This window comes from Mytilus edulis, chromosome 8, assembly GCF_963676685.1.
Source record: "Mytilus edulis chromosome 8, xbMytEdul2.2, whole genome shotgun sequence".
Taxonomy (NCBI): domain Eukaryota; kingdom Metazoa; phylum Mollusca; class Bivalvia; order Mytilida; family Mytilidae; genus Mytilus; species Mytilus edulis.
Window position 1 is genome coordinate 58,635,012 of NC_092351.1, and position 144,179 is coordinate 58,779,190.

The window sequence follows — 144,179 nt, forward strand, 5'->3', positions numbered from 1 at the left end:
TTCTCAACTATAAAAAGTACAAAAATCCAATGGCGGTCAATAATTTTCAGTAAAATGAAACAATATTTGCATTTTAGGAAACGCGTACAAAAACTTTATATTTTTTTCCTAAAAGTAAGCATATTTTATGAAGAGCAGCCAATCCTGATGTACAAAAAGTACTGAAATCATATGACGGTTAATAATTTGTATCAAAATAAATCAATAACTACATTCTTATTCCACAAAAATAAAAGTTTAAGTATTTTAATTCTCAGTATATCTCAATTCTGATTAGAAGACTTGTCTCTAGATGGTAAAAATAACTGATTTCAAATTAAATAGTATCATTTTTAATAAAAAGAAGAATAATTTTGGTTATTTTTAACAATGCGAATAAAATTTCAGTATGATTTCTCTGCCATTCTTTTAATTTTATGAAAAAAAACTATTCTCAACTATAATAAGTATAAAAATCCAATTGCGGTCAATAATTTTCAGTAAAAATGAAGAAATATTTGCATTTTAGGCAACGCGTACAAAAATTTAATATCTTTTTCCTTAAAGTAAGATTATTTTATGAAGAACAGCCAATCATTATGTACAAAAAGTACTGACATCATATGACAGTTAATAATATGCATCAAAATAAATCAATAACTACATTCTTATTCCACAAAAATTAAAGTTTAAGTATTTAATTCAGTATGATATCTTGTCTTAAGATGGTAAAAATAACTGATTTTTAATAAAATAGTATCATTTTTGAGAAAAAGAAGAATAATTTTGATTATTTTAAACAATGCGAACAAAATTTTAGTATGATTTTTCTGATATTCTTTTAATTTATGAAAAAAAACTATTCTTAAATATAAAAAGTACAAAAATCCAATGGCGGTCAATAATTTTCAATATAATGAAGAAATATTTGCATTTTAGGAAACGCGTACAAAACTTTTATATCTTTTTCCTGAAAGTTAGATTATTCTATGAAGAACAGCCAATCATGATGTACAAAAAGTACTGAAATCATATGACGGTTAATAATTTGTATCAAAACAAATCAATAACTGCATTCTTATTCCACAAAAATAAAAGTTTAAGTATTTTAATTCTCACTATATCTCAATTCTGATTAGAAGACTTGTTTCTAGATGGTAAAAATAACTGATTTCAAATAAAATAGTATCATTTTTGATAAAAAGAAGAATAATTTTGATTATTTTAAACAATGCGAATAAAATTTTAGTATGATTTTTCTGATATTATTTTAATTTTATGAAAAAAAACTATTCTCAACTATAAAAAGTACAAAATCCAATGGCGGTCAAGAATTTTCAGTAAAATGAAGAAATATTTGCATTTTAGGTAATGCGTATAAAATTTAATATCCTTTTCCTTAAAGTAAGCATGTTTTATGAAGAACAGCCAATCCTGATGTACACAAAGTACTAAAATCATATGACGGTTAATAATTTGTATCAAAATAAATAAACAACAGTTACTGCATTCTTTTTCCACAAAAATAAAAGTTTAAGTATTTTAATTCTCATTATATCTCAATTCTAATTAGAAGACTTGTCTCAAGATGGTAAAAATAACTGATTTCAAATAAAATTGTATCTTTTTTGATAAAAAAAAGAATAATTTTGATTACTTTAAACAATGCGACAAAATTTTAGTATGATTTTTCTGATATAATTTTGATTTTATGACAAAAAACTATTCTCAACTATAAAAAGTACAAAAATCAAATGGCGGTCAATAATTTTCAGTAAAATGAAACAACCCATACAGAAAAAATTATCACTAGGCCAACTGCATTGCTCAACTGGCCGCCAGTTGAGCTAACAGTTGAGGGCTAGCTGGCCATCAGTTGAGCAAATAGTTGAGGGCCAGTTGAGGGCTAGCTGGATTTTTGCCATGCAAATTAGGTAGCCCTCAACTATTAATGCTCAACTTCATGCAAATTAGTTGAGCAACGTTGAGAAAATATCATAGTTGAGGGCTAGGTGTCCAACAGTTGAGCAATTAGAGTTGAGGGCTACCTGGCCAACAGTTGAGCACCAGGTCATTAAAAGTTGAGGACTAGGTGGCCAATAGATGAGGGCCAGGTCATTAAAAGTTGAGAGCTAGGTCTTAAAAAGTTGAGCATTATGTGGTAATTGAAAACTGATGACTACACATTGTAGAAAAAATAAATCTAAATTGTGTATTTTATAGCCAAAATACTGAAGAAAGATCTTAACTCACAACATACTACATGAATGCTTTATCCTTGCTTTTAAGAAGTTATCTAGCAAATAAGAATAGATCTCTAGTTTTATACCAAATTCATTATATTAGAATATTCTTATTTTATTAGTAATACTTTCTAAAACAAATTGTCTTAATAATAAAATAAACATGTCTCCTGTCTTACACATTTTGAGAATATATAAATTAATGCATAAATATATTGTCTCATTTTGTTCTTCACTCTTTAAAGTTTATAAAGAAAACACTTTAAATATCACTATTTTGAACTAAAAGAGAATAATTATACACTTATTCAAAATGGTGGAAATCAAATCTAATCCAATATTGTCCTTACCAAAAGATGTTTCCAGAAATATGTGTTAAACACCAATCTTCCTAAATCCAAGAGTCATGTCATCAGGAGAATACACTGCACTTTTCAATGTCAATACAGTTATTTGAAACTTTTTTTATCTACATTCATTGTAAAATTCATATTTTATTCATGATAGCTAGAAGACATCTTTACTTGCCATGTGCATGCTCAAACCCAGTTCAAATTTTAAATGTTTAAGGTTCTTTTGGGTATTGTGACAGTGTGATCACTTTGAGATTTGCCCCTAATAATAACTGTTAATTACCTAAATCTTGAATATTTGATATATCTTTTAATAAAAGAAATACTGTTTGTGTTTTTATCTTTATGTCAAAGATTTAGTTAAGTTAAAATACAGAAAAATGTATAAAATTGAAAACATGTGCTTCCCTTAATTTTGCCTCAAACTTTGTGTACATTTATAATAATACTTCCTGTCCATTTGCACTAAAGACAGATAAAGCAGATGGCACATAACATTTATATCACTAGGTCGTTTTCTAATTGCTCAACTTTTGCTCAACTATTAAAAAAAATCAAAGTCTGAACGCTCAACTTTTCCTCAACTACAAAAATTTCAAAGTCTGAATGCTCAACTTTTGCTCAACTACAAAAATTTCAAAGTCTGAAAGCTCAACTTTTGCTCAACTATATGAAAATCAAAGATCAATTTCTCAACTTTTCCTCAACTTATTGGCCAACTTCAGTTGAGGGCCAGTTGAGCGACATCTATCCAACATACAGTGCTTGGCCAGGTTCGAGTTGAGCTAAGATGCTCAACACCTAGCCCTCAACTATTTTGCTTAAAACAGCTAGCCCTCAACTGTCCGCCACATGGCCATCAACTGGCCCTCAACTTTTTTTTCTGTAGGGGAATATTTGCATTTTAGGAAACGCGTACAAAAACTTTATATCTTTTTCCTAAAAGTAAGCATATTTTATGAAGAGCAGCCAATCCTGATGTACAAAAAGTACTGAAATCATATGACGGTTAATAATTTGTATCAAAATAAATCAATAACTACATTCTTATTCCACAAAAATAAAAGTTTAAGTATTTTAATTCTCAGTATATCTCAATTCTGATTAGAAGACTTGTCTCTAGATGGTAAAAATAACTGATTTCAAATTAAATAGTATCATTTTAAATAAAAAGAAGAATAATTTTGGTTATTTTTAACAATGCGAATAAAATTTCAGTATGATTTCTCTGCCATTCTTTTAATTTTATGAAAAAAAAAATATTTTCAACTATAATAAGTATAAAAATCCAATTGCGGTCAATAATTTTCAGTAAAATGAAGAAATATTTGCATTTTAGGCAACGCGTACAAAAATTTAATATCTTTTTCCTTAAAGTAAGATTATTTTATGAAGAATAGCCAATCATTATGTACAAAAAGTACTGACATCATATGACAGTTTATAATATGCATCAAAATAAATCAATAACTACATTCTTATTCCACAAAAATTAAAGTTTAAGTATTTAATTCAGTATGATATCTTGTCTCAAGATGGTAAAAATAACTGATTTTAAATAAAATAGTATCATTTTTGATAAAAAGAAGAATAATTTTGATTATTTTAAACAATGCGAACAAAATTTTAGTATGATTTTTCTGATATTCTTTTAATTTATGAAAAAAAACTATTCTTAAATACAAAAAGTACAAAAATCCAATGGCGGTCAATAATTTTTAGTATAATGAAGAAATATTTACATTTTAGGAAACGCATACAAAACTTTTATATCTTTTTCCTGAAAGTTAGATTATTCTATGAAGAACAGCCAATCATGATGTACAAAAAGTACTGAAATCATATGACGGTTAATAATTTGTATCAAAACAAATCAATAACCGCATTCTTATTCCACAAAAATAATAGTTTAAGTATTTTAATTCTCACTATATCTCAATTCTGATTAGAAGACTTGTTTCTAGATGGTAAAAATAACTGATTTCAAATAGAATAGTATCATTTTTGATAAAAAGAAGAATAATTTTGATTATTTTAAACAATGCGAACAAAATTTTAGTATGATTTTTCTGATATTATTTTAATTTTATGAAAAAAAACTATTTTCAACTATAAAAAGTACAAAATCCAATGGCGGTCAATAATTTTCAGTAAAATGAAGAAATATTTGCATTTTAGGTAACGCGTTCAAAAATTTAATATCTTTTTCCTTAAAGTAGGCATGTTTTATGAAGAACAGCCAATCCTGATGTACAAAAAGTACTGAAATCATATGACGGTTAATAATTTGCATCAAAATAAATCAATAACTGCATTCTTATTCCACAAAAATAAAAGTTTAAGTATTTTAATTCTCATTATATCTCAATTCTAATTAGAAGACTTGTCTCAAGATGGTAAAAATAACTGATAGCAAATAAAATAGTACAATATTTGATAAAAAGAATATTAATGTTGGTTATTCTAAACAATGGGAACAAACTTTTAATATCATTTCTTTGACATTCTTTTAATTTCATGAAAAAACAACCTATTCGAAACTATTAAAAGTTCAAAAATCCAATGGCGGTCAACAATAACCATTTTCGTAGAAATAAGTTCATGTTAACAGAGTCATATAATACAATTATGTATTATATGTCTCTGATGTTTACAATATTTAATACGAAAATATTAATCAACACAAACAATTTAACGCTCTAAGCATCTTATTCTGTTAAACTATTTTTACTTTTGTATTGCAACTAATTCTATTACAAATTATAACGTGTAAATTAAGGTGTCTTCGTAGAGGTCCGCGTTCATCGATTGTAAACACTGTGGAGTTCGGTTTACATAAGAATTTTAAATATATACGTATCCGTCCGATCCGTGCATAAATTCAATTTACTGATCGATCGGTGACAGTTGTCAGGGTAACTCTCACATAGGTTATTTGACCTATCTGACGGATCCTATGGGTCACCGATCACCGATCACTCATCGATCAGTCAAACATCCGTCACCGATCATTCACCGATCAGTCAAGTTCACGTCAAACAGTAACGCCTAAGGTTGCAAGTACTGTACTATGTGAGTGAAAGTCTGTGGTTATATATATCAATAAATTCCGTAAACATGGCATTTATTGCTAATATTGTCAATTCTTTATTCACTTATAATTTGTTCAGACCCAGATCTTTATGAAGGATAAAATATATCCTTTCCTTTGAAACGCCATCATTGTATACATATACCTTTGACAGCTAAGGTAGCAACCATTTGATTTTCTGGTGTGTGTGAAGAGCGGGTTTTTTTCGGAAATTTGTTTAGAGACAAACGTTTTTTTTACATTGAGCCGTAGTAACTTGTATTTTTTTCTAGGCAAAGTAACTTGAAAGTGTTACAATGCAAAGTAACTTGTAATATTTTCCAGAGCCAATCAAAAACAAATATTTTTTTCATGTAGTGTTCCGAACCTCTTAGGAGGGTTTGGGTGCATGCCCCCCCCCCCCAAGAAAATTTTGAAAATTAGACGTTTACTCATTTTCCTCAATTAAACATTAATATAGTTCTTTTTCAAAAAAATAAATCTGTTGTTATATAAACTAATGTGCAATTTCAAGTAAAAGGAAGTTCATAGGCTAAGTAAATTATAACTCAATTGATACTTTTTGGGAGAAAAATATCCATATATCAATAGCAACAATCGAATCGTCTTGATATGTGTTTGAATTTCTCATAAATCGTAAACTATCTTCTCGATGTTTTACTTAGGAACGGTACATTACTATGAGGGAAAAAAAATCATAAAACGAAGTACAGAAAAAGTATCGATGAACACTGTACACAATGTCTGAAATCAAACATAAGTTGGTTTAACAGTATACATTCAAGTGAGCATCTACGACCAGCTTGCTTTTTAAATATCATCAGTACCAAAGTCATATCTTACGACTATTTTCAGTTGGTGCTTGTCGAATTATCATATAAAACAATAATGAAAATTCATCGCACCACCAAAAATTCCACATCAGAAATGATTGCACTTTCAGTGATAATTCATCGCATCTATAGTTAAAATAAATAGCATCCAGTCAACAATAGTATGGATTCAGCTACTTGAATGACATGTTTTAGGACTTTTATCTTGTGATTATCATGATTATACATTAGAAAGTTATATTCTTATTGAATTGTGTTAAAATATACATTTAAATTAATGATTTCGTACTATCAAAAAGTAAACAAACGCAGTTTTTCCCGTCATCCTTTATTCTACAATAGACTACAGTAAAAATGGGGAAAAAAATGGATTCGCACTTAATATACACTATTATACATGATATAACCTTCAAAGGGAATAGACGTGCAATCTAAGGTGTGTAAGTTATCATGCTTATCATTTTTGCAGTTTGAAATTAAGCTCAGCTACATTTATGATTGTTTCGTTTTAAACACAAAAATTGTCTCTCAAGATAAGATGATGATGACAATTTCGATTTATTCATTTGTTGATCTCTCAATACCGATATGTTTCGTAATAAAATGTCCTCTTAATTCATTAGTACTTTGCAATACATCTTATAATTAAATATTCGTTTTACGATATTAGTCATGTGGATGGATTCGTTGATCATGATTTGTTATTTTAATATTGACAGTATATCATTATTTTTGTAGGTGTCAGAATAAAAAGGCAAACGATTTGCAAAAATCAATATTAAAGGGGGTTTTCGGACGAACTTTTCGGAGATATATCGCATTCTGAGATTATCTGTCAAAGACCAATTTTTCCTATTAACAACAGTTTTGAAAATTATTGACACATTTAGCGTGTAACTGCATTGCTATATTTAAGAACCGTGGTGGCCATGCTATGTTGAATCTCAGGTTTAGTTTGGTTTTATTAAGAATAGAATTTCAGAGGAGACGATTAAGAAAATCAAACTAAACAATGACGAATTTTGATGACGATGACATGTTACAATGGAAAAGGGACGTTAATAATTGCAATAATGCATGTACTATCCTCTTTGGTGGGTTTTGTAAAGCTGTAAAATTTTCATTTTTTAAATGAAACGGATGTAAAAACAGACGATGGTGCAATTCAATTTACAATATATACATATATATATATATATATATTAATCTACAAAAGAGGTGGACTTTAAAATAGAAATTCGATGACAAAAGCAAACAAAATGGTACAAAACAAAACAGATATACTAAAAGGATAATTGACAAAATGCATCCATCATCAGTTATTCATTTACAGAATCGTTGATAGTTATACAATCAATCTAAATATAAGCTGTATAAAAAACGAGTTTTAAGACAGTGATGATACATTTCAAATCTAAATTTAATTCACACACCGCTATAACACAATAGAAAACAAATCATATGGGGGTATTCATCCATTACACAAAATCAGTATATGCACAGCAGGAACCACACAAAAAGCAAAAAAGGGTCAGTCGAAGAAAACATGCTGACTGGAAGTACAAATTTAAAATAGAATAATTCCTACTTAATGGTATAAATATTGATTCACATGTATCATGTATGTAACGGATATTTTTTTTTATCAGATTATCAGTGTAGAGGCTTGTGTATAACACAGTGTTTTGTGTATGTTTACCAATACAAGAATGGATCAAAGAAATCCAACTTTAGGGGAATATATATAAAATAAGAAGCCTGTTTCCCAGATATGAGGTGCATTGTTTTGTGAGTCCAAAATTCTGGTACCAAGTGCAGTACGCTCTGATGTTTAATTGCAATCCTACTAATCCTACTTCCATAAACTGTTTTGAGTTGACAAATAGTAGGTGTACATATATTAGAATCAATAATGCTGCTCTCTGTCTTGAAATTGAGAGCATGATGTTGCACAGTTTACCGATGTTGTATCAAGAAGAAACATGATAAATGCTACATTACTTTCAAAATACAGACACTCGTGATTATCAAGCGCGGGGAAACTTTCTTTCTCCTTCATAAATCACGATATGCAGATATACATAAACATTTTTTTTACAGTTTACATAATTGTATTTATTTATTTTTCATTACTAGTATTTCTTCTTCAGAGAGTTTGTGACTGCAAGTTAAATTTCTTAACCTCGATTGCAATGCTTATATTATTTAACTAACGTTATTAAAAACAAGACGCTCACAAACATGTTTAACCCCGTCACATTCTTTTGTCTCATTTGCTATCACACCACAACTCCTAATAATTAAAGAACTAAATATGAATGTCGTTCATGGTAAGTTGCAGCAGATTTTTAGGAGACCAATTAAAGGATTTGATGCACATTAATCGTAGAAACAGTTTTGTTTCAAAATTTACCTACCGAGTGTTTCCATTTGTTCTGCTAAATCTATGAATAAAGGGTTAGATCTCAGAGTTTGTGTAAATACATCATACATTTGTTCATTTCCATAGCATATTTTTCGAAGAAGAATATGATTCCGTGTTGTTCTTTTCAATGTGTTTTTTATTTCTTCCATATCTTCTTTCGATAGTATATTTTTCTGTTGTAGAGCTTCAGCAATCGGCAAGGGGTCAATTCTTGAAACAAGTTGTTTGTAATTGCTTATGATACACCGTTCAATATTTTGCATACGTGGTAATTCTAAAAAGTAGAAATACAAGATATGTCATAACTTAATTGCGCATGTGTGTTTATTGCTTTTTTTTATTTTAGTGTTGTCTTTTTTAACCTTTTGGAATTATTGCACTATTTTTATTAATAATTTCTGAATTTACAGTATTTGTTACTTGTAGTTACATTCAAATTTGACACTCTTTTCGTGCTATGATTCCGTGTTATATTGTCACAGATCGAAATGATATGTATCAATTTAAGGTAGATAGGGTGTCTTCCTCCATCTTGGATTTGAATATACCAGAAACAAGTTCTAGATCTTTAATAGAATGTGCAAATATTTAGAGTAGTAGGTAACTAATGTGTAAGAACTTCCACTTCGATATAGAAAATGACATGTTTATCATATTTATGGTTGTATTTTACAAAAAACAGAAAACTTTTGTTTGATCATTTTTTTTCCAACTTTGCCAAATAAGGAGAGGCAACGCAAATGCAAGGGCAAATAATTCAGATAAGGTACTTTTACACTGGATTGTGTTATGAATTTACCTATTTCAAAATGTAGCAAGAAAACGGGTCCGGTGACCCCATTGTTTCTTTTTCTTAACTGAAAGCATACTATTAAAGCCATCTTCTCATATATTATCTCAAAATTCTATGGTGTAGATTATGCTTTATCGCAGAAAATTGGGTTTTCCATGCATAATCTGTACAAATTTGTAAATTTTGAACACCGTGTAGAGTGAAAATAAGCCCGGTGACCCATTCTTTTTATTATTATTTTTTTAAAAGCACGATATCAACTACATTTTGGCAAATTATTAAGAAATTATATGGATTATAATTTAGACACTCCATCTACCTTTAAACATCTTAGTAATTGATAAATATGCAATTTAATATGCAGCTCCTCTATACTAGATATATATATACAACTCGTCTAAACATCAACCCAACAATGTTAGATCTGTAAATTTCCTTTCGCAAATTTTTGGTTCTTCCCTCGCCGGGATTATATATATATATATAGAATCCACCACTGCATTGAGTGTGATATGATATTTATCCACTTGAGGCTCGCCGAGCGTTTTAAATATTTAAAATTTAACTGTCGAGAGTGGATAAATATCGTATTAAACGAGATTTGGTGGTGGACTCTGTTTCTCTAATAATTTTCAAACAATATATACAGACAAACTAATTCCTTCTTTACGAATGATCTGCAAAAAGATGTGTTCTTTCTATGTGACGTCATCATGTATGGTCGCCTTTTTTCATGTCGTCACAATAGGAAATTCAGAGGAAAGCAAGAAAATTCGACGTCATAATCGAATTTTTTATAACCAATGATGAACTGAGATCAAACGAAACACACGTTGATTAAATTTTCTTGTACAATGGGTGCAGAAAGGGATGAATTTACGAAGAATTAGAGTAATATATATATATATATATATATATATATATATATATATAAATATAAAAATGTCAGGATATAGTTTAATTTTGCGCATACCAAAAAAAAAGCTATGTGACAAAACAAAATCGCGTTTGTGCTTCATCGAAAATATGAAAACCTATATATAGCTATAGCTTACAATACTATTTGTTTTAAGAAAACAGCGTACAATAATACAGTCACTGTAATTGTAGGAAACTATCGCTATGTCAAATCTAGTTTACAATTTATATCTATGTATCCTTAAAACCCATGTAATATATGTTCAAGATAAATCAAACATTCGGTATGTGTTGACATTAAGGATTATTATTAAATTTCACTCAAGAAGGATCCTTTACGGTTATCAATCATTTAAACTGAATGTGAATGAACAAAGTAGATGATATATATACATTTGTATATAGATTATAACAAGGCAATTTTTATATCAGACCCTTTCTCAGCCCTAGGTCAAAATATCAGCCCGAGAGCCGCCACACTCGATGATGTTGACCATGGGGTGATTAGGGGCCTGAAATGAAAAATGACATGTTATGTAGTTTGTATCCTATATTTCAGCAGAAGACATACAGACAAAAATTATTGTTAAAACGTTGAATAATTAGATGATGATATATATTATGAACAAAGAAGATGATGATATATTTTTTGAACTACCTCGTATGTTTTTTTTTGACAGGAACACTGATGATTAGATTGGAGTTGAACACCGCTGCCACAATCAGTGTTCGAACTCACATCTTTAACTTTGACAGGCTATTGATATTGTAGGTGATCTATTTAGAGGATTTTGTCAATGATATCCCTTGTTGGAAAAAAATGAAATTAATAAACTGCAATGTTTATCTAACAAACTTGTAATGTTATAAAATGTTATGCACATTTGAGAATAATAAAATCATAAATCCACGATATGTTAGCTATGTTAGCTGTATTTTATTAGAATACGAACAACACAAAGTCAAATCAAAAACAGGTGCTGTTAAATTAGTGCGTTACTGTCATTTGACTGTCAATATTCTGAAATATTCTTATACTTACCATTAAATTGCTTCCGTAACTCCAAAAACTGTTCTTGGAGTTTATTATATTTTTTTTCTTTTTCTTGGATCTGCATGCTTTTTTCTGTGGAAAATTCATAAAAAAATATATCAAAAATACTGCGTCATTTTGCCTATTGATAAAATATCTGATTTAAAATTATACCACATTCTTCTATTTCTATAAACAAATAATGTGCTACCATTTAGGTTTTACAGATTTTGTCTATTTTTTATATTTTGATAAATTAGAAATATTGAAAATGAAAGATATTTTTGTTTTACATGTTGTGTTGGAGTGCTTATATAGAACATATTTTTGAGAAGCTATGACTAAAGAAAACAAAGTGACATAAACAAACTATAAACATTAGAAGAAGGTGTTCGATTGCAAATAAAACAATAGTAAAAAAACACGCCTTACGCACAAAAATATAAACAAGCACATGTCACCGTTATATATTCATCTATGAGCAAACACCTACCGATGTATTTGGCATATCTTGTCTATCCATGACATCACTTTCGAACATTTAAATAAAACCTTTAAGCTATGTTCACACTGCCGATCAGATCAACTCGATGATCCCGAATGTCAAAATGTCCACGACCAAGCTCAACCAAATTTTTCATCGGAGCTATTTACTTCTACCCGACCGCCATCCGACTGTACAGGACCTTAACTTCACGACTCCTTAAAGACGCCATCATGACTCCATCCGACAACAGAATGAATACTTAATCGATGATTACGATAAATTACCATCTTTACTCGACTAGCTAGATCAAATCAACTATTCACGATCGAATCCTGATCTCTATCAGACAAGATCCACCTGATCGTATATGGGTCGTAAGGATAATCGGGAATTGGTCGGGTATGCACATTTTCAGTATTAAAACGTCCGATCTTTTTTATTCCCCGCCGCTTAGGAGTGGACATTAAGTGTTCACCTTGTCCGTCCGTACGTACATATGTCCAAAAATGACACTTTATAATGTTATATACAATAGCTGGGGTATTATCAGTGTCCCATGGACACATTCTGCGTTTTTTTTTTTTTTGTTATATTGAGTAGAAGGTCCGAAAAAAATCATACATTATAATATATCTACATAGAAATAAAGTAATTGGATTTGTGGGCAAGGTGCATCTGATAGGGCAAGGTAGTAAGAGCTTAGAAGGACAGCTGAATAGCTGAGACGGAGCTTGTAGAGTGCTTAGAAGACAACAAGATGGTGTAGACAGAAACGGGCGACATGATATCTAGGTGAGTCAGCGGCTGACACGACGACCATTGTGTGGGAAGTATGTAAGACTTGCACTAACTCAACAAAGAGTAACCAAATGCTTATAAAAACTTCCTGAACATTTCTGAAAGTGGACACTTATATGAAATGGTAGTTTGTTTTTCCTCTGTTTTAGAAATGAAACCACAAAATGAGATTTGTCACTGGATTAGATAGCAATATGCATTAACTTTACCATCCCCATTTCCTTGATTTCTTACAAATAAAGCGTACTGTTTGTCAAATAGTTTTGCGTAAGTATGTAATCGGTTTTTTAATAGATTTGATATCCAGTAGTTGAATAGTTACAGACATTTGTTTTTCTTTTTGCTGTATGGCAACAACCTGTATGTAGTTGCCAAAATATATTGCAAAAAGAGGGCAAAGCTGTCTCATATATCCCCAAAATTTGATTGGAGTGATACCTTTTCTGAAACAATTTACAACTTTACATAGATCTATCAAAAGATCAAGAGTGCATTTTTTTGGTGAACGTTGTGTGCGGTTTGTTATAGCTTGTTAAACTGTACAGCAATAGAGACAAATGCATCGGTTGGTTAGAGGGGATTTTGAGTAATTTTAGACAATGTTTTGACAAACAAGAACACATTTAGATAATTCATTTGATATTAAAGCTAGAAAGAAATGCATCGTTTGAACTAACAAACCACGAATGACAAACGCATTTCCAGCGAGTGTATAGCTTGTCAAAACTCATGCAAACTTGCAATAGTATGTTAGAAACAAATGATGTAAAACATGTGCTCGCTGAACAGTTTGTATCATTACTGTTAGAAAGGAATTGGCACCAAATAAAAAAAAAGTTTTTCTTTCGTCTCATTTTTGTGTGAAATTACGTCAAAAAGTTCGAATGAAAAGAATATGACTGTAAGGTGACCTATAGTTGTAATTGATAAATTCTGTGTCATTAGGTGCACTATCTGTGAAGAACTGTTTCATTGGCAATTGAACTACATCTTCTTTTTTTATGCTACAAACATCTTTGGACAAATGGAAAATACGGACAGACAAAAACAGAAAATTGCCAATAAAACAGGTAAAATATAATATTAATATTTGTAAACCGACTTTAAAAGATAACGTAGTCATCAGCAGTCGAACAATGAATAGTATTGCACAATTACTTTAATATTCGCCGGTGCCAAAATTGCAGGATTTTCTTCAATTCCGGAACATCTGAGAACATCCCAGGTTTTGTTGGGATACGTGCTGTTAAGTTTTTAAGTTTTCTATGTTATGTGGACTGCTGTTTGTCTTCTCGTCGGTTGCAGTTTTTACTATGGCTGTCAAAGTTTGTTTTCGACCGTGAGTTTGATTGTTCCTTTGGTATTTTTTGCCTTTCTTTTAAAATGGTACATCTCCTTGCAAAAGTAAAGACACGTACGTACTGTTATTTGAGGAATTTTTGTAGTTAATAATAATGTTGCCAACATATTTTGCGGAAGCAAAGTTATGATAGTTAATCAGATCTGCACACACTTTTAGAGAATCGTGTAGCAGCCATGTGTTCTCGTGTATTACCGAGCAGAGATCGAAGATTGGTCGAATATGGTCGCGAAGTAATCGGGTATTGGTCGAATTGGTCTGGGATAAAATAAATATACAAGTCGCAGTGATCTGAAAGCGATCGGGCATTGGTCGAGTTAATCTGGAAATGATCGGACCTTAGTCGAGCACAGGTCGAAATGATCGAGTAGTTATCGGTAAAAGTTTTGTATTCCGACCAGGCTCAATCTCTACACGATCCTTTCCCAATCAATTCGACCGCTACTCAACGGATTCTCGATCTCTTCTCGAGTGACGTACTTATGGATTCTTACTCGAATGTTTTTGACATGTCAACAACTCTCGGGTAGAAAGTCAGATCGATGACGAGCAAGGTAGACTATCCCGAACACTCTTGTCGATTTACTGAGACAAGTCTCCCGATCAAGTAATTTGGCTTCATGGGGCCTGGTCGAGTTGATCAGATCGGCAGTGTGAACCTAGCTTTAAATATTCATAGAAGACAAGTCAGACAACTGGTTGAGTACACCCCTTTAACCATGCTTAACTTGATGAGCACGTATCATTGGGCTGTGAAGTCACAGAATAAAAATTCTTTAAAAAACATTGACTAGTGCAATAATAAAAAAACCTAAATGCCAAATTACTTAAAGGCAGAGTACAAATAAGAAGGACTCACTGAAAATGAGAGCATGTTACTTGTCCGTTTGAAAACTTTAAAAAAGAAATTCAGTGGGACGGTCAAAATCATTGATCGTAGATCTAACATATTCACTTTAAAGTTTCAAAGTAAACTAATGGCATGACTGGTTCAAAATAAACTTATATTTGGTAGGGAACTTGTATTCAAAGTATCATTTTCGGCAGTAATAAACACAGTCATGAGACAAAATCCTTTTTTAATCATGAACCGTGTCACAGGTTGACCATAAACACCCTAGGATGTGTTGATGTCGAAATTACTTACCCTTAAACATTTTTTTTTTATATATTTGCGATGAAAGAACCATCATGACCAAACTGTGCATGTAGATGATTGTGTGTATGTGCTTTGTTTGGGTCTTAGTATATTTATTTTTGATCTTCAGGAAATAAGGCATTATTTTTAGTTGTTTCATTACAAGTCTTCATACATTGGTAGACAATTGACCAATACAAATGTGATATATGTACAATTCAGGATGTACAAGTGCCTTGTTTGTATGAATTGTTTAATTTGTTTAATCGAATAAAAAATGAACTTGATAAATTGCATGCTTCTTTTTGCTTTCTAGGTCTAACTTTACCAGAATCGCTGACAGCCTAGTATTTCATAGCTTCAAAACCAAAGATAAAGACATATAAGTTTATATAAGATGTGAACTTGATGTATTTGGTTTATCGTATCAGAGTCTTAAATTGGTGATCGTAACTTTAAATGTAAAATCGTTATACATATACGTAGTTCTGGAAAAAGCGTGACTTTCTACGAAGCCACAACATTAGTATTGACAGGATTTTTGGTCCATAGGTTATACAATATGGAAGTGTTTTAAATATTGGTATGTTTATGATAATGTGTAACGGGACGTACCGTTGATTTTACTAAATTAACAAACACAGATAAGAGATACAAAATGTTATCTACGTTCCGTTTAGTGGACATGCTGGGCATTAACCAATTTAACACCTTGACTATTTAAAGGGCATACTTTAAAGAATCTTACTAGCCCTGCTTAAATTGTATCAATTATTCTCAAAGATAACTGTATGCACTTTAAAACGGCTTAAATAGAATATGCACATCAAAAGTTAAGTGATCCCTGATAAAGAATCATGGTCCTTCAAATCGACATTCGGCGAAAGAAACTGTCGAAGTCGTGAGTGTAATAAAACCTAAAGCTATTATTTTAAGCTCAAACAAATTGTATGAAATACTTTTTGTGAACCAGTTTAAAGTAAAGGATAAACAAGAGTTTCGACTGAATATCTAATATATAGGTGTCACTACTCGAATATGCATTGCGTATTCTTCCCGTGTTAATATAGCTCGTGGTTGCTTATTTGTTGTTATATTTAAACACTGTGTAATAAATTGATACGAATTTTTGTAAATTATGGATAATCAAACAGTAAGAAATTATTCCTATATATGCACTTGTGTTGCCAATGTAGTCATAAAAGTGATAAAGGTTTTATTATGTGGTAATGTGGGGCGGCAGTATCCTCAGGACACGAATAATTTATGAAATTATCACCAACAACATTTTATTGTCACGGTCAATATTTTGATTGCATCTTGTCAGAAAACACTTAAACGATTATTTCAAATGAACAGTAAAACTGTTCAGATAGTTTTATTCTGTTTCAAAATACCAGATTTTTATTGGTTCAGACGATAAAGATAATTAACTCCATTGCATGGTATAGTTATCAAACTTCAATGATACGCATGATTAATTGTGCGGTTTATACAATAAAGATGATTGGTATGTTTATTACTTAATATTTTTAATGTTAGAATACAAAAATACGTAATATAATGACATTTTGGAGAACGGGTCTCCAAGAATCATAAATGATTTTTGGGATAATGGTCTAATCTATCACCCTGTAATATGTATCTTATATATGAGTTATCGAATCAACATTCAACAAAAAAGAAAAAAACAATATTGCATACAAACCACTTACTTTTACGCTTATTGAATTTCCGTAATCTTATTAATCCATCGTAAACATGCTTCCAATTCAAACTAGTAAAGGAACCTAAAATTGTTTTCACATTTATAATTTCTCTCAACAATAAAAATTCAATATAAAACAAAATACGAAACAGAAGTTAGCAGTCATTTTCGCAAATAAGAAAAACCAACAACTAGATATTCAATACATTAGTAAATACTTTAAACACACTAATTTTATATAATTTACGTTTTGAGTTGATATCACTCAGAGTACAAACTTGTTACCTTTTTCAAATTAGAAATTAATTCAAATATGTGTGAATGTTCGTAGATGCATGCAGCGGATGACAGAAATATAAATAAAAGCTAAATTTAAAAGAAAGACGCCTAGTATATTATTGTATGATTATAATTACTGTTTTGTGTGAAAAGTGCGTTTTAAATTTGCTTTTCGTTCATGTTTTATTGCAAGGGTTAGTAGGGCATACATATATAGATAGTAAACAAAATTATACTTGACCTAATACTATTAATCCAAGTATTATAAAGCTAACAATCAAAGCATTTCCTTGTTTATCATTATCTGGATTATCTACAAACAAAACAAAAACATAATTTTAAAATTTTTGATAGAGAAACTATAGTAATATTATTAGTGTTGTTCTCCTATTGTTCTGTATATATTCAATGTACTGACGTTATTTGTCATCTTAACAACGTGTTTTATTGTTTCTTTATTTTTCGTTATTCAATTATTAATAGTACTTTTACTGTTTGGTCTGTTTATGTGATATCCATTTGACGTCGCTCGGTACTTCATTTTCGCTGGTGTGTTTTGTATATGCGAGTTTTTGTGTTTCCTTGTTTCTTATCAAGTGACTCTGTACTTTAAAAGATCCCGTCATTATGATATTGCTCTATTATATGTCATAATGTTATTTTTCTCTTATAAATTTAAAAATACTTTGAACTACAAACGGAAAATTATATTACTCGCGTAGTGGTATTGGCCATAAGTGAATTCTTGAAAATTCTTCAAAAAACTTCTTGAAAATTTTAAATCTCGGTCTATTTATGAAATAATTCATAAATAAAACATAACTTTTGATTTTTTAACCCTGTATACCACCATTCCCCAGGTGAAATTGTTTTCTCTTTAATATACATTGGACGACAAATTTTCTGCCTATGCGACGTTTAGATTTTTTAACGTCAAACACACAAAGCAATGAATGTGTTTTTTTTAAATTTTATAGAGGCTTTTTGTGATTTTTTGTAAATGTTGGTTTGTTTTGAGATTGTAACACAGTCATTACTGGTGTAACCATATTTTGACTATATTACCTATTAAGTCTGGTTTTTTTGCATCGATTAGACTTTCATACATGTTAGAGGTTACGCGCTATGAATCCAGGTTCAATCCACCATTTACTACATTTAAAAATGCCTGTACCAAGACAGGAATATGACAGTTATTGTCCATTCGTTTGATGTGTTTTATCCTTTAGATTTTGCCATTTGATTAGAGACTTTCCGTTTTGAGTTGTACTCGGAGTTCAGTATTTTTGTGATTTTACTTTACTTTCCAATGTCGCTTTTTTTTTATCTTATATCTCACTTTGATCTTATTTATTGGAAAAAAATCTCTTCCCTTCCAAATAGTAACGATAACGATCATAGTTGGTTTAATGCAGTGCTTAAAGATTCCGCAATAAATAACACCTTGTTCTAGATGAAAACGAAAACGATATTTATATACTTGCCATAGCCGTATCAGATAAATGCCGTTTATTGGTGGTTATAGAATGTAAATGAGATTGCAGCGAAGCAGTCCCTTTTCCGTTTTAAAACAAATAGATGTTTAATACTCATTGTTTGCAGACATTTTAGTTGATAACTAAAGTTTCATGACTAGACTTTCAATTTATTCCTTGTTAACTTGATTATTGAATATTAAGTAACATACCTTTAGCTGCAATTGGTATCCGATGATCATCAATCTTTTTATTTTCTCTGAAATTAAGAGTATTCAAAAATCGTAGGTATCGTTAACAAGTAAAAAATGCAGCGTGTATGACCATATATAACACTGCAGAAATTTAATCAAGTTAATTATAAAGATTTTGGATTAAGGCATTGAGAGAATCTAGTAAGTTGAACAAGTTTACGGTTTCATAACGGTTAAACATTACCATAAACAACAAATCGTAAAGAATTAAAAAAAAATGGGAACCCATGTTAAAGTTGGTCAACCGTGTGGCTCTGAATTATCTTTAACTATGCAGCAGACAAGTTCGGCGAACTTGGGATGCAAGATAAAATCTGATGGTGCGTTTAGTGAGAGTGTTACGTTCCCTTTTCTTTAAGAAAACTAAAATTGAAGCAATTCTTTAATTGTGGTCTATACCTAGCCACAGAAAGACAGTCAGTTAATTAAGATATAGAAAGTATTTTTTTGTCGATTTTTGTCTTTTCAAAATTAAAATAGAGCTTTAATAGATACAGACAATCAGGAAAAAGATATAAATTTGAACCACATGCATGACTGTGATTGCAATTCAGTTTAATATAATAGTCATTCCCCATTATTTCCTCCGGGTTTCACACCTTTTCCTTTCATGTAAAATCAGAAATTAAAAAACCAATACGTATATATTTGAGATTAATCTAACAGGGACTGTTGTTTTAAAGTTTTGAAGAAGTAACGTCATTTATACAGCTCTTTGTGTCATATATATTACTTGATTTTTTACTCTTGGCTGCATGGACGGGGTTTACCGTTTCGCCTACCATATACCAGTCCATATATTTACAGGCGTTTTTTTATAAACTCGACAATGAAACGTCCAATTATGGTCATTGATTCGGTTAAAATATGTTATCACAAAGTAATATAAGGACGCAGCCGTTGATGTTTTTGTAAACGGAAATTTTAAAACATGCAATACAACATTGTACAACAAATGTAGTTGTTTATTTAAATTCTGTATCATGTTGGTCTCTTGTGGAGGGTTGTTTCATTTGCAATCATAACATATCTTCTTTTTTATAATAAGTGTCACATTTCGGGGAGTATGGGCATGAGAGTATAATTATGAGGACAACAATTGCAAAACGCGCACATCCCATTATTTAATAATGAGAAAACCCCAAACTGCATAGTCGGCCCCAAAGGAACAAACGACAACAATTCAAAAGAGAAAACTAACTAAATGCAATCTTAATATTAAATGTTTTAAACACAACAGTGCACTAGCCGATTTTTTAAAAATACTCAGCAATAGCACATATAAATGTCATTTGATTTTAAAATGTTATATTCGCCGCATATCATACAGTTCTTTATTTGTATATGCTATTGGTGAAACTGATAAGTGATTTGAAATCTTAAATTAATATAACAGCAATCATCCTAATCGAACATATCTTCAAATAGACTGTCTTTATTCAAATAAAAATAGCCGATCAGTTGAAAAAATATTGGTAATAAGATTGTACAAATTATAAATAGACAATGATCAGGAGAAGCATTATGTCCATAGTTGCATTGTCGTTTGTATTCGATTTCATGCTGTTTGTTTACATTTGGAATTGGAGGACACGAATGACGTCATAAGCATTCCTAAGCAAAGGGTGATAATCATGTTGCACATTCCCCGATGAGCCACGAAGTTACCTGTTTCATAGAAAGTAAGAGGACACACAAACGACTACCAGTATTTCTTGGAGTAGTTTTTATTTTAAACAATTTATTAAAATATAAAAAAAAAAATAACTTTGCTTTTCACCTTTAAAACTACCATAATTAAATAAAACGACTGATTTATTTGACCATACTTAGGACTTCAAACACATTTTGTGATAAACCATTTTTTGTCATTTACTTAATACTTCCACATTTGTCAGCCTTTAACTTACGTTCAACACAAAGGAACCCTTGCTATACTTGGGTATACGCAGACACATTCGGTTGAAATGGAGACATTTAATCCAATGTTTCTGATTGATTAATATCTTCACAGACGTGCTAGCTTTAAAGCCATATTCAATCAACTGGTTTCTACATAAGAAAACGCCTGTACCAAGTCAGGTATAGGACAGTTATTTTTCATTGGTTTGATGTTACCACTTGATTAGTTCAGTATTGTTGTGATTTTTATATTTTATATGAGAATTACACTGAAAAGTTTGTAAGTGGAAGTTTTTTTTCTTGAGTTAATTGATTGAGAGAATGCAATGTTTCCTTTCTATAAATTTCTAATTTTTTTTTTCTTTCTGCAATATCTTATCTTCTTGTTGGTTTGTACTTCTTCATAATAAATAAGAGATTGTTTGTAGTGTTTTAATACATTTAGTATTAGCCTTTTCACACAAATGCGTATATATGTAAAATAAAACTAAACTGGCTTACCTGTTGGTTTCATGTGATTTGCATACATGATTATCAGTCAATTTTTGTATCAGAACACATTGGTAATCTGTAAGTTCGATAACGAGAAAGTGTTTCATGTATTAATTTAAGTTGATATAGATTTGGTGTAATATACACGAGTAAACGGCGATATAGCAATGTGCCTTCTCAACAATATATGTGTTGTGCTGGTAACAACAAACTGTTAAAATGCTAGTAATATTCGGCACTTTGATGAATAATATTCCCCCACCCAGTTTTTGTTGGGGTTCATGTTGCTTAGTATTTAATTTCTACGTTGTGTCTTGTGTATTCTAAGTTGTGTATTTGTCTTTTTCTTCTTTTAACATGGGATTGTCTGTTTGTTTTCGATTAATGAGTTTGACTGTAACTCTGGTATCTTTCGTCCTTCTTATATGCAACAGTAGTGTAAAAACTCATCATAGATACGTAATCATGTTCCAATTCGAAGAAATCTTTTAAAAAAATCGAGCTAGAATTGGATACGCTTCGATTGCTGCTAGCATGTATGTATCAACCGGTATTGGAATCCACGCAGTAAAATGTGTCAAAACTATGAATTCAATGTTTTCGGTTAATTGATAATTCAGGCACATCTTTTAGCATTCAAGAGTTCAAGATTTCAAACACACGTCGCAATGGATTTGATACACAAACGTGTCGTATTAATTTGGCAAATCCTTTGTGACTGTGGCCGTAATACTTTTAAATCGCAGTGGAATAAATATGTTTTATTGAACGTGTTGAACTTAAAAAAATAAAGTTTATTGGAAATGGATCCGATTGTTTTCAAGGAAACGATTGGATAAACATGATTTCTTTAGTATATGAAAAGATGACAATATGGAAAAATTGATTACCTGGTGTCAGAATATGCTGCATTGATGGACATGTTCTGACATAACATGAACAATCTTCTGTTTTCGGCATACAAAAACATAAATTTTGTGGACGTTTGACAAATGCAAAACCTTTTGTATAATCACATCTGCAAGATCTATCGGTCTTTGAGTCACCGTTTTCTAAGTCAACCTGACCCTCCTCTGTACACAACGATTTCTCGAATATACAATCGTGACTTCCATTCGTCCAAAATTTCATTGGTTGAAAACGATTTCCGGGGCACTCTTCACCATCTATTGATCCTCGAATAACAAATTTGTAACCTGAAACAAGAAATATTTAGATGGACAACATGTCAACCATAGGCACATCTCCACATAAATGGTTTATTTATACAGCTCCAATTTTATGATCAGAAGGCTTTTTCCGCTAAAGAATCAACGTGTACACATAGGGATGTTGTTCTATGAGTGCAATATCAATTATAAGTACATATAATTTGGCATCATAACTGTCGTGCATTGGAAAACAAACCAAAAACTTGTATGTACAAGAAATATATTCTGCTGAACTGACTTAAACTAAAGCTATTACTAATGATAATGTCTTCCCTTCTTTAATCATGATATCTTTAACAGGAAGCTTATTATCACATTTTTTTGTAAACGTGTATGCAACAACGTATTTAATTTAAAAGAAAGAAAACTCTTTGATACTGAAAAAAAAAATACCAGGGTTTTCCTTATCACAAACATGTCAACAAACATTTACTTTATGTTACCATTGGTACAACACATCATTCGTTCTTATTAATCAACATTCAGCCATCTTTTACGTTTCGGTATTTCACATCCAACTTGTATGATTATATTCTATACAAAGTACAGATATCGGCATCTACGTGAAATCCTAACTCAACATTTTCCAGATTAGAACTAATTTCATGTGTACGATATACTTGTCAGGTCATTCAAGATGGCGTATTTTGCTATATATTTCCATTTAATTTAATCGTTTTTGCATCGTACATTAACACAACTATTTTAAAACCAGTTGTTGACATAATACAGGTTATGATCTTCTCATATATGTTATGATGGTATGATATTTGACACTAAACAGTGGGAATTGTGTTTGATTTTCATAGTATAGAGACATAATCAATTCATCAGTTTATTTGAGACCGGCGCGTCAGTATCTGTAAATTGTCCTACATAATTTTTGTATCTTTATTATTGTGCTAAGTTTCTTTTTTATTACCCCTTCCGACTTCTTTTAACTTAGTTTACTGTCCGTATTGTTACTTGGTTGTTTATTCTACATAGAAAAGGATAAAGAGGAGGATTGAAATATCTTAAAACATGTTTAACAAACCAGAAACATCTGGACTATGTTTGTCTTTTTTTATAATTTTAGTTCATTATATGTGTTGGATAGATATAAGAAGATCTCTCAATTAAAGTCAGAATTTGAAAAGGAAGGTCTTTAACATGAACCTTTGGTCCACACAGAAAAGCTATAAAGAGCCCACAAATTACTAGTGTAAAACCATTCAAACATGAAAACCAACGGTCTTATCTATATAGAAAATAAGAAACACTCATAAACAACACCAACAATCGACAACCACTTAAAATCAGGTTCCTGACTCATGATAGATACAAACAAATACAGCGGATTTAAACGTGTTAATAAGTACCAACCTTCACCCTTACCTGAAACGATTGTGTAACATCAAATCATAGAAGGACAATGTCAAATATCAATTGAAATGGCTGAACTCAATAAAAAGACAGATTAACACAAACATATGAATAACAACTAACAAATACATTAGATTTACGACACAATATTCAATATAATAAGGAATGAGATGTTATACAAATTCTGAAAGACAACCATAACCTTTAAAAATAACGTCAGATAGAATAATGAACACAGATTAATAAAAGAAAATTGTGTTGTAAGGTATACAGCAATGGAAAATGGAAATATTTTTGTAGTTCATAGTACGTGAACCGAAATAAAAATTTACCAGTTATGATATCATTCAAATGCAATGGTATGAACAACCATCACAACAAAGCAAGGATCAATACACACTGAACTATAGAACTATTCTATCTAGCATGATTATATCGAACTTTGATCAATATCTTTTATTATTTACAGTGATTTTCAGAAATTATGTCGATCGTTTGAATAAAAGCTTATTGTGAAATTAGTACTGATCTTATACATGTTTTAAGGGGTCATGTAAAACATAGAAAATGAGTTGAAAAGTGTAAATTATTCTATCAACAAATAATGCTAAAACATGCAAACAGCTCATGTAGCAAATAAAGCCAGCAGGTGCGTTCACACAACATACTATAAATATTACCTGGTCTCTGAAATTCCGGTTTTCTTCTACAGAATTGTGTGTATTTAAAATTATTCTGATCAAACAAACAAAAATACGAATAGTTATTCTGGCAAGATCCTATTCGTTTATACTTCCACTGAGAGTAATCTGGACACAAAAAATCATATTCCGTATGTACAATGTTCGATATCATCAAAAGTACGATCTGAAAAAGTTTAAAACTATAACATACATGTACAATAGATCATGATAATGATACAATTTTTTTTGGTAAATACAGTACTATTATTGTTGTTACATTTTAACATAACGTTCAAAATGAAAAACAATTGAGCAAAAGTAGACTGTGGGCGGTTGGATGTACTGCATGTCCAGCTGTTGAAAACCACATGCATGTGCGTTCAGTCTAAATTAACTGTGAGCTTCATTCGGCCTTTTTATGAAGAATCAACTATGTAGTATGAATAAACTATTGATCTTTATCTTTGTCAAAAGAATTTCTTTTTGGAACTCCGTTGTTGATAAGATACCCATGTACCGTATACCGTATCCTAGCCCTGACTTTGCATTAGTGACGTGATCACAATCTTTTAAACGAAACACATAGTTTGGTAATGCATAATCTCATTCAGGAAAAAGCACTTTGCATATTTACATTGTGCACATTGAAATACCTGGAACTACATTCATAAAAATAATTAAAAAAAGCTTCTCTATTATCATAGTATGTAGCATTTTTATCTCATTTTATTGAGCATATCTCACTATAAATTTTATCTTTTTGAGATTTTTTTTTTATTTGAATTTGAAGATCATAAATTAGCTGTATCGCATATACATGGGGAATCGAGACAACTGTACCCCTCTGTTTGCATTTATAATGTCCTAATAGCAATCTTTGTCTTAATCATGTTACCAACACTGTATTTTTAATTGTATAAGAAGACATAAAATATAAGAACACGATTTCACATGAACAAAAGCATAGCTATTATGATTTATAAAAACAGACGTAATGCTTACAGTTTTAGATTTAAATGTTGATCTCTTAAAACATATTTAAACTTAAACATTTAAATGATAAGCAGCATGAACGAGTATTTGAGCAGTTTTTCTTCAATAAGTTTTAAAATTATTATAGGATCAAGCTAGAAGGTTGATGATCATAATAGCGATATTTAATGGTATCAATGCAAATACTCCGGTCATAGTCATCGATAAAATTAAATGTTGATAAACAAAATTTAATATTTCAAAAGAGGCTGACGGGTCTCGTATGACAATTAGAAAAGGTCGTCAAAGGGATGCGCCCAGATAATGATATTCCTATAAATGCTGATTGACTACTGATATGAAAATGTCAACTTCTAAATGCAACAGATATGAGAAACTGAATTATATTGCAATTGATCATGTGTTTTGTGGTATAGCAGTTTTATTCGCTGGTTCATTACAATAAACTCATCATAGATACCAGGACTAAATTTTGTTTATCCGCCAGACGCGCGTTTCGTCTACAAAAGACTCATCAGTGACGCTCGAATCCAAAAAAGTTTAAAAAGCCAAATAAAGTAAACGAAATATATCAATATATTAAATTGGCCTATTATTACCTTCATTATCTAAGGAAAGCGTTTGCATTGTAAAAAGGTTTTCAATTTATAATGGGATATTGTAGTGTAAACGATGGACACATTACAGGATTTGGTAACATTTATTTCAGAGAACGTATGAAACTTGAATTGTTCAAAACATTTTATTTTTTTTAGTATCCACATGTGGCAAATGCCACTCCGTGACTAAATAACGGTCAATACGTTAACGGTAAATATGTTTGAGTCAAATGTAGATGAGCTTGCAATATACATCGTTGTATATGCGGAGATTTGTGCAGCCAAGAATCAAATAGAAACAAGTTTAGTCCACAAAGTCATTCAACTGACTATTCAATGATACCTCGAATGACTAAATTCGCCAAGAAATCATCCTTTCTGTAATTTGGTTTACCCTAATATTATTGATTCCTAATTTGTGTTTAAGACTCTTAATGCAATTTGGTTAACATATAAAAACAATATTGTTTAAAGCGTTAATCAATATTTCATATAGTCGTCATTGAATATGAAAGCATGCATTGAGAACCTTACTATTGGTTCTTTCGTATACGACCGTTGTGAATTTTTTTAGAATTTCAATGTAGACTATTTTTGTATTAAAAAAAAATATAATAGCAACTTTGCAACTGTCGAAATATATATACATATGTCTTACTTACCTGATAAAGTAAAATTGTAATCAGCATAATGAAGATATCTCGAATTTGTTATTAGATCTGAAAAAACAAGACATGTTTCACATGTTTTACAAACTAATGTTTTACAATTCAAACAGATGAACGATTAATATATTCTGCCTTCTTTTTTCATCCATGGTCCTGCACAAGTTATATTCTCGTCCAGTCATAAGTACAATGTGTATTGTAGTAGCGAGCAATCAGTGGACATCGACCAGTCATCGATCAGTCAAGTCAAACTCACGTACCCCAATAAATATTTGACTGATCAGACAGACAAACATGATTGACCTTTCTGACGGATTGAACTCTTCTACATATACCTCACATGTTGAATTCATACACTTTATGTATGTAATCCTAGTCCGTTTAATATAATTAAAACAGCGCCAAGTACAAAAGCTCAGCAGTTATTATTCAGCAAGGTTGGGGAAAAAACGACGGGAAATATGCAGTTAAAACTGAATTCAAATATAAAACAAATGTGATTTTCTTTTTCTTAAGGTCTTTTTGTTTTCAAACCCGAATAGTTTTCGTACAGTTTTTCTTGCGACTGTTTTATTTTTGTTTCTGTTTCCGAAAATACTCTAAAAAAGAAATGAAATAATCGTTTTTAAGATATTGCGGTGTTATATTTTCAATAAAATAAACAAATCAGTGAGTTGAAGACTCTAAAACGATGCAAACACATTATAAAACACGTTGTTACCTCGAAATTTGTAATATTTTTTGGAGAATAACTAAAAATAAATAATAGATATCGAGTTATGATTTCTGTGTTTAAATACCAAAAAAAATACACTCTTATTCAACACAAAGATGATTTAAAATATCTTACTTCCTATATCATGTATATTATGCATATTTTATTAGAAGCATATTACTTAAAGGCAATTCAAATAACTGATTGTTTACAACAGTGCATTGTTGGTCTATTGTTTTAATACAACATGAAAATATTTGTATTTTTAAACAATGAAACCATGGAATACAAGAAATAATTTTATTTTGATTCAATACACACTTAAGTTAAAGTATCTTAATCCTTATGTTATTCATATATTATACACACTTACTTATCGGCATGCATTAACGGTGTTTGGTTGCAAATTATTTTAAATTTCTGATATGGAAATAAAAGATAAATTTGCAATCAATGCTATTTGAACAATATTTTAGTATTTTTTCTCTGACGATTATGATTAGCATATTTTAAAGAAAAATAACAAGTAATACTGATGTACAAGATATTGAAATCAAATAGTCGTTGATATTTTCTATCAAAACAAAGAAATTATTATATTCTTAGTCAACATTAACAAAAGGTTCAGTTTCATTTTATTATATACAAATTATAAAAAAAGGTAACTTGAGGCCTTTGAAATAATATGAATAACTTATTACAGCTAATATAACATTCATTTTGTTTTTATATAAAGCAGAAATAGTGGTTTATAAGTTAACAACTCATGGAGGAAAAGCAATAATAGATATCCCTTCACATCACACTACATGTAGTTACACCCTTGAATGTAATGATTCTTGAAATAAGTTCATTGTTTTATAGATTTAGTAAACAAAAGATAGTTTAATCGTCCTAGGGTGAGTACAGAAATCAAGCTCAGAATATTCTAAACCGGTAGCTATTTTCCATCGTGCTCAGATATAAATGAACATCTATTATTGTAATAGTGTGTACCCCCTGTCGACAACACACGTGTATTTACGCTTAATGACATCTCATAACATAATTAAGTGCTTACAACTCTGATCGCTTACTTGATTTGAATAATAAAAACACGTGGAGAACCGTAAATTACCACCTAGCATGTTATTTTTAGAAGAGTCCCCATGTTACCCATGTTCTCCGTTTTAATTAATAATCGTTTGTGGTTTTATGATTATAAAATTTATTTGAATACTTACATTTGTAAAGATATACACTGAACACGATGTTTCCATTACATACATGTATGATAGTTATACAACTATTTAAATGTGAATATAGGTCTTGTTACTAACATGTTTTTAATCTTCGAAGTGATCAAAATAAAAACTTTAGAATTGATTATATTCAACAATTGTGTATTGCTAAGTCACAACATTAACATAACTAGACGTCCTTTTAAATATTTGTTGTATATTAGTTAAATGTGAATTGATATACGTTTGACATGTTTGACCCCTATATTATATCTGTAAAACGCTAATGATATATAAATGTTGGCACACACAGTTCATATATTTGATAGTTCGATTCGAAAAACAACAAATATTCGTCATAAGTGATGTTTGCTCTTACAAAGTAACCATTAAGCATTCTGTATATTAGAATAGAATAAAATTGAGAAAGGAAATGGTGAATATGTCAAAGCGACAACCACCCGACCATAGAGCAAACAACAGCCGAAGGCAACCAATGGGTCTTCAATGTAGCGATAATTCCCGCACCCGTAGGTGTCCTTCAGCTGGCCCCTAAAATATGCATAATAGTACAGTGATAATGGACGTCATACTAAACTCCGAATTATACACAAGAAACTGAAATTTAAAATCATACAAGACTAACAAAGGCCAGAGGCTCCTGACTTGGGACAGGCGCAAAATTGCGGCGGGGTTAAACATGTTTATGAGATCTCAACCCTCCCCCTATACCTCTAGCCAATGTAGAAAAGTAAAACAATAACAATACGCACATTAAAATTCAGTTCAAGAGAAGTCCGAGTCTGATGTCAAAAGATGTAACAAAAGAAAATAAATAAAATGACAATAATACATAAATAACAACAGACTACTAGCAGTTAACTGACATGCCAGCTCCAGACCTCAATTAAACTGATTGAAAGATTATGTCTTCATCATATGAATATCAGGTACAATCCCTCCCGTTAGGGGTTTAGTATCATACTATCATAAAATATATGAGAAGAACATAACCCGTGTCATGCCAACAACTGTTTTTTTAGAAATAAATGTGTTTAGTTCCGATGCAAAGACCCTATCAGTGAATCAATGTTAAAGCCAAAATATGCAATCTTTAATGACCTGACAACAGTATCGTAACTATATCCCCTTTTAATAAGTCTATTTAAAGGTTTTGTTAGTTTCTGAGGAGAATACTGACATTTTTGTGCTTTATAAAGAATATTTCCATAAAATTTTGGATGTGAAATACCTGAACGTATAAGATGTCTGCATGTTGAGTTATATTTACGAATTATTTCCTTATACCGGTGATAAAATTTAGTAAATGTTTTGACCAGTTTGTGATATCGAAAACCCTGGTGTAATAATTTTTCAGTAATACATAAATTTCTCTCGCTAAAATCTAATACATTGTTACATACACGAGCGAATCGTACAAGTTGAGATATATAAACACCATAAGATGGTGACAAGGGAACGTCACCATCTAAAAATGGATAATTAACAATAGGAAATGAAAAATCATCTCTTTTATCATAAATTTTTGTATTAAGCTTCCCGTTTATGATATAGATATCAAGATCGAGGAAAGGGCAGTGGTCATTGTTATCATTAGCTTTATTTAAAGTAAGTTCTACAGGATAAAAACCTTTATTTATCCAATGATTATATATTTTTTTATAAATCTGAAGTTGGAAGTCAAGTCTGCCTGCTTAACGAACTACTAAGAATGTTAGAGACCAATGCTAAATGCACATTGTTAGCATGGATTTGGTACGGCTTATGTTTTAACCATACGATACTTTTGTTAAACACCTATTCCGCCGAAATATTATACGAATATTGTGTACAATAAGGCAGACCTCTTCCAAAAAAAAATCCAAAAAAATACTGAACTCCGAGAAAAATTCACTTGGAAAGTTCCTAATCACATGGCAAAATCAAATATCAAAACACATCAAACGAATGGACAACAACTGTCATATTCCTGACTTCCAATTCAAGTGTCACAACAACTATCAAAATACATATGAAGAGACTAGCTGATAACAACATGCATATTACAGGCATATTCATGACTTGATACAGGAATTTGGAGTTAAAATACATAGTGAGTTGAACCTATCATTGACGACAAAATTGATAATACAAACAATGTTATGTACAGTGTTCTGGTAATATGTGGCTGATACAATTTGACTCCCTTAAACATCGAGACGACTTACAACCACTAATATAGATTGGGCATTTTCTTTTAGAAAACAAAATGTCTACATACTGGTAATTTTTTAAACACGCCAAATAACGGATATCAAATCGCGTTTAGCCATTACACATTTTAAAAAAAAATGTAGAAAAGAAGATAGACCTTGACATGTTTAATAAAATTTGTAAACAGGGGAGTAAAGGAAGAAATTTAATTGGTAAACTTCCAGTGATCGGTTAAACCTGATTTACCGCTAAATATTTAGTGAAATGTTTATTCTTTTTTATACAGTAAGGATAAATCTACACATTTCTAGGACAAATGTCAATTTAAAAAAGATTCAGGGAATGATAAATATGTGTGTGTGTCTGTGGATGGAGATGATTATGTCAACCTCTAAAAGAGACCAGATAAAAATAAGTAAAGATTTTATTTTTGCATAGTTCAGTGACGATAGTTCATTAAACAGTAAAAGAAGTATCAACATCAGCAAGTATACAATATGTACTGCCGATTTCATTGAATATGTATATAAAAGTCATATTTTTGGTTAGCTTGCTTGCTAGCTGAACCCTTACGTCATTATAAGGGTAGGTAAACTACCCTCCTATAAAAGTACTCTAGACCGATAGATAACTGGAGGGGTTAATTCCCAAAGGGTATCACCAGCTGTGCTGACATTAATTATCATTGATATGGTCATTTTTAAAATCAACTGTTTACTAAACGTTTGAGTTCTTGAAATTTTAAGACTTTTCTACCTCAGGAATATATAACCTTAGATGTATGTGGCAAAACTTTTAGGAATTTTGGTCCTCGATGTTCTTCAACTTCTTGCTTTATTTGGCCTTTTAATTTTATTTGGATTCGAGCGTCACTGATGATTCTTTTGTAGACGAAACGCGCGCCTGGCTTAATTACAAACTTTAACCCTGGTATATATAATGATGAGTTAATTTACTTGGAAAGGAGGATAGTATACCTTACCTAATTTTAACTGTACATACCTTACCTTATATTAACTGTACCTACACACTCAATGCAATCGGCTGTATAACCTTTCAAATGCAATAATTCTACATCTTAATAATGCCCATTTTAAGAGGGCTAATCGTCGTCAAAGGGGTATATGTAAGGTGTCAATGACGATACGATAAAATGAAATGTGTACTATAATTTTATTACGGACTGAAAGTTCAGATAGGTATAACCAGCCATGTAGCCAGGACCTCAGTACTGACATTTGTGATCAAATTCTAGCAAATCAAAACACAGTTTTATGATTCCTACGTTTATTTTGATGTGTAACAACATAGTAGCAACTTTTGTTGTTGCAATTACAAAATGTGATACCCTTGAGTAAAAAAGTTCTTAATCTTATTTCTTTCATACTATTCTTGTAGAAGAAAGGCCGACATAGTTTGACAGAGCAGTAAGATGCCAAATTACTAACACAATTCTATATTGCTATTCTTGTAATTGTTATAAAATGAATCAAATAAAATAATAACAAAGTATTTAAATCTCGATTTATATCCATTTTGTTTTATTTATCTGCGATGTCACTTTTTCTGGCGTTGATACGTTCGTGTGACAAACACATAGTTCGTAATTATAGTATGCGGGTTTTTTTGTGTACTGTCCTTGATTTATTTTAGTTATTCGTTGTTATTCTGTAACAAGTCGAAATGTTCTATTATATTATTGTTTTGTGAATTTCCTTGTCCTAAATGTTCTTGTATTTACTTGTACTGTATTCCCGTCATGTAAAATTGTCATTTTAGATTTAAAAACATATCAATAGAATCAACAATTTGCATTGACAAAATGATATATATTTGCAGTCAGTTTATTGATCATTTCAACAATTAATAAGGTTGAGAATTAAAATGGTGAAGGTGTCAAAGTGACAACAGTCCAACCAAAGAGCAACCAATGACGTTTTAATACAGATACAAAATCCCGCATCCGAGGGCGTCATCGGCTGGACAAAACTATGTACTGGTTTAGATTATTGATGTCATACTAATGTCCAAAATACATAAAAAAAAAATACAAAAAATTAAAACTAATACAAGACTAACAAAGACCCAATGATTTAATCAATATTGAAGCCATGATATGCCATTTTTATGACAGTATCGTAACTTTACTCTTACTTAATAAGTCAAGATTAGACAAAGTGATAATATGTTACAATACCTGCATAAATCGTTTTACATTGTGTCAACAAAACGGCTAGATATTTAAATTTCAGATATTCTTTTGAAAATATTATGTACCTAAAATTGATTTTTAAATGATTTTAAAATACATTTCTTTAAACTTAAGTGTTGAAATGTAGCGATTAACAAGGTCGATCAAGATTGTTGATATGTATTGTTTAGCAAGTATTTAAGGTTCGCTTATCTGCTATTTAATATGTTTGTCAAAAAAGAACATATATCAGGTGGAAAGAATATCCATGCATATCAGTTCATTAATCAAATAATTTGTTTACAGTTTATCTTGTGTAAGATTGTTACATTTTCTTAAAAAAAAATGATACATAACTGTATGAATTTGTAAACTTAGTAGATAAACTAAACAGTATCACAATAAAAATTACTAGTACACACATATTTTACGTCATCGTTGGACATACGAACTTTAAAAGTGAAATCAATAGTCTTGACAAGTTCAAAGTGGATCGATAAAAATAAAAGATATATTTAACAGAATTTTCTGCTCTTTAATTTCTCGATTTTATAATTAAATACGCTGTTACAAAATTCGTTTACGTGATTATCAACTGTGTTACAACAATATTTATCTAGGTTTACATTACTCACCTAACACAAATTGTTAAATTATCTAGTTGATGGAGTATCCAAAGACGCTGTACGCGATGAAAGGGGTATTGCAACGATACAACAAAAGCAGGATCTAAAATTCTGTTGAGAGAAGAACACAGTTGGGATAGATTCCAGACGAAAAATAATATAACAAACGTATGGTGTAAGCTTTGTTAAACTATTCTGATAGCGAACAATGTCTTAAGGTTGTTACGTTCTAGCAAGTATTTTGCACTAAGTATATGTACATTTGTAGATTGTCTCTAGCTTCAAAGATATAATCGTTTTGTTTTGTAAGATGTAAGGGATTTGCTAACTTCAATCAATCTTGATTCGGCATTTTTCGACAACTATGTTTTGTATCAACGGTTACTCATGTTACTATTGTCTTAGTCAAAGTGACAGTTACTAGTATGTGTCAATTGTATTAGACACAATACTGTTTGCGTATGAATGGGATATCACATTCATTTGGCACTAAAATTAATCTGAGCAGAAGAGCTATCGAACAGTTGCGAATTATCTGGGCGTGATATATAAGCCATAATCCTTAAAACTTAACTTCAACCAAAGCACACATACATTTCCAGATTTTGGTTTAGGATTTGTTGTTGTGTTGACTTCCGTTGCTATTTACACTACAAAAGTCAAAAAGTCTGAAAAGACCAGTTTTTGTCTGAATTTGCATGAATTTTTACTCGACATTCTTAATTTGTCCGAATATTTTTTAAAAGTTCTTGACATAGTATGAATTTGTCTAATAAGGTTCTGGATTTTTCTTGACAAGTGTCTTGACAGTATGAACATTGTCTTAAAATTTCTCGACACTTCCTGTATCATCTGATAAGAGTCTGAATTACTCAATTAATCTTGACCAATTCTTGACTGTCTTAAATTTGTCTTGATCTATCTTGACATATTCTTGACATTCTTAATAATGTCTGAATATGTCTCGACACATTCTTGACAGTCTTAAACATGTCCTGACACTATCTCAACAGTACATGCAGTATAAATTTCGCCTTAAAATGTGAACAGACTTATTCTGCACTGTTTATGACATTCTTTTGCTGTTATATACTTATTATGGCTTAACTAAACTTTGAAGAATTAAAGTTGAAAGAAATTAATTTGGTATAGTAAGATACCTTTTTGGTGCAACTAAGTTGGAATACCCTGAATAACCCCCCATGTAGAAGATTAATTTTGATTTATTTTTATTAATTCCTCTTTTTGGTTTGTGTGGCTAAAAAAAAGAGGGGGAGGGGGTGCTTTCGTGAAGGTCAAAGAATTTGTTCCCATCTTGATTCAAAAACCTTATTCATTTTTTTAGGACAACCAAAAAACATTTTTTTATTCCAATTTGAGTGTTGAATTTTATAATTTTTTATCATGATCATGTGCTCCATCTTGTTGCTTATGTAATTACAAATCCGGTAAATAGTCTAATTCTGTAGGTCACATTCATGAAAGGGAAGGGGATTGTAGTTACGACGTAAGAACATATCCGATATCATTTGTGAAACAGTTATTCCATAACGGTCAACCAACTCGTGATGGCGTCCGTAAAATTTACGAAGGGATGACTTCAACTTCACCATTTGGAACTCTTGGTTTAATAGCTTCCTTGTGAGCAGCAACCCTCTATCACGAAAATCATGATAGGAAATGCAAGCACGGGAATATAGCAACATATGTATTAAGAATTTATAGCTGTATCTAACAGGGAGTAAAAAATAACAGCCCTACTCACGGCAAACTACATGTAAGCCCCGATTCAGTTTTTTAATGACCGTTTGTCTCCTATTTGAATCGAAATATTTCATGGAAGCCACTTATTTGTTGTTAATTTACATATGGCCTTTGCCGTGATATTCGTTAATTGTATCCCTCGCTAACGGTCAGGATAGAATTCGAATATCACGGTCAGGTCCATGTGTAAATTTCCAACAAACGCTCAGAATAAAATTCTAATATCACGGCTCAGGCCATAGGTAAATTTTCAACAAACAGTCAGGATAAAATTCGAATATCACGGCCCAGGCCATGTGAAAATTTATAACTAATCTATGGCTTTCATGAATTATTTCTTAATTTTTGATATATGTAAACAAAAACATGGGGCTAATTAATATTTTTTATTCAGAAAATAGAAATGAACATGCATTAAATTGGTTTGAATGTTTAATCGTTACTCACCTTTGCTCTCTTGATCTAAGTAAAGTTAAAATTCATTCGTTTACGTTCGCTCTAATGGAAACAGACGTGTGTTGCAATATTTGTTACACACATTCGTTAACTTTAGTGATATGTATATATATACACCTTGCATGATGGTTTGTCAGTTAAATTACAGAAGTTAGCATTTTACATGTTTAGAGGACATTTAGAATTTGACAGTGCATGTACATGCACGTGTATTTAGAAGGAAAAAAATGGATTTTATCTTATATGCCAGTCACTTTCGGCTGTTTTTGAAAACACAAGGTTAAAGAGAAGGCAGACAGTCCTGCAAGGTTTCGTTGCTAATAAACTCCCATTAACATTCTGTTATGAAAAGCATATTTAGCATTATGGTTTTGTCATTTCAGTTGTATCATATTTGTTAACGTTTACATTTAAGCTATTCTTGTTGCCAAGAAGTATATGTATTCTTTTTTTTGTTATTTTATTTTCAAAACTGAAAAGTCATGGTGGAGATATATAAATGGGTACATGATGAACAGATTTCTTATGTCTACCTTATGTTTTATCAGTGATTTATTGAACCCAATTCCGAGACCACATTGGCATGATACGTTTATAAATGTATGCATTTAAAACTAGCAGTTAAAGACAATAAAGACGGAAAAAGTAAAATCTCAAAAATATTGAACTCAGAGGAAAATCAAATCGGAAAGTCCATACTCACATGCCAAATCAATTAACAAAACATATAAAAAAAAGAATGGAAAAGAACTGTCATGTTCCTGACTTGGTATAGGCATTTTCAAATGTAGAAAATGGTTGATTAAACCTTAAACCTGGTTTTAAATTGCTAAACCTCTCACTTTGATAACAATCTCATCAAGTTTCGTTATGTTTACATTGATGCGTGAACTAAACAGACATAACAAATAAATTAGTCAAAATATGGGTACAGCAGTCATCATCGTGTAACAATTTTTATGATTTTAAAAGGAACAATTTAACAAAACACAAAAAACATCTATCTACAAACACATTCATTGAGTTGCGTGTCGGACGTCAGAAAATTGTATACGTCACATAAATTTGTCGTTGAATGTATATAGAAACAATTTAAAAATTTCACATGGGGTTAAAAAATCAAAGTATGTAAGAATTAAGTTCAGAAATAGACCGATATTTAAAATAGTCCAAAAGTTATATAGAAGTTATAAGAATCCACGAATAGTTCATTCCACTACGCGATTGAATAATTTTGACGTATATCATGTATATGGTTCAACGTATTTTCTAATTCATAATAAAAATCTATCATAATGACATACATGTATAATAGAACAATATCATATTGACGGGATCCTTTAAAGTACAGAGTCACGTTATGAGAACCAATGAAACACAAAAAGTCGCATATACAAAACACACCAGCAAAAAATAAAAGATAATACAAACACATTGACGGGATGTTTAAGTACCGAGCCACGTTAAATGGATATCACATAAAACAATCCAACAGTAAAAGTAATATTAATACTAGAACAAAGACAAATGAAAGAATAATATAACACGTCGTAAAGATGATAAACAACAGCAGTACGCTGGATCTATGTACATCAAGACCATCATGTATTATTTGTGAAGTTGATACGGAATATTTATCAACAAGGTCTTGGTACCTTCCGATGAACTTTTTTAGAAAAAGGACGCGACGTTCTTTGACATACCCCTGGTTCATCAACTTTCTACGCAGACACTGATGACGTTTTACAATGTCTGAGTAGAAGATGCCAGCTTTTTGATATCGAAGAAGTTGGGAAATATACATCCCGTATGCAGGTGAAGTTGGTATATTACTACTAAGGTTGGGGATTTTTATAATTTCAAAATTAAAATCGTCTCGTTTTTCATAGATACTGGTAATTAGATGACTGTGTAGGTCAAATTTGAGATATAAGTCTAAAAATGAGGCGGAGGAATCTGTGTCTTTTGTTTCTTTAATTTCTTGTTCTGGGGAATATATTAATGGAACCCAATCAGAAAAGTTCGAATTGTTTATGGAAAGAACATCATCAATATATCTGAAATTGAAATTAAATAATCTGGCTTCTTTAATCCTCTTGTTCTTGGCAAGTGTCTGAAGGGACTCCGATTCGTATGAAAATAAGAAGAGGTCGGCAAGACGAGGCGCACAGGAATGCCGACAATTCGTTGGAAAAGTCAACATCCAAACTCAAAAAATATGTTGTCGATAAGAAACTCCAGCATACTGACCACTTGTTCTTCTGTGTAGCATGTTTTACCTTTGTCACTATTAACGAAATATTCCTTATTAACCAAAGTAATAAAATAATAGTGTATGCTACCATTTTTATGTTGAAAGGTATTGTTGATTATATCTTTTAGGCGATTTTTTAATTTCACATTGGGAACGGTGGTATACAGGGTTGAAAAATCAAAAGTTTTGATAGGACATATTTCAGAAAAAGACCGATATTTAAAATTGTCTAGAAGTTCTTTAGAATTTTTAATACTCCACATATGGTTAATACAACTACGAAAGTAAACAGTTTCACCGTATTTCCGAAGACCCTCTTTCACTGCGGACAGAATTTTAGTCAATCTAATATACAATTATTTAGTGGAACATGAAGATGAGCAAGCAATATACCGTTGTTTGAACGGAATTTTATGAAGCTTTGGTATCCAATACAAACAAGGTCAGTCCTCCTATTTGGTGTTCAATGTAATGTTTATTGAAACAATGAAGGACTTATCATTTTCTAAAATTTCATCCTTGTCAAATGATATGTCTTTGTATGTGGGATTACCCGAGTGCTCATTTATACCTAATTCTTTTACAAGACATTCGTAGTAATATGATTTAAATACATTTATTATTTGAAGCTTTGTCCGCAGGAACGACAATATACTTATCATGAAGAGATGATAGACATTTCTTGGCCTCTTTATCTCTGAAAACGGACTTTGGTCGATCGTTCACACAGTTTTTCAACTTGTGAATGCGACGTTTTATCAGAGACCTGATAGTTTTAACCCATTCTGACAAAGTGTCCAGTTCAACATCTTCTCGTTTCGCACATGCTCTGGCGTAGTCCTCAATGGAATCCATAATTATTTTGAAGTTTTAATTCCAATTGATGTGTTGGGGTTCTCTAAACTTAGGACCATAAGAAATGACCTTTTGTAGATTTTCAAGTTGAATTATGTCTAGATCCCCAGTTATAACATGACCAGAGGGGCTGTAATTGTAAGGCGAGTGGGAACAGTCACATGTCGGAGTTTTTTTTAGGTATAGTTCTAAGTCAAGGTCCTGCAATGATTATAGTTAAATATTTAAGGTACAATGGTTTTGGTGTAACTGTAGGATACAATAGGAAACGACTGATTTTGAAAAAAATAGGAGTTTAAGATTGATTGATTGATTATTGGTTGCTTTACGCCGCAATAGCACAACAAGGCTATATCGCAGCGAGAGCTTATTCGAATATTTTTACAATTTGAAGCATATTTTTAAAGTAAGACAAAAAGTCCTTCAATATACTAAAATTCTAGACTAAAGCAAATTGATTATTTACAAATAAAAATCAACAGTAAGAGAACGTGATAAAAATTAAAAATGATTAATTTTAGATATCACCTCTTTGTGATGTAGAACGTTGTGAAAGAAGGTCATCAAAGCTCCCAGAGTGTGATCTAGATTCGGAAGACTTTTTCACACTAGGCCGATGGTAATGTTTTTGCCCGTGACTACGTTCTTGTCGTAAGGTAGTATTAAATAAACTCATTACATTAATATCATTGCAGGCAGGACTTGACAAATTTCCTACTCCTTCGATATTATCATTGCAAGCATATAGCATTGCAGTTCCTAATTATTTAAGTTCAGTATGATAAAATAGATAACCCATAACTTAAAGAGAAATAGCGCAGATTGATACGCCTCGAAAGAACATTGTCAACCGCCTCAGCTGACAATGTTTTCTCCTGGTAACAGTATAAATTATCACGCTCTCAACTATGTGATACTTATACAATGTCCCCTTCTTAAAAAGTATCTAAAATATAACTATTTATATAAAATAGTGTTTAAATAACTTTTAAAGTTACTTTAATCGGTCTACTATTGACGTATTTTTTTCCAAATATATGTCACATTGTAATATCGATAACTGTATTTTTTAGTTAATACTATTTCCAGTTTTTAGATAGGGTCATCATTTTTCTCCCAGGTTCCAACATGTCTCAATTATATTTCATTTGAAAGTGATTGAGGATGTGACTGATAATTGTTATAACACAATTATTGATGTGAACAATAAAGGAATCAAGTACCTTGGTGTAATCCATGGTCATGGTCAAGTATTGATTGTCATTGTGTTTTTCCTGTAGTGTTTAATATTCGTCATGTTTCTGTTCCTACGATGTACTGTAGTGGAAAATGAAATGTGGAAATTCGTCAAAATGTAAATCAATACTAATACACATAAACACCACTGAAGTCATGTAGATACAAGATATATCGTCGTATACAAGACTTCATTTTAAGCTGTGCATCAGCCGGAATAAGGAATCTTCGCACCTTTGTTTTAAAAAAGCAAGCCTTTTTTCAAACAATCCAAACTTATGGTATATAAACGACGTAACTTAAAAAACACAACCAAATGACAAAAAAACAAACAAGTCCGTTTTCTCGTTTTGAGAGATATTGAATTGAAAGTAAGGCGGGAAATAATTCTCATTTAACATTGTCATCTACTTTCTATCAAAAACTATAATTTCTGCTGTGTCCGATGAATCCTGCTCCGATCCGTAAACTCGTAAAATATTTCAATGTTGAACGAAGAAAAATAAACGGTGGTTGACAATATTTTTTTTAAAGGAATATTAAGTTTTAAATGCAATGCAATAAATGGATTACTTAAAGCGCTTACATGACGCTCTAATGAAATAACATTTTAATTTTGTTTTAGTTTAGAATAATCTGATGTACGCTCCCGGGTAACACGTAACGTAAGTAATTAAACTAGAGGCTATTAAGATCATGTGTCGCTCAACTTGGTTTATGTGCATATTCAACAACGGACATTCTCCAACATAGTAGACAAACATAAAATTCATGAAAAAATCACTGAAGATGATCTTGTGATGCTTATCATTTAACATGTTTAGTTTATCTCTTACTTCTTTAATTTATGCTCAAAACACAAAAGAGGATTAACCCAATAAGTCAATACCCACTTTATGTATATGCTATTAATTCCATTTGACCTAGTAAATTAAGAATAGATTTTTTTTTGTAGATTTAATATATAGAAAGATTATTTAAAAAATGTAAAAATTGACATTAAAGGGTAATAACCCCTGAGGAGTTCAATTGCCAATTTTGGTGACGGTGACTTGTTAGTAGATTTGACTTTACTGAACATTTGCTGTTATCAGTTATCTGTATCAATAATGAATTTTGTCCAGCAGTTTCAGAGGGGAACATTCTTATGAAAGAAAAGTTAAAAAACAAATTACTTTAAAAGAGCAATAACAACTGAAAGGGATTTTGATCATTTGACTTATTTGTAGAACTTATTTTGTTGAACATTTTTTATGTTAACAGTTTATAATCCTGGTACTTTTGATAATTATGTATAATGCAAAATTTCCTTAAAGTAAACAATTCATGGGCAGTAACCCAACAACGAGATGTCTGATGCGTCTGAAAATTTCGGCACACTGTCGGATAGTTCTTCGCCTGAGGAAGATTTGCTCTAAATGCTTTTGTTTCAGAGATATAAGCCAAACATTGCATTTTACCCCATTTTCTGTTTTTAGCCATGGCGGACATCTTGGTTACTGGGCAGGGTCATCGGATACAATTTTAAAACTAAATACCCTAAAGATGATTAAGGTAAATTTTGGTTATATTTGGTCCAGTAGTTTCAGAGCAGAAGTATTTTGTAAAAGTTAACGGACAACGACGGACGGATGACGGACGACGGACGCCAGTGATTAGAAAAGCTCACTTGACCCAAGTAAGCCAGGTGAGCTAAAAAGCGTCTCAATGAAATAATTTGCAATAAACTGTAAAATTAATGCTTTAACTTTTTTTTAAATAAAATAAATGGTTGATGGACGTTTGTGTCTTTGGTTTTATTTTTTTAATTTATTATTGTAAAATGATGTTTCATCGACTTAATAAACATTGAAAATTGCCGATGACGATTGCGAATGAAAGCGAGTATGGTGAACAACAGGGTCACTATTTATATTGCCCTAATTGCCTGCTAGCGTAATGTATCACCAAATGCACCAGATTCACTGCATGCGCTGCATGGGATAAAATACACCGTTTTGCAAGTTCTGGTTCACATGTGTGCACGCATAATGTTTTACCTCTATTTTAAAACCGGTACAATCTTTGCCCGATATTTGTTAGCAGATGTATATATTTTTATTTGCATAACATCTATTTCTATGCGACGCAGCACAAATTATGATAAATGACAGCAAAAGTCATTGTATAAATAAAAAAAAATTCAGATATGGAATGATTGCCAATGAGACAGTTATCCATAAAACAGCAAATTATTCAGAAATCAACAACTAAAGAGCAACATACGGTCTTTCTTAATAGGTAAAACACACTCCACATAGTCAGCTTAAAAAGGCCCCAATTTTTTCAAATGTAAACATTTCAAACGAGAAAACACACGGCTTTATTTATGTACAAAATATTGAAAGAGAAACAGATGTGATACACAGCAACAATCATTTACCACTGAATAATAGGCTACTGACTAAGGACAAACAGATCCAGATTCTAGTTGAGGCTAAATTAGTGTGAACGCCAAAATTCATTCCGGATGAATGATCAATTTCCAAAATAAAATTTTGTGTAAGTATTGTGTAAATATTGTGTAAATATTTTTTATAAATTATATATCCGAAAATATTTGTTGTGAAGTAGCAAAGACTATTTGTAACAACTATTATAATAGTTTAATGTATTTAGATAATTAAACAAATGTATTTAATTAGTTTATTTTACTGAATATTCTCCCTGTGTATTCAGTGGTAATTAAACAGGGAAACTTGTTGAAATGCTGTACACCAAGTTTAATTGTTAAACAGCAATATGTGCAATGAAGAATCAGTTAGAGCGTTAAAAAAAAAAGATTGAACATGTTGAACGCTAAACATCCGATTACCTGGTTCAATGGTGTAATAGAATCTAAAAAACAGTTTACAAAAATCAACAAATGGATACAAATAGGGTACATCCCCAAAGGAAAAGACCCTTGAACAGATCTTAGAATATTTGCAATTACTAACAAATGATTAAAAATTCATGTATTTAGAACTACAATAGCAATGACTACACATTCAATATGCAATGGATTTAGTGTAAACACGTCATTAGCACTCAGAGAACACTTAAAAACCGTGTGGTATTAACAGATTAAGTAGCCATATATATGTGCACATGTACAGCAAAACCAATACTAGTAGCTAGTTTTATTTACAAATACCAAGAACATTAGTAACCCTAATAAAAAAAAAATCAAAGATCTTCTTAAATAGTATAACTACACACAACAATTCAAAGAGGGCGAAAGTAACCGGAACTCAAACCTGGGTAATAGTCTTATATACTTGTACTCATTTTCATACAATAACTTTTACCATATGCTGTGTTAGTAAAGTTTATTACCAGAATTTCACTGAGGTGTTAACAATTGTATTATATGTACATTTTAATTTTATAATACTACTTATTAATTAAATATGTTGCTAAAAATAGTTAAGGAAAAGACTGCAATTGCATAAGATAAAACATAAAGTATCATATGTATTTACACCATCTGTCTTACTGCTAGTTAGTTTAAGGGCTTTAGGTATCTGATACTGTTTGTGAAGTCGCTGATTTAGGTAGTGACACCGTGTTATACCTATGAATATCATTTTTTTTTTTTGGTAATTTTATTATTCATCAAGTTGTTGGTTTGGATGAACCATCTGTTGTTATTTTCATTTCTGTCAATCCTCGTTGCGATTTTTAACAACAGCTTCCTTGGTTACCACTTGTATCTCCATGTCATGATCTAGACACATAGTTTGCTGATTTATTGTGTCACATGCGTTTTTAGACCGATTTGCAACAGCTGCAACTGTTCCTTTTTCTTGTGCACTTTTGACATTTGCGGAATGTTTCAGTAGTAGATTTGTATTTAAAGTATAGCATATACTACTGCTTACAACTATTATAATGATGAATAGAATACACCCAGTCCAGATGACGTAGTTTATATAATCACTGTCATTTGCATGTTCGCCTACAAAAAAGAACATTAACACGGAGTGTTTCAAATGTAAGAAAAATGAAAACACGAATTCATATTAGAGCATATTATAGACCTTAATAAGACTAACCACATACTTTCAAAATAGTTATATAAATATTACATATTTAGAGTGATCTAGCGGTACGGCTACAGTGCAGGCGGTTTGGTGTCACGATATCTCAGTAGCATGGGTTCGAATCCCGGCTAGAGAAGAACAAAAAATTTGCGAAAGCAGATTTACAGATCTAAAATGTGGGGTAATGTTTAGACGAGTTGTATATACATAATGTACACAGCCATGTATCACCATCACTGCTGGTGATCCCATGGAAAAATCTGTTGTAGAGTTGTCACTGGCTCAGACGTACTTATAAATATAATTATTTTCTGTGACTGTATTTTACATTAGTTTGTAGGATCCTTTACTATAGATAATTTAGCTGATCTGTAAAAATTACATCTCCATGCCTTATATATCATGTACTGTAGTACGACGCTAGATTAGAGCTGACGTAGAAAGGTAACACACGGCCAGCGAAAGCTCTTTTATTGAGAGCCCAGGTTATTGGTCGGCAACCGAAAGCTTAATTTGTATGCAGCCCAGGTGGGAGTATGGTCTAGCGGGACGGCTACAGTGCAGGCGATTTGGTGTCACGATATTTCAGTAGCATGGGTTCGAATCCCGGCAAGGGAAGAACAAAAAATTTGCTTTCGCAAATTTACAGATCTAACATTGTTGGGTTGATGTTTAGACGAGTTGTATATACATAATGTACACAGCCATGTATCATCATCGCTGCTAATGATCCGAGGGATAAATATGTTGTAGAGTTGTCACTGGCTTAGACGTTAATATACATATTATATATATAGGATCCTTTACTATAGATAATTTAGCTGATCTGTAACAATAACATCTTCATGCCTTATATATCTTTATATAGCCCAGGTGGTCGTGTGGTCTAGCGGGACGGCTGCAGTGCAGGCGATTTGGTGTCACGATATCACAGTAGCATGGGTTCGAATCCCGGCAAGGGAAGAACCAAAAATTTGCGAAAGCAAATTTACAGATCTAACATTGTTGGGTTGATGTTTAGACGAGTTGTATATATATATATATATATATGATAAAATTGAGAATGGAAATGGGGAAGAGACAACAACCCGCCCAAATAAAAAACAACAGCAGAGAGTCACCAACAGGTCTTCAATGTAGCGAGAAATTCCCGCACCCGGAGGCGTCCTTCAGCTGGCCCCTAAACAAATATATACTAGTCCAGTGATAATGAACGCCATACTAATTTCCAAATTGTACACAAGAAACTAAAATTAAAATAATACAAGACTAACAAAGGCCAGAGGCTCCTGACTTGGGACAGGCGCAAAAATGCGGCGGGGTTAAACATGTTTGTGAGATCTCAACCCTCCCCCTATACCTCTAACCAATGTAGCAAAGTAAACGCATAACAATACGCACATTAAAATTCAGTTCAAGAGAAATCCGAGTCTGATTTCAGAAGATATAACCAAACAAAATAAACAAAATGACAATAATACATAAATAACAACAGACTACTAGCAGTTAACTGACATGCCAGCTCCAGACTTCAACTAAACTGACTGAAAGATTATGATTTCATCATATGAACATCAGGCACAATCCTTCCCGTTAGGGGTTTAGTATCATACCATCATAACATATATGAGAAGAACATAACCCGCGTCATGCCAACAACTGTTTTTAGAATAAATGTGTTTAGTTCCGATGCAAAGACCTTATCAATGACTCAATATTAACGCCAAAATATGCAATCTTTAATGACTTGACAACAGTATCGTAATTATATCCCTTCTTAATGAATTGTCACTGGCTTAGACGTTAATATACATATTATATATAAAGGATCCCACAAACTAATATGTATATTAACGTCTAAGCATGTTAGTTGTATATATATATATATATACAACTCGTCTAAACATCAACCCAACAATGTTAGAACCCATGCTACTGTGATATCGTGACACCAAATCGCCTGCACTGCAGCCGCCCCGCTAGACCACACGACCACCTGGGCTCTAAAAAAAGAGCTTTCGCTGGCCGTGTGTTACCTTTCCTCGTCAGTTTTAATCTAGCGGCGTACTACAGTACGTGATATATATATATATATATATATATATATATATATATAACCATTGCAAACCACCAAAGAGAACTAATGTTCAACCATATTTGTGAATAATTATGAATGTCTTTGCATCGGAACTAAACACATTTATTCTAAAAACAGTTGTTGGCATGACACGGGTTATGTTCTTCTCATATATGTTATGATGGTATGATACTAACGGGAAGGATTGTGCCTGATGTTCATATGATAAAATCATAATCTTTCAGTCAGTTTAATTGAAGTCTGGAGCTGTCATGTCAGTTAACTGCTAGTAGTCTGTTGTTATTTATGTATTATTGTCATTTTGATTATTTTCTTTGGTTATATCTTCTGACATCAGACTCGGACTTCTCTTGAACTGAATTTTAATGTGCGTATTGTTATGCGTTTACTTTTCTACATTGGTAAGAGGTATAGGGGGAGGGTTGAGATCTCACAAACATGTTTAACCCCGCCGCATTTTTGCGCCTGTCCCAAGTCAGGAGCCTCTGGCCTTTGTTAGTCTTGTGTTATTTTAATTTTAGTTTCTTGTGTACAATTTGGAAATTAGTATGGCGTTCATTATCACTGGACTAGTATATATTTGTTTAGGGGCCAGCTGATCGAGGGACGCCTCCGGGTGCGGGAATTTCTCGCTACATTGAAGACCTGTTGGTGACCCTCTGCTGTTGTTTTTTATTTGGGCGGGTTGTTGTCTCTTTGATACATTCCCCATTTCCATTCTCAATTTTATATTAAGAATTGTATTGAACAATCTTCTTCCTATCTCGTGTTGAAGACCCATTGATGGCCTTGACCTGCACTGTGGTCAGTTTGATGTCTTTTTGTCACTTTCTCCATTTTTATTCTCAACTTTAATGTTCGTCTTCTCTTTTTGTTTTTGTCATAGTGATGCAAATTTCCCTTTTATATCATCAGCGTCTTCTTTGAAAATTATACATCGAGTAAGAACTTAGTCTACTTCAAGAACAGTTTTTATTCGTGTAGACATATCACCACGAAATGTAATATAGTTGTAGATTATTGAGTAATGATTCCACTTATACATGTTATATAGGCAAAAGAGAAAGGTAAAGGTGGATTATTATTTGTGTAAGTGTTGATAATGATTGTATTGAGTACAGTCATGTATGAGTTCATAACTTCATTATGCATAAGATCATACATGTACTTTGCTAAGAAAGAAGTGTGTACTAACAATGGTAAAATTCTGGTCAAATCGATATTGGTGCATGATTTTGTTTTATTAGTTTTTAGTGGCTTTGAACTAGATGTCAGTAACTGCAAATACTCTCAGATCAGTACTAAGTGCCTTGTTATTGTTAAGCTATACAAGTACCCGGCCGCGTTCACACTGTGTTTTTGCTAGATGTTTTCTATTTGTATATGTTTAATAAGTTCAGCCCTTTCCAACTAGTTTTCATAGTTCGTTCTTCTGTTGCACTGTAACTTCACTATCCCATGTAAGGGAGTGGTTGGGATCCCGCTATCATATTTAACCACTGCAACATTCTGTACGTGTTTGCCTGCCCCAAGTCAGAAGCCTGATATTTAGTAGTTGTCGTTAGTTGGTGTGTTTCATATTTGTTTTCGATCATTTCTGGTACATACATAAGGCCGTTTATTTTCTAGATTGAATTGATTTACATTGGTCATTTCGGGGCCTTTTATAGCTGACAATGCGATATGGGCTTTGCTTATTGTTGAAGCCGTAAGGTGAACTATAGTAGTTAATTTTTGTGTCATTTGGTCTCTTGTGCAGAGTTGTCTCATTGGCAATCATACCACATCTTTTTTTATACTTGATATCATCTAAACGATATTCATCTTACCATCTCCATCTGTACTATACGTTTTATTTTCATAGTCATAAGTGTGTGTATCATGGCTTTCATCTAAAACAATATAGTTATATAACAATCTGTGTGGCATAAAAAGTTATACGATATAGAAATGCTACTTGTAATTTCAACATATAATGTTTTTTTATTAGTTGTTTATTTGTCAAGTCATATAATTTTTTAAGTGAACACACGGCGTTTAAATGTATTTCACATACGATATACAAATGTATGACATGACAAATAAAGCTTAATACATAAATGGTACATGTATCTTCCCAATCAACGAAAAAACAACTTGTTCAAATTAAGATATTTTGAATTGTATTTGAAAAGTTAGATTTTTTTGTCTTTTGTTTTATAACAACCAGTGGCAAATAGTTCATCTTTCGGGAAAATACTACACTAAAATATACGCGCAGGTTCACTATAAAGACGTGCTGATAATTATAGATTTCACTTCGTGTTAGGTAGAATGGACATTTTGCTAAAGGCTTATTAGAGGTTTCCCGATTTGCTACGTATCAGGTACGGTTGGTACGTAACACAACCGTTGGTGCTGTTTTAGAGGTATCATTTAACGCATGAAATTATCTCATTAATCAAATTGAAATTTAAAGAATTGATTTGCATATCACCAAAAAACTAGCTTAACGATTTATTTGATAGCGATTTTAACGTTTCCAGAACACTTTGTTTGTGATTCTCTATGGAATAACTTTGATATGCACAAGTGGATGAATCAAACAGACCATAAACGAACTGAGTTGACCTTTAGATTCTAAATATAGATTTGTGTTTGTGTTTGTTATATGTATTTTGTTTCGGTTCGTTTTTTTTTGTAGAAAAAAGATTGTTTTCATACAGACAAATGAATTATAATTAAAATAATAACTATAAACTACTTTCTAAAACACATGATACTGGTGTTGGTTATATTTGTTAACGTGTCAAAATTGCGTAGTTTTCGTATCTTAATTAGTTGTTGCATGATTTTTAATTTAGTTTTTATTATTAAAATTATTTATTTCGATCATTACACAACATGTTTTGTTTGAGAGGGTGGGGGAGCTGAGAATTCATTTTGAGTGAGAAAAGGGAATTCTTCGATATTTTTTTTCTTTCTAGAAACGATACTAGAATGTAAAACGAAAAATATTGAAAAAATCCGTATTTACTATTCGGTTGCCAATAAACACCCCCCCCCCCCCCCCCCCATCTCTTGAATCATCTAATTTCACTGACTAGAATAATTGTCATATAATTATACAGAGGCGAATTTAGGGGGGGGGGGATGGGTCAGGGGAAAAGGGAAGGGGTCCGCCCCTTTTCTGGAAAAAAATGATTAATAATATAGGGAAGCATGATTGGGACGGGGTCCCCTTTTAGGCAGTCAGTGGTCCCCAACTTATGGAAATTTCTGCATCCGCCACTGTTATCATGACTAAAATACAATTGTACTGACACTTGTGTTCTTTAAATATTTTTATTTGATACTTTATTCGTACTTTTTACTTTTGGTAAAATTTCTCATACGTCTGAATGATGATATTTGAAACTTGCAGAAAATTTAAGAATGGTATAAAATATAATGAATTTGAACAACTAAAATAACCTACAATTTAAAATTATATCAAAATAGAAAGAAATCGTCCTGATAATTAAATTTAAAAAAGTTACTTCATCAAAGTTGTTCCGTCGTGTTTATATTTATTCACTGTGCAGTACCTTGCATGTACTTTCTATTTAATGTTTAGCGACCTCCATACCGAAACAGGTTTTATATTTACCTTTAACATTTTACATTTTGAATGGGGTCAATTTTGAATGTTAAAATAGCTCTTATTCTATTATCTTTTCTTAAAACCTACCCCTAAAATATGCCAACTTTTCCATTTATACTGTTACATTAATATAACATCAAACATAAGATAAATTATTAATGTGTTTTTACCTGTGGAATTTCAGTGGAAATAAATCTTAATTACAAACCGTTCGTTGCAACGGTTACTAGCAACGGTTTGTTGAAAGCATACATGTAATCGAGTACACACAATATCGTTTGTTATGACTAGGTAACATATCTACATAAAAATTATACCAAGTTGTAGCTAAAAATCACCCAAATACTTTTTATAATGATTCATAAAAAATACATTGACATAAAGGACATATATGAATTAATTTCAAAAGATAAATGACTGCTCCCAGTCCGTACTACGGTTGGTACGGTAGCAAATCGGGAAACCTCTACTTAAAATTACCACATACGGACATTTGCTTGTCCCTATGTATATTAACGTGCAAAGATCGTGACACACTCCCGACACGAGGCATGTTTTGCAGTTTAATTTTTCGTATAATGACAAAACATGACTGTCTATTTGTATCGCGTGCAAAATATATTCAAACATAACTCAATTCATATAGTTAATAGAAACAGTATAATACAATTCTGTGAACAACTTTTTTGCTATTAAAAAAAAGGTTAAACACAAGAAGGTATCGAACTTGCATATACTTGATCAATACAATATTGCAAATAAACAATGTAAATGTGTGTGTGTGGTGTTGCTCCAGAAATAAAAACATCTAGAAGATTGCAATGCATTAAATCGTAAACCTGATATTCCAAATTGCATAAACAAGATATTATATTAATGAACAATTACACTTACTGTAAATACTATTCATAGTTTGTTCCGAAAGATTCATGGGAAAGGTTGTTTGCAGGCTGTCAAACATCAATGTAGAAACTTTAAAAATCAAAAAAAAATACAAGTTAAAAAAGTTCCGAATGATTTTTGTTTGTCTTTACATACATAAGGAATTGACATCAGATATATGTAGGACTCGGAGGTGCGATGGGGACGCTGAAGTGCGATGGTCACGCTGAAGTGTGATGGTCTACGCCGAAGTGCGATGGTCCTTTCGCTGAAGTGCGATGGTATAGCACGACCTTTAGTTGTTGTGACGTTTTCTAAACAACACGGATTCGCAGGCAGGTGGATAAGATTTTTTAGATGAAGATTTATTGCGGAAGTCCAGAACAGTTTTGAGCATTAGAGGTTGAGGTTACAAAATAATTTATAACTAAGTCATGCTACAAATCATGAGGAACAAATCGGCTAAAATATTATCTTGGTCTGCAGATTGGTTATATAGCGTTCGGTGTTATATGCCGCAAACATTTTGTAATACCAATAAAATGTCTGGGTCTTTGCTTCAAATATGTTTCACTTAATTTTGTGTGAAACATTTTTTAAGATAAGATAAAAATTATTAAAAGCAATCATATTTATTGAGTCAATATAATTTTGCTTTATTATTGAGATGAATTTGCTTTGTAAGAAAACTCGCACTATTTATAAGTCTAATTATATTGTTCTTACAGTATAAATCTTCTACAACACGATAGTCTGCTGAATAGCGGAAAATCAGCTTAATCTCAAGTTTTTCACAGAACTCGCGTCACGTTTCGCTATATATATATCAAAAATGCGGCGGGGTTAAACATGTTTGTGAGATCTCAACCCTCCCCCTATACCTCTAACCAATGTAGCAAAGTAAACGCATTTTGGTATCTTTCCTCCCTCTTTTATAGCTGACTAATCGGGGGCTTTTCTAATTATTGGGGGCATTATGATGACCTATAGTTGTTAATTTCTGTGTCATTAAGTCTCTTTGCAATCATAATACATATTCTTTTATATATAGCGATGTCGTTATTACGACATAGCTATGTCGTTTTAACGACATAGTGCTGTCGTTATTACGACATGATATGTCGAAATTACGACATAGCGATGTCGTTTTAACGACATGTTATGTCGAAATTACGACATAGCGATGTCGTAATAACGACATGTTATGTCGAAATTACGACATGCTATGTCGTAATTACGACATAATTTTTTTTTTTAATGGCCCTTATCGGCTTCCGTATAATACCACCATTGATTTTTACCCTATTAGTCTTTGATAAATCTGCACTTTTCAAAAAAATGTGCAGAATTTATCTTTGTTTCAAATAAAGAAATACTTGGCATGAGTAAAGTTTAATCCTCTCCAGTTCTATAGAAAAAGAATTTACATGACATTTCATTGCATAATAGAAAATAACCATCATTGGAAGTTAACCAATCAAATATCTCCCCTTATTTTATCTGTGTACAAGGTTTAGTCACCATGTAACCTCAAGATTACAAAATTTTCTATAGAAATCCCAAATAAAAAATAATGGTGTTTTGAAATACCAAAGACAGTCTATGTTTATGACACAGAAATGGCTTTACTGCAATAAAATGTAAGATTAAGTACCTACAACTGTCAATTTCAAGGGAATATTTTTTCGACCTACTTTCGTGACGTACCATGATTTGGTTGTATTACACCTTGAGTTAACTCTGTAAGAGTTGTTATCCGTCAAGCGTTTAACAGTTTTTCGAGGCTGACGTCTCCCAATAACTGTATACTGATTTCACACATTTATTCTGGTGTAAATTAGTTTTTTTGTATGAGTGATTTCTACCTGACCCTGGATGTTCAGTTAAGCGAGCAATAAAATGTGTATAGAATCAAATTCATAACAGTGTGGCTGTGGCCATTGATTGACACTTTAAATTCATCCATTGACTGGGACAGATTAGGTGAACGTTGGTCTGTAACGACCAGTGCTCACGACGTACTTACGATAGATATTTAAACTGTGGGGTCACCAGAGGTTCTCCAAGCCCAAATAAAATAATTCGAACAACTAATCAGGAACAACCTTTACGTTTTGATTTATAATATTGAAAACTTAAAAAAATCTTTACTTGTGTTTGTGTTATGTTTTGATAATTAATTTTTATGATATTGCACGTACTTTCAGAAAAAAATTATTTAACTGGTTTTAAAAGTTACAATGCATGTGTTGATAATTATCTTTTTTTTCGGACGTTATAGGGATTAATCAATTGCGGTTGTCAAATTATGTCATCTTTTTAACTTTTATCTGGTCTAAAATTTTATTTTAGAACGAATGCATGATCAACTTTCAAAAGTTGTGCAAAATCAAAACATATAGACAATATAATAGAAAATATACTTCTGCAAGGACTGTCTTTTTCGTACTTGCAAGTTATTGGACAGTAAAAAGCTATTGGGATCAAACCTTGTGAAATTTGCATTTACGTATATCGTAATTTTATTTATACGCAAAATGTATAATTTGGTGCATATAGGAAACTTGAACTGTTCTGTTCACTACTATATTTGTGAAAAACCCTTGGCAAAAGAAACGTATTCATTTTGGTCTCTTGTGGAGGGTTGTCTCATTGGCAATCATACCACTTCTTTTTTTATATCAACTTATTTTTTTTAAAGCGACCCAATTTACATAGTTATGGACGACTTCGTATATTTTATGATCGCAAATAAAATATGAATATAATATACTGTGCACTGTAGTTCGCATAATCATTTTTTTTTTCTTTTTTTATGGATTTGTCGTCTTTCTGGGAGTGATTATTTATTAACGACTCTTTCAGCTCACTCACAAATAATTTAAAACCAAGTCTTACATTATAAAAATTTCCAAATTTTTAACATACGTCCCAGCCATAGATAAGGACTTAAATTCGCAAGGTCTTTCATTCATTTTAGCGAGTTGACCCAAGTAATATTGCGGAACATTTGTCCATGCGGTTTCTGTGGGTTTTTTTCTCTCTCTGTTATCATCCACTCATCTTTCGTGTTTGCCATGCAAAGACCTTTTAAAGCTTTCATGCTATACAGTATGTGTTTTGCTTATTTTTGAAGGTCACACGGTGACCTATAGTTGCTAACGTAAGTTGGTCCCTTGAAATGAATTGTCTGATTGTCTATCAGACCACATATTCTTATTTTTATATATGCAGTTATATCTTTAATAAAATTGAGAATTGAAACGGGAAAAGTGTCAAACAGACAACAACCCGACAAAAGAGCAGAAAACAACCCAAGGCAACCTGCGGATATTTCGTATCTAAGGAATTGCTATGAATATGTTAATTTCAGGTAAATAGAATTAGCCATACTCTAAGTTATAGATATGATCGTCAACTTTTGCAACCGACTGCTACAAAATGAATGTATAAGGCACCGACCATTCATCTTTTGTTGGACCACGACTTTTTTCATGGCACAGACAATTTTGTTTTTGACTATTTTAAAAATATACAATGTTGTTTTTTTTCAAAATCATACAGAGACAGATTTTTGTATAACTAGGTTTTTAAAATTTTTGTAATGGGAACAAACTGGAAGAAAAATTGAAAGACATTTAATCTTCAAATGTAAAACCATCTCAAAAAATGAATGGTTGATGCCTCATAGATCCAGTAAGATTCGTAAGAAAATTACAATTTGACCTGAATTTGTATAAAGCCTTTACCACATTAGTAGCAAATTAAGCCCAATAATTCTGCTCAATAAAAATTTGTAAAAAGTAACTCTTGTACATATTTTGGAGTTAATAAAATCTTATATCAGTTTGAAATCTTCTTGTATTTCTTTGCAACCTTTCTACAATCGAATTTTTCCATAATTTTGAAATTCTTGAAAGTGGTCGTTCAATTGTCTGCTTTGACTATGTAGCTTCTACGAACGAATTATAACTTCTTATCAAAGATTTTTTTTTAAAACCTGATATCTACTTCTTTAATTTAAGTGAACAACTTTAATTAAACTTCCGGTTTTTTTTTAAATCACAACTAAATTAACTAAATCACAAAGAACAAAATATCACATAATGCAAAAACGTCAATAAACTCGAAATTGAATGTTACATCTCAAAAGGTCTTTTGGTTAGTCGTGGTGTGCATGGCATTCCTGTTGGCATATTTCCTGACCAATTGCAAAGGAAAGGACCTTGAACTCCTGAAAAAAAAACATGACTTTATTCAAATTTGTTTATCAAAAAATTCTAAAACTCTATCTCCAATGTAAACATGAGAATGTGTGTCATCACTAAAATGTATATAACTTTTGTTCAAACTTCATGCTTATCAGATGATTGTGATCGTATTAGGTGGATTATCGATATAAATTTCCTCATATAAAATGTTCTTGTACTTTGCCAAAATACAGATCTTACCATGCATTTTTCAAAAACATATTCAAGATTTCAAGATTTTATTTGAACACTCAGACACAGATACATGTGTAACATGAGGTCATACATAATAGCATTATATAAACATGACGAAGTAATTATGTGGTATCAATGACATAGTATAAAGATATAACAATAACATACAACATGTTTTTTTTTTAACATTTTCAGAACATATTTGCAATGTTTTTGATAAATACAGAAAGACGTTTATACAGTTGTACATTACATATTGAAAGAAGACCTTCCATTTTTTTATAATTAGGGTTCACTGTGTAATAGCTTGGCAGAAACTTTTCCCTTAATACAACAATATTTTGATAAGTACACTTAAATAGCAAATGAAATTCATCACCAATATTACTCTTACACAAAGTACATATTCTATCATGCCTCGGGATATTTTGCCATCTGCCTGTTTCTATAGGCAGACGCAGATTTGAACACCTAAAGTGTGTGATCCAAAGCCTGCAATATTCGGGAAGTTTTAGCAGATATGTTTCTAAAGTAAAATCTTTTTTAAATATTGAGTAGAATTGACCTCGTGATGAATTTTCAATATTACTAAACCACTGTTGTACAAATTGATCACAAAGTATCTGTTTTAAGTACATTTTATCACAGTAGCCTATTTGATTGGCAAAAATATATCCAATGCCAGTATCGTTTAATATTGCTTCTATACAATTTACCCATTTAAAGGTGTATTTAGATTTAGGCCTTAAACCAAGCATCAGTCTATACAATAAACTGCATAGTTTTGATTCATTATTTACAATTTTACACCAATATATAATCATTCTAATTTTCACCTTTATTTCAAGAGGAAATCTACCCAATTCTCCGTACACCATAAAATTAGGTGTAGTGTTTCTAACTTTCAGCGCCCTTTTGCAGAATTTCAAGTGAGTTTTTTCGATAATTTTCAGGTTTTCAAAGCCCCAAACTTCAGAACCATACAGTAAGATAGGTTCTATCATAGAATCAAAGAGTTTAAATTGTAGATCAATTGGTAAAGATTCATTCCGTATAATTTTGTAAATATAAAACAGCGCCTTTTGGGCTTGATCTACAAGTTTCTTCTTGGTATCAAAAAATGTACCATTATATTTAAAAATTACACCCAAATACGAATATGTATCAACAATTTCAAGTAAATCATTCTGCAGTGTAAATTTCAGATTTTCTTTAGGTTTCCTCTTGCTAAATACCATAACTTTGGTTTTCTTAACATTCACCTTCAATTTCCAATTTTCACAGTACAACTGGAAAATATCTAAGGAATGTTGCAAGCCTTCTTTAGTTTCTGAAAAGATTACTGTATCATCAGCATACAGAATTACGAACAATTCAAAAAATATATGAAGTTCGTTTTCAAATTTTTCCTTTAAAAGTTCTAAAGGAATACCATCTAAATTTCTAAAATATTGTTCCAAATCGTTCAAGAAAATAGAAAATAAAAAAGGAGACAAGTTTTCCCCTTGCCTAACACCAATCAGACATGGAAAAAATTCTGATTGTTCACCATTATATTGAACACAAGATTTAATACCTTGATACATATTAAAGATAACTTTGAAACATTTCCCCTTGATTTCACTAAGATGTAGTTTTTGCCATAATCCAGTTCTTAAAACAGTGTCAAAAGCTTTTCTAAAGTCAATAAATGTACAAAAAAGTTTTTTTCCAAATGAAAAATATAATTCTACAAGTGCATGTAACACAAAAATATTATCTGTTGTTGCATATCCTTTTCTAAAACCAGCTTGATTTTCTGATATAAGCGAAATTTCATTCGCAAAAAAATTTAGTCTAGTATTAATAATAGAAGTGAATAATTTTCCCAAACAGCTGATAAGAGTAATAGCTCTAAAATTATCAGGATCTGTAGGATTGCCTTTATTTTTGAACACAGGTTTAATAATGCCATTTGTCCAAGAGTCTGGAATAATTCCAGTATCTAATACAATATTAAATAATTTACAATACAATGACATAAAAAAAGGTGGTGAATTTTTCAAAAATTCATTAAGTATTTTATCAGAACCAGGTGCCTTGTTATTTTTTAAATTTTTCATGGCTTCCAAGACTTCCAGTTCAGTAATACTTCCATTCAATATTTCATCATAAATGGGGTTACTAGATATCTGATTAATGTCAAGATCGGGTGCATGTATATCATCTTCTTCGCCCGCGTTTAAATCCTTAAAATAATCGTAAAATGTATTTATATCTATTGGTGGAGATTCTTTTTTAGTGTAAGACATTTTTTTTAGTGTTTTCCAGAATCCTTTGGTGTCATGCTTTGACAATGTTCTCAGCTCATTTGAACATTTGTCTTTATATTTGTGATAATTTACTTGTAGAATTTTTTTTTTATTATTAGAAACAATGGGTCACCGTGCTAATTTTGAAGATAAATGTCGTGCAAAATTGTCGAATTATATAGCTTATTCACGAATAAAGTAAAACAAATCTTGAAAGTAACACTGATTGTTTTCAATAAATACATGTGTATGCTTTATTCAATTCAAAATTAAATCATAACGGTAATGTGTCGTTAAATATGCTATCCGTACACAAAAGTCAAACCGACAAGAAGGTGAACATTTACCAAGTAGTCAAAAAGGTGGGGTCGACATATTCTTTTGATACAAATGGGCAGCTGGTGTTTCTTATGCACCCCATTCGTATATTATTTTTTTTTTTTTAATACCAATAATCATTCATATATTTCATCAAAAATCATATCCCATTCATATATAATTTCTCGATTGCCACATACTGACTTTTACATCTAAATTTGATTAAAACTGACTTTTACATCTTAATTTGATTAAAAACGATAAGATAGCGCCCCCCTCCCCCCCCCCCCCCCCCAAAAAAAAAAAACCCCGAGGTCGAAGTACAATCCATATCGTATAGCTAACTGTTAGGGACCCTTAAAAAAATGCGTACCAAAAAAGGTAACAAAAGCATTGGCTTTACAAGTTATACAGCATAACAACAAAAATAATGTGACAGGGTTCAATAAGTTTTATCGTCCTGAACATGCATGAAATATTTGCCACTGGACGTTAAGCAAACAACAATCAATAAATCAATTCAATAAGTTTTTGATCGTGAAGCCCCGCGCATACACGGCCAGTTTCCTATAAATACAACAATAATAAAAAAATATTTATATGGGTACAGTGCGTGATAAAATTTGGTGAGGTAATTTGATGTTTTCTATATACCACGGTTCATTTCAACGCACAGTAGACAATACCAAGTACCACTATACCAATAATAAAACGTGCAATGCCTTAATACATGATTTTACTTAAATCCATATATTATTTGTGAAACATTAAAAATTTCAAAAGGGTGTAGTTTCTGAATAAAGTTAATAATTATGTAGGCTTTTAAAGTTCATACTCTTTATTGCCTTAAATCGGCAAATTTATGAAATTTTATTTACGAAAGCTATGGAACGACATGTTTTTGAAATTACAAAATGAATAAGAAATCTTTTGATGACAAATTATAAATCGTTATTGTAAAAAAATTTCTTGGCGAAATATCTGTCATTTATTCCATACCAAATTTACCCTTATTACTTATTATTTATTATAATGTAGACCTGTCATTTTTATAAGTTCTTGCACAATTGGATTATTAATAGTTTACTTTCAAACTTTTTACATTTTTTTTTCATACACGTGTATGGATTAAATCTGGGTAAAGTTTTCGTTAATAAAATTTCAAAAATTTGCCGACTTAAGGAATGATGTTTTTAAGCTCGGGGTTTCGGGATTGTTCCTTTCGGGATTGATTCTTTCGGGATCCGGGAATTCTTGTTCGAATTTCGGGATGTCGGGATTTGAATTTCTTTTAATTCGGGACCTCGGGATTTCATGTTTTTAAGGCCAGGACATCGCCAACCCCCCTTCCTCATATATTACGTATGTATACACCGTAGTCCCTTTTCATACACGAAATACATTTAACGGGCGGCTACACCAGATAAAAAAATATTGTTTATCTTACAGCCGATTTCAATAAGTATGTAGCTAAAGGTAATATCTTTGGTTAGCTTGCTTGCTAGCTGCACCGTGAAGTCATTTTAAGGTTAGGTAAACTATCCTCCTGTAAGAGTAGACTAGTCCGACAAATATTTAACCAATCTATCTTTTTATAGGACTAGGCTACTTCGAAAGGAGGGTAGTATACCTTATCTAACAATGACCTCACGGTTCAGCTACTAAGCAAGCTGACCAAAGTGTTTACCTTTAGCTACATACTTATTGAAATCGGCTGTAACAAAAAAAAAACATTTTTCAATCTCATAATGTTATAATTGAAATTAATCCCAAATAAAGTAGTCGGAGAATAAAGTCAAAATATGTCCGATTTGCCTTTTTTCCACATCAAAATTCAATCCGATCGTCCTCTAAAAGGCCAATTACGTCTACCTCACAAAATCTTGCAAGACTTAAAAAGTTTTGGCCCATAAACATGATAAACATGTTAAATTGGTAAATGGTTTATAGCTTAAAACAAAAACGACAAAAGAAATGTATGGAGTACTCCTATTACTGAAAGCTAGCTCTAAATAGTTTTGTTGTTATACAATAAAATGTTGTGACGGACTCCCATGGAGGTGATTGGTATAGCTGTTCTTATAATTATATATAACTGAGCTGTTAATGAAATATTAGATATATATATATATACATACCAGAAAGTGACTGCGTCGAACCATCTTGATATAGAATAACAGGTCCCATGGGTTGCTGGACGAAGAGGGGGGAGATAACTGGCCAAGTTTCTATTCCACTAGATGCTGGTGAAGATGTACCTGATGTTACGGTACATGTACTTGGTACAGGAAACTTTACTGGAAACACATTGTTCTCCTCTAATGTTTTTCTAGCGGGATTTTTGATAGAAGAAGCGCCAGTATAAAAAGTTTTTTTTATCAAAATTTTGAATGATGGACTGAAACGTTTTCGACATTTCAGACACATTATCATGAACTTTCCCGTGAAAATGTTTCTCCAATTTTGCGATATCCTGATTAACAAGACCCGATTTAGGAACAAACATACCGCTTCCAGTTTTAACTAGATACTTGTCTTTCTTGCTTTTGATCAAGGCACCACGAATCTTTTGTGCAAAGCTGGACCTGGCACTGTTCAATCCTTTCAATCTAGTATCGTATTAATTTGTTCCTCAGTTCTTTCTCTAACCTTTTCAAGTTTTCTGTTGCGCTGTCCATCAATGAACGTTCGTCGGGGTGTTTTGAAGGGTCTCCACATTGTTCCGATGTTAGACATTTATCAATTGTACAGTTTCTTATATTGTGATCCAGACTCAAGTGACAGTTTGAACACTGCTTTCCTCTCCCTTTATTGAGATTACGGTTAGCATACTTGTTATTTAGATGTTCGAGATGTTCTCCTGCACTTTCAACTTGGGTCTCGATTTCTATCATTTCTTCTTTCAATGTTTCCAAGGAATACTCAATTGGTGATTTATATTCGAAAAGATCAACGGCGGTTTCGCTATCCTCCTTTTCGAATGAAAGCTCCTTACGGCTGCTTTTAGTCGGGTAACGTTTCGTTTCATCAGAAGACAGCTGTTTCTGCAGAAATGGTGAGGATCCCTCTGAGACACGGACATTGACAACTGGAAAATCACTTAATACAGGTAGAGCTCTTACTACACGCAAGAACCTTATAAAATTGTTCGGTGTCAGTTCCACAAAATCCCCTTCGTCATCTTTGTACTCAACTCTTATAACTGGCATCCGGTTAATATACTTAATTTGTCGGATTACGTCCTCGAAACCTTGATATCCTCCTACGGATAGTTGCATAAATTCAATGGATATTGCACTGCAACGCTCTTTTCCATAATATTCAAATCTAATTTTTAGATCAAGCTCACCAATGTTTGGGATGGTTTTTGAAAACGCCATAACGTAATCTTGCAAGCCTTGTTGTCGACCTCAACAGCAATTGTGAAATTCATGTGACGGCAAAAAGATGCGGGGAAAACTGGACCTTTTCATTTGCTGTAAGCAGGGAGGGGGAGTGATAAATTCATAATACCATATTTGGTTATCTCTATCAGTGTCTTCAAAATTAACACCCCTTAAAAATAGAATGTTCCATGCATTAACTAAACAGGTCACCCAGAAAACATAAATTAAGGATTAGCGGTTTAAAGCCGAGACTGACTATATTTATACATGTAGGTATGAACGTTTTCATATTCATTTCTTTCATATGATTGATAGAAATTAAAAGATTAAACCGAACTTTCAAAAAAATATCTGACAGTTTACAACAAACACAAATCGCAACATCCGATTACTAGAACATGACAATATTATATTTATATATTTAAGAGCCAGTCTGCCATAAAACCATGCAAAATCTCAAATTTCGTCCAAATTGGTAGTTATAACTGGGCAACATTATATATATTTCCAAAATCTTTGGGTATTTAGGAGTTAAGATAAAAAAAAATTTTTTGTAAATTCACACTATTTTTCATTTAACAGCCTTATTTGCATATTTGTGAATTATTAAAAAAAAATGCAAAAAAAATCACCATATTTAGGTACTTTTCAAAGGTCTGGATAATTGATATATCTCCTAAATATAGCATTATCTTGTTATATTTTGCAAAGAACATTATAAAAAAAAAGAAAAAATGCATTTTGACATTTTTTTTACCTTTTGGCAGGTTGCCAGAGAGGTTCGTGCAACAGATGTATTATATAACTTGCATGTAGTACATGTACTCAGTAGGTGTTTTCTCTCAAGATCATATTAATTTTTTTCAACTTTTAGGATTTTTTTAAAGGTGCATATCAGTTCTAAGACAAGTAAAAAAATTTAGCCTGGCAAATATTGGGAAATTGGTAAAAAAATGCTCCCAAATATCTATAAAATGCACTAATTGTAATAGTTTTTGCCCCTTAATATTTCAACTAAAACTGATCAAAGTAGACTTATATTCCGGACAATAACTTTAGTTTAAGTGTATAGATCTTTATGATTTTTTTTCAGAGGGTTCAATACCACAAAAGGAAGGTTTAGATCGATTTTGGGGATGATGGTCCCAACCGTTTAGGAATTAAGGATCCAGAAGGGGCCAAAAAACAAGCATTTTATAGTTTAAGGATAATAACTTGTGTATAAGTATTTCAATTGCTCTGATATTGTATCACAATGTTTAAAACCCCACGTAGAAGGTTTGGATTTATTTAAATGGGTCATGGGTTCAAAGTTAGGAATTAAGGGCCAAAAAGGGGCCAAAAAACAAGCATTTTTCTAGTTTCAAGACAATAACTTGTGTGTAATTGTATGGATCTCTCTCAAATTGTACCACAATGCTCCATATAACAAAGGGGAGGCTGGGATTTAGTTTTGGATTAATTGTCCAAAATATGTAGGAATAAGGGGCCAAAAAAAGGGCCAAAAAGAAGCATGTTTCTAGTTTCCAAAGAATAACTTGGGTTTAAGTATATGGATCTCTCTGTAATTGTACTACAAGGTTATATACTTAAAAGGAAAGGATGGGATTGTGTTTAAGGGTTATTCCTTAAAGGGGGTTTCAATAAATGGGGGGGGGATTTGTAAACAATTTTTTAAGGGATTTCTTTTTTTTTTTCAAAATTTTTCAAATTTCAAATTTTAAAAATTTTCAAGAAGAAATCTTCAATTGCACAGTATTGTGCAATAGATTTGTTGATATTTGACAGCATTTATTTTGTAACAAAAACCTTTATTTTTGTCAAAAATGCAATCACAATCCAAATTCAGACAGCATCAAGCTTAAACATTGTGACCAACTTTAATTTGCCCCAACTGTTCAGGGTCCAACCACTGCGGTTGTATAAAGCTGCGCCCTGCGGAGCACCTGATTTTCACATACTTTCAATTGATGACAGTCTTTTAAAAAGCTTTTTATATGAAACAGAGTTGTGAACATACTTGTACTTCAAAAAATCTTCCTGTTTGAAACTTTTGATGGGAATGCAACCAATTATAGGGGCAATCACTCATTGAGTGTCTAGATTCGAAATCTGTGTCTATTAGAGCGTATGTAAAAAATGTGGCCATTTTTTTTCATCTACGAAAAAAGTTTATATGTGCATATATAATGTGCCATATAAAAGTGTTTGATTTATATCTCAGATTAAATAAAGATTAAAGAAAGACATTTGAGGTGACCCTACTTCTTCAAAAATCGAAAGCTTTTCCAAAATTATCTTGAATGTCACCTCTCCAAAGAACATCTCTTTCCTGTTTGTTGATACTTTGAGATTTTGATTTTAAGTCCCCTAACGGCTAACGTCTAAGTGGACTTAGGTTTGCACTGCGTTTGTCTGTCTGTCAGTCTGTCTATCTGTCATTTCGGCAAATCAAGACTTTTTGTGCTTGTAGATTTTGATTTGATATTTGGTTTATCGATTTATCATGACAAGTTACAGGTCGAATTCATTATTCACGCTTTAAGCTTTTTTCTTTGTTCAGTTGAAGCCCTTTCTCTAGAATTAAATTTTTGATGAAATACTTATTCATTAGAAGATTTCTGTTCAAACGGAAATAACTAATTTTTTTAAAGACAAAAATGACATTTTGAATGTTTTTCCTTTTCTTTGGTATTTAGTGATTCAGTTTTGTTCCAGTCTGATATTTGTGTGCAGAGTTGTGGTCTTTGGACATAGGAAGTTCACTTAGATAGTCAGAATTCAACAAGTTTTTTTGTTTTTTTGCTTGAAGATTTTGTCTCGATATTTTTATGTAGTTTACACCATGACAAATTATAGATCAAGTTAAAATTTTGTTCCATTACAATGAATTTGTAACGGGTTGGGGACTATGACTGTATTGTCATGTATTACTCACAGAATGCTTGTTTTTATCCCAAAAAATTCTGATGCTGAAAAATTGTTTAATATTAAGTTAAAATAGATATTGATGACTTTATTATGTTAAATTTTTTCAGATCTATCAAACTTTTACTTTTTTTGCTAATACCTTTATCATGTTCATTCATGATTAAAAACTTGTATTTAGACCATTTTGCACGTTTTTCTTTACGGTAGACCACCATAATATTACATGTATATAAACAGTAAAATCTTACCATTTTAATGACAATATAAAAAAAGAAGATGTGGTATGATTGCCAATGAGACAACTGTCCACAAGAGACCAAAATGACACAGACATTAACAACTAAAGGTCACCGTACGGCCTTAAACAATGAGCAAAGCCCATACCGCATAGTCAGATATAAAAGGTCCCGATAAGACAATGTAAAACAATTCAAATGAGAAAACTAAAGGTCTTATGTATATAAAAAATGAATGAAAAACAAATATGTTACACATAAACAAACGACTACCACTGAATTACAGGCTCCTGACTTGGGACAGGCACATACATAAATAATGTAGCGGGTTTAAACATGTTAGCGGGGGACCCCAACCCTCCCCTAACCTAGGACAGTGGTATAACAGTAAAACATAAGAACGAATTATAAAAATCAGTTTAAAAAGGCTGAACTCATCAGATGGACAAAAATACAAGTGGACATGGCCGGGTAATTGTATGTCTGCTCAACAGTTTAACCATTTATCTGTGTATATTTGTTTTTATACAACCGCAAAAAAATGAAAAATTTTGGTCGTATATTGGTATGACGTTGCCGTTGACATCGTCGTCGTCACCCAAAGATATTTGGTTTTCGCACTATAACTTTAGTATAAGAAAATAGAAATCTATGAAATTTAAACACAAGGTTTATGACCATAAAAGAAAGGTTGGGATTGATTTTGGGAGTTTTGGTACCAACAGTTTTGGAATTAGGGGCCAAAAAGGGTCCAAAATTAAACTGTTTGATTTCATAAAAAAAATGAATTATTGGGGTTCTTTGATATGCCAAATCTAACAGTGAATTTAGATTCTTAATTGTTGGTCCTGTTTTTAAATTGGTTTACATTAAGGTCCAAAGGATCCAAAATTAAACTTATTTTGATTTTAACAAAAATTTAATTCTTGGGGTTCTTTGATAATGCTGAATCTAAAAATGTACTCAGATTTTTTATTATGGGCCCAGTTTTCAAGTTGTTCCCAATCGGGGTCCAACATTAAACTTTGTTTGATTTCAACAAAATTGAATAAATGGGGTTCTTCAATATGCTGAATCTGACCATGTATTTAGATTTTTAATATTTGCCCCGGTTATCAAATTGGTCCACATTGAAGTCTAATGGGGTCTAAAATTGAACATTATTTGATTGCATCAAAAATTGAATTCCTGGGGTTCTATGATATGCTGAATCTAACCATGTATTTAGATTTTGGATATTGAACCATAATAAGTAAATGTCAAATTAAATGTTTTTAAGTTTAAGTTCTTAGACCACACTCATTCTGTTGTGTCAACTATTTAATCACAATCCAAATTCAGAGCTATATCAAGCTTAAATGTTGTGTCCATACTTTGCCCCAACTGTTCAGGGTTCGACCTCTGCAGTCGTATAAAGCTGCACCCTGTGGATTATCTGGTTATTACATGTGGTTATGAAATAAATTTTATTGCAATTTGAAATATTTGTGTTTGTCTCAGCTGGTAGTAATAGGCCATCTGTATTTTACATGTCTTATTCCCAAGCCTCAAATTGCTAGAGATTACATTCTAGGAGGAAACTTAACATTACTGTTATGTCCACTGTTCTTCCAGAATTGACATAGGGATAACGAACTGGTTCATGTCAGCGTCACAAAATTTCAGTTCCAGTTTTATCAGGAACTACTAGGAGTAGTCTCTTTATATTTGACATAAAGCTTTATCACAATATACAAAATATAGCACTTTTCTAGGTAAGAGGCACAATTCTATGAAATTCACAAAACTATTAAATCTTCCTCTTTTCTGGAAATAGATAACATGGATGTACAAGGCTGCCCAGTTTGTACAATTTTGTCTACATTTTTATACTATTTTAGAAAAGAAAATACCCCGATTTCATCTGAAGGAGACGTGCTTAGAATTTTTAGTACTTTTTATGATAGTATTTTTGTCTAAATTGCAAGGGGTTGCATTCATGTTGAGTCTCTATCTCTTATATGTTAAACAGTTTTATGAATCATTATCAAATACAACATGTTTTTAAAATTTAAGACTGAACTCAATTGTGGCCACTTTGAATTTAGACAAAAAAGCGTCTAAAAACTAGACTATTATAAAATGCTAAAATTGTGAAGAACTCATGGTGATATTACCTGATGAGTGTGCATAGTATTGTAAATAAAACAGCCCATTTTAAGTTACTAAAGTAATTTACTTTTGAATAAGTAAAGATTTTAAACATATGGTAAAAATGCTCCGTTTAGGGGCAAAAAATGCAAAAAAGCGGTTTTCCCGGGTTTACTCCTTTAGTATATTTTATAATTTAAACTAAGTTAAACTTGATTTATTCAATTAATATAACCAGTAAACATTAGTTCAGTAATTATTTTTCTTATATTTTGACTATTACATACTTTTAAAAAGTTTCTAATGAAACAGATCAAAAAATCAAAAAATTGGCAAAATGGCCATCACGCCTATCTTTAATTTATTTTTTTCTCGTAAGAAGGTATCATTTGCCGAGCACCATTTTCTTGCATTTTGTAGATAAATATATAAGCTTCATGAAATATTACATTTTATTGAAAATAAAACATGATCTTACAAGATTCAAGCCTTTAAAAATATACAAATTTTGCTGAATCGGCACTTTTTCAAAACCATGCAATTTCAACCTGTTAGTAGGGGTATTGAGAAATCTCACAACTTTTTGAATTATCATAATTTCCTTTCATTTTAAGTTATTAGTTAAGATATTTGTTATCATTAAGCTGTATTTTTTCTATAAAACAAAAAAAAATCAGGTCAAAATACCCTAAAATAGGCTTGAAATGGCCATTTGTCAGTACAGAAATAGACAATTATCGAATGTTCGGCATACACAAATAATGGCTGAATATTTTTTCAAAATATTTTGCACAAATAGTTATTACATATAAGGTATCTAAAATACAAAATATCAGTCTGATTGGAATATTTTGGATTTGGACCATTTTGCATGGTTTTATCACAGACTGGCTCTTAAACGTTTAAACAAAGGCTACGAACAATACGGTCCGCCGTCCAGATAAAATAACTCAGTATAATCACAAATTTTAACGAGGTTAGATTAGTTTTAAGTGCACACTGCCCTTTTTTAAAACTATCTTCACAATATATGAGCATCCTAACAAATGATGAATTACATAAATTAGGCCGTTAGTTTCTCGTTTGAAGTGTTTTACATTGTCATTTCGGGGCTTTTTATAGCTGACTATGCGGTATGGGCTTTGCTCATTGTTGAAGACCGTACGGTGACCTATAGTTGTTAATTTCTGTGTCATTTGATCTCTTGTGGAGAGTTGTCTCATTGGCAATCACACAACATCTTCTTTTTGTCGAGCCTTCGACTTTTGTCGAAAAAGCGAGACATAGTGATCCTACATTCCGTCGTCGTTGTCGTCGTCGGCGGCGTCCACAAATATTCACTCCGTGGTTAAAGTTTTTGAAATTTTAATAACTTTTTTAAACTAGCCTGGATTTCTACCAAATTTGGATTGAAGCTTGTTTATGATCATAACATAGTTTCCAGAAGTTAATTTTGAAAAAAAAAAATCCATTTGTTCCGTATTTTACTTATAAATCATGGACTTAGTTTTTCTGCCAGGAAACATTTTAATAACTTCCTTAAACTAGCCTGGATTTGTACCAAACTTGGACAGAAGCTTGTTTATGATCATAAGATAGTATCCAGCAGTAAATTTTGTAAAACAAAAACATCCATTTTTGCCGCTTTTTACTTATAAATTGACTTAGTTTTTCTGCCAGGAAACATTACATTCACTGTGTGGTTAAAGATTTAAAATTTTAATAACTTTCTTAAACAAGCCTGGATTTGTACCAAACTTGGACAGAAGCTTGTTTATGATTTAAAGCTGGTATATAGAAGGAAAGTTTGTTAAAATTTTGTACTTGTTTTATCCGTATTTTACTTAAAAATGGACTTAGTTTTTCTTCCGGTAACATTACATACAGTCTGCAGTATAAAGCTTTTAAAACATTTATTAGATTCATAAATTATCCTGGATTTTTACCAAACTTGGACAGAAGCTACTCACAATCTAAAGACAATATTGAGTGGAATATTTTTTTCCTCATTTTTGTTGCGCCTGCGATTAACAGCAAAAGTAGGCGAGACACTAGGTTCTGCGGAACCCTTATGATTTTTTTATATTTAGTATGTGTGTACCTTGCAAGGTCCTCATGCCCTTCAGACAGTTTTAATTTTACCTCAACCTCATTTCATGGATCAGTGAACAAAGTTATGTGTTCGTGATGAAGTTCAAATATCAGATACTATAAGCAATAGATCTACTATATTTGGTTTATGGAATGATTGTAAGGTGTACGGTTAGGTGTTATCTGACCTTCACCTCATTTTCACGGTTCATTGCTCAGAGTTAAGTTTTTGTGTTTTGGTCTATTTTTTTTAATATAACCAGTAGGTCAACTATATGTGTTGTATGGAAGGATTGTAAAGTGTATATGTCTGTCTGTAAGGTATCGTCTGACCTTGACCTCATTTCATTGGTTTTTTGGTCAAGTTTGTTTCTTAGATAATATAAGCAATAGGTCAACTTTATTTAATGCAGAGATTGATTGTAAGGTGTACATGTATGTCTGGCATGGTTTATTAGAACTTGACCTCATTTTCATGGTTCATTAGTCAATGTTCAGTTTTCTTGGTTCAGTCTGTTTTTTTAAATCTATAAGCAAAGGTCAACTGCATATTAGGTGATTGTAAGGTGTGCATGTATTTCTCGTTCGATTTGTGGTAGACCTTGATCTCATTTTTCCTGGACCATGTTAAGGGTATGTGATACTTGTGATAAAGCTTTATATGTAGGACTATCAACATAAAATCAATGGTTAGTAAAGAAGGCAAATGATTTCAGCGTGTGCACACTTGTTCTCATTGTGAAAGGCCGTATGGTTATCTATAATCGCTTACATCCACTTTATTTGAAGTCATCTTCCTAATTGTTTGCCATTAATGTAAAATTTTTATTAAAGGTCATGAAACGAAATATCAGTCAGGGACGTCAGTAAAGTGCAGGGAAAGCGCTAGGAGATGACTAGCGTGGTTTGATAGTTCATGAACTTAAAGTGGCGTCCATGTTGGAAATTCGATACCTAAAGGAATTGCGCCGAAAGTAGCCGAGAAATATAAAATTACTAAACAAACTGTGCATAATATCTGGAAAAAGTATAATGAAGATTTACAGTGGAGACCACTTCTAACCTCTCATTAGAACTGTCAGAATATTCTGTCATAGAACTGTTCTAACCTGTCCTAGAACAGTTCTAGGTAGAACTGTCAGGATCAGTTCTAGGTAGAACTGACTAAATCAGTTCTAGGTAGAACTGTCAGGATCAGTTCTAGGGTAAAATCAGTTCTAACCGTAGAACTGTCAGCAGAACTGACTAAATCAGTCAGGACTGTAGAACAGTTCTAAATGACGTCACTGCAGAAAGGGCAATTTAGAATTTAGAAGAAAAAATCAGTTCCAATTACTTTACTATATATAATAGCAGATGTTTCTATATTTTTTACTGATCAAAAGTTACATGTACAAATATCGAAGTGGATAGGAGGTTATCCAACTCATCGGAGAAATATTTTTATGAGATTGCAAATGAAACATCATTGTTTACGTTTCTTCGTTCCCCGTTTTTAACAGTCTTCTTCGCCCTAAGTTAAACTTTATGTGATTCGTACAATTCTCAACTCTGGAGAGGAGGAAATTCTAAAATTGTGCCGAATTTTGACTACAACAAAGAAGCAAATGGCAGAGGGAACAGCGAGATGTTAAAATTGACGATATTGTTTTAGTGGCTGATGAACATTTACAGAGAGGACAATGGCCTTTAGGTAGAATAGTCGAGGTCACAAGGAGCCGTGATGGTCATATCCGTAGCTGCGTGGTCAAAACTAGTCAGTCACAAATTTTAAGACCTATAAATAAACTATGCGTACTCGAGTGTTCTAAATAGAACTGTTTTTTTTTATTGGTGACAAAATTGTATTATATTTTTCTAACTGTATTAAGAAATTATTTGGTAATTTCATTGTGGGGAGTGTAAGATTTGAAATATTCAAATTTTAAATATAAGTTTATTATTTATTAAATGTTTAACTAACATATTCATTTATTCTTGTAAGAATAAGAAACACAGTTTTTACTATTTATTTATGAAAGCGCTAATGTAACGTTGCGCTCTTTTGAACAACACATTTTCCCGTTTCTGTTTTATGACGTTACGCCTTTGACGTGCGCTTCGTCGTCTAGACTTTATTTTGATAACATACGGATGCACATTATTTTATTAGACAGATCAAAGTTGGTAAGAAACTTTTTATGTATACTATCTTTTTATTATATCAAAACTTATTTAAAGAGAGAAAACATTGTGTACTATTTATTAGAAATATGCGTAACTTTTAATTATTATTTTAAACGTAATTTAACTTACGAGAGAAATTATGATACATGAATGAAATGGTTTTATTGTTTGTTTAGTTTAATATGAATACTTAAACATGTACATCTTATTATAATTTATGTATTTTATTTATGTGAAATTATTCTTTATTTGTAGAGAATCGATTATTAGCGACCATATGATTTTTATAAAAGAATAAAAGATAGATACATGGCGCAACTTAACTCGCATACTCATTTCTTCGCCCTAAGTTAAACTTTATGTGATTCGTACAATCGTCTTCTTTTTTTTACATATTCACCAGAACCAGTCAGGACCAAATCACCAGTACAGAAAGATTTCTTGCAGGGCAACCTTACCCACCGTGATGTAGACATTTTTCGTATCGTACTGCACGCACGGAGTGTGTTACGAAAATGATTACAAAAACTTTAATTTTGATAATTAGATAAATCAGTACCCACATACGATGAATGACAGAAAGTGAATGGAAAACGCAGATAAATTCATTTTTCAAAAGGAGTACATGTAGGTCCGGTGAGGACCGATTTGGACTCAAATTTCAGGTTCATCTTACGAAAGATTTCGACCACTTTTTAAACACTTAAGTGTCTATTTTATTTAAACCGATTAGTTTATGTGAAAGATTTAAAGATGGTTTAAGAAATTATTGCCAGAGGCACCGTGAGGTGACACTTCCAGGTATTCAAGCGATTTCCTGTCGGGCTTCAAACTCTTATAATATATATTATTACACGTAATGCAGGTTTACCTTACGCACCGGGGCGTATTGCATTTCCGCTAAGAATTCAAAGTCCCAATACTACGTTTCCGCAAATTTAAAGTATACGTTTCCGCAATTTGTATTTATTACTTTTCCGCAAATTTACCTGGTAAATTATAAAGATTTGAATGTACATATATGATAAATTATTTATTTGTTTGCATATTGGACGAGTGATGTAGTCTTTCGGAACACCGGATGTTATTCGGAACACTTCTGGGGTGGTGTTCTCGAAGCTATCTTAGGATTAGGACGTGTCCTAAGTCTATCTTATGACAAGTCTTTGTCATAAGTCGTGTTCTTGAAGCTCTCTTAACTTATGGTATATCTCAATTTTCGTCCTAACTTTAGGACACCCAATAAGGTGTCTTAAGATCATCCTATCTTCATATTAGCACAACAAATTTTGGATTTCGCTTTTTGCTCATTATTTTACGTGAAAATGAACATGAAATGAAACGCACCATCGGTTATTAACTCGTATATAAAGAAATTGTGCATGATTTTAAACTTTGAACTTCGTGTTTCACGATACGATTACACTCTCATTTCAAAACAAATTGTTTTCTAGTTTAAATTACAATCCTTTTTGATATAATTACATTGGTAATTATGCCTTTCATTCTATATATATTATTATAAAATTCGTAAACAATTTTTTTAAATAATTTCGTCATTAATAAATGTTTCACAAAAAAATTACTTTAACGATTTAAAATTTCGACTTAGGATATGTTTAGGACATCCTAACATAAGATTCGTCTGAGAGAGCTTCGAGACACAACTTTAGAGTGTCCTAAGTCGATCCTAAGTCCATCCTAAAATTGGTCTTATCTATGACTTAGGACGAATCTTAGGATACTTTCGAGAATACCACCCCTGGTCTTTCTATGACCACCTTTCAAATACATGCGCAATAGCTATGACCACCTTTCAAATGCATGCGCAATAGCTTACTAATCTGTTGAATATGCATTAGCATCTTAAGTTTGCATATAAATATGATATTTAAATTTCGTATGGCTTTATAGTACAACCCGCGAAACATTTTATTTGATGTCACCAATGGTAAACATGTAAAATGAAACAATAACTTACCATATACCAAGGATTTGTATAGTTAACAAATACAAATCCTTGCATATATACCAATATAAACTTTTGTTGTATGTTTAATATACAAACAGAAATCGACCCTAAAAAAGTAACAATACAAGCTTATAGTATTTTGAAGCTTTTTTGAAGCATTCAAATATAATGAAACGTACGATATTTTTTACGAATACAAAGAAAAAGCAAGTCTGCCCAAAAATGATTGATATTCAGTCAAAGAAACATGTATAGTGTGTTCATTGTAAACGTAAACCAGAATGCGTATAGATGTCTCTACGTATAACAGTCACAAATCACTTCTACGATTATAAATCAGCGATTTACCATTCATGCAATAATATTTTGTCGAAGGTGATCGAGATGTCCTTACAGTGGCGGATCCAGGGGGAGGGTTCTGGGGGTTGGAACCCCTTTTTTTGAAAGATCAATGCATTTGAGTGGGGACATATAGTTGGAACCCCACTTTGTCCTGGGTTGGGACCCCCCCCCCCCCCCCCCCCACCCCTTTTTTCAAATGGCTGGATCCGCCACTGCCTTATCAGGTAATTCAAATTCTCGGACACTTAATTTTTTTCCAGAACACGTTATAGTTAATATCTGAGCCATATAATACATGTATTATACTATATGGGACTATAATACTTTAGTATAATAGTCCCTGATTATATTCTCTGTTGATATGCATCCGACCTTCTTTTATTATTAAAAGTCTTTGGTTTTTTTTTAAACACTTTACACCGTATATCGGCACTGCCGATAATCTTTCAAAAAGCAAATTTAAGTTTCAACCTTTAAAACGTATATGTCACATAATTTGACCACATGACAAGAAATTATACAATAAACATTGGTCACGCACGACAGATTCCGATGTAAAACACGTGCCGTTACAATAGCCAGTTTACGCGCATCAGCGCACACAGTTTTGTCGAATAGGCCAGTTGCATGATTGGAGGAAAGTTACCGAAAACCACGCCTACCTTTAAACTAATACCCAATCAAATGCCTTTACAGAGATTTTGTTGCGTATTCAATATTTGAAAAAGTTTAGACTCTTAATTCAAACTTAGAAGTATAGAAGTATAGAATATGCCCGTAATGCAATTTTTCAATAAATTTAAAATATTATTTCACGTACCTAGTGAGGAAAAAATACAAATTAAAAAAAATTGCAAATTACAAATATTTCGAAATCCTTGATTATGCCAGAGACATAATGTATTATATGTCTCTGATTATGCTAATAACAGAATAGAAACTAAGTGGATATCATATATGAAAAAAATGTTTTTGATAATTACGGTGTGATCTGCGGGATGAGTATGTTCAATATTATAGAGTCATTATAATGCACAGTTAGAGATAAATAGGTGTCAATATTTATCAAACGGAAACCCAAAGACCAGTTTCAACAAGAATGCTTATCTGTTATTACATAATTGCATAAAACTTAATGTTGTTGTATTTTCAAAAAGAATTAATAATTTGAAAACTACTTTTCATAATGACATATTTACCTTACTAAATTCATTTATATAATATGCAAAATGAATATAGATGTGGTAGTCAGTCGCCACTTGCCGATTGAATCTGGAAGGTGGCAGGATTTAAAGAGAGAAAACATAATCTGCCGTCTCTGTGACACAAACAACATTGGTGACGAGTACCATTACAAATATGAATTGTAGAACATTTTAACTATAGAAAGAATTTTTTTTACGGAACTACTGTTAGTCAAACCCTAATATTTTTAAAGTTGATCAACAGTTAAACTCATCAAATAATTCCTTTAAACTATAAATTACACGAAGAAAGCCTACGAGTAAAGTACAAGTGAATATATCATAAAGATTATATTTAATCCTGATTCGTCCTTGGAAATGGAAAACTCTGGATTCCCTTTGATATTTACCTGAGAGATCATAAAAGAAAAATCTAACAAGACTTTCAAAAGTTTGTGAAAAATGAATAGAAATAAAAGATTTTTGTGTAGACGAGTAACAACATTGCATTAGCATGATTAGGAAATTTGACCAAATCAATGAAACTAAATTTAAAAAAAATAAGTGCACATCTTTCTAGTGGCGAAAACCACACATATCGAGTTACGTCGACGAAAGAGAATAAGTACATTAATAATAATTATGATGTCAATTTCATGAAATTATAGGGTTTTAATTAGAAAATAATCTTAAACATGATTCGTGATTCCCCATGTATATATAGATTAAAACAGAATTATGATTTTTATTCTTAAATTAAATTCTGAAATACAAAAGCATGGCTCTGATACTTGACAGTTCAGCGAACACTATTACATGAAATACACGATGCTATTGACCGAACACAAATGTGAGAGATTCAAATTGTAAAATCAGCCGCTGGACGGTAGAATTTCTATCAATCATTCAACGATATTAAAAGACTTTTGAGTGTAAAAGTATGATATAAATACTTTTAATGTGTTGAAATAATTTATCAAATGGAATGCTTGTTAAGGGCATACGATACAGTTTTGATCCTGTATTTACAAGTTCATGAAAATTTGCATATAGGCTATTTTTTACCTGACTAAACCAAATATGTAATAAAAAATATACCTTCATGTGCTACTTTTTGAGTAAAATTAGGTCGAAATTTTGTATATTTGTTCAAAATTCAGATTTGTGGCCGTAATTTCTTTTTCGAAAGAAAGACATAACTTTTTTGTTATAAAAGATAAACACAAATTGTTTTTTTGTTAAATAATCGATAATTTCTGTATTTTATAAAAATACTAAAAAAATATGCATTTTTTTATTCAGAAATAACTCATATTTATCAAATGTTCATGAGTTGAGAAAAAAACGTAATTTTTTACTGCATGTTTATCAAAATTAAAAAAAATCCTCTATTTACAGTTTTATAAAATTTTGGTCACATAATCTCCCTGCAAAATGAAACAAAATGCCGTTTGGAAAAATAGGGGTCCATGAACTCGTTTTCAAATTAAATCAGTTTGAATTATAAAAATCAGTCGAAAATGCATCTTTTCCCGATCTGCCACAGTTTGACGTCGCGAAAATAACATTTTACGTTAGCAACGTCATTACCTCCCCTGTAACTGTATCGTATGCCCTTAAACTGTTCCAGTCATTGTTACTATAGTGATTGTCAGTCCATTGCGATATTACACAGCTCTTTTACAAATTCTGAAGAAGAAAAAAAGAAAAAAAAAATAATGTTCCCATGGGAAAAATATATCTTCCCATGGGAAGAAATTTAGTTCCCATGGGAAGAAAAAATGTCCCATGGGAAGAAACTATCTACCAATGTTCCCATGGGATATTAAAGTTCCGATGGGAACTTTAAAATTCCCATGAGAACTTTTACTTTTCCCATTGAAACTTTTCCTTTCCCATGGGAACTTTAACTTTTCCCATGTGAAATGTACTTTTAATCAGCTGTGGTGACAATAGTGACAATGGTGACATGTTGGGACATATGGGGAAATTTAACATTTTTGATTATCTATCACTTGGGCAAAAAATATTTTTGATATCTTGTAAACCGACAAAGTCAGATTTGCCAATCCTGGAATGGCAAATTTGTCCCGCACAGGGTTTAATAAATAAACATAGGCATGCAAGGGCGGTTATGTACTTTATTATACAAATAACGCATACCGGTGCCAACTTTTCAAAATGCCCATGGGGGTTTTGCGTGCAAGATGGCTGTCATAGTCCTAAAAAACCTTCAAGGGGGTATCCAAATACATTTTAATTTTCATACTCTCATAAGCCTAAAGTCATTGTAAAATTAATTGTGTTGTCTAAAATGTGCACACAATTGCTCTTTCAAAATTTGAATTTGAGAGCCTCCATGGGGGAAATCCCCCGCAAATATCGACAGTTGGCAGGTATGTTATATTTCCCAATCTCGTTGTTGTGTATACTGAAAAGTGCTATAATTCTATACGCATGGAATTCATGCTACTATTTTCTTTTGTTTACTCTGTATGTGCATGTTTGCACAAATAACTTTGAATTCAATTGTAACCTTTAGTATAAAAACAGTATAAAGGAAGGAAGAGATGAGTAACTTCGGGAATGCAAATGCAAAAACCAATTTTCTGTGTATACTATACAAGTATAATACTATTAGTCCTAAGTATACTGATTTGTATCACTACAATATAAAAGTTATTACGGTGCGGTTGAATTTCCTGTCATTTATTCATCATCCAGACACGAACTTGTTTCAGAAAAAATTATCTCGGCCAGTGTACATTAACCTCAGTTTCAGGTATAGAGATGTGCTCTTTTTCTGTGACATGTGCTTTTGACCATCCACAAGAACTAACTGGCTATTTTTCTTGTTCTTGTATTTCTAAAGTTTTTTTTATAAATAATTTGGAACCAAATCGAAGGCCTGACTAACGAGTTCTGTCCCCTATTTGTTTTAAGTTTGTAATAGATTCAGATTAAGTATGCTAATAAGATATGTGCGCATAAAAAGTGCACACAAATCTCAGTGTGTAATTTTAAATTCTCAATGTGTGTTTTCAGTTAATCTATTCTCAGTGTGTCTTTTTGAAATGTCAGTGTGTAATTTTCAATTCTCAGTGTGTAATTTTCAATTCTCAGTGTTAGTTTTTCATTTTTGTAATCTCAGTGCGTCTTTATGAAATCTCAGTGTGTATTTTTTTAATTCTCAGTTTGTGCTTTGAAGTTTTTAAATCTCAGTGTGCTTTGTTGTAATTCTCAGTGTGTAAATTTTTCGAAAAATGGTTTAAACATAGTTTTGACGAGAACGGCTTGTCATAATTTTGTTGTGCTTGCTCACAGTTACTTGAGAAAATTGTAAGGATTCCATGGCGCCAAATAAGAATAGTCTGGGATCCCGGCCTATTCTGAGTTCGCATTGCAATGACAATTGGAGATAGGAACCTAGGCTACAGATGAAAAGCGAGTTCTGCCCCCTAGTTATTTAAGCTTGAAATAGATTCAGATTAAATATACTAATTAGATATGGGCGCATAAAATGTGCGCACAAATCTCATTGTGTAATTTTCAATTCTCAATGTGTGTTTTTCAGTTTATTTCATCTCAGTGTGTCTTTTTGAAATCTTAGTGTGTAATTTTCAATTCTCAGTGTGTAATTTTCAATTCTCAGTGTGTAATTTTCAATTCTCAGTGTGTGTTTTTAGGTTTTTTGTAATCTCAGAAAGACAGTTCGTCTTTATAAAATCTCATTGTGTAATATTTTATTCTCAGTGTGTGTTTTTAGGTTTTTTAATCTCATTGTGGTTTTTTTTTAATTCTCAGTATGTAAATTTAAAAAAAAAATGGTTTAAACATAGTTTTGACGAGAACGGCTTGCCATTCTTTTACAGCACATTTCACGTTATCATACAAAGACTGAATCGCAGACAGGAACTTTCCATTTATGCCCGTTCCTTGCAACTTCGTTTCTCTCTGAATCCTTTCTGTTAATCACACAGTACTTTGCGAGCCATGAATTAAAACGAGTATTGAGAACATGGCAATATATTTTACTAGGGACAGATATTAATGTAATTACCAGGTAATTTAAAGGAATCGTTCTATCTTCAGATCCAGGTTTAAAAACTGGATTGATTATGCTTTTAGTCCATTTATCTGGTACCTTTCCCAGTTCGAAACAATCGTTACAGATTATATACAAAAATTCAATGGCTGCTGTGTTTTTTATTAACTACTGCAGGCATCTCATCAAATCCTGAAGCTTTTCGTAGTCAAAGTTCGCGCATTCGACTGCACCATAGTGATCTCACCGTGTGGTGAGTTCATTCATCGTCGACACGTCACGTTGGTTATAATCGATGTCACTATTATTTCAGGATGTACCCCTCTGATGAGCCCAAAATTTCTAGAATTAAACTTTTTTTTTCTAAACCTGATTTTTGGGTTAATATGACTGTAAAAAAAATATTGGTGAAGAAAAAATTATATGGTGGTGCGCTTCTTTTTTTGCTACGGCCTCTGAAAGTACCCAATTTTAAAGATTTTTCCATTTTTAATCAGTTTTTACCCATTTTTGGGCAATTATCGTGAAAAAAAATCACAGTTCCACAATTTAACTTTTTTTCAAACTCTCAATAAAGATGAAGGGGACCAATCTGAATAAATTCAACTCACAAAAACTATAGGTAGGTGTTAATACAAGACAGTTTTATCAGATTTTGATGCTTTTTCGTGTCAAATTTACCATAATGACAATTTTTTATTTTTTTTATTTTTCTCTCTTTAAAGAACAAAATGCATATTTTTCAACTCTCTTGTTATAAATGATTGAAAAAAATACATATCTATGAAATTTGAAAAGACAATTAAAGGTATATGGAATGGGTAGGTTTCTGGTAAATTATGTTTTTCTGTACCGCTCACCCATTTTTCTCAAAATTTCACTAAAAAAGATTGACTTGATTAGTAATAAAATTTGTAAATTTCATTACTCAAAAACTATTTATAAGATAGACAATTCTTTCACAGAGTTAAGTTTGATTATGATAATTTTCAAATTCATTGCTATTTTCTTCTTATATCACATGTTTTGGAAATAATTCTAGAACGAGATTTCAATGAGACTGAACGAGAATGAAATGTCAGAAGAATACATCCTTAAGCTGGCATTTGGTTAAATTCCATGATTGAACTTCATTTCTAAGTAAATTATACATGAAAAAAATCGTCAAAAGTAGTATTTTATCCTGAAACTTGCATTTGAAGAACTAGGGAGAGGTGTTTGAGAAAACAGGCCACTGGAAACGTCTACTATTGCTTGCAGGAAACAGATTATGGTTCGGTTCCTTCCGTGCAATATATCATTTGACTAACAACTCTCAAAAAAGAAATTTTGGTACTTGAACTTGCCGGGATCGTTTTTCTCCGCTCGAAACCGCCACCCAATGTGAAGCATAGCCGACATCCAGCATGTGGGTGTTCTAGACGCTGTAATTGTACTAAGGTAGAAAAATAATGAAAAGTAATATGTATTTGAAATTCAATTTGTTTTAGATTCGTTTAGTCTATTTTACAAATTATATAAACGTAAATCCAAGGAGTTTGTTTTGAAAGGTGACAAAAAGAGGAAGTAACTCAAATTGTTGTAAACAACTTTCGTACATACACTAGGCCGTTATATTATTTTTCTCGTTTGTATTGTTTTGAATTGTCATTTCGGGGCCTTTTATAGCTGACTATGCGGTATGGGCTTTACTCATTGTTACAGACCGTACGGTAACCTAATTTATGTGTCATTTGGTCTCTTGTGGAGAATTGTCTCATTGGCAATCCAACAAATGGAGGTGTTTAACGACCTTGGCTGGGTTATTGCCCTCGCACGGTCGAATATGGCAATCCGCATACCACATATTTTTTTTATATTTGAAATACACAAATTATTTACAACCTATAAAAGCTAAGGTAATTAGTGTGTTTGACACCAAAGCTGTCAAGAGAAGCCATACAATTAATGGGTCAGTTAATTTGACAGCACACACTGCTAGTTAAACGGCCCTTCCTGGTCATTGTAGCTAGAATTACGAATTTGCTGCCGTATTTCAAAGGAAAATTACTTAAGAAATCAGTCTGATGGCTTAGGAATCATAATGAAAACGGATCATTTTCGGAATTCCTGGGTTATTTAACGGACTAGCGAGTATCACAGGTAACCCTGAGAATTGTGAAACACCCACAGGATACAGGTCAGTTGACAGAAATGCAGCCGCCTGACAATTTCTTTAATATAGCGGAAAAAAAGGAGGAAATAAAATATTTTTAGTAGTTTGAAATAGTGTTATACTAAAATATTTTATATCATTTAGTGTTATACTACATATACTGCTATAAATATTTTATTTCCCCTATTTTTTCGCTATAATTATGAACATTAACGCCAGGCGAGTGTGAAACGTCTAATACGCATAGATATCTGATAATTATCTAGGTATATAATACATTTTCTTACTTTGAAATAGTTGCATTGCCATTTGATTTTATTATCAATAGTCACGAGGACCAATTTAAAAGTCGGCTCTACACCTTCAAGTGGTTTCCCTGTACCCTGGATTAATAGATTGTACGTGCGCATGCGCATTTCGTATTTTAAGTTCATTACAATAAAAGTTGCAAGAATTAGGCCAACGCAAGTTTGTCCCTTTTCATACTTCATATAAGGGTATAATATTGTATTATATTGACGATTTATTCACTCAATATCTTGTTTATATCCAGGAATGATTTAAAATTTAAATAATTAGTATAGCCATTGGTGTTCTATATGGATGTGTCCGGTGCCTAAACAATACAAAAAGAGATTTGCAGTATAATTTATTTATTTAAGAAAATTGAATCTGATTGAATTTTCAATTGTGTCATTTGTCATGTGGTCATTTATATTAAATCAAGCATCTATGTTAAACTGAATTACTGTATTCAGTATTTGTAATTTATCGTTGTGTCCATGTGTCCGGACACAAAATGCATGTCAACTATATTTTGCACCGAAACCTTGCCACTAATGAACCGTAGAACTGTTCTAGAAGTAGAACTGACCAAAGATTTCTAGCTAGAACTGTCTAAAACTGTTCTAGGGTAGAACTGTCAGGATCAGTTCTAGCTAGAACTGTCCAAATCAGTTCTAGGTAGAACTGACCAAATCAGTTCTAGCTAGAATAGTTCTAACCTAGAACTGACTAAAAGGTGTCAGGCTGACAGTTCTACATACTGTTCTAGAACAGTTCTCCTGACAGATTCTGACAGAATTTATGAGAGGTTAGAACTGATCTCCACTGTATCTGTAAGAAGAAGACCGTGTGCCGGTGGTCGCCCACGGAAATATGGGATTGATGAGACAGAGTTCGTCAATGTTTTGAAAACAGAAAGACCTTCCGTTGAACAGAACACTTTAAGAGACCAGCTCCTTCATTATTCTGCCATTAGCAGCATCTCTACAAGTACAGTATCAAGAATAATAACAAATGACCTAAAAATGACGTATAAGCGTATTGCACATTACAAGAAGAATAGATTTACGGTACGAAACCTTCAATACACTCCACAGTTTTTAAATTATGTCAGTAATAAAGATCCCTTCACCCTAAAGTTTATGGACGAAATGGGAGTTAAGCTTGTGGACGGACAGCCAGTGTATGGACATTCAAGGAAAGGAACTCCATGCGTAGAAATTACAAAATATGACCCTCATGCAAATTTCACAACTAGCTTAATTATTGGTATAACAGGTGTTAGATACGTGAAAATTATTGAAGGGGCGTCAGACAGTGGTGAATATTTACAGTTTATAGGGCAAGCGTCACAGAGTTATACAAATGACGGTGAAAGTGTTTTTCAGCCAGGAGAATGTTTAGTTGTTGACAATGCGCCGACACACCACAACATGTCTGAAAGAGTTCTACGTAACTGGCTTCCAACAGTAGGAATGGAATACTTATTCTTGCCCGCGTACTCTCCAGATTTAAATCCAGCGGAACAATGTTTCCGTAAAGTAAAAAAAACTGCTCAAATCGGATAGATTTGGCCCTGTATTACGACAAGATTTAAAAGTCGCAGTTTACAAAGCTTTCAATGAAATAACATTAATGGACACACGATCTTTTTTCAAGGCAACTGAATATATGAACATTTACATGTAACATGTTTAAGCTAATATACTTTAAATCGCGAGGTTTCTATCAAAAAGATCAAGGAGAAAAGGTTGCCAAATGTATCACATTTTAATACATGTATTTTATTCTATACAAACAATTGGAAAAGTTTGCATACACATTTATATATTCATTTTATTTTATTGGTTTCCGTGTACGGTAGGGCAAATGTAACTGACAAGGCTATTTAGAAAAAAAACATATTATAGTTTGGGAACAACCATTTTTACTTCAAGGGAGGGGGTGTGGTTTTTTTCCGAGTCAGAAAATTTATTAAGTTTTTCGACACTACCAATCAATTTTTTTTTCTTTCAAAATTTAACACTATTGGGTATGGAGAAATATGAATTTAGATATATTTTTTGTCATCATTTTGCTTGACCACAATATTTTTTCCCCCATCAAATTGGGGGTCAGAGTATTTGTTAAGGAAAAATCCATACCCTTCTTTTTTTAAGTTAATGGTCGTTCCCTTAAAATACAAATGTTGAAATTGGGTCATAGTCATTTACTATTAAATCAATCTTTCAGTTAGAATATCTTAGATCAGATAAGAAGTAGTTATGTAAGATTAAACATACATTTTCTTTAATGTAGACTTTTTCTCGGGGATTGACTCCTGGTGAATAGTTTTTGAAGTAAACACTTAATTGACACAGTCGTATTTTGTTGGTTTTATTTTGTTTTGTATAAAATTGATTCTGAAAAATATGCAAACACCACTTTCCAAGGTTGGGAGAGGGTTGGGCGCTTTCAAATGTTTAACCCCACCACATTCTTATTGTGCCTATTCCTGCAGTTCAATGGTTGTCTTTTGCTCATAATAAAATAATTGTCATGATTTACACAACGTTACTTTTTCCGATATAAACATTTCCCTTTTTTTCCCTTTTTTTTATTAGTTTACAACATTTTAACAGAAACCACCTTGTGACTTCGAAATTAAGTAGACCATAAAGCGATGTTCATTATCTTTCTTATGTTATAAGTTTAATTTAGTCATTTTGCGTCATGAATTGGTATTGATGCATATTGTATGTTTTTAATATGAAGAAAGGGGTAGTCCGGTTGTCCTATACGTCAATGAGACACAGAAAAAAACGACAACAAATAAAATGGAGCAACATTCATTCTTCAACAAAAGAATAAATCACAAGAATAATAATATATGAAAACACTTATTTTTTATTATTTCATGATATTAGCTATAAACATTATCCACTTAAAAATGAAACTGTTGTATGTGATGGTATAAAAATTGTTAAAAACAAATTCCTTTAAAGCTTTGTGAAAAGAAAGTTTAATTTTATGTATCGAAATGTGTAACAAGTGATTATTTAAATCCCCACTGGAAGGCCTCTGATAGACTGAGTGAGCATAAAATCATCGCCAATGACAAACATGTTATAGGTAAATTTTTCAGTTCCATTAATAACAAACGTTTTCCGTCGACCACACTGTTATGAATTTGATTCTAGTTTTATTCTTTTAAGTTTCTGAAATATATGTGTCATTGCTGTTAAAACCAAATGTGATACAACTATATGTAATTATAACAATAATCAGTCTACAAATAAAACTATACCTACTTTTTTCAGATGAAATTTCAGAATGCGGTTGTACGCATCCGTGTCTACTATCACACCTAAAACATACGAAATAAATTACATTGATGTTCATATATAGTTCGTCCATTCTTGTTATCAAACCCTGTTCTAGACCTTAACGCGGATCCATAATTGAAACGAACTTTATTACAAGGGAACAGTCTATAATGATTCTGTTACATCTGTGTACTGTATATATGTTGGGTATTAATAAGAGATAATACAAAATGTAAGTTATCAGCAAAAACAAAAACGAACAAAGCCGATTATCCTGTAGAACAGAAAGGATCAAAATATAAGCGATTGATTTAAAGAAAGGTAAAACTAGATGTTATATAACAATGTATAAACGCCATTAAAATAGGCAGACACATGAGACTCAAATATGTAATTTATTGTCCCTGTGTTATAAAGCAATCTTAAAAATAAACAAAAGCAGGGGTTAAAAAGATAATAAGAATTATTCAAATGCACTACATACCTTTCATTTTCTGTACACTGACAAGTATGAGCACATTTGTTCCCGAATTTATTTGCCGTACATGGTTTACAAGGTTCTCCATTTGAAGTTGTAAACCCATTTTGACATTCTATAATGATTTAATAATGTACACTAGTTACATCCCTTTAGTAGTTTTATTTTGAAATAATTACTGTATAAGTATTTTTTTCCGAGTCCTTAATGGTGTCATACCACCTATTAAAAGTCCCTATCTGTTCAACCAAATTTTACAATTTTCACAGCTTTCTAAATATTTTACCTTAAGTTTAACTTCATAGAAACCAGGTATATCCTGTATTGTACATGCATCAGCTTTCTACATGCCAATTTTCAACAGGTGTTCAAAATCATATAAAAAAGAAAAGGTCTTCCGAATAGAGGTACCACTAAAAATAACCCCTGGTTTTCTGGAAATCTTAAATTAGTATACTATGGGGTGCATTAATCCTCAATTTTGAATGCAAACTCATAAACAAGTAAATTTTAGCTCAAAAAGGTCTTAATATATTTCTCTTTCAATTTGTTGGTTAGTTTAAGTAAACAGTGACATCAAATGCACTATTTTTTGTCCGAGTAGGCCTACTTTCACATACGTTCTAAATTTAAGGGCGTAATTGGTGGTATGACGCCGAATCAATTATATTGATTGTCAGACAGAAAATCCGAATTAAGTTATCCAAAACAATAGAATATATGTGTTATCATAACATTTGAATGCTTATTTTTAGTATTGTTTTAACGGTTGTAAAAGCGTTAATCGTACGTAATTTTTTTTCGAAACGCTTTATATATATAACTACAGAATGTGGTGTGATAAATATGAAAATAAAGAGATATGGTATAATTGCCAATAAGAAAATCATAAAAGCACACTTCAACAACCTTATATAAATTATGAAAAAGAACCAATCAATTCAATGCTTTTCCGCGATAAACCAGCATCACCAACAATATACTTTAGTATTTTGTAATCGTCGCAGCTATTTATATAATCACTCTCACTAGGTGTTTTTATCATATAGTTTATTGGTTTATTCAAAGAAGTGTTATGTACAGCATAGTAGAGGTTTCCCGATTTGCTACGTATCAGGTACGGTTGGTACGTAACACAACCGTTGGTGCTGTTTTAGAGGTATAATTTAACGCATGAAATTATCTCATTAATCAAATTGAAATTTAAAGAATTGATTTGCATATCACCAAAAAACTAGCTTAACGATTTATTTGATAGCGATTTTAACGTTTCCAGAACACTTTGTTTGTGATTCTCTATGGAATAACTTTGATATGCACAAGTGGATGAATCAAACAGACCTTAAACGAACTGAGTTGACCTTTATATTCTAAATATAGATTTGTGTTTGTGTTTGTGTTTGTTATATGTATTTTGTTTCGGTTCGTTTTTTTTTTTTTGTAGAAAAAAGATTGTTTTCATACAGACAAATGAATTATAATTAAAATAATAACTATAAACTACTTTCTAAAACACATGATACTGGTGTTGGTTATATTTGTTAACGTGTCAAAATTGCGTAGTTTTCGTATCTTAATTAGTTGTTGCATGATTTTTAATTTAGTTTTTATTATTAAAATTATTTATTTCGATCATTACACAACATGTTTTGTTTGAGAGGGTGGGGGAGCTGAGAATTCATTTTGAGTGAGAAAAGGGAATTCTTCGATATTTTTTTTCTTTCTAGAAACGATACTAGAATGTAAAACGAAAAAATATTGAAAAAATCCGTATTTACTATTCGGTTGCCAATAAACACCCCCCCCCCCCCATCTCTTGAATCATCTAATTTCACTGACTAGAACAATTGTCATATAATTATACAGAGGCGAATTTAGGGGGGGGGGATGGGTCAGGGGAAAAGGGAAGGGGTCCGCCCCTTTTCTGGAAAAAAATGATTAATAATATAGGGAAGCATGATTGGGACGGGGTCCCCTTTTAGGCAGTCAGTGGTCCCCAACTTATGGAAATTTCTGCATCCGCCACTGTTATCATGACTAAAATACAATTGTACTGACACTTGTGTTCTTTAAATATTTTTATTTGATACTTTATTCGTACTTTTTACTTTTGGTAAAATTTCTCATACGTCTGAATGATGATATTTGAAACTTGCAGAAAATTTAAGAATGGTATAAAATACAATGAATTTGAACAACTAAAATAACCTACAATTTAAAATTATATCAAAATAGAAAGAAATCGTCCTGATAATTAAATTTAAAAAAGTTACTTCATCAAAGTTGTTCCGTCGTGTTTATATTTATTCACTGTGCAGTACCTTGCATGTACTTTCTATTTAATGTTTAGCGACCTCCATACCGAAAAAGGTTTTATATTTACCTTTAACATTTTACATTTTGAATGGGGTCAATTTTGAATGTTAAAATAGCTCTTATTCTATTATCTTTTCTTAAAACCTACCCCTAAAATATGCCAACTTTTCCATTTATACTGTTACATTAATATAACAGTCAAACATAAGATAAATTATTAATGTGCTATATATATAGCTTGTTTTTACCTGTGGAATTTCAGTGGAAATAAATCTTAATTACAAACCGTTCGTTGCAACGGTTACTAGCAACGGTTTGTTGAAAGCATAATCGAGTACACACAATATCGTTTGTTATGACTAGGTAACATATCTACATAAAAATTATACCAAGTTGTAGCTAAAAATCACCCAAATACTTTTTATAATGATTCATAAAAAATACATTGACATAAAGGACATATATGAATTAATTTCAAAAGATAAATGACTGCTCCCAGTCCGTACTACGGTTGGTACGGTAGCAAATCGGGACACCTCTACTATGCGGTCGCAATCTCCTAAACCATTATAGACTTTTTTATGTTACAACTATGCTTAATTTCACAATACTGTCAATTAGTGATCGCTTTTCATCAGGTTCAAACATATACAAAATGTTTAGCATGACTTGAATAGGATCATCTACAGTTCTCGAACACGAATGAAATGTCTGGTTCACAATCAAGAGACAAGCAAACATGCTTTCAAATTTATCACCGTCATAGAATTGTATGTTACGGCTCCTTTTTTATAATTCTGGATGTAACACATCTTCTGATTGACTGGAAGAATTTGTTTATCAGCTCTCAGACATGATTTTGTCATTTGACAGTGATGTCATCAACGTTTTTTTTTTGATAAACTCCTTTAAAATGGAATTCAAATTAAGGAATGATTGTTATATTTATTTCTGTCTAATCCACCATTTTCTACATTTGAAAATGCCTGTACCAAGTCAGGATTATGACAGTTGTCCATTCGTTTGATGTGTTTTTTCATTTGATTTTGCCATTTGATTAGGGATTTTCTGTTTTGAATTTTCCTCGGAGTTTAGTATTTTTGTGATTTTACTTTCTTTTTTTTTTTACAAAATAACATAAAATGGGATGGACACTGTTAACTAAACCGCTGCGCGTGTTATTCATTGTGCCTGACAGTTTTTATCTTATATCTTCATAGACAAAAAAAATAACACTGTCATTCCTTAAATATCTTGTTTTCTTAATGTGTGTGCATATATTATTGCAACATAAACAATACAGCCATAGCAGTTAAGCACTTGTGAATAGTCTTTTCATTGACAAATATACTGTATATCTCGAGTCATATTTATGATAAACATTCATGTTCACTTCACCCGACAGTAATACAAAATATTAAGTATAAACAATGTCATTGTTCTATTGTAATTGCATACTTATATAACATGTATAAAAGAGATCTAATTATTCGTACACATAGTTTATTACTTGATACGCACCAAAGCATTTTCCATTCTTTCTTTCGAAATTTCGGCAACAGAAATTTTCCATATAATATGTTGTTTTTCCAAAAAACGATGCACTTGAAAAGATAACACATTGTGTTGTAAAAAATCCATTTCAAAGAAAATTAAAAAAATCATTAACTTTTTTATTGAAGCCGAATGTGGCCAACTTCGCGTTTACAGATTTTTCGAGTTGTATATTTTGTTATTTCAAATGTATGAATATGAGAAATTGACAATTTCTTGCTTCTATGCGACATTTTTTATTATTTTCTGTTCTAATGAGTTAGTGATTACATGGACATCATTTCAAAACGCGGTATAAATAATGTGTTCATCTTGGTTATGTGATTCATGTATCAAATTGGGTTTTTTTTCACAAATGTATCTGCTTCATGAAGGTTTAATAAAGCTTATGTCAATTTCAAGAATAAATAAAACTAAGGCTGAAATCTCAATCTTTATGCCATAATGATCATTAAATATACATGTAAATTGTTTGTTACACTGACATGTGGTTGTGAACACATCTTTGTATACCACTGACTGTCATACACGTGAGAGGTTTATCTATAATTCATCAAACCAGGTTTAATCCAACATTTTCGACATAAAAAGTGCCTATAGCAAGTCAGTTGGTATCCATTCGTTTGTTGTGTTTCAGCTTTTGATTTTGCCATTTTCGTAGGAACTTTCGTTTAGACTTTTCTTTGGAGATTGGTATTTTTGTGTTCTCTTGTTGGTAGCGAAAATGTCAACATTTGTTTGGTTGAAACTGTCACAAGTGATATTAAACAAAACCAATAGTTATCATGAGCATCATCGTTTGCATAGAATAAATAATTAACTTATTTTTGATATTGTTTATCAATGTTTATGCCATGTTTAGTTATAAAGCCTAGCCATGAGACATTGTAAAAAACGCCATTTTATGTCTAAGCACAAAAAGTCATGAATGTATAGGCAGTGGAATAATACATTTATTTCCGTTTTACTTATCAATTTGGAAATATGAAGATTGACTGTGTCATAAATCACCCCGGGTAAGGCCCTCGCGAGGTCTTGATTTACTTGGGAGAACAAATTTTCATATCTCCGACATGTGAGAGAAATACATGTATTTAATCAAACACAGTCTAATATTAATCAATATTTTTTCGTATTTTTTTGCAGAAAAAAAAGAGAAATTAGTTCATTTATTTCATTTCGTTAATTATTTAAAATGAATTTTATCAAATCAGTTTGCTACAGACGTAATATATTAGGGAATTTTGCTTGCTTAAAATCAAGGGGCAAATATTTACTGTAAATTTAGGACAAGAAACTATATTAACAAATACATTAAATAGAAAGGAATAGTGGCACTAAGGCCTGGTTTTGGCCTTAGAAATTTAAATTGGCACATATTGTAAAGAAATGCATTGGGTCAAGAAATATATATAAAAAACATTAAGATTTTATGTAATGACGTAAAAAAAACAACGAAATAATTTAACAGAAGCTATATTATAACTATTGACAAAATCTCGCAAAACACAAAGTTGTTTCTTGGGTGCGCACATACTTTTTCAATCAAATTAGTTATCAAAAGTACCAGGATTATGACGCGCGTTTCGTCTACATAAGACTCATCAGTGACGCTCAGATCAAAATAGTTAAAAATCCAAACAAATACAAAGTTGAAGAGCATTGAGGAACCAAAATTCCCAAAAGTTGTGCCAAACACGGCTAAGGTAATCTACTCCTGGGGTTAGAAAATCCTTAGTTTTTCGAAAAATTCAAAAGTTTTGTAAACAGAAAATTTATAAAAATGACCATATAATTGATAATCATGTCAACACCGAAGTGCTGACTACTGGGCTGGTGATACCCTCGGGGACGAAACGTCCACTAGCAGTGGCATCGACCCAGTGGTGTAAATAGTTATCAAAAGTACCAGGATTATGACGCGCGTTTCGTCTACATAAGACTCATCAGTGACGCTCATATCAAAATAGTTAAAAAGCCAAACAAATACAAAGTTGAAAAGCACTGAGGACCCAAAATTCCCAAAAGTTGTGCCAAATACGGCCAAGGTAATCTACTCCTGGGGTAAGAAAATCCGTAGTTTTTCGAAAAATTCAAAAGTTTTGTAAACAGAAAATTTATAAAAATGACCATATAATTGATATTCATGTCAACACCATAGTGCTGACTACTGGGCTGGTGATACCCTCGGGGACGAAACGTCCACTAGCAGTGGCATCGACCCAGTGGTGTAAATAGTTATCAAAAGTACCAGGATTATGACGCGCGTTTCGTCTACATAAGACTCATCAGTGACGCTCAGATCAAAATAGTTAAAAAGCCAAACAAATACAAAGTTGAAGAGTATTGAGGACCCGAAATTCCCAAAAGTTGTGCCAAATACGGCTAAGGTTATCAACTCCTGTAAATATACTTAAAAATTTGATGAAAAACATGGAAAATCACGAAATTTACAAAATATGCAAATTAAGTCATGATTTGTTGCCGTGGTCTACTTTTCAGTATTTTAAAAATATATAGATAACTTTAAAATTTGAGTAATTTTTGGGCCAAATAAGGGCCTTATTGTCCCTACTGGAGGAGACAGCGACAAGTTAGTTAAGGGTGAACGACTAAAAATATGTACTGCCACTGGAATACACTACCATGTTAAATTGGGATGAAACTATTGCCTTGCAACAGGCCATCCAAGAATTTGTATATTAAAAATTATTATAAAGATGTTTGGGCCATCTAAACACATTTATAAAATAGGTAGTTTTTTTTTCTTTAAAAAAGAGTGTGACCTTTCCGAGCAAAGCATAGGACAAAACATTCCTTCCTGACGTTACTCCGTATTTATTAATCCCGTACAGTAAAACGGATGATTCAATATGTCAATAGTTTGACTTCCTATTTGAAGAAAAACCAAATCCGACGTATATTTATATACCCAAGTAAACCCAAATACATAACATGGATGTTAGAGCCGGTCAGACCATGTATGCAACGTTATACTGAAACATAAACTTAAGCATACCTTTTTATTGTTGAACAAGATCTAGATCCGAGAACAAGACCCGAGAAAACTTTGTAACAAATTACAGCAAGCACATAAATCTGCAATTTCTGCATTCTGTTAATACAAGTTTGACAATTAATGTATGCTAACTAATTCAAAGAGCGACCACATGGAAAAATACAATGAACTATTCTGATAATCCAAAACAAAATTGTTTTCCCGGACGGATGTCTGTAAATCTTGGAATTCGGAATATAATAAACGTTATACTATTCCCTGTAGAATGATCGTGATGTACAGAAAGTAGTCATCATTATAGATTTATTATTCAATACATGGAACGTCGATTGTAACAGTTACAATGTAGTTTCAAATATGTTAAATAGTTTGAAATAAAAACGATATATCTCTAAAAACAATTCTTGCACTTGTCGAATCGCCCGTGGTAGACTGTAAGTCTCTATCCGCATCAAGTCAAAGGGTTAATTCCGGAATTCCATTTTGTTTTTCAATCATATAATTGCTACATTGTTTATTTTTTCAAGTGTTTCATTGTATTAGTTTAGAGTTTAATGTTAATTTAGGAATGAATAAACGTGATGTTATTGGTGTGCATGTCACAAATTATGTGTGACACGAAAAATATTTGTTCATGCTAGAAGTAATTTACTGGACACAACGCTCAGATAATAATTCTAACTAAAGTAATGAAAAAATACACATGGTATACTTTGCAAAAGTGTAGCAATTTAAATATATTGTATTACATTTCTTATCGATTTTGTTAATCCTTCTACAAGAACGAGAACATGGTGTGTATTCACCTCGACGGAATATACGGCTAGTTGGATACTATCATTTCCAATATCGCGTTAACATGTTTAGCACAATTTCAAGTTAATTTTGTTTACTATGACTTATCTGTTTTAAAATACGGAAATCCAATTATTGAAAAAAAACATCTTTAACTGAATCGTGAATGGATTGTCGTGTGGTGTTTTCAGTGTATAAAATTAACTTCTTTCTATCAATATACAATATTTTTTAGATTTATAGAAAGTGAACACTGAATGTCGCATGCTACTAAAGTAAGTTATTCAATATGTAAATATGTATTGAAAAATACACAAACCTTTCCATTTTGAATATATATCATCACATGTAAGTTGCGTACACTTGTATATAATGTATGCATTAAACTCATATCAAGGACTGCACGTCCTACCCAAAACAATGTTCAAACAATGCATTTAAAAATACAGACAAAAGGATGTATTAACTCGGAATTTTTTATGCAAGTTTAAGGTAGGAAGCGCTTTGATCAACATGTTAACATCACTAATTAATATAAAAAAGCGACATTTGTTGAGAAATTACAGACAAGGACTACTTTTTCTATCACACATAGATCTCGCCGCGATATAGCATTTTTGTGCTAATGCGGCGTAAAGCAACCAAAAATCAATCAATATATCACACATTTTGAATTTTATTAAAACTTGTGAGAGGCCACACGTATGTTAGCTTCCGGTAGTAATATAATCATGTCAACATGTTCAACCCGTTGTATCCTTGCAACTGTTGTTTTCACGAAATTCGGTTTTAATGTTTGACTTGAATAGTTAACATAAATAAATTGAAGTCTCTATACAAAGTCTTGATTATTAAAGGTTTCTTATGGAACCATTGTCGTGTACCAAGTTTACTGGTGAATGTGCCATACAATATCTGAATGACTTCTTATTGTGTTATTACAGAAATGCGAAAGACATAATGACCAAAATGTTAATGGATATTTCCAGTACCGTACAGGACGAAGCAAGAGTTCAAATGAATTAAAATGTACTCTGATTCACTCCGTTTTATAATACATAGGGTCAATAACTGGGAAAAAAGTTGGAATCCTATGACATTATTTCCCTCTTTTGCAGTAGTAACATTAACGGTACCAATTTTACTGCACCAGATGCGCATTTCGACAATACATGTCTCTTCAGTGATGCTCGCGGCCAAAATATTTGAAATCCAAAGCTTATATAAAAGATGAAGAGCTATAATCAAAAGGGTCCAAAAAGAATATCCAAATCCGTGAAAGAAATCAGAACTATGCATGAGGGAGATACATTCCTTAATTTATAATAATTTCTAACATTTTGTAACAGAAAATTTTTATAACATTAAAAAATCCGTATTTTCATGCCAGTACCGAAGTACTGGCTACTGGGCTGGTGATACCCTCGGGGACTAACAGTCCACCAGCAGATGCATCGACCCAGTGGTAGTAATAACATTAACGATACCAATTTTACTGCACCAGATGCGCATTTCGACAATACAGTAGACTTCCAATAGAAAATCCAATATTCAATATGAAGAACGGTTGCGCGCCTCGTTAGACCCTACACATATATATTAAATACAATGAGATAGCGTCTTGCAGGCTGTTGGAATAATATTTCTTATTTAATATAATATGTGTATCTGCTTTTCTGTGTGTAATTAGAAGAAATGCGGTTCTTTTAAATTATTTTTTGGCGCCTTTTTCTAATTATCGACAAAACACCATTGCGAGTCGACAGTTATATTCATATATCAGTTACTACAACGCTTTTGTTTGAACTTTTGTCTTGTTTTAATTCATCTAATTTGTATTTGTAGATTGTGATATCAGGATTGTGCCGATATTTTGAACATATGTATATATTGGTCTAGTACATTTGTACCTCACATGTTTATTAAAACTGCTGTGGTGTGTCTCTCAATTCATTCGGTTGTCTTATTTCGCAGTATTCAGAAAAAAGTTATGTTCGGATAAGCAAAGTAAAGGAGAACGTTAGTGCTCTTAGCATTTGCTCAGGTGGATTAAAAAAGCGAATAAAATTTTTGAGGCAGAATATTCATCACTAATTTCGTTAAGAACAGAAACTATATGGTCAACGAATTAGTGGAGATAAGTCTGAACGACTATGCCAAACGACATAGAAAAACGTGAATCATGCTACAGACAAGTAAAAGGACAACATAATGTGTAAAAAGTATAATCACAAAAATACTGAATAACGAATAATTTATTCGAGGAATAGTAGCAAATTTCGTCATTTAAAGGAATCATCAAGATTTGCAGGAATCATTATGAAAGGCTAGATAAGTAAACCCGTCCGTTAACATTCGACACTAATTAAACCGTACACCTGAGGGCAAAATATAAAGTGAAGCAGTATATCAAATTGCAAAATGAAACTATTGCAAAATTGAGTGAATCTATCTTCATCTCAAAATCATTTGTACAGTTTCGAGCATTCCTTGACAAATCTTCTACAAACCATGAAACATCATTAAGAATTATCATCAACTACGAAATTCACAGACCCTAAGAAGGACGCAAAATATGCCAGACTAACAGAGGACAGAGACTTCTGACTTGAGATAGGGGTAAAATGCGGCTGGATTAAACATGTTTTGTGTGATCTCAACCCTCTTGTATACCTCTAGCCAATATCAAATTAACAAAAACACAGCAATAAACATTCAGTATAAAAGAAGGGCAAGTATGATGTCCGAATAGACAAAACATATAAGCAAAATGACAATGATACATAAATTAACAAGGAGGAGTTACTGACATGTCAGCTCCAGACCTCAATTAAACTGATTGAAAAACTAAGATTGTGGAAATTGATTATTTTGAAATTGAAAACTGGAGATACGCTTTCTTGACACTTAGCAAATTTAGATTAAAGTACTATCCCAAGAACCCGAAAAGTAACCGCCCTTAGGAAGTGCACCACTAATTCATGGTCCCATTGCTTCCTATGTTAAATTCCTCCATTAATTTCAAGCATGCACACCTCTTTTGTTTTAAGTTCAAATAAATTGGCAACCATTGCATTTCAAAGCAACACTTTATGGTGTCTTGTACTGAAAAAAATCAACATGCCTTTAATGGCATATAAGAAAGAACTGGTTCCTGAAAATTCGGATGTACAAAAACATTCTACATATTTTGAAAGTTACACTCTTGTGTAGGAACTATTTTGTGTTAAATATGTACTACTTACTGGTATGTGCTTTCTGGACGGGCCCGAATTAGTGGTGTTACACCGGCAGGGGTTGAATTTAAGCTTTTATGCGTACTATCCAGCCTGACCCGTGGACTGAAAACTCTACTGGTGCGGCTCCAAATCTACTGCTCCTGCAAAAATGATATTCATTTGACAAACACTAATATGAATGATAGATGTTTATTTTTTTTTGTTTATGCTTTCATTTACATAAGTTAGACAGGAACAAAGGGATAGTCTTGATTCTGATTTTGAGAAAGGCTTTGATAATCTCAATGATTTTCTTTATCAAAATCAGGATCAAGGACAGAAAAAATATCAACATTAATATATTGTCTTCCACGTCAACGCAATCCTCACTACGACCACAGGGTGTCTGACTGGGTCGTCTGGAGCGCTGTCCTGAAATATTCCACATTCCTGCACCGGATCAAATGATGCTATATCTTCAGTGTGAAGATAATGAATACAAGATCTGACAAAACAGTTGGACGCAATTTCGATCGCCAATCGTTCTTTACAAGTTTCATCTCAGAAACTCCCCTTTCTACATCAGCAGAATGAGCAGGAAGGGTCTGTCACTGCAAGTTTTTCACATGTTGTACAGTTCATTAAATTCCGATCTACTATATAATTCAACCATTCGCGATCTTTTGTCAATTTCATATTCTTTATTTCGATCTTCCTTTTGATTTTCACTTCTTTTATTTGTTTTTGTCCGGCGGTTTAACACCTTCCAAACATTTCTACATTTTATATTGTTGTGAAGGACGCTCACCCAAGATATTGATTAACTTGATCAATTGTAATACCCCCTAGTACCATGTATTTGATTTCACAGGTTAATTGTTTTGTAAACAAACGGAGATTGCGATGCAATCAGTGATTTTTCTTGACAAATTTCTACTGGTCCGCCGGACCACCAGCTGACAAAATCTACTGGTCCGACACACATTCTACTGGTCCCGGATCACCGGACCAGCGCTAATTTCGACCACTCGTTACACACGTAGGACTTACAGAAATTATCTACTTCTATCCCTGTTTTATGAAGAACCTTTCGGACATTGCGTCACCTCTTTATCCGTTAATGAGAGAAGTTATTTAATGTATTTGGACTGGACAGTCCCTAAAAGCTGTTGATACACTCATTACGGCCTCTCGTTCTGTCTCTATACTGATGCTTGTTTGTTTACACTTGGAGCTGTGCTAAGGCAAATTCAAAATGTTCCGTCGTATGGTGTTTACATATCTTAATTGTTACGTTATGTTCGAGCATTTGTCACAAAAATAATACACTGCGTGTGATGTCCTATGCTATCGTTAATTGAATATATTTCTTGTTTTTCTACAATTAACTTGTTGTAAAGACATTAATATTATTTATTTGTGCATTTCTCTGGCCTGAGTGTTCTTGCGTTTCTGAGTGCTATATTTGTGTCACTAAGTGTTGTCATTTTAGCAATATTTTAACAGAAAGCAAGAGGACTTAACTATCTATCGAACTTTGTTAGCGAACGTTGCTGTACATTTTTTTAAGATGTATTGACAACTAGACATTGTCACTCTTAACGTAGCAGACGCCTTTAAAAAGAATGTTTTGCCGTCATGTTATTTGTAAAAACAAGCTGACAGCGGAATAAACTATACATTGAACATTGTTTTCGAAAGTTGTAGTATTTCAGATGGAAAAACAACAGTTTAACGATTAGAACGAACTAATGATATCAACTGCAGCTTATTATTTTGCCAAGCGTACTCATTTGACACGTTGTTTTCTTAAACGCGCGAAAGATATCATAGATCATTGTTAGATTCTTATTTTGATTATTTTACTCTAGCCGTAACTTGCCTTAATAATATAATTCGTTTATTGAAAATCTGTGAAAATCCGAGAAGTTACCGTGAAATTATCAATGAAAGAAAACAACATATTGTAAGGAAATCATCGGTGATTCTGTGAACATGAATCGACCAGTTGTAACTTCGGGAAAAGCATCGAACATTCATGCGGCCGTAGATAAGATCATTTTATATTATATAAAAGAAATGTAAAAAAAATATCATTTGCATGTTAAAATTCGCCAATCAGGAACCAGGATATTACCAACCAATTATGTCATGACAGGCCACATGTCACACAAATGTAGAGGCCACAGAGCCCGATATACTTGCTTTAGAGACTCCTGCTGTTGTTGATTGTATTGAAAAACTCCAGGGTGTGAATAATGTGTCTCAAGTTGATACCCGTCAGAATGATAGTAGCTATGATATAGAACAAATTTAGATTTGTTTGGTATTAGCAAGTAAATAATTGATTTTGACTCTTCAAAAATTCTGGAATAGAGTATCATAAGAATTGACGAAAACATGTCAAATATATGTATATTAGGTGTATCAACAAATATTAGCTGATCGCAGAAGTTCAAACAGAATGATTTGTTGTTATTACAAATTTTGAATTTATAGTTGTTTAAATGTTTGAATCATCGGGGATTAGTATTAAAAACCCAAATGTTATTTTTAGACACGAAAATTACAAAGTTTAACGTACATAGTGTAATCTATACAAATATCATGAACATAGTTCGTGTTTAGATGTCTAGTATTGACAAATTGCTGTATTTTATATACATGTTTTTACTTAGTTATTAGGCGGCACAATATGATTTAAAATTAATTTTGTTAACGGTGAACATTTGTTTTTTCCTTTTTTTTCTGCAAAATGTTAATTTTATACGATAAATACCATTCTGTTTGCACGTTTAAGAACGCTTACAAAAAAACTTCATGATCCGAAGCAGGCATTATGCCAGGCACAGGAAGAAATAGATTCAAATTATTCAAATATGCCATTAGCCTAAACATTTGTTAATAACAAACGTTATGGAATAGATGATTGCAATGTATTTTAGTTGAACAGTGATATATTATTGTGTTGTTAGAGCCTCTAGTTGTTATTGATAGATTATAGAATTGTATAATCATGGTTTATAGACGAGTTGATTATTACCAGCAGTTTAATGGTGCTGATAACTTTTCTTAACCCGTTTCTTCATAACCCGTTACTCGACATTAAATATCGGCTAAGAGGTCATAATATAAATATAGGTTACATAAAGTTGCGTGCTTGAAGTTTTACAATATATGTGTCACGTGAAACACAAGTTCAATCACAGTCTTAGTAATTGCTCCTTGTGGCAACAGCTTTTAAAACTTATTCTCAAAACAATGTTTATATAAGTTATGCCTCCATAGTAAAAAACGGAATCCAATGAAACGAAAATCCCGTTTTCAACCATATAGTACCGAAATTGATGTTACAAAAACTAATTCTGAGAAAACCAAAACCAAAATGGTGGACGAACTGTCTAAAATTGGTTTCAAAGTGCCTCCGAATCTTACTTTAAACGTGGTTAAATCTCTGTATACAGAAAACATTGTAAACAAATGTGATGATCGCGTAGAAACCGTCGAAAATACTTTAAGTGAAACAGACAGTTTTTCATCTGATAATCTAACTGCTTCAACAGAGACTCAAAACCGCGAAAGTATTGAGCATACTTCTGCTACGGAAAATGTCAACAGTAATATATTGGTGGCTGCTTTTAACACTATGTCACAATGTGTGAACGGCCTTCAGAAATCTGTCGATACCCTGATGACAGAGAAGTTGTATGATAATAGCAAACCATAAAATCTACATCAATGGTACAATTCCAGCAATACGGCACCGTTACAAAACACACCGGATGCGTTACATCATGGATTAAATAGAACAGGAGTTCGTTCTGAGGATTTTCCCAATGTAGACATAGTTTCTACAGGATTACAAAAACAAATAATACAGGATACAACGATTCAGAACCCTGGCACCAGATGCAGACACTTTTCCGGAACCGTGTCCCAAAATCTCAGATGTAATATGGTGTTAAAACAAACTGTCGAACAACTATGGACAACATCGATATCCAAAAGGACTAAGGACGCGTATGATATTGGTTTCATGCATTTGAAGAGATATTTACTGTTAGATAATGTGACATTTACAAATAACTTGACCCCAGTTTCGGAAAAAAATCCTCATAAATTGTGTTGCTCATTGTCAAACAGTTCTGAAACTTCATTATTCTACCATTAAACTTTATCTATGTGGAATCAGGTACAACTATTTGAAGGAAAATTGTAGTGATCCATTCGAACTATATAACGGCAAACCATTGCCAAGGCTTACATTGATGTTAAATTCTGTTAAACGATTTCAAAATCAAAACAAAAGAATAAGGCTACCACTCACTTTTGATATTTTTAACCAAATTATAAAGAGATTACGAAAGGGAGTTTTTTCAAAGTTCATTGACCTCATGATTGAAACAGCTAGCGCGATTTGTTTCTTTGGCTTCCTCCGGTGCGGATAAATAACTGTTATCAAATCCAAATATTTCGAACCGGCAATAACTTTATGTATATCAGACATTTCATTCACAGACAATATTGCTAACCTGCACTTGAAACAGTCCAAAACTGATCCATTCCGTAAGGGTATAGATATTCAGTTACACAAAATTAATAGCCATATTTGCCCTTATCGTGTTTTTAAAAGATATTTAGAGATCAGGAAAACGTGTATATCGTCTTATCAAAACACTGACCCTCTTTTTGTATCAATTGGCAATTTAGCTATGTAAAGATAATTCTTTATAACAAAAATCAGACATGTTCTAGAGTTATGCGGTTATAATCCTAAAAACTTTTCAGGTCATTCATTTAGGATAGGTGCTGGCACCGCAGCTGGTCAAGCTAACATAGAAGATCACATGATTAAAATGTTAGGTCGTTGGTCTTCAAATTGCTATGTGCGTTATATTCGAACTCAACCAAGCGTGCACAACAGCAACTTGCTGAATCTATTAATCATTGATTAAAACTGCGAATGTATTGACAGTAGAACTGCATGCTTGCCTAATATGTATATTTTGTTTCTTTTATTTACCTTATTATTGTGTAATTCGTTGACTTATTGAAGTTGGTCCCGGGGGATTCCTTATTCTAAATACTTGGGGGTCACTCAGACTCATCTGATTTCTAATCATTATTTCGTCAGATTTCTTGGCACCTTTTCAAATATTTCACTTATCATTCATATTTTTCATCATTTTCCAAGCATTTTTCATTAACATCACCAACCTCAACTCAACATCTTAAAACATTGTAGCCCATCGTCACGCAGGGGCTGGTCCACTGCCGTCAGATAAAGCTTCGCTTTGTCATTCTTTTGTCAGTTGTGTTGTTTAAGTTGAGCGTAGTGGCTTGTCGTCTGGTGTTCTTTCCACAAAAGAATCGCTTCCTGACAAAGTCCTGAAGCAAAATTATTCGTCAGATAGTTGAGTGATTTCCCAAGGCCAAACAATTTGATATGTTTTATATGTTTAGTACAGGATATACGTTTTCATTTAATTTAGTGTAATTTTCATAATAAATATATTACATTAAAAACTTTTCGTTAAGTAGCAATGGTTCCATGACAAAGTTATTATTGAATCTACAGTATACTGACACTACACTAAGATAACATTCACCAAACAGGAACCGTTAACACATTTGACCTCAGATTTTTATCAGATGTAAAAATTTAAAACAGTGAAACTAATGAGCATATCGACACACAATAATTTCATAGTTTGATGTCCTGCGAATATTCTCACACTAACTGATCGATTGATTATGGGAATAAAATGATTATTACAGAGTCTGCAGTGTCAAATTCCTCACAAATTATATTGTGCTATTACACGTGTATAGCAAACTGCATAACATTAGACTTATGGTTAAAGCAACATTGAAACCAGCATCACTGTTGGATATAACATTTAATATATTAAATTATACATGATTTCACTTCGACTATTGAACTATAATTAGATACACAGATTATCATGTGGGGACTCGTGTGATTTTCGGATATAAGTTATTTATTGGTTATTTGGATTAGGATGCTTACATGGTTTATCAATTGTTGGTGTAGTTCAGTGGCAAATATTACATGCATATACACTACGGAAAAAACATAAAACATATTTAGAAACAGAATTTCGACTGTCAGTTTTACACAAATACACACAAGAAAAACGAGTATATAAAGGTTTTATTACGTTTTGCTTATTGTGACTAATGTTTGTTTTGTTACTAAAAATAGTGATAAAAAAAACCATTTTTTTTAAATATATTTGTATTACAACGTACAAGGCTATTACTTTTTTAAATTGTAAATGTATGTAAAGATAATAAAAGAAGTGTTCTAATTATTTGTTAAATTACATTTTTATGATACTACAGAAGAGTGTCTAAAATGAAACGATAAAAACCCTTTTTTCTAAATTTAGTCGTGATTTAAATCTGACTTGTAGTACTTATATATGTATTTAAATTTGTCAATGATCTTAATCATAGTTACAATCATTATGTTGATTTTCATTATTTGAGATTTGACGTGGTGCTCAAGTTATTTGGATAAGATGAAATCCTTCGTCATCAGAGTAAGTAATAAACTAAATCGTTTTTATTCAACTAATATAAAAGATAATCGTTTGAATATATTTTGACAACTTAAAATACTAGTATATATATATCTGTCATTTCATTGATTGTTCAAATGAATCATGTTATCTAAACTTTTCTTTACTCTAAAAATCACTACTGTTCATTTGAATATATGTATTACACATATAAGCTAATTTTGTTGCATAAGTTAAAAGGAGTAAAATGTATGCCAAAAAACTTCATCCAATAACGATAAGGCCCTCAATAATACACGTCACATTATAGAAAACGAGTTTTAAACAAGGAGTGTTTTACTATATCCAACCAAATTTGATAGAAACTTCTCAATGTAATTGTTATCGAGGGTTATAAAAACATCGAGGAAAATTCACAGAGAATCCCTCAAATATTCAAGCTCAACCCCAAATCTCAAAAAAATAAACATATATCAGCTTAAACACGGGTTACAAAGTTTATTTTAATTTCATGTTTTGATATTCCGTTCGGAGTTTGCGTAAACATAACGTATAACCATATATACTAATCGATATCTCTTCTAATTGTATTTTCCATTTTTCTATTTGTTGGTGGAGTGGCGGATAATGTCTTCGCTGTTTATGTTAATAATCTTGATCATATAATGTCATTTATATTTTCGATAGTGTTCAAAGTCTTCATTTTCTTTTTTTTTCATACAATTTGTTTGGTACCGTTATCTTTACAATTTTTGTTACTTTCTCCATGGATATATTTTATTTATTTTCAAAAAGAAATGTCCTCCATACAAGGACATTTTCTTTAAAATCTTTGCGTGAATGGAATAGTTAGATAAATTCATTTATTATAAAAGCTTTCGGTATTTTCAACTTGATCTTAATTAATCAACACAATTAAAAATGAATTATATAGTTACTCCATCACATTGATGTATGAGAATCACATTTTTTAAAACTTACATGTACAATTGTGTACGTAAGATGTTTAACTGATAAGTAAAATAGAGTTTTTGAATTCAATCGAAGTTTCGTTTCGTGTTGAGGTACTTTTCGTGGGAATATTAGTCACTATTATGACTTAACAGTTTAACTGATTGTATTCAATACATGCATTGATTACAGAATTGTTATTGGTTGTCAATGACACAAAAACAAAGTGTTTCTTTATTCAACCTTGTCTAGAGGTATTAGGAGAGGATTGAGATCTCAAAAAAAATGTTTAACCCCGTTTGGAGCCTCTGGTCTTTGTTAGTCTTGTAAGTAATTTATTTTTAGTCATTTATTAGTCTTGGAGTTTAATTTTCACAATTTTGTTTAGGGGACAGCTGGGGACCAACATCTATGGGGGATTTTCTCACTGTGTTGCAGACATATTGTTAGTCTTTGGTGGTTGTCTGCTCTTTGGTTGGATTGTTTTCTATTTGACATATTCCTCATTCTAATTCTAAATTTTAAAGTGTTAGAATTACGTATGAAGTCTCAAATCAACTTTGCGTCATCCCTCGATAAGATGATATGCATAGAAATTATGTTCATAAATTAAAAATATATAATGAAAAGGTTAAGGTTAAAGTTAATATAGGTTCAAAAACAGCACTGATTTAAATGTTTGGTGTATGCTACGTATTAGAATAACTGTTCATGTCTGAGATAAAATCACCTGTTAACGTAGATGAAATTATTCTAATTTTAAAAAGAGCAACTGGTTTTGGTAAAACTAGAAAAGTGTCATTATCTCAGATTTTGCAGATGTAGTAGTACATGTAGTACTTCTAGAATAGATTTTAGGTATGAATTTGAAATGAAATCTTAAATCAATATACCCTCTGTGATAAAATAATGCCTGACCACTGCTTTGGTATATCAATATGAATCGCTGAAATGGCTTGTCTTTTGTTGACAATGAGTCATGTTTGTACTAGTTCTCAGTAAATATACACGCATATTCAACTTTAAATATTCTGGGTGTGTTATCAATTGTGTATAGTACTCTATATTTAATTGCTTGTCTCAAAGATTCCATTGTGTGTTATAGAATATTCGAATTGAAATTAATTAGTAATAAGCTTATATACACAGGGAGCTATGCAGTATATCAAAAGTCCAAAAACAAGCCACTAAAACATGTCATATCATTTTGATTTTATTTTATCATATATAATCAAAATCAGAAGGTTAATGCTACGTGCATGATTGCCAAAACCTGTATCACATTTCGTGCTCATCCTGGCTATCTTAAGTAACACTGGTTTTTTTTTTTTTTTTGGGGGGGGGTAATGGAATGCATAGATGAAATGTTTGTTACAAATTGGGTTTGATTTGTCAATACGCGTTTTCTTTCAGGGAGTCGATGTGTCTAACTTTAGGCTGTTTTCAGACTTTTGGTCACGTTGTTGTTTCTTTAACACATGTACCATTTCAATTCTCATTGTATTACATGCATATGTCAGAATTTATCAAATGATATAGACTGGAGCTAAACTACTTACTTTTCTAACATCTTCCATATGTTTGCACCAAAATAACCTAGTTTCAGTTTAAGGGGGAAGTCCCTTATTAAACGACTTTGATATAATGCAAATGTGTTTTTCTATTTAATCAAAAACTGTATATTAAAATGGTCAGAACAGTTAATGATAAGCTACAAGTGTATGCAAGATCTTTAATATGTGTACATGGCAGAGAACTCCCTAACGCATTAATGACCGTACAGACGACGTTTGAATATTTTGTTTGGTTTTACTGAAAACATGTGTTTATCAAAACTTTTACACTTTGATTCAGACTGTCGCCTAAATTTTAAACATTTACCTCGAACAACAACTGTAAGTACAAGAATCGATGACCTTCGATTTCAATTTTGAAGTAGCAATATATTAACTTCACTAACATATGTAACATATGGAGTACAAAATTCGCAAAGATATTCAAGAACATACATCTGAAACAGTGTCTATGTTTAACATTAATTCGCCAGGGTTTTGCCAAATAACATCTCATCTTTTTTCTCCAAATACATATCGGAAAGTAATAAGACATAACAGTTACATATTACGAGGCTTATGCAAAACTCCGTGATAGCCAAAAGTTAAAGATCCTTGTGATAAAATTGTGTGTCACTTTATTTGCTTTTCAATTTTCCTTAGTTTGTTTTCGTGCTTTTTTTTTTTTTTTTTTTTTGGCGTAAATCGATATTGATAGATTTCGCTATCGAGGTGAAACAAGGAGGACGTTACTCACGCAGCAAAAGGTACAAAAAACTGTTCTATCAGTGCCAATGTAATTATACAATAAACTACGTACAATAGCATGTTTGTTATCATCTTGGTCCGAGACCACAATTATTTCGTAGTGAATTTATCTTAGAACATAAATGAAAATTGAAAAAAATCCTACTTGCGCTTTCTCAATGAAATGTTTGCATTGTGTTGTATTACTTTTGGGACAAATAAATCAAAATTATAGAAAACCTCATCGGCTCTAACTCAAAATATGGACATTTATGTGTAGGGCGTCTTGGAAATCTTTTGACAGCTTCCGAAGTGCTAGTTTTTAACCTTTTTCAACTGGACTAAATCACTACTTTCCTTTAAAATTCTAGACCCAAAGGTTTGTACAGTGTAATTTAAACCCCTACTTGCCATTTCAGGCATAAAACATGGAGAAATAAATTTGGAGGGGGTATCAAAAAGTATTGGCATGTAACCCACTGTCAACACTAGGGACTATATTTGTGGAGAACGAAAAATAAGAGACGAAAGTTGTGGTCTCGGACCTCTTAGTCAAATTTACTTTCAACTTGAACATCTTTATTGTTTGCGTCTTTTTTATGAGTTTGTTTTATTTTATTAGCTATTTGCGATCTATATTTAAAAAATTGTGATTGTTATTGAGACATTTTCATGATATGTCAGTTTTTAGGTATTGTTACCAAATTTGTATTGAACATCGTACAAATAGATATAAAGAAAAGGTTTTATCCCCTCTTTTCAGAGGAAAAGATCTCTCCAAAGTCATCAATAAGACAGAAATGTTAACTCGTTCTGATAAAATTTGATTGTGTCAGTTTGTATGGATATCCCATTTTTTAATTTACCTTAGAGTTCAGCATTTCTTAGTTGTTTAATCAATTGATGTCTGTCATATTTGTTTGCGTAACATATTTTAACAAAAAAGGTCTTTCTCATGTGTACTTTGTTAAAATGTGTCATGCAGAGGATGATAATACTTTACCACCAAATTATTCTTTATTAGTTATGTTTATACGTTGACCTTAAGTTTAAGAATACCCGAGCATTGCTTGAAAAATGTCTAAACATTTTCCTTTGTTCATATCAAAGTAAATCCTGTCGAAAATAAGTAACATGTAATATGTTGACGATCGAAACAAAAACATAAATAATCTGGAATACATGTTTCGTTTCAGATGTCAATAAGTTTACTGTTTTCACATTGTTCCTGTTTTGAATTTACTTGTCCTAAAGACGTGATACAGATGACATTTAGAGCGGAGATCTGTAAAAAATCATCAAAGTATATGTGTTTCTTTGATATGAATAAACAAACGTATACGGAATTTTGCAACAAAACAGACGAAATTCAACAAGAAGGTACGTGTATCGTTAACGTAATGCTTTGAACAAATTTTATGTGGATGAAAGCAATTAAAATACTTACTATACAATTGAAATTCTCTCTTTAAAAGAAAAGGCAATACAAATGGTCGACGTGGCTTAAAATAAATTATAATGACAAGTTTTGTCTATTATTTTGAAAACTGATTTTCAGAAGAAACAAATCATAGAACAGTCAATGTTGTACAATGTTATAGGTTTGGCATGCCAAATAAAACCAGGTTCAACCCACCATTTTTTCCTTTAAAAATGTCCTGTACCAAGTCAGGAATATGGCCATTGTTATATTATAGTTCGTTTCTGTGTGTGTTACATTTTAACGTTGCGTCGTTTGTTTTCTCTTATTTTTTAGTGTAAATTCACATTGCGATAAACGGTACTTGTCTATCCCAAATTCATGAATTTGGTTTTGATGTTATATTTGTTATTCTCGTGGGATTTTGTCTGATGTTTGGTCCGTTTCTGTGTGTGTTACATTGTAGTGTTGTGTCGATGTTGTCCTCTTATATTTAATGCGTTACCCTCAGTTTTAGTTTGTTACCCCGATTTTGTTTTTTGTCCATGGATTTATGAGTTTGAACAGCGGTATACTACTGTTGCCTTTATATATATATATGTATATATATATGCATTGCTATAACGGTCAACAACACAAAAACTTAAAATAAACAATCAAGTCTAAAATCGTCAGTCTACTCTATTTCGGACAAATTGCTTTTTAAGAATAATATCTATCAAATTTGTGTATGTGTGTCTATCATCCTTCGAAATAATTTAGAAAGCAAAAAGTATCAGAAAGACAACATCTACTAGTATGTTATCAACATGAAATTGTCAGTTCTCTCATTATAAACAAGTTATTGCCGTTACATGACGAATTTCACATATTTTTGTGTTTTAAGCAACAAGCTATAAAAGATAGAAAGCAATTGTAAATAGAGATAAATATAATAGTAGCACAAGGCTCACACAAAATATATTGTATCCGCCTACAATGTCCATTGATGAAGTTGGGAGTCAAGGCATAGCTGAACGAAATTGGATCTTTAGAGTTTTTGAGAAGTTATCAATGCTTATAATCACTGTCCAGTTTAATGGCGACTGTGAAGTATCCAGACACTGATTGTTGTCTATCAAATCAGCTTGACGGTTTTTTTTTGTTTTGTCACATGTCAAGTCGTTGTTTTTTTATAACATTTTTTTTATTACAATTTTGAGGTAAAAATTACAAAATGCTTAAAACAATGACCCCTTGACGAATTGTATTTTCAATATGTTCGTGATATTGACATGATTGGTTAAAGATGAGATAAAACCACCGAAAGAAGTATTGTAACTCAATTTTTATGTCGATAACACGTGTACTTTTTTGCCTTTGAAAATATAATTCATGATCGTATACTAACTGTAAATCCCTACATCAAAAATATATTTTATTTATTATTGTATGGTCTTCATATTTACCTAACAGTTAATAATTTTTAAGGTTTCAAAACTGTTGTGAGAGGAAGTTTTGATGGTATACCGTGTGATAAGAACCATTACCAGCCGTTCAAATACAGTTCTTCTCATGGAGACTCGTGTGTTTTTCTCAAATCTGCTTGCAATGAAGAAGGTCAGATTGAAAGTACTGACAGATGGCCGACGACATCAGATAGAACTTGTCGTTGTGATTACAGATTTGGTTATAATTTTGTATCGCAGCCAAATAAACATTGTGTATGCGTGCCTTCTGAAGAAGATTGTTCCTGTTATTTTAAAGAATGTGATAAGGATCAAGTACTAACGCCAGGTAAATATGAACCAGTTCGTTTTTGTCTTCAACAAATAATGGTTTTAAAAAAATGTTGTGGGTTAATAAGCTGTATGTTTAATGAGGAAGTGTTCCTTGATATGAAGCAATTACTAGCGATTACCAACACTTTACATTTAGATAGCAATGGCTGAAAACAATACATGTAGTAGTATGCTATATTGATAGCGATTATTTATGCAGGTCGCAATTTTCCCGTCACCCTTGAATTGTATGTTTTAATTCAAAAATGAATATCAAATTACAGCAGGTTAGATCTTTTGATGACGCAAATTATAAAAGTATTAAAAGTATAAGACATACATTTTTAGCTGTTTTTCAAAAAATAGATAATAAGATTGTTTTTAGATAATCATACGTTAAATATCCGTTAAATCTAAAAAAAAAATAAAAGACTTGTAACTGCTTCGTTTAAGTTGTTGAAATCTGGACTCTGGATATCAAATCTAGCTAAATAGATCGAAACAGAAAAGAGATAGTATTTCTAGAGATTTGAGGATCAGACATTAGTGTAATTATGGGCAAAACGTTAAAATTCAGTAAATAACAATTAAAAATATAAACTAGAAAATTAATTTACATACTTCTTTTACTAAATACCTTATCCCTAACACCATAGGTCACTTTTTCAATTGTATGTTGCTATTCATGGTAAAGACGTAAAGGGTAAAAATATTGTTTAATTACTGTTGATGATTGATTCGAAATTTGTCTATCAATCTTAAGTGACTGAACGGAAAGAAATACATTAACGCCTTATTTACGAAGAAATATGTGAAATATATATTGTCGTATATTGATTCAATGTTTTATTGATACTAAGTTTAAATGATTTGATTCGGGTTGTTTTTATTACATTTCGCTTCATGCCTGTAAGTCATGGAAGCCAATTTTAATTGAGCCGGAGTGCATTGAAAAATTCAGCGCATTGCAGACTACTGACACACTATAGATTACGCACATACAAGTTGACCTTTAATTTTAGTTTATTGTGCACTGATGAACTAATTTGTAATATGAAAATTGTTACAAATGTAATTATTGTAGTTTTTGTTGTTTAAGACTATGTTTGCATGCATCCAGCTAATATTACAACAAACTTTAACATGTTCAAGTGTTCATTGATAAATGAATCGAAGTCAACAAAAATCCAAAAGAAAAAGGTTATCAATAAATCTGACGAAGGTAAGATTTCAATATTTCCAATATACACAATTTGAAAGGTTAAGACAGACATATTTTGAGGAATTGCATGTCCAGGTTCAAATATGGAAACATAGTAGTAAAGAAGGTGTTCAAAAGGTTCAAACAACGGACAGTGGATAGAGTTTACCCTATCTTGATTTAATTTATAGATTCACCTTTTTCTTTGTTGTGCCACATTTTAAGTCCACTTCGATGTATAAACCAATCAAAATCCCTGCTAAGGTTCAATCAATTTCCAATGAAATACATTTGATCAATTTGTTCTTTGCTGTTTCCCCTTTTGTATGATCTTTAGAACAATATTGCATGTTAACACTTGTCCCGAGACCACACATATTTCTTTCAAACAATAAATTCAAAATAAAAAAATCTCCTCTGCTCTATCTCAAAAAGATTTTTACAGTGTAGGGTACTACAATTAGGTTTTTTTTTTTTGTACAATTGTGTTATTTCCTTATAAATTTTCTAGTAATATTGTACTCTTAAATTATGGTTTCTATACATTTAACTGTATTTCTTCAGATGTATGTCAACTTCAGAAAGATCAGAATTGCTTGATATTAGTATTGATGTTTGTAGTTGCATTCCAATTTGGTATGTATTTCAATACGGAACTTTAATATTACCATTTCATGTATGGCTTTTATGTCACTTGAAAAAATATAGAAAACCAAAATTTCAGTACTGGTCAACTATATATAGTGGATAGTCATCAATACATTGGCAATCAATTGCGTACAAGTGGTTATTCAACAAAGCAAATATGAAAACCCAAGTCGTCAATGTCGATAAATTAAGTAGAGACTAACATCATTCAGTATATTCAATTTCTCCTCATTACGAAATCATTTGTTCAATAAATTAAAATGGCAATATATGAAAGATAATTATTGAATCATAATAAGGCTGTCGAGTTTTTCTATTGTTCTACATTGTATACAATTGTCCTATCCAATAATTTAGTCGTGGGGCTTATATTCTCTTTTGTTTAAATTAAAAACCGTATCCGATGCTTTTTTTAAATGTAAAAATAGGTTTCCCCAAACATTGACCGCGAAGATAACCCGAAATAAATTACATTCGGTCATTTAGAATGACAATTACTCTTTTTGTACATCATTAAAACATAGGTATATATTAAGTGTACTTAAATGTCTCCTTTTACTGTTGTTTCTAGGCCTGCTCTGCCTTTCGGTAGGTCACATACGATAGTTTAATTCTAATCGTCAATAAAGGTATATGACAAAAAGATTTGACAAAATGTATATTCTACTAATCAATTCTTACGGGATATTTATGAAATATTTATTGTTTGTTTGTTTGTGTACTTTTGGTGTTCTCTCGTTGACACATACTCGAATCTATCTGTTTGTATATATTAACAAGATAATTGTTTTGGATTTGACTCATTAATGATTAAAACATAACCGTATCTGTATCGGGAATGGAAATAATGGCTTCTAAAGCTGCACAAAACTGTAAATTTGCTTTGTTTCTTTTGTTTACTATTCTGACATCGGGTGCGGACTGCTTTTGAATGATTTTTACTATGCTTATTTTGTGAGTTTATTTATACAACAGTGGCTGAAAGTATAGGAGTAGGGTTGGGAGCTCACAATTTTTTTTTAACCACGCTGTATTCCCATGTCGAGAGCCTCTGGCCTTTGTCGTCTTGTATGTATTTTTTCATTTACTTCATTTATATGTTTTTGAGTTAAGTGTAACGTCCATTTTCATTGAACTAGTACACATTGAAGAAGGCAGCTAAAACTCGCCCCTTGGTGCGGGATTTTCTCACTGTGTTGAAAACCCTTCGGTAGGCTACGGCTGTTAATGCTCTTATCATGTAGTCGGTTGTTTTCACTTTGACTTTTCTAATCTATATTGGTGAATTCTAATATGTTTAAAGTTTAAATTTGTTCTAAATCAAATATTATTTAACCTCATAATCTTATTAAAATTACCTAATTAAATTAGTATTTAGAATGTCAGAATGCGACTTTATATGTTCAAACTTTTGTAGGTTAAATTTTAACCGCACTATGTCAATTGAACCTGCTATGAAATGTTTGCTATTATTACTGCCTTTGATTTTTGTCTTAGCATTTTTGTTCGCTCTTGAGATTCCGTATATCGTCAAGTTATCGGGATTCCAATGTGAATCTATTGTGCACCCCTCAATTAGGTCTTTTTCTCCGCTATTAGAAAACCATAATAGTTAGAAAAAACGAATGATGGGATGTGTTTGGTACTAGACCCTCGTTCTTCGTTACATTTGGATCGAAAGTATTCAACGACTAATTGGTAGGATGATGCTCATTTCTAAAAATAACCGATGTCGGTTGGCCACAAAAAAATCAGAAACCGTAATGTGTAGCCTCCTTCACTAATGACCAAAAAACAAAAAGGAAAAAGGACAATTGACTTTTAACTGAGACTTAATTTATATTGTTATAAGTTAATGTATGGGACCAAAATCCACACAGACTCATCGAAACAATTTATGATTTCATAATTCAATAACACTTTTCGATACGTGGAATATATATTGGCTCTCAATAAAGATGACTTTAGTATGTACAGTTACGATATTTATCCTGCTGAACTGTCTGTTGATTCAGCTTATATTCACAATGAACACTGTCCATTCTTTGATCTTCATATCTAAATATTAAACGGCGGAAAATCTTAATACCAAATGTATTATAAAAGAGATGATTTTTCATTTCCTGTTGTTGATTTTGCTTTTTTTAAATGGTTACGTTTTCTTTTCACCATCTTCTGGTGTTTACATTTCTATGTTTTTTTTTATGTGCTCGTGTATGTATCAACGTATTACATTGTATTACTGAATAATTATTACACCAGGGATTTCTATATCTCAAACTAGTCAACACATTTACTAAATTGTATCATCCGTACAGGGACTTCTTTAAATATAAATCAACATGTAGACATTGGATATCTTTTTAAAAGGTACTTCATATCCAATTGTTGATGGTAAAATTCATTTCAAAGCACAAGGAAAGGATGTGTTTGATCTTCATATGTTGAAGACATAAGATTTCAATCATTTTATTCCTGGGTCTGGAGCTGGTTCGTAAATGAGCGCTTGTGTGCCTTTGTTAGTGCATGTATCTTTGTTATCTCGAATAATTTCTTTTGTGACCTATTCTGAAATCGGACTCGAACTTCTTTTAAATAGAGTTCAACTGCGATTGTCCCAGGTCAGGGGTCCTTGGCCTTTGTTTGTTTTGTATGTCTTTATTGTCCCCTGCGAACGTGAGAAATATACGATATGACACTGTCAGTATTCAAACGATATATTATCTTGTGAAAGATGTTGTAACTGATCTTTATAATTTATAAAAATCCACGTCTGATTTAAACCACCGAATAAACATACCTTAGCACAGTATTCCTACAGGCCATCTTCCACTGTAGGAAGAAGGGTGAAAATTCTTATATAATCTTTATAATGATGGGATATTTGTATAGTCCTTTTTTATGTTAATATCTGAAACAATGAATGAGAGAGAGAGAAAGAGCGAGCATGTTTCGAGACAGTGTTGCTAAAAGGCGTTGTTAATATAAAATAGAAGACGTGGTATGATTGCCAATGAGACAACTCTCCACAAGAGCCCAAATGATACAGAAATTAACATCTATATGTAACAGTACGGCCTTTAACAATGAGCAAACTCCATACTGCACAGTCAGCTATAAAAGGCCCCGAACTGACAAATAAATGTAAAACAATTCATACGAAAATAAAACGGCCTTATTTATGTAAAAAAATTTAACGAAAAACAAATATGTAACACATAAACAACGATAACCGCCGAATTTCAGACTGTTGACTTGGGACAGACACATACATACAGAATATTGCGAGGTTAAACATGTAAGCGGGGTCCTCTGCCTAACCTGAGACAGTGATGAAACTGTACAACTTTAATATAGGAACTAACTAAACAAAACAGACGAATCAAATGGATACAAACAGAAATACATATAACATTGTCTAACAAAAACGCAGAGTGAACGTAGCCGGGTACTTGTATATACCAAAAAAACAAAAAGACACTTAGTACAGATCTGAGAGTACTAGCTGTAACTGACAGCTATTTCAAAGCCACTAATAACTAATAAAACAATCATGAATCTAAGATTTGAATTTTTATATAAGTGATCCAATGAACTTAAATGTATATCATATATACACACTGTATAGCAATTCAGTGTGTAACAACATATGTGCATATTGTAAATGATAATAAATAAAAATTATATTTTAGATGAAAAAATGATGGGATACAGAAAAATGAAGACATGGTTAGTATAAATTTTTACATTCTATTCAAGTCCTTTTTTATTGGTTTAAATTTATCAGAAAATATACAAGGGTTCTTTTTTAAATGGTCAGTGTAAAAAAGAGACGAATTAATCCAAACTAACTATCAACGTCGGCATCGTCAGACTAATAGTTCGTTTATAATTTTATTTATTCAAAAGAAATCTGTTATTGTTTAACATGTTTAAGTTCCTTTTCATTATCATGATTATAGACATGAAGCTTTTTAATTTTTCGTGCGTCACTCTTTGGGCGATCTTAAAGGTTAATACAAACAATCTCTTCCAAATCATTAAAATGCATAACCTTTCTTTTTTTCAACATGTAAATTGTTCCTATCTTGTTGCATGTTATATTCTGAATACTCCGTTTTATTTAATATGATCACAATACATTTTTTGTCTTATTTTCAGTTGAAACGTGTCTGTGTGTGTGCCGTTTCCTAATCGTGTGCTGTGAAAATAACAATAAAAGTATTGTGTTAGAAGAATATTGGAACCAGTCCTTTTCGTTGTAAATGGATGTTGAATATCTCTAGGTCAAACTGATTGAGGTCGGAAGAATAAACTGATATTTCGGCTTAGACATATGTTTAATTGATGGTGTTGCTACTATACACGGACTGTTCCTGCAAATGTTCAGAAAGTTCATATAGACAGAAGGCCTCGCGTTGACGTTTTATATAAAAACAATCATGATTTTATGATCTACCTATTATTCGTATAGGTTGTATCAAATGTTCCCATCCCATATGGAATTTAATGACTCATTATATTATGTTATTTTATATGTTGTACACCTTATACATGCTATAAAAACTTGTAAATGTTATACAAGTAAATTTTGCCATTGAATTAATATATATTTTTTTTCTTTTAACATTTATTGATACACTGAAATGTGTTTTAATGATATTTTATGTTTTGTAATGTCCTTGAATTTTATTTTATTTTTCATTTCTCTTTTAAAACAATTAATATCCAAACAAATTGCTATAACCAGTGTGCATTATATTACACGTAATTACGTTTCTTGAGATTGAATCACTGTGAGCTTTTACTTTTTGGTACATTATAAATCATCTAAGTTATTAAATCTGAAGTTTTATAGTGAATAAACAATACTCTGTTTCATGTGCTCAAATAAATGACATGGCAAATAAATTTGTATGTATATTTTTGATCTGTTTACATGTGTTTTTTTTAATTCTATCTGAATTTGTATCATACCTGCATTATATTTATTATTACAAATATATCATAGAATTATTATTGAAAACGTTATTGTTTGCTATACATTCAAGACTGATGAAACAGAAACAAAACTGTACGTAAAAATTCCAACAACATTTATGTTCGATTTGTCGATAAAGTAGCTCCGGAATCGTAACCTTTCAGTCCTTATAATTTTGTTTGGCTATTTGCGGAACATACATGTATAGCTAGTGATTTCTTTTGAAGTCACGAAAAAAATCAATATGGCTGGATAAAAAGGCGGATAATGTAAACAAAAGGAAATAAATAAAAATAGTATCAAAGAAATGAATATTTAAACATAAAAAGATACGTTATAACCTTGAAAAATGTATAACAAAATGAACTATATACACTGACAAGCTATACGGAGACGATAAACAATAAATTGTTTTTTAAAATAGTGGCGATCTGAACCTAGGTCGCAATTTCGAACGAAAAATCCTTAAATAGTAAAACAAAGCATAAGGACTTTTAAAAGAGCTACGGTTCGCAACTAGCGGAAAGTTTATCTACAAGTTGGAGGTATTCTTAGTAGAACCAGGCACTACTCTGTGATAGCTGTTTTATAAGGAACGAAAACCTTCTTCAGTAAAGAAAACTTATTTATTTAATTTCATTGACAAATAAAGGTTTACGGTTTGTACAATTACTAACCAGTGTATTGTCTCTGCAGAAACATTTAATCACTAAGGCAGTGTTTTGTACATGTTGTAAAGAGCCGTCAACTCAAATACGATTTATTTAAACTAATTAGGTCGTTGTATAATCTCGGAGGATACCATCAATGACCAATTTTAGACAGTAGTTAGCTTCTTTAGTATAAGTCGTCACTTACATTAGTTCGGTTACTGACATCTTAAATTATAATGTTACGTGTGTTGATAAGCAGATTTGTATACGAATGATGCAACTACCTGTCAGAAGTTTTATTGTGCATTGCACATATTTCGTTACATAAAGAGAATTAAACAATAACATTATAAAAGGTTTGCTTCCGATATACTTTTCTAGATTCATAATTGTCAGGAACGCATATTTTTGGCATATTTTGTAAAATTGGTACTGGTATCCTGGTTGTACTTTTAAACATATCAATAAAGAGCGAATTCTTATTCTTTATCACAAAACATGTATAGGCGGATTCATTTCTATTATGAATTTATCATAATACAGAGATAAAGAAGCATCATTATGATGTGTTAATCAACAAAATTTTTTTGCAATCAATGTGTCGCGATAACAGATTGTTAAACCGTTATAATTGTTGATATTCTTGATTGTCTCCGCCTTGTTTATTGTTTTTTTAGTTATTTCCTTTGCTTTCTTCTCTCCTATAATATGTCAATGTAGACGAGGCCAATACCATAATAAGTGCCAGTGATCCAGTGCACACAGTATACAGGAAGACATTGTTCACTTTGTCTAAAACATAGAAATGAACCAGAAATCAATATTACAATCAATTTGATTGGCTGTATGGACGTAAAAATAATCGATATTTTAGAATTAAGTCGAAAATATAGCACTCAAGGACTGACGTTGTATGAAGTTGTGAATTATTAACTTATTAACTTTGTTAAAAACTTGTTGAAAAATTGTGATCAGTTATGGTAATAAAATGTCTTTTTTTTTTAACTATATCTTATAATGTTGTACAGATGGGTGCGGTCCTTACTTTGACAAAAGTTACCTTAGAGTTAACTTGTTGACTGCTTTTTAGCTCACCTGGCCCAAAGGGCCAAGTGAGCTTTTCTCATCACGTTGCGTCCGGCGTCCGGCGTCCGTCGTCCGTCGTCGTCCGGCGTTAGCTTTTACACAAATCTTCTCCTCTGAAACTACTTGGCCAAATCAAACCAAACTTGGCCACAATCATCATTTGGGTATCTAGTTTAAAAAATGTGTGGCGTGACCCGGTCAACCAACCAAGATGACCGCCACGGCTAAAAGTAGAACATAGGGGTAAAATGCAGTTTTTGGCTTATAACTCAAAAACCAAAGCATTTAGAGCAAATCTGACAGGAGTAAAAATGTTTATCAGGTCAAGATCTATCTGCCCTGAAATTTTCAGATGAATCGGTCAATCGGTTGTTGGGTTGCTGTCCCTGAATTGGTAATTTTGATGAAATTTTGCTGTTTTTGGTTATTATCTTGAATATTATTATAGATAGAGATAAACTGTAAACAGCAATAATGTTCAGCAAAGTTAGATTTACAAATAAGTCAACATGACCAAAATGGTCAGTTGACCCGTTTAGGAGTTATTGCCCTTTATAGTCAATTTTTAACCATTTTTCGTAAATTAAAGTAATCTTTTACAAAAATCTTCTCCTCTGAAACTACTGGGCCAAATTAATCCAAACTTGGCCACAATCATCTTTAGGGTATCTAGTTAAAAAAATGTGTAGCGTGACCTGGTCACCCAACAAAGATGGCCGCTACGGCTAAAAATAGAACATAGGGGTAAAATGCAGTTTTTGGCTTATAACTCAAAAACCAAAGCATTTGAGGAAATATGACATCGGTTGAAAATGTTCATCAGGTTAAGATCTATCTGCCCTAAAATTTTCAGATGAATCGGTCAATAGGTTGTTGGGTTGCTGCCCCTGAATCGGTAATTTTGAGGAAATTTTGCTGTTTTTGGTTATTATCTTGAATATTATTATAGATAGAGATAAACTGTAAACAGCAATAATGTTCAGCAAAGTAAGATCTACAAATAAGTCAACATGACCAAAATGGTCAGTTGACCTGTTTAGGAGTTATTGCCCTTTGTAGTCAATTTTTAACCATTTTTCGTAAATTAAAGTAATCTTTTACAAAAATCTTCACCTCTGAAACTACTGGGCCAAATTAATTCAAACTTGGCCACAATCATCTTTGGGGTATCTAGTTTAAAAAATGTGTGGCGTGACTTGGTCAACCAATTAAGATGGCCGCCACGGCTAAAAATAGAACATAGGGGTAAAATGCAGTTTTTGGCTTATAACTCAAAAACCAAAGCATTTTGAGGAAATCTGACAGGTGTAAAAATGTTTATCAGGTCAAGATCTATCTGCCCTGAAATTTTCAGATGAATCGGTCAATTGGTTGTTGGGTTGCTGCCCTCCAATTGGTAATTTTTAAAGAAATTTTGCCGTTTTTGGTTATCTTGAATACTATTATAGATAGCGATAAACTGTAAACAGCAATAATGTTCAGCAAAGTAAGATCTACAAATAAGTCAACATGACCTAAATGGTCAATTGACCCCTTAAGGAGTTATTGCCCTTTATAGTCAATTTTTAACAATTTTCATTAATTTGGTAAATTTATGTAAATGTTTACCAAATATAGTTCTCTGTTACTAATGGGCAAAGTTCATTATAGATATAATTGTACGAAGCAAAATCGTTCAGTAAAGTAAGAACTTCAAACACATCACCTTCACCAAAATACAATTTTGTCATGAATCCATTTGTGTCCTTTGTTTGATATGCACATAAACCAAGGTGAGCGACACAGGCTCTTTAGAGCCTCTAGTTAAGTTAACTTGAGAATTTTTAAGGAGACCAGCAAGTTAACTTCGTCTACGGTGGACCAGACCTACGGTCCGCTTTTTTATGACTGCTGCAGACCTATCGACAGGTCTGTTCCAGACCAGACCTGTGGACAAGTCTGCTTTTGACCAGTCCTGAGGACAGGTCTGCCCCAGACCAGACCTGTGGACAGGTCTGCTCCTGACCAGACCGGTGGACAGGTCTGCTTCTGACCAGACCTGTGGACAGGTCTAGCTGCTTCTGACCAGACCTGTGGACAAGTCTGCTATTGACCAGACCTGGGGACATGTCTGCTTATGAAATGTTATCGTTTTTGCGACTTTTCATATCAGACTTGAGCTTTATTAAAATATGTATAAACAACATTCACATTTTTCCTCCCAAGAAGGCCTCTGATAGCAAATTACTTTACTCGCTATATATCATCATGATCATCTTGTTTTGGGGATATTACGTTTTTCTCGTATTTCTCGGGAAATCGTGCTACCGCTACTAGACATTATTAATAACAACACAATTCTTTCTTTTTTTTTTTTATATATTCTTATAAACATTAGTCAATTACATAGAGCTATCATATTTTTTTTAATTAGAAGGCGGATAGAAATTAGGGTTATCCAACGCATCGGAACAACATTCGTATATCATGGGATATCAACATCTTTGTCGACGTTACTTCGTTCCCCGTTTTTTACCTGTCCCTTCATAATTTTTACTTTACGCATTTATACATGCATGGATATTTCATTGTTATTCTACTTATTTGGATTGGATTTACTATTCTTCTTCTGCAGAATATTCTAACGAAAAATTGTACAGTTGTACAGTGTCCGGATATGTACGATGTGGTAAAACTACCAACAATCTCGTCAAATTCGTCAGATTTGTCGAGAGATTTGTGCACATGAATGAAATAGTTGTCACTTGACGTTTAACTACAAACAAAATCAATCAACCGACTATATATACAATAGATTAACAGTATACTTTTACCAGAAGAGAACCTCAAATTCATTTTTTTTATTAAAAATCACAAATGAATTCAGACATGTCAGTGTTGGTACATGTACTTGGTTGATGCAGTCTAAAAGTTTCGTTTTACACACCCTAGTGACTGTTCAATATTATGAATACAGAGATGAAACGCTGACATTCTCAATGTATGCGGAAAAAAAGGCATTAATTGTTTTCCTTTATATTGCTTACATTTGCCGTCCTACTAACATGTTCACAGGAGTGCCAGGAGAAGACATAATTAGGCGCCATCCCAACAGCGGTCATTTATTTTATACATTAAATCCAGACATCAAAAATATGGCTGATTTACTATGCGGATATATATATATTTTTTTAAATAAAAGTGCACATATGCAGGTCAGTTTTTGGTCGATGCAGTCAAATAATTTTGTTGTATAATTCAGTCAGCATGAGGTATCAAATCTACTGAAATTTTGTTACGTATCAATATTTTGAATAAAAGGAGGACATAATGGCACCCTAAATTTTGTTGTTATCAGCTGGTTATTGTATTGCAATATTGCTATCCATTGTATTATACATTGAATCTTGACATAAAAAATATGGCTGAATTACTATGCGGGTATATATGGTATATAGATTTACACATGTAAGTGCACATATGGTCAGTTTTGGTTAAAGGGCTCAAAATATTTGTTGTTATCAGCTGGTTATTGTATTGCAATATTGCAATCCATTGTATTGTACATTGAATCCTAACACAAAACATATGGCTGATTTACTATACAGGTATATAACTATACAAATTAAAGTGTACATATGATTTTAGTTTTAGTTGATGCAGTCAAATAATGTTGTTGTACAAGTCAGCATGGTCAGCATGAGTTATCAAAACTACTGAAATTTTGTTACGTATCAATATTTTGAATTAAAGGAGGACATGCTGGCACCCTAAATTTATGCGAATACAAATTTGTTATTGTATAGCAATATTGTTGTCCATTGTAATATACAATGTACATTGAATCCTGACATAACAAATATGGCTGATTTACTATGTTGGTATATAGATTTACAAATTAAAGTGCACATATGGTCAGTTTTAGTTGATGCAGTCAAATAATTTTGTTGTACAAGTCAATATGAGGTATCAAAACTACTGAAATTTTGTTACGTATCAAAATTGTGAATAAAAGGAGGACATGCTGGCACCCTATTTATGCAAACAAAAAATTGTTATTGTATAGCAATATTGTTGTCCATTGTAATATAGAATGTACATTGAATCCTGACATAACAAATATGGCTGATTTACTATGCTGGTATATAGATTTACAAATTAAAGTGCCCATATGGTCAGTTTTAGTTGATGCAGTCATATAATTTTGTTGTACAAGTCAATATGAGGTATCAAAACTACTGAAAGTTTGTTACGTATCAAAATTGTGAATAACAGGAGGACATGCTGGCACCCTATTTATGCAAACAAAAAATTGTTATTGTATAGCAATATTGTTGTCCATTGTAATATAGAATGTACATTGAATCCTGACATAACAAATATGGCTGATTTACTATGCTGGTATATAGATTTACAAATTAAAGTGCCCATATGGTCAGTTTTAGTTGATGCAGTCATATAATTTTGTTGTACAAGTCAATATGAGGTATCAAAACTACCGAAATTTTGTTACGTATCAAAATTGTGAATAAAAGGAGGACATGCTGGCACCCTATTTATGCAAACAAAAAATTGTTATTGTATAGCAATATTGTTGTCCATTGTAATATACAATGAACATTGAATCCTGACATAACAAATATGGCTGATTTACTATGCTGGTATATAGATATACAAATTAAAGTGCCCATATGGTCAGTTTTAGTTGATGCAGTCAAATAATTTTGTTGTACAAGTCAATATGAGGTATCAAAACTACTGAAATTTTGTTACGTATCAAAATTGTGAATAAAAGGAGGACATGCTGGCACCCTATTTATGCAAACAAAAAATTGTTATTGTATAGCAATATTGTTGTCCATTGTAATATACAATGTACATTGAATCCTGACATAACACATATGGCTGATTTAATATGCTGGTATATAAATTTACAAATTAAAGTGCACATATGGTCAGTTTTAGTTGATGCAGTCAAATAATTTTGTTGTACAAGTCAATATGAGGTATCAAAACTACTGAAATTTTGTAACGTATCAAAATTGTGAATAAAAGGAGGACATGCTGGCACCCTATTTATGCGAACAAAAATTGGAAAAAATATGGCTGATTTGCTATGCGGGTATATAGATTTATAAAAAAAGTGCACACATGGTCAGTTTTGGTCAATACGGTCAAATCATTTAAGACTGTAGTTAGTTTTTTTAGTATTAGTTGTCACTTACATTCGTTCGGCTACTGTTTTCTTAAATGATTATGCTATGTGTATTGCTAAGCAGCTGTATTACGAATGGTTCAACTACCTGTCAGAAGTTATATTGTGCATTGCACAGACTTCGTTGCACAAAGAGAATTTAACGATAACATTATAAATAAGTTGTTACCGATATGCTTTTCTAGATTCATCTTTATTGAAGAACGCAAAATTTTGCCTATTTTGTTATAACTGATACTGGAATTCTTTTTTTACTTTGAAACATACCAATAAAGAGCGAATACTTATTTTTTATCACAAAACATGTATAGGCGGATTCATTTCTAACATGAATTTATCAGAATACAGAGATAAAGAAGCATCACCATGATGTGTTAATTAACAAAGTTCTAATGTTTATGCAACCAATGTGTTGCGATAACAGATTGTTAAACCGTTATAATTAATGATCTTCCTTGATTGTCTCCGCCTTGTTTATCATTTTTTGAGTTTTTTGTCTTGCTTTTTTCTCTCCTATAATATGTCAATGTAGACGAGGCCAATACCATAATAAGTGCCAGTGATCCAGTGCACACAGTATACAGGAAGACATTGTTCACTTTGTCTAAAACATAGAAATGAACCAGAAATCAATATTACAATCAATTTGATTGGCTGTATGGACGTAAAAATAATCGATATTTTGGAGCTATGACAAGTCGAAAATATAGCACTAAAGGACTGACGTTGTATAAAGTTGTGAATTATTAACTTATTAACTTTGGTAGAAACTTGTGAAAAAATTGTGGTCAGTTATGGTAATAAAATGTCTTTTTTATCAACTATCTCTTATGATGAATAAAAGTAGAAGGATGTTATACAAATTGGCTACCGTATTAAAATAGTTTTCATTGTAATAAACAGCATAATGTGAAATTGTTTGAAAAAACACCATGAGAGATGTTTATTTTCTTTTCGATATACAAATACAGAATGTAAAGTTAAGGAAATGTAGAATGACTGCCAATGAGACAACTATCGACCAAAGTTTAAATGAAATGGATGTAAACAATTAAAAACAGCTGTACGTTCTTCAACAACGAGATTTAATTACATTGTTGAACGTGTAATATAGGTTACCGTTATGAATAAGTTTGCTTAAATAATTAATAAGTTTAATTGGTTCATTTCTAAATTTCCGGTCTCGGTTTACCACTTAAACGTGATATTAAGTATGTGGTATATGCCGTTTTGAATAAGTTTTCTACATGTTGATCAAAACTTGCACACCAAATCTGTGTATCATTGAAAGTTACAAACGTCAAAGTAGCCAATTTGCACCGAGAAACCAATTTGCAACTATTCAGCATTTTTTTTTAAGACTGAACAATTTGTATTTTTATGATTGAAAATTAAACACGTGTTCAACATATATTAATATATTTAGATATTCACAGTGTATATCAATAGATGAATTAATCACTGGAAAAGGCAAAATCTACGGAAACGTCAACGTGCGATGTCCACAAAGTATCAACTTTTAAAAATGGGCAGATACAATATGTTATAAGCATCCGTTTCCTAAAATTTAGACGGTTACCATTGACTAGTGTCAAATTTTTCTAAATATTTGAAGATATAAAACAAACTATCTATTATTCAAATTTGCAGGATGTGATTTAAGCATGTAATTATGCAATTGTTGGTACTCCTTATTACAGAATCATAGATCGTTTGGAGGTCGGTTCAAACCCATTTTCTATGATGCATTATGTATTCAAATTTAAATAGTAGTTACAGTATAGTGAACAAGGAAACATCTACAAAACAAACACATAGTGGATTTGTTGGTCTGAATCATAATAATTCGTAGATGAAAAAACTGTCTCAATACATGCAATAGGTGCTATTAAGGTTCCCACGCGTTATATCTATTATTTTATACTCTTATTTGTGTGATACTTACATTCACATTAGTCTATTTCACTTGTTATGGTAGCATTGTCAAACAACAGGTTTACTAACTCATCGGTAAATACATGTGTAAGATATCGGTGTATTTACGCTAAATTAGGATGACTTAACTTTCTTTTTCGTTATTTCACGTTTTAATGACGTAAAATTCATTTACAATCGGATTTTAAGCGATTTAAAAACACTCAAGAATGAGCTAAAATAAGCAATAGCTGTAATGCAATTTCAATTTTGTATCCATAAATGATTGGTTGCTTACATATTGGAAAAAATACTAGAGCACAATCATGAAATCACGAAGTTTATTATTTTTTGTTCTAGCAACGGTCAAAATTTTTGTCTCAAAAATGCACGATGTTGGTTATGTTATATCCTGTTCGTCTTTGTTTAAACCAGTTGTAGACCTTAAATGTGATTAACCGTATTATCAAAACTGTTGACAAACATTTATCAGTTATAGTATTATATTTTATATTAATATAGCTTTTAAAACAATTAACGCCAAGCGATATTGGGCCGTTTGGCTTTAATTTAACATTGCGCTACTACTATTTCTTTTAGACATTTAAATGCACTGTTTGTTTTAAAATTTCTGTTTTTATATGATCATTATATTTATCACGCAAAGAATGAGAACAACAATGATAAAAACAGTTATGAATGATAGTCCGACCATAATATTGAGTAAAACCAATACCGTGATTTACGTATAACAATCGCCATAGTAGAAAAACAAGACATTTAAACCAGACAAGTAAGGGTCAGATTTGAGTAAATAAGATATGCTTAAGGATGTACTTATATGATGGTTCGGAATATGTGTCAGAAGCTCGAAATCCTTTGTGTTTTCCCAGACGATACAATGTAAAATATTTTGCCCAATAACACCCATTTATCTTTTTATGTAAGACTTAAGGGGTAGGCCTTGGTGTTAAAAATGCTTTCTTATATTTACATAATTGTAAAGGTAGGGGTCCGTGCATCATCTGCCAAAGCCCTAACGCAATTCACTGTTTCATTTTATGTTTACGGTATATTGAATATGACCAGTTTTGGGGTACCCTAAAAACGGTCGAAAACACTAGTAGGTAAAAATCATTGTGTGTTTTTGCACGTGTTATCATTAGAACCCCTGACTAACAAAATGCATAGAGAAAACATATTTTAAAGTAAATCTTAAACATCATGGTATTACAAATAACCTGAATGTAAAAACAAACGTTTTTTAATTATTGATACGTTGAAAAGTCTGGCCAGCTCAGATATCATTTTTTTTCAAACTTAGCCAGAAAAAAAAATATCGTTCAATTCCTGCAAAAACATGTTTAAACATTTATTGGTAAATAATCTTAAAAATGACAAACTTTAATCGAATTTGACCATTTGGAATTTTCAAAATCTTTTAGTTACCAAGGCACACGAAAAAAGAAGAATTTTGGGACAACATTCATTTTTCCCTTCCAAACATTCTACAGACTGTCTTTGCATTCTTTTTATGTGTACTAGTCAAAGGTGTACCGTCCCAATAATAATTTTTTTTAATTTTACAAAGAAAAATAGTAATATTCAGTATGAGACGAGTACCCTTGGGGCGAATTGACATCATTTTTTATCACAACTTATATTGGTTTCTCTCCCCAGACTACAAAATGCCCCTGTCATCAATAGCAGACGCTATCAGAATTCAAATGTAAGTACTATCTTTGTGTTAATTTAGATTATCTATTAGCACATGCTTGTACTATGATTGATGTTCAGGTCATATCTACCAGAATAGTGCCTTTATATTTGAAAATAACAAACACAAACAGTAAGTACGAACTCTGTATCAATGACTTAGCACTAAAACCATATAACTTCATTATTTAATCCATTTGTTCAAATCGAATTTCCAAAACTTCCATAATTTTTGTTCTAAATGATGCCACAACACACTATAGTCGTTGCTACAGAACTCCTCAGACTCGATCAGTTTATTGGTGTGTTTTAAGCATTTCGTGTATGAATGGTAATTTTCTACCTTTTCATCCACATCATTTAAAAAATATGTTCTTTAGTTTAATGCTTGGTGGTGTCAAACATTTGTTTGCATCATTCTCACAGCCAAAAGTAATCAACATAAATGCTTGATGACTGGTTAAAAGTAAAATCACAAAAATACTGAACTCAAAGGAAACTCCAATAGGAAAGTCCATAATCACATGATAAAATCAGATAGCAAAACACATCAAAAACGAATGGACAAGAAAACTGTCATATTCCTGACTTGTTATGTTAAAACGCACTAATGAATTTCAATACATGTGTAAGAGTTGTCTCCCATATGCCAGGTCTACCCCTTAATAGCTCATAAAATGTCATTTGTCCAAATTTTAGACGTTTTCTTGATTTTTGTCTTTCGATTTGAGCCCCAAGCAATACATTTGTACCAATGCAAATATAAGGTAAAAGATCCACCATATTTCAAAAATCAAATTTTTCGAAAAGAAGCCCCATGACCTATTAATATTTTTAGCTTATTTTGTTTTCAAACTAATGGTCTTCCGACTTACAGTATCAATTTTTAATTCTTAAGAATGTACTTAGGTGAGGTTTTGGAATAATTATAAGTGTCAAATGTTCGGACTCCTTGGTGTTTTTCCATACGATACAATGTAAAATATTTTGCCCCATAACACCTATTTATCTTTTAACATAAGACTTAACATCTCATAAAAGGTCATTTGACAAAATTTAAGCAGATTCTTGATTTTCTTTCTTTTGATTTGAGACCAAAATAATACCAATGCATATACAGGTATAAGGTGAAAGTCCGAGTCAGCCTTTTCCCGCCATATTTTATAAATCAAATATCTTGAAAATGAGCTCCATGACCTATCAATATTTTCGCTTATTTTGATCCTTTAATTATACTCTTCCGACTTAAAGTATCAATTTTGAATTCTTTATTTATTTAATTTTACTTAAGATCAACCATGTACATCCTTAATAAAGATGTAAGGTCATTTAAATGTGAACGAAATCAAATAGATTAATTTTAGTAAAAAAAAATGTAGCATTTCTCCGTCAGATTTACATGCATACTATGTACTTCATTTGTCGTTGAACAATAAAATTGACAGTTCTATATTTATTTTGTTTACTTTGACGTTAACTCAATAGTTAAATAACTAACATGTTTTAATGATCTAGGTTTTAAACATGGACTAATGGTTTTGTTTTAACTTGATAAAAATTTTGGAGACAATCAAAGACTTTTTGTTCAACCGAAATAATTGTCACAACCATTGTATTAGTTTAGTTTAAACATATTTATTTATAGTGAATTGGGAAACAAGTTTTGCAACTTTTATCATATATTTAGTACAAAATACAGCTATTTTGTATATCTAATAAAGGTTCTTTTTTCCAATCTGTATCACCTACCCTGTATCGCATACCCCGTATCGCATGGCTAAACCCGTATCACATACCCCGTATCGCATGGTAAAACCCGTATCGCATGGTAAAACCCGTATCGCATACCTTTTTTTTTTTTACATCTAGTCAGTTTTTTAGGTTTTTTTTGCTTAGAAAAAATTTCCAAAAAATAGGTCAATTTTTTGAATGACGTCATTGTTTTCATATTCTATGTGACGTCACGAACATTACGTTTTTACAACATATTTTTGGCACACTAAATGCAACTATAAAATATACAAAACACTCAAATAAATAGAATAATAAACAAAATATTTAAAACAACAGATTGTAAGGTAACCCAGGTGCTTCGTATAAATAATTGAGCAGTTTTTTTAAGGCTTTGAAACAAGAAAAAAGCAGAACTGAAGGTAACCCAGTGCTATGGATCAGAAAACAGTTCATATAATATAATACTCTTCTGTTGAAATATATGATAAAGCGTATAATACATGGCAAAATCCGTATCACATGCCGTATCACCCTCGACCAATATCATCCCTCGGGCCTAAAGGCCCTCGGGCTGATATTGATGTCTCGGGATGATACGACATATGATACGGATTTTGCCATGTATTATTCTCTATATATTAATCCCTTTTCACTTTGCAGGTGCGAGTGCTGCCTTGTAGTTGCATTAGCATTAGCCTGCACCTTTGTATTACATAATCTTCGTATTTACATCTTATATAAGTACTTTTGCATAAATCTCAATACCTGTTTCATTATCTGTACATTACATATGTCACCTATCCATATTGATCAAGTACGAAGAAAACAAATTCATAAAATATATATTGCGGATCCGTTCCTGTCATTATTTATTGAAAAAAACACTCAGGTTGGGTGTTTAAATTTCTAATTTGTATATTTTAACCTTATCAAGGAATTCGATAGTTTATATATATTGAGTGTTTATTGTTTAAAATGCAGATTCGTATCTTTAAAATTACAGTTACGTTTACAATATTGATATTTTTAATAAGCTAGCCATATGGTTCTTGTAAAAGTATATTACTCGAAGTTAAAAATAAGCCTAAAATCCACGGATGAATAAGGAAGTAGCCATTTGACAAAATGGCAGCTTGGGGAGCTTTACAGGAATACGTAGAACATAATGCTCATGACGAGACTGCAAGTAGTGATAAAAGCACTGTAGACACTTCTTCGACGGATACACATACAATACTAGGTAGGAATCGGTCGTTGAGGAACGTAGTTAAAGAACTACAGAGAACGTTTCATATGTATAAAGACACAATGGAAGAATTGATAGTAAAGCCTGTGATGTTTCTTGAGAAGCAAACTCACAATGATATATCCGCAGCCAAAGGTCAACTGAAAGAGTCTGAAGGAATTTTAAAACAAGCTGTTATATTACTGATAGATGGAGTTGAAACAATGAAGGAAGCAATGAATAAACACAGTCGTAAAATCGATGAATTGTGGAACTATGAAGAATGTTTGAGCGAATTATCATGTGACATTCTTTCTATAGACTTTCAAACAACGACACAAGGTAAATACTATAATTAAATTAGCATTGTCAATTTTGTGTTTAAATTACTACTGTATTCCCGATTGTATCTTAACCATAGCACCTTTAAAATCTATATTTCATTACAACTTTATTGCATGATTGGCTAAATACAGCGTGACAACAAAACCAATTAACAGCAAACACAGAAACCATACTTGGAAAGCAAGTGTCGGTAATAAACACATATGCATGAAGTAGTAAACATACTATTTAAGTATAAAAAGATACACAACACCAAATTGATCAGCAAGTTTTCATCCAGGTGACCATAGTATTAATTTATGTACTATTAATGTAAAAAGTATGCAAAATAAAGAAAAACGAAAAAAAGATATAGATTGGGTTAAATGCAATAAGTGTTCCATTGTCCTTTGACAAGAAACATATCTCAATGAAGAATTAAAGGCTAGTATGTAAAAGGGTACTGATTTATTAACTGCAGTTACTACGCCAAGTAAGGGGATAGCATTCGGTATTTAAAAATATGCAGATATTGAGGTTATTAATTAGATCTGCGATATTGACGGAAGGCTTACCTTATTAAATGTGAAAATGGACAATGTCATTGTGTCTCAAGTTTGTCTTTACGCGCCAAATTAGAGAACAGATAGAAATTCTTTGTTCAAGAAAGTAAAAAAAATTATAGAAGAAAATGCTATAGACATTACTCTGATTGCCAATGATTGCAATGAAGCGTTAAAAATTTAAGATAGGAAAATCGTAAATAAAAATCGAAATTAGGAACAAAACTATTCTTTACTGTAAAATAAAATCGAAATTATCAATGGAGAAACCAAAAAAAGAGAAAAGAGAATTATAACACTTTACGACACTATAAGGTAAACAATTAAATGAAGATGAAACAATAACAAATCATATAATACGATTACAGTTACAATTGGACACACTTAAAGAAAGGCAAGCAAAGTGGGCTCAAATAAGATCAAGAGAAAAATAATAGAACTGGACGAAGACAAAAGAAAATAAATTAGGTTTAGAAAAACAGCTACAAGTTACAAAATCCATTAACAAACTCAGAAATGAAAAGAACGAGGTAACAACAAACCAAAAAAAAATTGTAAAAACAATAATAAATAAAACTATTATAAAGTATTATATACAACAAGGAATCCAGATAAACATCTCCTACATAAATATGTAGGCGATACTGTTATAGAACGGGAGATAAATGCAGAAGACTTTAAAATTTGTGACGGGGAAAAGATACTACAGATGAATTTACTAAATAAATGCTATTAACAAGATCACTTGGTCTAGATGGTTTAACATTAAAATGTAATAAAACGTTCTGGGAAAAATTAAAAACTGTATTAGTAAAAGTTTTACATTTGTTAATAAAGGACACAGGGAAAACCTTCTTTTATAAACTAAACAAATAGGTGTTCTTTCTTTATTCGTTTTAAAAAAATACCCATTTTCCTTAGATCCTTTTATCTTATGTTTTAGCACAGAGACTAAAACAGCTTTTTCATAAACTAATAAATAAAGAGCTAACCGAATATTTCAAAATACGTTTTATTGGATTTGATTTATTGCAAATCGAAGATATAATGCAAAATGCAGAATCAAACGAAATAGATTGAGCTATCGTATTTGTTGATTTTACAAAAGCTTTTGACTCGTCGGAATTGGAATTCATGTTAAGAGTTCTAAAGCATTTTGATTTTAATCAATCATACAACGTCATATCGTAGGTGGAAACACTAAATAAGGAAATACAGAAGTCTGTGATAAAATAATTGATGAGTATCTGACTAACCCTAAGCATCTCAAATGAACAAATAACATAAATAACACAAATATAAATACAAATGGTTAATTAAGGGGTGAGACATTTTCTTATCTAAACGTATCTCCACAAAACCGGTAATGATTTTAAGTAATTCGGACTGGTGAGCAAATGCATGTTACAGTACTTACAAATGATAAAGCAATATGACTGTTCTTTAGTGTTTACCTTAATTTCTCTATTTTAGTTCAAAATTTCATAGAACATCATGATGAGATTGGAAGATTTTACCATGTTGAAAATCAAAAGGTAAGATTTTAAGAAAAATGTACACTTTTCAGGTAATTCAAATAGGCAAGAACAAATATTTGGCATTGACATTGAATAATAATAGCGTTAAAGATGTGAAATACATGTCTTGTCAAGTAAGTTTGATAGTAAATATAACTGCAGACCTTGTATATTTGTTTTCACTTTTTCCTCTATTTACTGTACCCAAAACACTGTTTATATACATGTTATTAACACAATGAAAATATTTGTGAAGCATTTCGCCTCACTTTGTTTACAGGTCATGTCGTCCGAATGTTTGTACAATAAAAAGGTTGACATGAAATGAATTAGCAATTCTAGTACAAATTTAATGGGAGCATTCACGCATACAAACTTGTGTTTTAAACAATTTAAATAAGAATGTTTTCCAATCAACAATTTTGCAGTTCGTGAACCGTTGTTTCACTGTTCTTTCTTTTCACATTGTGCTCAAAATAAAAATAAAAATATGGTTTATTAAGTTTGTAATTAATTTCTAAATAACTATTAGTTATGATTACACTACACAACTAAAATGAGGTGGTCTTTATTTCAGAATACTGAAATTCAAAAGCCTGATAAATGCTACATTTGTAATGACATAATACGGGAAAACAGGGTAAGTTTATTAGATAACATTTTTAAAAGTATTATACTTGTATACTTGCGTCTTAGGAAGTGTTACTTTTCTGGAGTAACACATTCTCAATTTCGAACTAACACAAACCACAAATGGTTTTGAATTCCCTAATTACTTTGATTTCCATAAAATAGATTTTTATTGATACATGCAAATCATCGTATACCCTAGATTTCACCTTTACGTAGCATACATAGTATATCATTGATTGAATTTTACCATATGTCTTTTTTCTTTCCATACTGCTTCAAATCAGTAGTTGCTTGCAGTTGATAAACAAATCCTATTTACTCTAGTGTAACACAATTGCCAGTGAGACACCTTTCCACCTGATAACAAATAGAGGTTAGAGTCAAAAGAAACCGCATATTAAAAAAAAATTGATGCATATGATTCTATAACTTAATGAATAGTTTTCACTATAAAACTTATGTACATATACATTTTTCTGAAGAAAATTCATTCATTTGTCCACATTTTAAAAAAAGTTTGCTTTTTTTAAATGCTTGCTTCCAGAAAGCAATTCGCCGAAATAGTTTCCGTATGCAAGTAACCTTAGCGTAACCCTCTCGTAAAAATCCGGTGATCACAATACGCATTAATCTGTCATCAAAATAAACTTTTATCTGACTGTACATGTTATACAAATGCTCAATATCCATGTTTCTTTGGTGATTGTTTACTCTAACTACGGCTTTAAAACACGACACTTAATTAGTTGCCTTATTTTCACATCATTACAGGCTGAAACGAAACAAAATGACGATTATACGATATGTTTGCGTAAGAAATGATTCAATCTTGCACAGAAGTCTTAGTTTATGATATATATATATATATATATGCATTGGTGTAAAAGTTGAATAAACATGGTGTGTCACCAGTCACTCGTTTCATATGACTTTAACAACTACTAGTCACATTACGGCTTTCAGCTATGAGTAAAACCAATACTAACATAGTCAGCTATAAAACGCGTTGAAATGACAACAATTACTACAAAACAAATCCAACAAAAAAAAATAATGCTCCCTTTATGTACAAAAAAAAAGAACAAAAACAAATATGATATACATCAACAAATGACATCAACTGAATAACAGACTTCTGACTTGGCATTTGCTGAAGTTTTCAAAATTATTTAATTTATATGGATACTGGAAATTTGATTAAAAAAAAATATTGGAAAGTCTGATACAATTGCTTACAGTCCATGTTTTTTCTTGAAATAAATACGTTTAATACGTGCCCTAAACGTGTCTCGAACTTATCTATAACGTTTTCAACGTGCTTTTAGCGTTTGTATTACGTGCGTGTAGCGTACAGTTATACGCTAGACACACGCTTGAATTGGATGAAATTTTGTATATGCTGCATACAAATTTCCTCGAGTTGTAGCGTTCACCAAGCGTATAACTTTGTATTTCGACGTACTTCAAACGGATGCAACCCGCTTTTAACGATTGATTCCTCTGGCGTGCAACTAACGTATATCGACTTTGTCAATTTTCTCTGTACGTTTGGTGCACGCGCTGGGGCGTAGCTCCATATACGCTGTCACGCCATGGCGTGCACATCGTGGGGTCTAAAAAAATTATTTACGCCGGAAAATAAAATAAAATTTATACAAACGAGTAATAACGAAATATAAAATTTAACTTAACCAAGCAAATTAGAAAACGATACAGTATAACTATTTTAATAACGTCACAATTATATTTCAATATGTAAAATCAACTCTGACCGAAATCTTTTTTAATTTATTTGCGTGAATTTTCCGGTACTCAACGTAAAAAGCATAAAAAGCAACATAAACATGAGCAGTTCAAAGCGTGACAAGCCTAAATGGCAAACTTTAGACGATTTTTTCACTAAAAATCCTACTAACAGTACCAATAGTGATAGTCATGCAGAAACACAACCAGCAACAAATCAGGACAATATAGACTCTGAAACGTCACAAATTGACGATGTCAGAACTTAGCTTTAGCGCCACATCAGTGTCAATGTCAAAGACAGTACAAAAAAATCTGGGACCATCTTATCCAGATATTTCTTTGTTGAAAGATTCGACATCCTTAGGAAAAGATGTAAAATTACAACTTTTGACCGACAAATGGAAAGATGTCCACACCTTCAAATTTCCGACAAGGTATATTAACTCTATTTCAATAAAAAAAATATATAATGCGCTTCGTGGAACTAACAGGGCTGCAGGGGTTGTAAACCCACGTCTTTGTTTGGATATAAGGGTTGTAAATTTCGTACATAATTTTGGCAAAACATAACCAATTGACTTTTGTTCCATTTTTATCTCGCAACATTGGATCCGACCCTGAACAATTTAATGAATTACAGTAACCTTTATACAAGTTTGACTGTCCCTTTGGTATCTTTCGCCCCTCTTTTATACGTAAATTACGATAAGGGTAATCATGGTAATCTGAATTCCCTCTTTAAATTATTGTGATATTTTGAAAGGCTACTTCATATTGTTCTGTTTTGAAACCTTCCTGTCGAAATAAGGCGTCAACGCATTCAAGACTTCAAGAGAGAGGTTGAACGCTGGCGAGCTCGCTGTCGAATCCTACCTAGTGATAAAGTGCCGACAACACTGTGTCAAACGCTTGATATCGTTAATCCCGCATTGTATCCGTCTATTGATACAATTAATACTGTGTGTTCTTACAATGTCCGTTGCTAGTGCTACAGCTGAAAGGTTTGAAAACGTACATCCGTTCCACAATGAGAAATGACAGATTGTCAGCTTTGGGTTTAATGCACATCCACCGTGATTTTCAGGTAAACTTAGACAAGGCCATGAACGTTTTTGTTGCAGCTAAAAAACAAAGGGCAGATTTTTGATGTTTCTCAATAAAAAATTATTAAATACAGTCTTAATAATTTGCTATTCAAACCAATTTTAGGCCTTCAGAACGCACCATTTTGCGTCTAGCCAAAAAAACCTTGGAGGGGGGGGGGGCAATCCCCCCCTCCCCCACACTGGTTGGCGTGCACTTCAAAAGGACCCAGCTACGCCCCAGACGCTGGTCTATACGCCAATGTGTGACGCCGGCATAACTATACAACACTTTAATATGATTTGTTGGCAATTGATGATTTTAAGATTTAAACCTATTACCTTCAGGAAGATGTACAGATGATTTCTTACTTTTTTTCAGTTAATGCTAGGTATAAGCATGTCTTATCATTCTAACTGCTTCAGATGTTGTACATGCAATAAAAATCTTGACGGTAAACCATTTACCCTGTTTGAAGGCAATTTGTATTGTGTCGACGAATTTTATAGGTAAGAATCCAAAAGTTGATTTTCAATTTTAAAAACATTAAAATATAGGAAGATTTCTGAACAATCAAAATATCGAACCTTCGACGTTTACAGACCTCAGATTCAATTAATATTATTACATACCTATTTACATGCGATGATTATAGTATTATCATCCCTCATATTTTAAATTTTCAAAACCCTGTGACCATCGCGTCTATTATTACATAAAATTGAGAATGGGAATGAGGAATGTGCCAAAGAGACAACAACCCGACCATAGAGCTTACAACAGCAGAAGGTTACCAACAGGTATTCAATGCAACGAGGAATTCCCGCATCTGGAGGCGTCCTTCAGGTGGCCCCAAAACAAATATATACTAGTTCAGTGATAATGAACTTGGCTCCTGACTTGGGACAGGCGCAAAAATGCGACTCGGTTTAACATGTTTGTAAAATCTGAACCCTCCCCCTATACCTCAACGCAGTAAAATAAACGCATAACAAAACGCACATTGAAATTCAGTTCAAGAGAAGTCCGAATCTGATGTCAGAAGATGTAACCAAAGAAAATAAACAAAATACATGCCTTTCCGTAACGTTGTCACATGGCTTTCCGGCGTTGCTCGGTAAATTTCGTAAAATAAATCTCAATGGTACATATCCATTAGTAAATGGGACCACTGACGTAGCTATAAAAATGAACAGCGTGACGTAACGCCGTGTATAATGTAACTCTCACAACATTGAGAGCCAAATACGATCGATTCAGGTTTCTCTGTCTCTGGATATAAAACGTTTTATATGTGACTACCTTTAGGTTCTATCGAAGGTACATTAATATTTATTCTTCATTTGTTCATTACGTTAAAAATATGTCAAGTTCCCAAATTTCCATAAAATATTTTTACATAATGAATATGTTGCTTTCACCTTACACCTTGTGGTCGAATTTCTCTTACAATCGGAAGACTTGGACTAAGACCAGGAAACATTCGCTATCTACGTTCATATCCGTATATAGCTATTTCACACCATTAAGTTGTTCCCTGTACACCCTTCGGCTTCGTGTTAGGGTGTACTTTGATACTTGATATTTGATATGAATATTAATGTACATAAATTATAATATAATACTGTTGTTTTTCGCCTCTGTTGATGCATATGATATGTATGATAAAATGATTTCATATTGACTCTGTTACATTTGGCATCCGATGTCCGTAAACTTTTCACTTTTTTAACTTCTAGAGAATCATTTTCAATTGCATTTCTCGCTTTTGCCGTACCGGATGAAGCTAGAAAATCAATCTCGTTGAGATGATCAACGATAATCTAAAATTATTCTTTTTTGTAGAAATTTTCCTTTAAAATCTGTTTCCTGTGGTTCAAAGCTGCTACAGGTAACTTATAAAAGACTTTTGTTTTTATATTGCTATTGAACACCTTTCGTTTTCGTTGTTAATAAATAAATAATCTCATCATGGATACCAGAATTGAAATATATTTGCGCCAGACACACGCTTCCAGTTCAAACGAAACGTAAGTGACGCTCGAACCAAACAATGTTAAAGAGGCAAAATAAAGTATGACGTTGAAGAGTATTTAAAAGCACCATGATTCCGATAAAAAAAACCACCGGAATACAGCAACGGTTATCCATTCCTATGGAAGAAGATCCTTAATATTTCAAATTTTAAATTTTTGTAAACATTTTATTTATATTAACGAAGATATCAATGATAACTCATGTCAACATAGATGTCCTGCCTACTGGGCTGGTGATACCCTCGGGGAATTAAAAGAAACCCAACCAGCTGTGGCATCGACCCAGAGCTTGTAAATAAATAGATCAAATATACATGTACCAGGAATATATATATTAGCGCCAGTTGCGCGTTTCGACTACAAAAGACTCATCAGTGACGCTCGAATCTGAAAATGTAAAAATCCTACATCCCGTCGTCGTCGTGGGGGTTCTTGGCAGTGTCTATAAATATTCATCTTTTGGTTAAAGTTTTTGAAATTTAAATGTTTTTCTTAAAACATCCCGGATTTCTCCCAAACTTGGACAGAAGCTAATTTATCATCAAAAGATAGTATTCAAAAATAAATTTTATAAAAAAAATATCCAGTTTATCCGTATTTTACTTATAATTGATCTTAGTTTTTCTGTCAGTTAACATTACATTCACTCTGTTCTCAAAGTTTTAATCATTTTAAGAGCTTTCTTAAACTATCATGAATTTTTACCAAAATTTTACCGAAGCTTGTTTATGATTATAAGAAAGTATCCAGAAAGAAAATAAGTAAAAACAAATCCTGTTTATCCGTATTTTATCTGTGGATGAAGTTTTTAATATTTTGATAACTTTCTTTAAACTATCCTGGATTTCTACCAAACTTTGAAAAAAGGTTGTTTATTATCAGATGATGGAATCCGGCAGTTAATTTTAAAAATCTTTATTTTCGTATTTTAAATATATATGGACTTAGTTTTCTTCCAGTTAACATTGCATACAGGCTGCAGTTAAAGTTCTTAAAATATTTATTACATTCATAAAGGAGGCGAGAAACTGGGTTCCACGGAACCCTTACGAATTTTGTGATTGAACGGAGACTCTGAATGACCGTAGCAAATTTGAAATGTGATTTACGTTCATATTACACGAATTTGACTACATTTGAGGAAAAAAAAAAAGGCCGAAACAAGTGTCAAGCTTACAAAATTAGATATACATGCAGCGTTATCGTGAACACCGTTGATACTGTAGCCAAGCTTTAAAAAGTATGCATAATTGCATAGTATATACAGCTTTAAAAGAAATTAAGAATAAGATGCTCGAATAGTGTTTCCTCACTTGATGTTTTCTTCATATGCAATATATATATCTACTGATAACTAAGATGCAACAATTCACAAATTAAAAAAGTGCAACGTTATCAATGGCATTGGCAGATTAACGAATCTAATTCTGATGGATCAGATGAATTCACTAAACAATTATTGTAAGCAACATATACACATGTATGTCTCACTGATCTAGTTTTCCCTGAAAGTACACTAAGTGTTTAAATGATTGAACTTCCACTTTATCAAAAAGTACCTCGACCAACCCGAAGCGGGGCAAACGGACGGCCAAACGGACGGACATATGGACGAACGAATTGATGCACAGACAAAAAAATAAAGCCCATAAATGTGGCATAAAAATGAGTATATCAAAATTAGGAAAAAAGTCTTTAAAACATCTACGATCCTTTGTTTTCATGATACCATAGAGAACGAAAACGTTAATCAAAACAAATACATACCTAAGCCTCTTCATGGGAACCTTATATTTATAGAGAGATATTCACGCAATGAGCAGTGAATCTAACAACACAGAATACTGTCTAGGCTACCTGCATTGATGACGTCTAAATAACGTGCTCGACTGGAGTGCGTGAGGTTGTGGTGTCTTCCTCGTCAAGGTCTATTCAATAACTTTATGATTTACAATATCTACTTCTCCTCTTTGTACGCGACAATAAGGATTAAAAGCAGAGACTGGTAGGCTCGGAGTCATTATACAATGTTCGGTTTGTGGTACATGCCTTTCTGTGGATTATTACCTTGTTAACTAGCAGACTTAAAATCGGGCTAAGCGTGTCAATCTAGTGAATGGCAAAGTTAATTTTCATTAGGGACTCGCATGTTTGGTTTGAATACCTGGCATTGAGAAATGCTTACAAATCTAGTACATATACATCCAATTCATTCATTTGACTTTTGTACCTGTCATTGCTTGTAATAATAGTTTGTTCACCATCTTTAAGTGTTAATCTTATGACTGGAAAACCTACAGAAAGTCAAAGCGTTGTACTCTGATGTTGTCTTTTACATGAACATTTACTTTTTGTCACAGTACAGGTATAACAGTTTGTTCCTACTCTTAAATATGTTTTTTTGTTGTTTTATATCAGCAACGAAAGAAAAGTCGAGCCGTAAAAAACATCAGTTCACTGAAAATGGAAGGCATTGGTAATTTAAAGGATAATAAACCATCGGTAAGTGTATTAGAATAAAGAAACTTTGTTAACTTCCGGAGTTAAAGCTTTGTGGGTTTTCCTCTTTTAATGATAGAACATGAGCGCACACGCTGAAATGTCTCGACTTCTTTACTAATCATTGATAGTGTATTGATAGTCCTAAATATAAAGCTTTACTATAACTATCACTTAAACTAAACATGATTGAGAAAAACTAGGTCAAGGTCATAAAACCGAACAAGAAATACAGGTTAATCTTACAATCACACTATACACGAAATATACTTGACCGATTGCTTAAAGTTTTTGAGAAACAGACTTAATTGCTTTACATTATCATATCGGGGCCTTTTATAGCTGACTATGTGGCATGGGCTTTGTTCATTGTTGAAGGCCGTGCAATGACCTATAGTTGTTAATGTCTGTGTCATTTTGGTCTCTTGTTGACAGTTGTCTCCTTGGCAATCATACCACATCTTCTTGTTTACATTAACCAATAAAACCAATAATTGATCGATGAACCATGAAAATAGGGGCAAGGTCAGATAATCAATACCAGACAGATGTATACAGCTTACTATTATTCCATACATAAACTACAGTTGATCTATTGCTTACGGTGTAAGAAAAACAGACCAAAACCACAAAATTAAAACTGAGCAATGAACCGTGAAATGGAACCAAGGTCAATAAAACTAGTGAGACTGACATATACATCATAAAATGTGTCCATACACCACATATAATTGACCTGTTGCATACAGTATTATAAAAAAAAAGACCAGCACTCAAAAACATAACTTTCACCAATGGACCATGAAATGAGGTCAAGGCACCTTACAATACATCTAATATAGTATGTGACGCTATGATTTACAATGCGCCTTCTCCTCTTTGCACGCTACAAGAGGGATTAAGAGCAAAGATTGATAGGCTCGGAGTCATTATACAATGTTCTCGTAGGGTAACATGTCTTCCTGCAGACTTTTACCTTGTAAATAAGCAAATTTAAAATCCAGCTCAGTGGTCAATCTTGTGCAAGGAAATGTTATCTTTTTAATGGACGCACATGTTTGGTCTGGATATGCATTTACAAAAACTGGTATTGAGAACTGCTTACAAACACAGGCCCTACGTATAGACTATACACATGATAAATGCATCAAATTCATTGTGTGGACTTGTGAAACAGTCATTGTTTGTAATAATGATTTATTCACCAACTTGAAGTGTTAATTTATTCACGGGAAAACCGACCCAAAGAAAATTGGACTGACTGCTTTATACATTATTATTTGAACATATGTTGATGAATGTTTGAATGTTTAAATAAACATTTGTTACTTGTCTTCTTCTTTCAAATTCTGGCTGATTTTTGCGTTCAACATTATAAGCTAGACGATGAATATGTAGAACTTAACATTCGAATTATTGTTCAACTGAATAATCTTTGGAACACAAAAGATATCAAAATAAAACTTAAAATGCCATCACTTTATATATATTTGGTAGGCTTATTAATCTTTTGCTAAGTGTACATTTTATATTGTAGTCCAGAGCAGTTAAAAGAAGCGCCAATTCTAGATATTCAGTTTTTGCTCATGAAAAACCATTAAATCCTATACCCTCAAACAGTCCTAGAAAAAGTAAGTTATTACCTATATTATAACATAGCATGTAGAGTTTTATGCAATTGTAAACTGTAAATCATTTCGTAATGCATGATTATTTTTTTGCAAAAAAATGCGAAATTTTATCAGGCAATTAAACATGATAAACCAATCGCTCATGAAAAATATACATGTATCTCAGTCCATTGAAAACAAGTGTAGGCACATTTTATAAACCAGTTACATGCACTTTGTAACGCAATCATCAAATTAGTAATAATTCTATTGGTCATTATCGGTACAATCACGTATATGAAAATTGCGTCTTTTCTCGTCAAATAAGCCTGTTATCAACTTTTAAATAGCGAGAGCAAGTTATAAGTAAAAACTGTTGTGTCAGGTTGATATTCAAGATTATATACTTTTTAAATTAGTTTAAAACCATACACATAGTTCGTACCACAGAATCAACAAAAAGTCACTTAAATAAAATCAAGAAGTATAGCACTTTTGCATATAGTGCATTTATAATGTTCAAAATACTTATATATATGCGACATACTTTGGCTAACGTTCTTTTTATTTTCAGGTTCAAGTGGGTTTATAATTGGGAAAAGAATGCAATCTAGCAACTTTGCTATGTTCCCTTATGATATACCTGGTACCACAAGCTCACAGAAAATGATCGGAAATGTAGATTATAACTGCTTAGATATATATCCAATTTGTTTCAACCTGTTGTAGGGCATGGGTGTCATTTTAAAACTTCTTATAAGGCATAAGTTTTAACATCAATATATAATAGTTATTATGAGGATCATGTGTGATGAATAACGATTAGAAGAAGAATTTGTTAATGTGTGTTTATGTTTGATAAATTATAGAAAGACAATAGAAGCAATGTGTTGTGTAAATATCAATTAAGAAGAACATACAATAGATTTTAACCCCAGTCACATATCAATGTGCCTTTCAAAAGTCTAGAAAAAATAAGTGTATGTCTTGTGTCACATCTTTATATCTCCTTCAATGGAAACCATACAATTTTCTCAATAAACCCAGGTTTTTATCATAATGCCTTCTATTGTATGAGAACTAATTATGAATTCACTAATGGGTATCAATATCTATGGATATTTCTTATATGCGCTACTGCACATATTTTATATCATGGCCATATTATGAAACACAAGCCTTTCAAAAACCGTCAGAACCTTTAAGACTTTTAGCACATAGCTCTTGAGTATACAATCCGTACGATAATCTATCTTTCTAAAAACAAATTCAAGTAACCCGTTTTTTATTATACCTTTTTTATGTATGTGCCATACAAGAGTTGTATATTGTTTCAGTACAGAAGACAGCTTACGCCAATATCAAAATCCAAATCATCGAAGTCCAAGTTACAAGAACTCGGAGTAAAGCATACAGATAGAGGTTTGAATATTAATTAGTGTGTTTGTATTCAATCATGATAATATATCTAACAAACATGACGTAATCAAACATAAATGAAAAAGTATAAGAACTGAGGTGATCCGCCGAAAGCACTCCCAGTAAAAAGTGTTGTCAATTTCAAAGAGCAAAGGAATATTTCGGTATAATTGCGATTCAAATTTTCATTATCAATCAACATATAAGCTGATGCATACTACCTCTTATATCCCTTCATAACATCTCAGCTCTCGATAGACCACATTCCCCAATAATCGTTACGACAAGAAAGCCTACAGGTGCGTTTTTGGCAAGCGCATATAATTTTTACCATTCCGTAAAATCACTTTTAAAATGTTTGCATTACTGTGACAATACATCAGTTTACTATCAACGCATTTGTCATTTGTTGGTCGTGAATACTGTCGGTGGTATTATAAAGAATTCTTTGATTTGTTTGTGATTAATGGCTAAATATTGCTTGCTTGTTCGTAGTCAATCTAAATATTATAGTCCCTTAATATTATATAAACGAAATGTAAGACGCAAATCACAAAGCAAAAAATCTTAATAATTATTTACATGTATTTCTTAGGCAAAGGCATGGCAATGCAAGGGGTTCAAAGTGATCTTCGATCCCTCAGCGAAACTGGGCCACGAAAACCAGAGGATCTAAATCAGATTAGGTAATGTGTGAATTGATCAACAGTAATGAAAACTGTTGGGAATACTGTCTAATCGGAAATGTAAAAAAAAAATTTGAAATACTAAGGCTTTTCTACCTCAGGCATAGATTACCTTAGCTGTATTTGTCAAAACTTCTAGGAATTTTGGTCCTCAATGCTCTTCAACTTCGTACTTTATTTGACCTTTTTAACTCTTTTGGATTCGAGCGTCACTGATTAGTCTTTTGTAGACGAAACGCGCTTCTGGCGTATATACAAAATTTAGTCCTGGTATCTATGATGAGTTTTTTTTTCTTATTGATGATATCACATATATATCGGCCCAATTGTTTTAAACTGAACGGATATCTAAAACGCGACTGGTAATTACTTTCGAGTCCTTGTTAATTATAAAGCATATATGATGATAATGAGTTTATTTCTAACCAAAATATTAGGGACTAAGTATTATTAAATCCATAAAGTTGAACTACTACTAAACATACAGCCATACATCCTTTAACTTTCAAACTGTCATTGGTGATTAAATAAAAAATCCCAGGTTTTAATTGACCTTAACTTATACATCACTCCTACCGAGAGTGGATAAAAACCTATTAAAAGTACAAATGATTTTTTTTTTATGTTCATCGGGTCGTTTTTTATTAGCTATTTCATCGATGTTCCAAGATTTAATTTTACGCTGTATGAAAGTAAAATTGACTCAATCCTTTTTTTACAGGTCCCTATACAATGCTATATTTGCAATACTAAAAATTTGGATCGATTTAAAATTATTTGTTTTTTAATGTGTATT

At 31.9% G+C, this 144,179-nt stretch overlaps 4 protein-coding genes and 1 long non-coding RNA gene across 5 annotated transcripts; 3 read left to right on the forward strand and 2 right to left on the reverse strand.

Annotated features, from left to right (window-relative positions):
- Nucleotides 1-8,924: 8,924 nt before the first annotated feature.
- Nucleotides 8,925-17,245, reverse strand: LOC139486003 (uncharacterized). The gene is made up of 3 exons (XR_011655449.1): nt 17,167-17,245; nt 11,678-11,761; nt 8,925-9,198 (listed from the first exon to the last, which is right to left on the reverse strand). It is a non-coding gene; the product is annotated as an uncharacterized lncRNA (long non-coding RNA).
- A 26,812-nt stretch (nt 17,246-44,057) lies between these two features.
- On the reverse strand, nt 44,058-84,596 carry LOC139486001 (uncharacterized). The gene is made up of 4 exons (XM_071270685.1): nt 84,545-84,596; nt 51,290-51,367; nt 48,603-48,665; nt 44,058-44,590 (listed from the first exon to the last, which is right to left on the reverse strand). The coding sequence occupies exons 2-4, from the start codon at nt 51,354-51,356 to the stop codon at nt 44,295-44,297; spliced, it is 426 nt and encodes a 141-aa protein (XP_071126786.1). The 5' UTR covers nt 51,357-51,367; nt 84,545-84,596; the 3' UTR covers nt 44,058-44,294.
- Nucleotides 77,129-82,822, forward strand: LOC139484221 (uncharacterized). The gene is made up of 2 exons (XM_071267955.1): nt 77,129-77,165; nt 82,041-82,822. The coding sequence occupies exons 1-2, from the start codon at nt 77,129-77,131 to the stop codon at nt 82,820-82,822; spliced, it is 819 nt and encodes a 272-aa protein (XP_071124056.1).
- Nucleotides 84,597-102,430: 17,834 nt separating the features above from the next.
- On the forward strand, nt 102,431-114,929 carry LOC139484222 (uncharacterized). Its single transcript, XM_071267956.1, has 7 exons — nt 102,431-102,505; nt 106,932-107,115; nt 108,626-108,931; nt 110,015-110,137; nt 110,681-110,752; nt 114,457-114,493; nt 114,926-114,929. Exons 1-7 carry the CDS (start codon nt 102,485-102,487, stop codon nt 114,927-114,929), a joined length of 747 nt encoding a protein of 248 aa, XP_071124057.1. The 5' UTR covers nt 102,431-102,484.
- Nucleotides 114,930-129,084: 14,155 nt separating this feature from the next.
- On the forward strand, nt 129,085-142,717 carry LOC139484223 (uncharacterized). Its single transcript, XM_071267957.1, has 9 exons — nt 129,085-129,609; nt 131,628-131,689; nt 132,249-132,311; nt 135,515-135,642; nt 136,979-137,024; nt 139,588-139,671; nt 141,206-141,299; nt 141,853-141,956; nt 142,616-142,717. The coding sequence occupies exons 1-9, from the start codon at nt 129,168-129,170 to the stop codon at nt 142,715-142,717; spliced, it is 1,125 nt and encodes a 374-aa protein (XP_071124058.1). The 5' UTR covers nt 129,085-129,167.
- The last annotated feature ends 1,462 nt before the right edge of the window (nt 142,718-144,179 follow it).

Coding starts and splice junctions, on each gene's coding strand:
- LOC139484221 (XM_071267955.1), top strand. CDS start 77,129: ATGGGGGAAATCCCCCGCAAATATCGACAGTTGGCAG. Junction 77,166..82,040: donor CAAATATCGACAGTTGGCAG/GTATGTTATATT, acceptor TTCTCCTGACAG/ATTCTGACAGAATTTATGAG.
- LOC139484222 (XM_071267956.1), top strand. CDS start 102,485: ATGAAATCCTTCGTCATCAGA. Junction 107,116..108,625: donor AGACGAAATTCAACAAGAAG/GTACGTGTATCG, acceptor ATAATTTTTAAG/GTTTCAAAACTGTTGTGAGA. Junction 110,138..110,680: donor TATCAATAAATCTGACGAAG/GTAAGATTTCAA, acceptor GTATTTCTTCAG/ATGTATGTCAACTTCAGAAA.
- LOC139484223 (XM_071267957.1), top strand. CDS start 129,168: ATGGCAGCTTGGGGAGCTTTACAGGAATACGTAGAACATAATGCTCAT. Junction 131,690..132,248: donor ACCATGTTGAAAATCAAAAG/GTAAGATTTTAA, acceptor TCTTTATTTCAG/AATACTGAAATTCAAAAGCC. Junction 132,312..135,514: donor ACATAATACGGGAAAACAGG/GTAAGTTTATTA, acceptor ACTTTTTTTCAG/TTAATGCTAGGTATAAGCAT.
- LOC139486001 (XM_071270685.1), bottom strand. CDS start 51,356: ATGTTTGACAGCCTGCAAACAACCTTTCCCATGAATCTTTCGGAACAA. Junction 48,666..51,289: donor AACTATGAATAGTATTTACA/GTAAGTGTAATT, acceptor ATATTGTTTTAG/ATGAAAGCCATGATACACAC. Junction 44,591..48,602: donor GTATAGTACAGATGGAGATG/GTAAGATGAATA, acceptor TCTTTTTTGTAG/GCGAACATGCAAATGACAGT.